Source organism: Rana temporaria, chromosome 3 (assembly GCF_905171775.1).
Source record: "Rana temporaria chromosome 3, aRanTem1.1, whole genome shotgun sequence".
Taxonomy (NCBI): domain Eukaryota; kingdom Metazoa; phylum Chordata; class Amphibia; order Anura; family Ranidae; genus Rana; species Rana temporaria.
The window spans coordinates 493,534,300-493,678,478 of record NC_053491.1 but is presented as its reverse complement, the minus strand read 5'-3'; the positions used below and the strand labels follow the sequence as shown (position 1 = coordinate 493,678,478).

The window sequence follows — 144,179 nt, the reverse complement described above, 5'->3', positions numbered from 1 at the left end:
ACTCTCGGCGATGGACTGACTCTCGGTGATGGACTGACTCTCGGTGATGGACTGACTCTCGGTGATGGACTGACTCTCGGTGGTGGACTGACTCTCGGTGGTGGACTGACTCTCGGTGGTGGACTGACTCTCGGTGATGGACTGACTCTCGGTGATGGACTGACTCTCGGTGATGGACTGACTCTCAGTGGTGGACTGACTCTCGGTGATGGACTGACTCTCGGTGATGGACTGACTCTCAGTGATGGACTGACTCTCAGTGATGGACTGACTCTCAGTGGTGGACTGACTCTAGGTGATGGACTGACTCTCGGTGATGGACTGACTCTCCGTGATGGACTGACTCTCGGTGGTGGACTGACTCTCGGTGGTGGACTGACTCTCGGTGGTGGACTGACTCTCGGTGATGGACTGACTCTCGGTGATGGACTGACTCTCGGTGATGGACTGACTCTCGGTGGTGGACTGACTCTCGGTGGTGGACTGACTCTCGGTGATGGACTGACTCTCGGTGATGGACTGACTCTCGGTGGTGGACTGACTCTCGGTGGTGGACTGACTCTCGGTGATGGACTGACTCTCGGTGGTGGACTGACTCTCGGTGGTGGACTGACTCTCGGTGGTGGACTGACTTTCGGTGGTGGACTGACTCTCGGTGGTGGACTGACTCTCGGTGATGGACTGACTCTCGGTGATGGACTGACTCTCGGTGATGGACTGACTCTCAGTGGTGGACTGACTCTCGGTGATGGACTGACTCTCGGTGATGGACTGACTCTCAGTGATGGACTGACTCTCAGTGATGGACTGACTCTCGGTGGTGGACTGACTCTCGGTGATGGACTGACTCTCGGTGATGGACTGACTCTCGGTGATGGACTGACTCTCGGTGATGGACTGACTCTCGGTGGTGGACTGACTCTCGGTGGTGGACTGACTCTCGGTGGTGGACTGACTCTCGGTGATGGACTGACTCTCGGTGATGGACTGACTCTCGGTGATGGACTGACTCTCGGTGATGGACTGACTCTCGGTGATGGACTGACTCTCGGTGGTAGACTGACTCTCGGTGGTAGACTGACTTTCGGTGATGGACTGACTCTCAGTGGTGGACTGAGTCTCGGTGATGGACTGACTCTCGGTGGTAGACTGACTCTCGGTGGTGGACTGACTCTCGGTGGTGGACTGACTCTCGGTGGTGGACTGACTTTCGGTGATGGACTGACTCTCAGTGGTGGACTGAGTCTCGGTGATGGACTGACTCTCGGTGGTAGACTGACTCTCGGTGGTGGACTGAATCTCGGTGGTGGACTGAATCTCGGCGGTGGACTGACTCTCGGTGGTGGACTGACTCTCGGTGGTGGACTGACTCTCGGCGGTGGACTGACTCTCAGCAGTGGACTGACTCTCAGCAGTGGACTGACTCTCAGTGATGGACTGACTCTCGGTGATGGACTGACTCTCGGTGGTGGACTGACTCTCGGTGGTGGACTGACTCTCGGTGATGGACTGACTCTCGGTGATGGACTGACTTTCGGTGGTGAACTGACTCTCGTGATGGACTGACTCTCGGCGGTGGACTGACTCTCGGTGGTGGACTGACTCTCGGCGATGGACTGACTCTCGGCGGTGAACTGACTCTCGTGATGGACTGACTCTCGGCGGTGGACTGACTCTCGGTGATGGACTGACTCTCGGTGATGGACTGACGCTCGGTGGTGGACTGACTCTCGGTGGTGGACTGACGCTCGGTGGTGGACTGACTCTCGGTGGTAGACTGACGCTCGGTGGTAGACTGACGCTCGGTGGTGGACTGACTCTCAGTGATGGACTGACTCTCGGTGGTGGACTGACTCAATGGTGGACTGACTCTCAATGGTGGACTGACTCTCGGTGATGGACTGACTCTCGGTGATGGACTGACTCTCGGTGATGGACTGACTCTCAGTGGTGGACTGACTCTCAGTGGTGGACTGACTCTTGGTGATGGACTGACTCTCGGTGGTGAACTGACTCTCGGTGATGGACTGACTCTCGGTGGTGGACTGACTCTCGGCGGTGGACTGACTCTCGGTGGTGGACTGACTCTCGGTGGTGGACTGACTCTCGGTGGTGGACTGACTCTCGGTGATGGACTGACTCTCGGTGGTGGACTGACGTTCGGTGGTGGACTGACTCTCGGTGGTGGACTGACGCTCGGTGGTGGACTGACTCTCGGTGGTAGACTGACGCTCGGTGGTAGACTGACGCTCGGTGGTAGACTGACGCTCGGTGGTGGACTGACTCTCGGTGGTGGACTGACTCTCGGTGATGGACTGACTCTCGGTGGTGGACTGACTCTCGGTGGTGGACTGACTCTCGGTGGTGGACTGACTCTCGGTGATGGACTGACTCTCGGTGATGGACTGACTCTCGGTGGTGGACTGACTCTCGGTGATGGACTGACTCTCGGTGATGGACTGACTCTCGGTGGTGGCCTGACTCTCGGTGGTGGAGTGACTCTCGGTGGTGGACTGACTCTCAGTGGTGGACTGACTCTCGGTGATGGACTGACTCTCAGTGATGGACTGACTCTCAGTGATGGACTGACTCTCGGTGATGGACTGACTCTCGGTGATGGACTGACTCTCGGTGATGGACTGACTCTCGGCGGTGGACTGACTCTCGGTGGTGGACTGACTCTCGGTGGTGGACTGACTCTCGGCGGTGGACTGACTCTCGGCGGTGGACTGACTCTCAGCAGTGGACTGACTCTCGGTGATGGACTGACTCTCGGTGATGGACTGACTCTCGGTGATGGACTGACTCTCGGTGGTGGACTGACTCTCGGTGATGGACTGACTCTCGGTGGTGGACTGACTCTCGGCGGTGGACTGACTCTCAGCGGTGGACTGACTCTCGGTGGTGGACTGACTCTCGGTGATGGACTGACTCTCGGTGATGGACTGACTCTCGGTGGTGGACTGACTCTCGGTGATGGACTGACTCTCAGTGATGGACTGACTCTCGGTGGTGGACTGACTCTCGGTGGTGGACTGACTCTCGGTGATGGATTGACTCTCGGTGATGGACTGACTCTCGGTGATGGACTGACTCTCGGTGATGGACTGACTCTCGATGATGGACTGACTCTCGGTGATGGACTGACTCTCGGTGGTAGACTGACTCTCGGTGGTAGACTGACTTTCGGTGATGGACTGACTCTCAGAGGTGGACTGAGTCTCGGTGATGGACTGACTCTCGGTGGTAGACTGACTCTCGGTGGTGGACTGACTCTCGGTGGTGGACTGACTCTCGGTGGTGGACTGACTTTCGGTGATGGACTGACTCTCAGTGGTGGACTGAGTCTCGGTGATGGACTGACTCTCGGTGGTAGACTGACTCTCGGTGGTGGACTGACTCTCGGCGGTGGACTGACTCTCGGCGGTGGACTGACTCTCGGCGGTGGACTGACTCTCGGCGGTGGACTGACTCTCAGCAGTGGACTGACTCTCAGCAGTGGACTGACTCTCAGTGATGGACTGACTCTCGGTGATGGACTGACTCTCGGTGATGGACTGACTCTCGGTGATGGACTGACTCTCAGTGGTGGACTGACTCTCGGTGATGGACTGACTCTCGGTGATGGACTGACTCTCAGTGATGGACTGACTCTCAGTGATGGACTGACTCTCGGTGGTGGACTGACTCTCGGTGGTGGACTGACTCTCGGTGATGGACTGACTCTCGGTGATGGACTGACTCTCGGTGATGGACTGACTCTCGGTGATGGACTGACTCTCGGTGGTGGACTGACTCTCGGTGGTGGACTGACTCTCGGTGGTGGACTGACTCTCGGTGATGGACTGACTCTCGGTGATGGACTGACTCTCGGTGATGGACTGACTCTCGGTGATGGACTGACTCTCGGTGGTAGACTGACTCTCGGTGGTAGATTGACTTTCGGTGATGGACTGACTCTCAGTGGTGGACTGAGTCTCGGTGATGGACTGACTCTCGGTGGTGGACTGACTCTCGGTGGTGGACTGACTTTCGGTGATGGACTGACTCTCAGTGGTGGACTGAGTCTCGGTGATGGACTGACTCTCGGTGGTAGACTGACTCTCGGTGGTGGACTGAATCTCGGCGGTGGACTGACTCTCGGTGGTGGACTGACTCTCGGTGGTGGACTGACTCTCGGCGGTGGACTGACTCTCAGCAGTGGACTGACTCTCAGCAGTGGACTGACTCTCGGTGATGGACTGACTCTCGGTGATGGACTGACTCTCGGTGATGGACTGACTCTCGGTGATGGACTGACTCTCGGTGGTGGACTGACTCTCGGTGGTGGACTGACTCTCGTGATGGACTGACTCTCAGTGATGGACTGACTCTCAGTGGTGGACTGACTCTCGGTGGTGGACTGACTCTCGGTGATGGACTGACTCTCGTGATGGACTGACTCTCGGCGGTGGACTGACTCTCGGTGGTGGACTGACTCTCGGCGATGGACTGACTCTCGGCGGTGAACTGACTCTCGTGATGGACTGACTCTCGGCGGTGGACTGACTCTCGGTGATGGACTGACTCTCGGTGATGGACTGACGCTCGGTGGTGGACTGACTCTCGGTGGTGGACTGACGCTCGGTGGTGGACTGACTCTCGGTGGTAGACTGACGCTCGGTGGTAGACTGACGCTCGGTGGTGGACTGACTCTCAGTGATGGACTGACTCTCAGTGGTGGACTGACTCTCGGTGACGGACTGACTCTCGGTGGTGGACTGACTCTCGGTGGTGGACTGACTCTCACTGGTGGACTGACTCTCAATGGTGGACTGACTCTCGGTGATGGACTGACTCTCGGTGATGGACTGACTCTCGGTGATGGACTGACTCTCGGTGATGGACTGACTCTCGGTGGTGGACTGACTCTCAGTGGTGGACTGACTCTTGGTGATGGACTGACTCTCGGTGGTGAACTGACTCTCGGTGATGGACTGACTCTCAGTGGTGGACTGACTCTCGGTGATGGACTGACTCTCGGTGATGGACTGACTCTCGGTGATGGACTGACTCTCGGTGGTGGACTGACTCTCGGTGATGGACTGACTCTCGGTGGTGGACTGACTCTCGGTGGTGGACTGACTCTCGGTGATGGACTGACTCTCGGTGATGGACTGACTCTCGGTGGTGGACTAACTCTCGGTGATGGACTGACTCTCAGTGATGGACTGACTCTCGTGATGGACTGACTCTCGGTGATGGACTGACTCTCGGTGGTGGACTGACTCTCGGTGATGGACTGACTCTCAGCGGTGGACTGACTCTCGGTGGTGGACTGACTCTCGGTGATGGACTGACTCTCGGTGATGGACTGACTCTCGGTGGTGGACTAACTCTCGGTGATGGACTGACTCTCAGTGATGGACTGACTCTCGTGATGGACTGACTCTCGGTGATGGACTGACTCTCGGTGGTGGACTGACTCTCGGTGGTGGACTGACTCTCGGTGGTGGACTGACTCTCGGTGATGGACTGACTCTCGGTGATGGACTGACTCTCGATGATGGACTGACTCTCGGTGATGGACTGACTCTCGGTGGTAGACTGACTCTCGGTGGTAGACTGACTTTCGGTGATGGACTGACTCTCAGAGGTGGACTGAGTCTCGGTGATGGACTGACTCTCGGTGGTAGACTGACTCTCGGTGGTGGACTGACTCTCGGTGGTGGACTGACTCTCGGTGGTGGACTGACTTTCGGTGATGGACTGACTCTCAGTGGTGGACTGAGTCTCGGTGATGGACTGACTCTCGGTGGTAGACTGACTCTCGGTGGTGGACTGACTCTCGGCGGTGGACTGACTCTCGGTGGTGGACTGACTCTCGGTGGTGGACTGACTCTCGGTGGTGGACTGACTCTCAGCAGTGGACTGACTCTCAGCAGTGGACTGACTCTCGGTGATGGACTGACTCTCGGTGATGGACTGACTCTCTGTGATGGACTGACTCTCGGTGGTGGACTGACTCTCGGTGGTGGACTGACTCTCGGTGATGGACTGACTCTCAGTGATGGACTGACTCTCAGTGGTGGACTGACTCTCGGTGGTGGACTGACTCTCGGTGATGGACTGACTCTCGGTGATGGACTGACTTTCGGTGGTGAACTGACTCTCGTGATGGACTGACTCTCGGCGGTGGACTGACTCTCGGCGGTGGACTGACTCTCGGCGATGGACTGACTCTCGGCGGTGAACTGACTCTCGGCGGTGAACTGACTCTCGGTGATGGACTGACTCTCGGTGATGGACTGACTCTCGGTGATGGACTGACTCTCGGCGGTGGACTGACTCTCGGCGGTGGACTGACTCTCGGCGGTGGACTGACTCTCGGCGGTGGACTGACTCTCGGCGGTGGACTGACTCTCAGCAGTGGACTGACTCTCAGCAGTGGACTGACTCTCGGTGATGGACTGACTCTCGGTGATGGACTGACTCTCGGTGATGGACTGACTCTCGGTGATGGACTGACTCTCAGTGGTGGACTGACTCTCGGTGATGGACTGACTCTCAGTGGTGGACTGACTCTCAGTGATGGACTGACTCTCGGTGATGGACTGACTCTCAGTGGTGGACTGACTCTCGGTGGTGGACTGACTCTCGGTGATGGACTGACTCTCGGTGATGGACTGACTCTCGGTGGTGGACTGACTCTCGGTGATGGACTGACTCTCGGTGATGGACTGACTCTCGGTGATGGACTGACTCTCGGTGATGGACTGACTCTCGGTGATGGACTGACTCTCGGTGATGGACTGACTCTCGGTGGTGGACTGACTCTCGGTGGTGGACTGACTCTCGGTGGTGGACTGACTCTCGGTGATGGACTGACTCTCGGTGATGGACTGACTCTCGGTGATGGACTGACTCTCGATGATGGACTGACTCTCGGTGATGGACTGACTCTCGGTGGTAGACTGAATCTCGGTGGTAGACTGACTTTCGGTGATGGACTGACTCTCAGTGGTGGACTGACTCTCGGTGGTGGACTGAGTCTCGGTGATGGACTGACTCTCGGTGGTAGACTGACTCTCGGTGGTGGACTGACTCTCGGTGGTGGACTGACTCTCGGTGGTGGACTGACTTTCGGTGATGGACTGACTCTCAGTGGTGGACTGAGTCTCGGTGATGGACTGACTCTCGGTGGTAGACTGACTCTCGGTGGTGGACTGACTCTCGGCGGTGGACTGACTCTCGGCGGTGGACTGACTCTCGGTGGTGGACTGACTCTCGGTGGTGGACTGACTCTCGGTGGTGGACTGACTCTCAGCAGTGGACTGACTCTCAGCAGTGGACTGACTCTCGGTGATGGACTGACTCTCGGTGATGGACTGACTCTCAGTGATGGACTGACTCTCAGTGGTGGACTGACTCTCGGTGATGGACTGACTCTCAGTGATGGACTGACTCTCAGTGGTGGACTGACTCTCGGTGATGGACTGACTCTCGGTGATGGACTGACTTTCGGTGGTGAACTGACTCTCGTGATGGACTGACTCTCGGCGGTGGACTGACTCTCGGTGGTGGACTGACTCTCGGTGGTGGACTGACTCTCGGTGGTGGACTGACTCTCAGCAGTGGACTGACTCTCAGCAGTGGACTGACTCTCGGTGATGGACTGACTCTCGGTGATGGACTGACTCTCGGTGATGGACTGACTCTCGGTGGTGGACTGACTCTCGGTGATGGACTGACTCTCAGTGATGGACTGACTCTCAGTGGTGGACTGACTCTCGGCGATGGACTGACTCTCGGCGGTGGACTGACTCTCAGTGGTGGACTGACTCTCGGTGATGGACTGACTCTCGGTGATGGACTGACTTTCGGTGGTGAACTGACTCTCGTGATGGACTGACTCTCGGCGGTGGACTGACTCTCGGTGGTGGACTGACTCTCGGCGATGGACTGACTCTCGGCGGTGAACTGACTCTCGTGATGGACTGACTCTCGGTGATGGACTGACTCTCGGCGATGGACTGACTCTCGGTGATGGACTGACTCTCGGCGGTGGACTGACTCTCGGCGGTGGACTGACTCTCGGTGGTGGACTGACTCTCGGCGGTGGACTGACTCTCGGTGGTGGACTGACTCTCGGTGGTGGACTGACTCTCGGCGGTGGACTGACTCTCGGTGGTGGACTGACTCTCGGTGGTGGACTGACTCTCGGCGATGGACTGACTCTCGGTGATGGACTGACTCTCGGCGGTGGACTGACTCTCGGTGGTGGACTGACTCTCGGTGGTGGACTGACTCTCGGCGGTGGACTGACTCTCGGTGGTGGACTGACTCTCGGCGATGGACTGACTCTCGGTGATGGACTGACTCTCGGCGGTGGACTGACTCTCGGCAGTGGACTGACTCTCGGCGGTGGACTGACTCTCGGTGATGGACTGACTCTCGGTGATGGACTGACTCTCGGTGATGGACTGACTCTCGGTGGTGGACGTAATTGAATGTTCTCCAGAGTTGGATGGCGATCTTTCTGGCGTTAGGGCCGGCGAGTGTCCAACCCGTCCTGACAGTGGTGTCACTAGGGTTGGTGTCACCCGGTGCGGTGAAACATGGTGTCACCCCCCCAGCAGGACAGGCAGTAGGGCATTATGCGCCTCTCACGTCATCGTACCCCCCCAGCCTGCCGCAGTGCTAATTGATAGTGTCACCCAGGGCATTCTTCTCAGGGAAAAGGTGCAGCAACTCAACCTCACACCACACCTTCCCCCAAAGTAGGGGGTTGAGCGTGCCACAGCAACTGGGTGTGGGAGGGTCCTAAAGGGTCATTAAATACTATGAGGGTGCTACATACAGAGTGCCAGGTGCAGGTAGGTGCAGAGTGCAGGTGGGTACAGAGTGCGGGGTGCAGGTAGGTGGTGGGTGCAGGGTGCAAGTGGGTGCAGGTGGGTACAGAGTGCGGGGTGCAGGTAGGTGGTGGGTGCAGGGTGCAAGTGGGTGCAGGTGGGTACAGAGTGCAGGGTGCAGGTGGTTTCAGGGTGCAGGTGGGTACAGAGTTCAGGGTGCTGGTGGGTGCAGGTGGGTGTAGGGTACATAGTGCAGGTGGGTGCAGAGTGCAGGGTGCAGGTGGGTTCAGGGTGCAGGTGGGTGGTGGGTGTAGGGTACATAGTGCAGGTGGGTGCAGAGTGCAGGGTGCAGGTAGGTGGTGGGTGCAGGGTGCACGTGGGTACAGAGTTCAGGGTGCAGGTGGGTTCAGGGTGCAGGTGGGTACGGAGTGCAGGGTGCTGGTGGGTGCAGGGTGCAGGTGGGTGGTGGGTGTAGGGTACAGAGTGCAGGTGGGTGTAGGGTACAGGTAGGTGGTGGGTGCAGGGTGCAAGTGGGTGCAGGGTGCAGGTGGGTACAGAGTTCAGGGTGCTGGTGGGTGCAGGGTGCAGGTGGGTGGTGGGTGTAGGGTACAGAGTGCAGGTGGGTGCAGAGTGCATTGTGCAGGTAGGTGGTGGGTGCAGGGTGCAAGTGGGTACAGAGTGCAGGGTGCAGGTAGGTGGTGGGTGCAGGTGGGTGCAGGGTGCAGAGTGCAGGTGGGTATATTATCTATAAATAGCTGTGTCACCTTGCACACAGACACCCCCCTTATCATACCTACTTGCACAGGGGGGCGCCAGACACTGTCTGAGACTGAGTCCTTCCACAGTGCCACTCACACTAGCAGTACAATTAATTAATACGCCCCCCCCCCCCACACACCTCACCTTGTGGGCACCGGCCGGTGGTGGACTCTGTGGACACCCCCCCCCCCCCCCGGCCCCCCCACACCTGTTCCGAATATGCCTGCCGCGGTGCCAGCTGAAGTCTGGAGAGGAGACGGAGGAGGGCAGCAATCATCACAGGTGCATCCGCTGAGCCGCGCCGCCCGGGCGGAGAAACTGAAAGTACTGTGTAGTGACGTGACTGACGTCACATCATCGCACAGGCTGAGGCTCGCGGCTCGCTGGCTCAGTAGGGGAGCGGAGGAAAAAGGAAGAGTCGCACATAGACACACACACGGTGGCGGCACTGGAGGAAAAAAATTAAATCCTCATCGTCGGGATGGTGTCACCCCTCTAGCGGGTGTCACCCGGGGGCGGACCGCACCCCCCGCACCCCACCCAGCAACGCCTCTGCGTCCCGACACCTGAAGAAATAGATTTGGAGATGGAAAAGCATTAAAGTTACATTGTGAGAGAACGTCTGCTACCGGGACGCACACAGAACCAAAATCCTCAGCGGGGGTTCCTTAGAGATGATGTCACTTCCTGTCTAATAAAACCGAGTACAGTGGAACCTTGGCTTACGGGGAACGCGGGTAATGAGCGTTCTGAAAGACGAGCAACTTCTTTATCTGTCATGGTGAGTGCTTTGCATTTTCTTGCCTGCTGAGGGAGATCGGAATGAGGATTGGAACCCCGATCTGTCATGGTGAGTGCTTTGCATTTACTTGCCTGCTGAGGGAGATCGGACGGAGGATTTGAACCCCGATCTGTCATGGTGAGTGCTTTGCATTTACTTGCCTGCTGAGGGAGATCGGAATGAGGATTTGAACCCCGATCTGTCATGGTGAGTGCTCTCCTTGTGTACTTCTGCATGCTGCTGGTTGGACGATGCAGGGAGGAGGTGGGTGGAGCTAAGCAGTAGGCATGGAGGAGGAAGTTCAATCCTCCCCGTTGTGAATTCTGGGGTCTCTTCCTCTCTCCTCCTTGTGATGTCACTGGTTGCTAGACACCAGGCAGGCGGCATCTAGCAACCATTTGGGCTCTGAGCCAGTGGCTCATGTAAAAGGGGTCTCACCAGCCAGGGGTCCACCACGTGCTACCAGTGAGTGACTGCGGCGATGTGAGGGATATTTTATGGGGCATCAGATCGGTCCAGGTCCAGGGGGCAATTCCGGGACACTGTATTGTCCCGGAATGAGGGTGCCCGGGAAAGGGACAGAGCTGACAATTGCGGGAATGTCCCGCCAAATCAGGGACGGTTGGGAGGTATGAGAAAATTGTTTGTGGATTTTATTGTTTTGATGCAATCCCACAAAATGCAGCAGGCTGTACCTTTTTTTTTTAAACGCACATACAGGCAACACAATGGTATAAACAAGGTTTATTGAAATATGTAAAAAAAAATCTGAGTGCATCTGAGTGTTGTAAACAAGTCCTGAAGGGGATCCGAGTCAGTTTTCAGATGTAAAAGGGGAACTCTGCGGATTCAGATGTAAAGGGGAACTCTGCGGATTCAGATGTAAAAGGGGAACTCTGTGGATTCAGATGTAAAAGGGGAACTCTGTGGATTCAGATGTAAAAGGGGAACTCTGCGGATTCAGATGTAAAAGGGGAACTCTGTGGATTCAGATGTAAAGGGGAACTCTGTGGATTCAGATGTAAAGGAGGAACTCTGTGGATTCAGATGTAAAGGGGAACTCTGCGGATTCAGATGTAAAGGGGAACTCTGCGGATTCTGATGAGTGTTGTAAACAAGTCCTGAAGGGGCTCTGAGTCAGTTTTCAGATGTAAAAGGGGAACTCTGCGGATTCTGATGTAAAAGGGGAACTCTGAGGATTCAGATGTAAAAGGGGAACTCTGCTGATTCAGATGTAAAAGGGGAACTCTGCTGATTCAGATGTAAAAGGGGAACTCTGCTGATTCAAATGTAAAAGGGGAACTCTGTGTATTCTGATGTAAAAGGGGAACTGTGCTGATTCAGATGTAAAGGGGGAACTCTGTGGACTCTGATGTAAAGGGGGAACTCTGTGGACTCTGATGTAAAGGGGGAACTCTGCGGACTGTGATGTAAAGGGGGAACTCTGCGGACTCTGATGTAAAGGGGAAACTCTGTGGTCTCTGATGTAAAGGGGGAACTCTGCGGACTCTGATGTAAAGGGGAAACTCTGTGGACTCTGATGTAAAGGGGGAACTCTGCAGACTCTGATGTAAAGGGGGAACTCTGCGGACTCTGATGTAAAGGGGAAACTCTGTGGACTCTGATGTAAAGGGGGAACTCTGCTGACTCTGATGTAAAAGGGGAACTCTGTGGACTCTGATGTAAAGGGTAACTCTGTGGACTCTGATGTAAAGGGGGAACTCTGTGGACTCTGATGTAAAGGGGGAACTCTGCTGACTCTGATGTAAAAGGGGAACTCTGTGGACTCTGATGTAAAGGGGGAACTCTGTGGACTCTGATGTAAAGGGGGAACTCTGCTGACTCTAATGTAAAGGGGAACTCTGTGGATTCAGATGTAAAAGGGGAACTCTGCTGATTCAGATGTAAAAGGGGAACTCTGCGGACTCTGATGTAAAGGGGGAACTCTGCAGATTCAGATGTAAAGGGGAACTCTGCAGACTCTGATGTAAAGGGGGAACTCTGCGGACTCTGATGTAAAGGGGAAACTCTGTGGACTCTGATGTAAAGGGGGAACTCTGCTGACTCTGATGTAAAAGGGGAACTCTGTGGACTCTGATGTAAAGGGGGAACTCTGTGGACTCTGATGTAAAAGGGGAACTCTGTGGACTCTGATGTAAAGGGGGAACTCTGTGGACTCTGATGTAAAGGGGGAACTCTGCTGACTCTAATGTAAAGGGGAACTCTGTGGATTCAGATGTAAAAGGGGAACTCTGCTGATTCAGATGTAAAAGGGGAACTCTGCGGACTCTGATGTAAAGGGGGAACTCTGCAGATTCAGATGTAAAGGGGAACTCTGCAGACTCTGATGTAAAGGGGGATCTCTGCGGACTCTGATGTAAAGGGGAAACTCTGTGGACTCTGATGTAAAGGAGGAACTCTGCTGACTCTGATGTAAAAGAGGAACTCTGTGGACTCTGATGTAAAGGGGGAACTCTGTGGACTCTGATGTAAAAGGGGAACTCTGTGGACTCTGATGTAAAGGGGGAACTCTGCTGACTCTAATGTAAAGGGGAACTCTGCTGATTCAGATGTAAAAGGGGAACTCTGCGGACTCTGATGTAAAAGGGGAACTCTGTGTACTCTGATGTAAAGGGGGAACTCTGTGGACTCTGATGTAAAGGGGGAACTCTGCTGACTCTGATGTAAAGGGGGAACTCTGTGGACTCTGATGTAAAGGGGGAACTCTGCGGACTCTGATGTAAAAGGGGGAACTCTGCTGACTCTGATGTAAAGGGGGAACTCTGCTGATTCAGATGTAAAGGGGAACTGGAGGTGACATAATGGCGCTCTAGCTCCGTCACATCCGGTTCGGGTCCGTGGGGCGCAGCGAGCGCCAGACTTCCTGCTTTTCAATGCTTGTCTGTTATTCATGAATTCTATTGGCTGTTTACTTTAGATAGAATTTTTGTTTTGTATTTTGTTATTTGCACAGATTCTGTCTTTAGTGTGTTGTATTTGATGTCAGGAGATTTTTGTTTTTCTAGAACCTTTGTTGTGGTTTTGCACTTTCATATTTTTACCTCTGTGGGTTATTTATTTGCACTTTATCTCTTCCACCTCATTAGCAGCCCCTCCCCCACTCCTACCTCATTAGCAGCCCCTCCCCCACTCCTCCCTCATTAGCAGCCCCTCCCCCACTCCTACTATGTACTATCTATTACTGACTTCTGCTTCTGCAGTTGGTCTCAGTGGGGGTGTTTCGTCAGATTAGGGGACCCGTCAGAATGTGTAACAGAAGTCGCCTCCATCTTGGTACACCCCGCACTCCTCCATAGTAAGGATACAGTGAGAAGGGGAGAGCGGACATCTTGGTACACCCCGCACTCCTCCATAGTAAGGATACACTGAGAAGGGGGAAGCGGACATCTTGGTACACCCCACACTCCTCTATAGTAAGGATACACTGAGAAGGGGGAAGCGGACATCTTGGTACACCCCGCACTCCTCTATAGTAAGGATACACTGAGAAGGGGGGAAGCGGACATCTTGGTACACCCCGCACTCCTCCATAGTAAGGATACAGTGAGAAGGGGAGAGCGGACATCTTGGTACACCCCGCACTCCTCCATAGTAAGGATACAGTGAGAAGGGGAGAGCGGACATCTTGGTACACCCCGCACTCCTCCATAGTAAGGATACAGTGAGAAGGGGGAAGCGGACATCTTGCTACACCCCGCACTCCTCCATAGTAAGGATACACTGAGAAGGGGGGAAGCGGACATCTTGGTACACCCCGCACTCCTCCATAGTAAGGATACACTGAGAAGGGGGAAAGCGGACATCTTGGTACACCCCGCACTCCTCCATAGTAAGGATACACTGAGAAGGGGGAGAGCGGACATCTTGGTACACCCCGCACTCCTCCATAGTAAGGATACTCTGAGAAGGGGGAGAGCGGACATCTTGGTACACCCCGCACTCCTCCATAGTAAGGATACACTGAGAAGGGGGAAAGCGGACATCTTGGTACACCCCGCACTCCTCCATAGTAAGGATACAGTGAGAAGGGGAGAGCGGACATCTTGGTACACCCCGCACTCCTCCATAGTAAGGATACAGTGAGAAGGGGAGAGCGGACATCTTGGTACACCCCGCACTCCTCCATAGTAAGGATACAGTGAGAAGGGGGAAGCGGACATCTTGCTACACCCCGCACTCCTCCATAGTAAGGATACACTGAGAAGGGGGAAGCGGACATCTTGCTACACGCCGCACTCCTCCATAGTAAGGATACACTGAGAAGGGGGAAAGCGGACATCTTGGTACACCCCGCACTCCTCCATAGTAAGGATACACTGAGAAGGGGGAAAGCGGACATCTTGTTACACCCGGCACTCCTCCATAGTAAGGATACACTGAGAAGGGGGGAAGCGGACATCTTGGTACACCCCGCACTCCTCCATAGTAAGGATACACTGAGAAGGGGAGAGCGGACATCTTGGTACACCCCGCACTCCTCCATAGTAAGGATACACTGAGAAGGGGGGGAGCGGACATCTTGGTACACCCCGCACTCCTCCATAGTAAGGATACAGTGAGAAGGGGGAGAGCGGACATCTTGGTACACCCCGCACTCCTCCATAGTAAGGATACACTGAGAAGGGGGAGCGGACATCTTGGTACACCCCGCACTCCTCCATAGTAAGGATACACTGAGAAGGGGGAAGCGGACATCTTGGTACACCCCGCACTCCTCCATAGTCAGGATACACTGAGAAGGGGGGAAGCGGACATCTTGGTACACCCCGCACTCCTCCATAGTCAGGATACACTGAGAAGGGGGGAAAGCGGACATCTTGGTACACCCCGCACTCCTCCATAGTAAGGATACACTGAGAAGGGGAAAGCGGACATCTTGGTACACCCCGCACTCCTCCATAGTAAGGATACACTGAGAAGGGGGAAGCGGACATCTTGGTACACCCCGCACTCCTCCATAGTAAGGATACACTGAGAAGGGGGGAAGCGGACATCTTGGTACACCCCGCACTCCTCCATAGTAAGGATACAGTGAGAAGGGGAAAGCGGACATCTTGGTACACCCCGCACTCCTCCATAGTAAGGGTACACTGAGAAGGGGAGAGCGGACATCTTGGTACACCCCGCACTCCTCCATAGTAAGGATACAGTGAGAAGGGGGAAGCGGACATCTTGCTACACCCGGCACTCCTCCATAGTAAGGATACACTGAGAAGGGGGAGAGCGGACATCTTGTTACACCCCGCACTCCTCCATAGTAAGGATACACAGAGAAGGGGGGAAGCGGACATCTTGGTACACCCGGCACTCCTCCATAGTAAGGATACAGTGAGAAGGGGGAAGCGGACATCTTGTTACACCCCGCACTCCTCCATAGTAAGGATACACTGAGAAGGGGGGAAGCGGACATCTTGGTACACCCGGCACTCCTCCATAGTAAGGATACACTGAGAATGGGGAAGCGGACATCTTGTTACACCCCGCACTCCTCCATAGTAAGGGTACACTGAGAAGGGGGAAGCGGACATCTTGGTACACCCCGCACTCCTCCATAGTAAGGATACACTGAGAATGGGGAAGCGGACATCTTGTTACACCCCGCACTCCTCCATAGTAAGGATACAATGAGAAGGGGGGAAGCGGACATCTTGTTACACCCCGCACTCCTCCATAGTAAGGATACAGTGAGAAGGAGAGCGGACATCTTGGTACACCCCGCACTCCTCCATAGTAAGGATACACTGAGAAGGGGAGAGCGGACATCTTGGTACACCCCGCACTCCTCCATAGTAAGGATACAGTGAGAAGGGGAGAGCGGACATCTTGGTACACCCCGCACTCCTCCATAGTAAGGATACACTGAGAAGGGGGAGAGCGGACATCTTGGTACACCCCGCACTCCTCCATAGTAAGGATACAGAGAAGGGGGAGAGCGGACATCTTGGTACACCCCGCACTCCTCCATAGTAAGGATACACTGAGAATGGGGAAGCGGACATCTTGTTACACCCCGCACTCCTCCATAGTAAGGATACACTGAGAATGGGGAAGCGGACATCTTGTTACACCCCGCACTCCTCCATAGTAAGGATACAATGAGAAGGGGGGAAGCGGACATCTTGTTACACCCCGCACTCCTCCATAGTAAGGATACACTGAGAAGGGGGAAGCGAACATCTTGTTACACCCCGCACTCCTCCATAGTAAGGATACAATGAGAAGGGGGGAGAGCGGACATCTTGGTACACCCCGCACTCCTCCATAGTAAGGATACACTGAGAAGGGGGAAAGCGGACATCTTGTTACACCCCGCACTCCTCCATAGTAAGGATACACTGAGAATGGGGAAGCGGACATCTTGTTACACCCGACACTCCTCCATAGTAAGGATACACTGAGAAGGGGGAAAGCGGACATCTTGGTACACCCCGCACTCCTCCATAGTAAGGATACAATGAGAAGGGGGGAAGCGGACATCTTGGTACACCCGGCACTCCTCCATAGTAAGGATACACTGAGAAGGGGGAAGCGGACATCTTGGTACACCCGGCACTCCTCCATAGTAAGGATACACTGAGAAGGGGAAAGCGGACATCTTGTTACACCCCGCACTCCTCCATAGTAAGGATACACGGAGAAGGGGGAAAGCTGACATCTTGGTACACCCCGCACTCCTCCATAGTAAGGATACACTGAGAAGGGGGAAGCGGACATCTTGGTACACCCCGCACTCCTCCATAGTAAGGGTACACTGAGAAGGGGGGAAGCGGACATCTTGTTACACTTATATTTGGCAGTGAAGTGAGTTTATATAGCAGGCCCGGATCCAGGAGCGCAGTGACTCAGAGTAGGGCCCCCATGACTGGGTTATCAGTGAAAATTAACCATTGGCTGTGAGGGGTTGAGGGGGAGGAGAGAGGAGGTCATAAAAGGGGCTGTTGCCCCCCCCCCGGGCAAGCACAGTGAGCTGAAAAGTTCCCACCCACCCTCCCTTGTTTTTCATATCTTGTGGTCATGTAGGTCATGTTGTACGTCAGTGTTGTGTATGTTGGTTTGTGTTTTGTTTCATCCATAGGTTCAGCGAGGTTGTCGTGGCAGCGTGGTTTTGGTCTCTGCGGGTGAAGGAGGAGCCGGAAAATAAGGGAGTTAAGACCTGTCGGTGACAGGAAAAAGGATGGTGCCCAGATAACGGAGGTTACCTGGAGGGAACGGTATGGTGCACAGCGGTCGGGAGGGTCTCTGAGCACGCATCGGCTTGAGGCCTGACAGAAGGGCACGAGAGACCGCAGTGCAATTGAGGAGTTAATTGTATATATATGTTTATATATATACAGGGTTTGAGTATATATATGTTTATATATATTTATAGTGTTACAGTTACAGGCTTTCGCCTGCAGAGACCAACGTCAGTTATAGGACAGGTGTGTTGTTTACGTTAAAATTGTTAAATTATTATCTTTAATAAAAATAAGGCTGCTACGGCCTATTATTTTACCCAACAACTGGTGTGGTCTCCATTTAATGGGAAGAAGGTTGGTTTTGGGTAGTAGGGGTAATAATACGGTTTAATTGCACATCTGTTATACCATAGTCATGTATAATACGGGACTTACAAGTCTGTATGACTGGTTAGATGTTGCATTTTAAAAGCAGCAAACTTCTGTCAGATTAGCAAACCTGTGACATGAGCAAGCTTGCCACTGCTTTTCCATCTCTGTGCCTAGGCACTCCCTTAAAGCGGGAGTTCACCCATTTGTAAAAAAAAAAAAAATTCTCCCCTTAGCTTCCTGCTCGTTCGGTCTAGGGGAATCGGCTATTTGTTTTAAAATATGATCCGTACTTACCCGTTTTCGAGCTGCATCTTCTTCCGTCGCTTCCGGGTATGGGTCTTCGGGAGCGGGCGTTCCTTCTTGATTGACAGTCTTCCGAGAGGCTTCCGACGGTCGCATCCATCGCGTCACTCGTAGCCGAAAGAAGCCGAACGTCGGTGCGGCTCTATACTGCGCCTGCGCACCGACGTTCGGCTTCTTTCGGAATATCGTGACGCGATGGATGCGACCGTCGGAAGCCTCTCGGAAGCCTGTCAATCAAGAAGGAACGCCCATTCCCGAAGCCCATACCCGGAAGCGACGGAGAGGATGCATCTCGTAAACGGGTAAGTACGGATCATATTTTAAAACAAATTGCCGATTCCCCTAGTAATAACGAGCAGGAAGCTAAGGGGAAAAAGTGCCCTCTAAGGGTGAACCCCCGCTTTAAGGACTTAGGGCCAGATTCTCAGAAGAGTTACGCCGGTGTATCTACTGATACGCTGGTGTATCTACAGATACACCGGCATAATTCGATTTTCCCGCCGGCGTATCATTGTTTTGCATTCACAAAACAAGATACGCCGGAATTAGGCTAGGATCCGACTGGTGTAAGTCACTTACACTGTCGGATCCTAAATGCAATACAACGCCGACCGCTAGGTGGCGTTTACGTTCAGGTTTCATTTGTTTATGCAAATGAGCCTAATACGCCGATTCCCGAACGAATTTGCGTCGCATAGCCGTCGCTTACGTCGTTTGCGTAAGCGTAAGGTTACCCCTGCTATATGAGGGGTAACCTTACGCCAGTCCGCCATATGCCATGTTAAGTATGGCGTCGGGTCCGCATCATCTTTTCCCGTCGGGTACATCGTTTTACTAAGTCGTTCTTGAATACGACTTTACGTCAATGACGCACACGTCGGCGTCATTGACGTTTTCCGTCGAGAACTGGAGCATGGGCACTGGGCTATTTTAAGCCCGGCGCATGCGCAGTTTGATCGGCACGGGGGCTCGCTTAATTTAAATACAGGCCGCCCCCTTTGAAATACGCAGGGATACGCCGGCCCTTTTACACTACGCCGCCCCAAACTACGGAGCAAGTGCTTGAGGAATACGGCACTTGCTCCAGTAAGTTGCAGTGGCGTAGTGTAAATGACTTACACTACACCTGCGCCATATCTACGAGAATCTGGCCCTTACTGGCCAGATCACCAAATGAAAATACAAGTGAGAAAGTGTAAAAAAAAGTGGGGGGCAGTGTGACAGCAGGGAGGCAGTATGACCAGATGGGGCAGTATGACAGGACCAGGCAGTGTGATAGGACGGGGGTAAATATGACAGGCAGGGGAAGTGCAACATGAGGGGGAAGTATGACATGACTATGGTATACCAGAATTCACCCTGACCGCTAAAGCCCCTTTACAGTTAATACCCCCACTTAACCTTTAATAAATAATGAGACCACTACTTAGTGTTGGAGTAAAAACTGGCCGTAGCAGCCTCCTTTATTTTAAATACTCTTTAAATAATCATAAATAACCAATAACAAAAACCAATAACACATAGAGAAAAAACACTTATTTCCTGAGATAATAACCTCTCTAACATGGTGCTGGACTTTGCAGGACCCATTAACCCTTAACTCGTTAACCTTTAAACTTTGTAACTATGTAACACTTTTTTGGCACTGCGGTGTCCTAACCTCTGGTCATAGGCCTCAAGCCGAAGCTGGCTCAAAGACGACCATTGACCGCAGTGCCCCCATTCACCAACCTTCCAGCTACATTAGTAGACTGGGAACTAGAAACCCCTTCAGGACCCCTCCCACCGCTGGGTACTGGCGTCCATCTTTGGGGTAATATCTTCTCCTGCAAAGTCCAAAAACACCCGCCACTGCCACGACAACGTGATCCATAAACCTGAAAGAAAAGAAAACACCAAAACAGCACCAAACCACATACCAATTTATCCATATACCATCAATACCGTAATCAATAAAACCCCAGAATAAAGGGAGGGTGGGTGGGAACTTCACTCCCCCACGCTGCCTCTGCCCGGGAAACTGAGAGTAAGAGATATCTGTGATCTCTCCTCCCCTGCTCTGCTCCTCCCCCCACAGCTACTAGGGTTTCTGTTAACCCTGTCATGGCCGGCCCTACACTGACTTCCAGTTGCTCCGGGCCTCACTGGAATTGGGAAGTGTGACAGGAATGGGGCAGTGTGACAGGAAAGGGGGGCAGTGTGACAGGAAGGGGGCAGTATGACATGACTAGGGCAGCCGGATAACTTACCGCACCAACCAATACAAGCATATACCCCTTAACATTAAACCTTTCCCAATAATCACACTGACACCTGCTGGATTTAAAATGGCCTGGTAGGCCTTTATTAACAAATACAAAAACTGTATATATATATATATATATACACCATCATATACATATATATATCACCCAACTTTAAATATTTAACCTATTCCTCAATTGTTAAACCTTTTAACCATACCTTGGTTGTCAGTCCCCCTGACAACCCCTGATCACTCTTTTGGGCCTGTGGTACCCTCTTAGCTAACGACATGTCCCCAGTCGCGACTACCGACTCGAAGACCTAGCTGACCACAGACCCACCCACTTCTCCCCTGGTGGTCCAGACTGACACCAGACCACCAAGGCAGACACCATCCCTGTAACTATGCCCCCCCACCGTTTTTACCTAACCACCGTCTATTTCTACCAAACGGCAGGGGAACCCACCGCCATCCTGTACTGTCAAAACCACCTAACTCCTATAATTAGGGCGGGAGGGTGGGACTTCTCTCCTTGCTTCTTCCCCCGGACTGATGCTGCCCCTCCTCCAGCATCACCTAGCTCACTGAACTCTCCTCCCCCTCTCCTCACCTCCTCCAATAGTTAATTTCTAGGATCCTATTAACCACCCCCTCTAACTTTAACCCTTTCTACACCTAAGTTCCCTACACCCTGTCATGCTGTCCTCCGCCTCCATTGCATTGCAGCTACGAACTTGTCTTGACTAGGGCAGCCGGATAACTTACCGCACCAACCAATACAAGCATATACCCCTTAACATTAAACCTTTCCCAATAATCACACTGACACCTGCTGGATTTAAAATGGCCTGGTAGGCCTTTATTAACAAATACAAAAACTGTATATATATATATATATATACACCATCATATACATATATATATCACCCAACTTTAAATATTTAACCTATTCCTCAATTGTTAAACCTTTTAACCATACCTTGGTTGTCAGTCCCCCTGACAACCCCTGATCACTCTTTTGGGCCTGTGGTACCCTCTTAGCTAACGACATGTCCCCAGTCGCGACTACCGACTCGAAGACCTAGCTGACCACAGACCCACCCACTTCTCCCCTGGTGGTCCAGACTGACACCAGACCACCAAGGCAGACACCATCCCTGTAACTATGCCCCCCCACCGTTTTTACCTAACCACCGTCTATTTCTACCAAACGGCAGGGGAACCCACCGCCACCGCGGCACAAGTGGGACCACCTCACACTTGGGCCCGCCGCCACACCAGGAAAGCCCTCCTAACGCCCTCCTCCAATCCCAGAGCCCAAAGATCGATCCCGATCGGGTTGAGATGAACCCCGTCCCCCCTCAGGTACCTCCAAGTCTCAACTTCTAAATCTGAATGGCGAACCGCTATCCCACCTTGCTGCACCACAAACCTGCCCACTTCTCTGTTCACCTTTATCCGGGCCTTATCCAAACGCTCCAATGACCTGGCCTCCCTCCAGGCCATGCGAGCCACAATATCTGACCAAACAATGATCAGGTCAGGGAAAGAGGCCCGCAGTCGGCGTATATCCCATTGTATGTCTTTGATCACCTGGCGCATCGGCCGGACGCTCAAATCATTCCCCCCCGCATGTATCACCAAAATGTCCGGGGCCCTGTCTAAGCTAGCCCCCCTGTGAACTTCGGGTAACACCTTCTGCCACATGAGACCCCTAATCCCTATCCATCGTACCCTTCCTTCCTCCCTGGGCACCCCCAGCTGTCTCCCCCCAGGCTTGACATCCGCCCTTCTTGCCCCCCAAAACACAAATGAATGTCCTAGGATCCAAATCAGACAACCTTGGGGATCTGTAAAGACATAAAAGAGAAAAACAATACCCAGCAGGACCAAAAACAAACCCCCCGAAAACATTAACATCAGCATTGTCAACCACCGATACCTCATTGTTTACAACAAATGAGGCCGTACATACAGTTTATATCTATTAGACTCCCATCTGCCAATCCGCTTTACAGAATCTGCAGGCAGGCCTCCCCTTGCCGCTTCCGTTGCTGCCCCTATTCGAAACGAATGCGCCGAATATTCTCCCGGGACTAGACCCCCCTCCTTCAGACATTTCCGGAACACCGCCGTAAACTGGAACCGAGACAAACATTCCCCTTTTTGATGGATGAACAGAGCCTCCCCCCCTTGTGGGCGAACGCCCAAAAACCGCCTTACCGCCTCAACCGGGCACGTTAGTGGACAATTCCCCCGGAACAACTCTATTTTTACGCCCCTACCTAGTTGATCCGTCTTCGAACGGCTAAGCCAAATCACCACCGATTCCTCCAGGCACCTAACGTCCTGCATTCGTAGTCCTCCCCCCACCACCTTGGAGGGGGAAACTAATTCCCCCACCCTGAACGCCCCAAAAAAAGCCAGAACGAAAACAGCCCGAAAAAGTATCTGCTCATAAAGCGATGCGCAAACCTTTTCCAAATTCCCCACTACCGTACCCAGGACCGTGAACGACACCGGACGCCTGGAATCCCGTGTAGTACTGCCCTTCCGGTATCCCTTTAACACCCTGCGCACCACAAAGGATTTTGTAAAATCCCTGAGGCCCGCCATCTGAAATAAAAAAGCCAATGCCGCCATCTTTTTGCTAATGGCGCCACCCGAGGTTCCCCTCTCGTAATTGCAGCACACAAAGTATAAGACCAACGACTGCAGGTCTTCTGGATCTTCCGACCCTCCTACCTCCTCCCTCAGTGCGGACCATTCCTGCCACACCTTAGAGTAAGCTCGCCACGTTCCCTCGCTGATCGACTGCCGAATCAATCCTGCGGCGACTCCAGTGCAATGTCCCACAACTTCTGAGGACAGGGTTCCCCCTGCCCCTCTGCCCCTGGCGCCAGGATCCGGAATTCCGCCCACTGGAAACGAGATAAAGCATCCGCCAATCTGTTATCCACCCCAGGAATGTGCACCGCATATATCAAGGCATTCACTTTGAGACACTTAAGTACCAAGTACCGCAGTAACCTAATCACCGGGGGCGAGGATGCCGATATGCTGTTGATCGCCCACACCACCCCCATGTTGTCGCAATTGAAGCGCACCTTTTTATTCCTGAAGAACTCCCCCCACAATTCCATCGCCACCACGATGGGGAACAACTCCAGCAGCACCAGGTTCCGGAGGAACCCTGCTGCCCTCCAAGACTCCGGCCAGGGCTCCGCGCTCCACCGTCCGTTGAAATAGGCCCCATAGCCCACTGACCCCGCCGCATCGGTAAATAGAGCCAGGTCGGCGTTGCTGACCGGCCCCGTCTGCCACATTGAACGACCATTGAAAGAGTCCAGGAACGTTCCCCAAACCCTCAGATCGTCTCTCAGTTCATTGGTCAGGCGCACAAAATGGTTTGGCACCCGGACCCCTGCCGTGGCCCCTGAAAGCCTCCGGCTGAAAATGCGTCCCATGGGAATAATCCGACACGCGAAATTTAACTTCCCCAACAAGGATTGGAGCTCCTTCAATCGAATCTTCCGCTTCACCCGGGCCTCACTGACCTCCCTCCTCAAAGCCAACACCTTATCCTCTGGTAGCCTACATTCCATCGCCACCGAGTCAATGGTGATCCCCAAGAACACCAGCTCAGACGCAGGGCCCTCCGTTTTGTCGGGGGCCAAGGGGATCCCAAAACGGTCCGCCAAATACTGTACCGTACCCAACAGAACCCCGCAACAGCGGGAGTCCGGGGGTCCTATGCACAGGAAGTCATCCAAATAGTGGATGACGGAATTCACCCCCGCCACTTCCCTGACCGCCCATTCAAAGAACGAGCTAAACGTCTCAAACAAAGCGCACGATATGGAACAACCCATCGGCAGGCAACGATCAACAAAATACTCCCCTTGCCAGTGGCACCCCAGCAACCGCAAACTAGTGGGGTGCACCGGTAACAGCCTGAAGGCGGATTCCACATCCGTCTTTGCCATCAAAGCCCCTTTCCCGTACTTTCTAACCCAAGACACCGCCGCATCAAATGATGTATAGGTAACCGCACAACTCTGCGGATCAATACCATCGTTGACCGACCCCCCTTTTGGGTGCGACAGATGATGTATCATCCGAAATTGACCCACTTCCTTCTTCGGAACTACGCCCAACGGGGACACCACCAAACCCCCCACAGGTGGTTCCCGAAACGGGCCGGCCATCCGGCCGAGCGCCACCTCCTTGGCCAGCTTAGCCGACACCACCCCCGGATGTCGCAGAGCTGACCGCAAATTGTCCGCCACCGGAGGGACCTCCGCCAACGAACTCGGAATCACGAAACCCTCCCCGAACCCCTGCTCTAGCAAACGCGCCGCCGCCCTGTCCGGATACTTACTTAGAAAAGGCAGCATCCTTTCCAGTCTCACCGGCGTCATTCCCTTTTCCAGCGCCATCTCCGGCCCGCTTCCCCTGTTTGAAACACCTATTGAACGCGTGCGACCCACCACACCCTGAGCACTCGTGCTTGAAGCGGCATGATCCTCCAAAACGACAGGTTCCGTCGTTGAACTGCCAGCACACCCCTTTCTTTTTGAGGGCCGGCGATCCCGCGGAGGAAGCGCCGCCGGCCCCCCCAGGAAAGGACTGGCCCGCCGCCCTGGTCGAGGTCATCAACCTCATCCACAGGCTAATGTCCTTATGGTCCCAGCGGATGGAGGGACGCACCGCCCTGCGCTGACGAAACTGTTCGTCATACCTCAACCACGCCAGAGCCCCGTATACCCTATGCGCTTCGTGAATGGCATCAAGGTAACAGAATAGGGCCGTGCATTTCTCGGGGGCCTTTTCCCCGATCACGCTAGCCATAATCGCAAACGCCTGTAGCCAATTCGTAAACGTCCGCGGAATGAGCCTATACCGACGTTTTTCTTCCTCATCCTTTTTGCTCTCGTCCGGCTTCACCCGGTCGAGGTGAAATTTTTCCAACGGGAGCAGGGAAAATATTTCCACAAACTCGTCCTTCTGAATTTTCTCCCTCACCTCTGGCTTAAGATGGGCACCCAACGGCCCTTCAAAGCAAACGTAAATTTCCCCCCTAGCCGCGTCATCCAGCCGCACCTTGTCCCCGTCCTTGTCCTTGTCTTTGTCCTTGCGTTCCGCCGCCGTTCCCACGCCGTCCTTGTCCGTCTGTGTCCCTGCCACGCCTGTCCCTGGATTCGCCGGCACCGGGGGAGGGACAACTACCGCTGTCAGCGCCTGAACGGCGGGGGCAGGAACCGGGAGGGGGGGTACTGGCACCGGGGGGACCCAAGGACCCAGCGGGCTCGCAACCTGAGGAGCACCCCCATCTAGCCTACGTAACAATTCCCGTAAGGCATCCCACACACCCCCCTCCCCTGAGGGACTAAGCACCGCCACCCCCCCACTAATGTCCTGCGCACTAACCCCACCCCTACCCCCCGCAACCACATTAGATGTAGTCTTACCGGTTCGGCGCGGCCGTGAAGGTCCTCCAGCCGACAGGTTCCCATAACGTCCATCCTCCGCGGGGTCCTCCGGCAGCTCCCCCTCTTCACTGCTGCTGGAACCGGTCGCCGCCTGCCCGTGTGGTCGTTGACGAACCTCCTCACTCCTTCCTCGACCTCTGGACACAGCTGGCGTTGTGACAGGTATGGGAGCCACCACCCCCCGAGGGCTCTCGTCTCCATCGCTGCTGAACTCTTCAATCAGATCATCCCTCAGCACTGCGGCTGCAGCCTGAGCACCACTGCCCCTCCGGTCAACCCTCCCAGACTCCGAACGGTGCCTGGAGGCGGGACCTCCCGACTGACGTGACTGGCCTGGTGTCGCTCCATCTGCATCCCTGAACGCATCCCCACCGCGTGCGAGGCCGCCGCCTGTGGACCGAGCTAGGCCGGCGCCTGTCTGAGGGTCCTTCCCACGCCGGGCCGCCCCCCCCGACCGGAACATCGCCACCGGGGACAGCCATGTGAATCTGGGCCTGCACCAACACAGGGGAGGTAGGCCTGGGCACCCGAGAGGCTCCCCCGCGCTGCGCGCTTCCCGCCCCCCCGCCCCCCGCCCGTGCAGTGGCAGACTGAGATTGCTTGGCGGGGGGGCCCGACGGGGGCCTACTGGGACTCCGCACCCGACGCTGTGACCTGGGGGTATTATCTGGGCCAAAGCGCTCCGGCGGTATCGACCGCCTCGCGCGCGTTGAAGCAGGCCTAGACCCGACCGGGGCCTGCTGCACCCCCCGCAGAGTGGCGGTGATCTGGCTTTGCAGCCAGTCCGCGCCGTGGACCTCCGCAACAGCTTGAAGCTGCGCTAACAACCCGGCTACCTCTGACATTTTTCTTCCCTTCCTTGCCTTTTCCACAGATGACCCAGAGCGCTGACCCGATACACAGACAGGCTGCAGGACTTCTCTCCTTGCTTCTTCCCCCGGACTGATGCTGCCCCTCCTCCAGCATCACCTAGCTCACTGAACTCTCCTCCCCCTCTCCTCACCTCCTCCAATAGTTAATTTCTAGGATCCTATTAACCACCCCCTCTAACTTTAACCCTTTCTACACCTAAGTTCCCTACACCCTGTCATGCTGTCCTCCGCCTCCATTGCATTGCAGCTACGAACTTGTCTGGAAAGGGAGCAGTGTGACAGGAAAGGGGCAGTGTGACAGGAAGGGGGCAGTGTGACAGGAAGGGGGCAGTATGACAGGAAAGGGAGCAGTGTGACAGGAAGGGGGCAGTATGACAGGAAGGGGGCAGTGTGACAGGAAGGGGGCAGTATGACAGGAAGGGGGCAGTGTGACAGGAAGGGGGCAGTATGACAGGAAAGGGAGCAGTGTGACAGGAAGGGGGCAGTGTGACAGGAAGGGGGCAGTATGACAGGAAAGGGAGCAGTGTGACAGGAAAGGGGCAGTGTGACAGGAAGGGGGCAGTATGACATGAAGGGGGCAGTGGGGCAGAAAGGGGGCAGTGGGAAAGGAGGAAATGGCAGTATGACAGGAAGGGGGCAGTGTGACAGGAAGGGGGCAGTGGGAAAGGAGGAAATGACAGTATGACAGGAAGGGGGCAGTGTGACATGATATGGGGCAGTGTGGCAGGCTGGGGGACAGTGTGATTGGGGGAGCAGTGTGACAGGAGGGGAGGCATTATGACCAGAGGCACCAGGTAGTATGACAGGACAGGGGTAAATATGACAGGACAGGGAAGTGAGACAGGAAAGGGGGCAGTGTGACAGGAAAGGGGCAGTGTGACAGGAAAGGGGAAGTGTGACAGGAAAGGGGGCAGTGTGACAGGAAAGGGGCAGTGTGACAGGAAAGGGGCAGTGTGACAGGAAAGGGACAGTATGACAGGAAAGGGGCAGTGTGACAGGAAGGGGGCAGTATGACAGGAAGGGGGCAGTGGGAAAGGAGGAAATGACAGTATGACAGGAAGGGGCAGTGTGACAGGAATGGGGCAGTGTGACAGGAATGGGGCAGTGTGACAGGAAAGGGGGCAGTGTGACATGAAGGGGGCAGTGGGGCAGGAAGGGGGCAGTGGGGCAGGAAGGGGGCAGTGGGAAAGAAGGAAATGACAGTATGACAGGAAGGGGCAGTGTGACATGATATGGGGCAGTGTGACAGGCTGGGGGACAGTGTGATTGGGGGAGCAGTGTGACAGGAGGGGAGGCATTATGACCAGAGGCACCAGGTAGTATGACAGGACAGGGGTAAATATGACAGGACAGGGAAGTGAGACAGGAAGGGGGCAGTATGACAGAAAGAGGCAGTGCAACAAGAGGGGGCAGTGTGACAGTAAGGGGCAGTGTGACAGGAAAGGGGGGCAGTGTGACAGGAAGGGGGGCAGTGTGACTGAAAGGGGAAGCACTGTGACCGGAGGGAGCAGTATGGCAGGAAGGGGCAGTATGACAAGAGGGGATGCAGTATGAAAGGAAGGGGGCAGTATGATACTAAGGGGGGCAGTATGAGAAGAGGGGGTGCAGTATGACAGGAAGGGGGCAGTGTCACAGGTAAGGGGCAGTATGACAGGAATGGGGCAGTTTGACAGGAATGGGGGCATGTGTGACAGCAGGAGATGGCAGTATGACAGGAAGGGAGCAGTGTAACAGGAAGGGGGAAGTGCTACAGCAGGAGATGACAGTATTACAGAAGGGGGCAGTGTCCCAGGAGGGGTAGTGTGCCAGGAGGAGAGGACAGTGTGTCAGGAGGAGAGGTAGTATGGTTAGAGGGGAGGCAGTGTGACAGGAGGGGCAGTGTGACAGGAGTGGGGCAATGTGACCGGAGGAAAGGACAGTTTGACAGGTGGGGGCAGTGTAATTGAGGGAGCAGTGAGACAGGAAAAGGTGCAGTGTGACAAGAGGGGTGGTGTGACATTAGGAGGCAGTGTGATTGGGGGAGCAGTATGACTTTAGATTGGGCAGCATTATTGGGAAGCAGTATGACATGAGGGAGGCAGTGTGACAGGAGAGTGTAAGTGTGAGAAGAGGGGGCAGCATGACAGGAGGGGGGCAGTGATACAGCAGGGGAGACAGTGTGATTGGGGAAACAGTGTGATTGGGAAAACAGTGTGACAGGAGGGGGAATAGTGTGACTGAAGGGGTACATTGTGACAGGTGGGGGGCAGTAGCACAAGTGGGAGGCAGTGTGACAGGAGGGGGGCAGCATGACAGGTGAGGGGCAGTAGCACAAGTGGGAGGCAGTGTGACAGGAGGGGGGGCAGCATGACAGGTGAGGGGCAGTGTGATGAACCCTTGTCCCTAACAGGATGTCTGCCATAAATGTTTCCTCTGTCCAGAACCAGCACTAGCCAAGACTTTTTTAGCCCTCCCAGTCACCAGCCGTACTTCAGTGTAGGTAAAAATTCAGCCAGTTTATTAGAATAAGAATACAAGTCTTATATACAGTAGAAGAGGAGGTTTCCCCGCTCATATTACTCTAACAATACACCTGTAACCAGAAACATAAATTAACATGAGCTAATTAACTAATAATTTCCAGACTAGGTGATGCCGTGATAAGACCTTTCAGTAGACATGTGCAGACTGGAATATTCGTTTGGAAAATAAATTTATTTAGTTACTCCCGAAAATCGTTTTGATTTATTTCGTTTTTCGTTGGGGAATAGCTTTCGTCCGAAAATCCAATAATACTTGGTTTCTGTTGAATGGTCAAAAGAATATTCGACGGAACGTCAAATATTTGTTGGTTTCTGTCTAATGGTCAAAAAATATTCGACGGAACGTCGAATCTTTACGCCGAATCGTACATTTCCGTTCGAATATTCCGCCTACAAGAATTCTAATGTTGTATGACTAGTAATAATGTCGAAGCTATTCTCTATAATGTCGAATCTATTATTTCTATAGTGTCGAATCTTTTCTCTATAATGTCGAATCTTTTCCCTATAATGTCGAATCTCTCTATATCGAATTTTTACCGCAACGAAAACGAAAACAAAGCATTTTTTATGTTGGATCTTTCAGTTTTCGTTTCTTGCACTTTCGTTATCGTTTGTTAAAACGATAACGAAAAAAACTGATTTTCGGACGAAAATGCATTCTAACGAAAACGAATGCACATGTCTACCTTTCAGGTTATAGCCTTGCTGTCTCCTAGCTCCATAACTACAATACACATGATCATATATATCAACACAGAACTCCTTCACACAACAGCAGTTAATTAACACAAACAACAATGGGTGAAAAGACTCTTATGCCGCGTACACACCATCACTTTATGTGATGAAAAAAAATGACGTTTTTAAAAACGTCACTTTAATTGACCGTGTGTGGGGGAAAACGTCGTTTTATGTCTTCTAAAAAACGACCAAAAAAAATTGAAGCATGCTTCAATTTTATGTGTCGTTTTTCAAAAGTGCACTTTTTACTTCACAGAAATTGACCGTGTGTAGCAAAAAACGTCGTTTTCTAAGACGTTTTTTCATCCACGCATGCCCAGAAGCAAGCTTCAATGGTAAAACGTGGTGGAACGTAACCTCACTTTGCAAGATCATTGTGAGAAAAACGATGGTGTGTAGGCAACTTCGTCTTTGAAAATTGAAGTTTCAAAAACGTTGTTTTTTACTTCACAGAAAGTGTCGTTTTTTTTCATCACATAAAGTGATGGTGTGTACGCGGCATTAGGCTCCATTCACACCTAGGCGTAGGGCGTACAGGCGTTTTTACAGGCAATTTTTACCGACGTTTTTGTCGCGTGTATATGCGCGTATGCGCGCGTTTTCGCACAGTGGCGTTCGACGTTTTTGTACTTTGTCTTTTTCCATATTAGCCAATAAGAAAAATGATCATCCCTGACATCACTTGTTGCTCTTCTAGGAATTTTTTATTCCTCTTCCTGGGATTTCAGCAACACAGGCGTCAAAACGCTTGTACAAGCGCGTGTTTACGCGCAATATGCGCGTATCAGGCGTTTTACATTGACTTCAATGTAAAAAAAAACGCTCAAATATGCGCATATCGCGCGCTAGGAGCGACAAAAAAGGGTCCAGAACTTTTTTGAGCTACAGGCTACAGGCTACAGATGTGAACCATCCCCATTGCCTTTCATTACTTTTCGTCCCTCTGGCGTTTGTGCGCGTCGCGCTACAGGCGTAAAAACGCCTAGGTGTGAATGGAGCCTTAGAGCCCACACTAGCCTTACTTACAATAATCACATTATAGCAGACAACAGACAGACAGGTGGCTGGAGTTGATGACCTCAGCATCTTCTATGAGTCCCAGCATTATGAAGCAGTCACTATTTATTATTTGGCATATACAGGGTTCCCAGAGTCTGTGGGACCGGCGTATTGCATCTCATATGCGCTATGCCAACGTAAATCAGTGAGGCAAGAACAGTATTCACAAAGCACTCGCTCCCAAACTTGCGCCGGCGTAACGTAAATTGTCTGGTGTAAGCCCGCCTAATTCAAAGTAGGAAGGTAGTGGGCGTGACCTATTAAAATGAAGCGTGACCCCGTGCTAATGAAGAGCCGAACGAACGGCGCATGCGTACGCATGCTCAGAATCACGTCGCATATACTCCCTAAGATACGACGGCTCAATGCCTACGACGTGAACGTAACCTACGCCCAGCCCCATTCACGTACGACTTACGTAAATGACGTAAAATACGACGGCTGTTCCGACGTCCATACCTTTGCATGAGTTGCGCCTCCTATATGGTGTTTTAACTTTACGCCGGACGTACGCCTTACGTAAACGGCGTAGATTACAGCGACGGGCGTAAGTACGTTCGTGAATCGGCGTATCTAGGTAATTTACATATTCGACGCGTAAATCAATGCAAGCGCCCCTTGCGGCCAGCGTAAATATGTGCCCAAGATACGACGGCGTAGGAAACTTACGTCGGTCAGATGGAGCCAAAATTCAGGTGTATCTAGCTTTAAGAATCAGGCGCATAGATACGACGGCGCATCTGTGCACTTACGTGACGTATATAAAGATACGTCGGCGTAAGTCTTTCTGAATCTGGCTACACGTGTTTTGGGGGGACATGGATTAGAATCCAAAGTAACATTGCTTCAAGGTCCCCAGGGACACACCCTACGAAGAGTAGTGTTCCCTTAAAATTCAAAGCCCATAATCAGTAGGCAAGAGGTCAGCATTCAGTATTCTCCAAAAGCTTCTGTGCCAGCTAGGTCTGTCACAAGCAGTGTCACAGGTGGGGATCAGTATGACTGGAGGGGGGAAATGTGATGGGGGGTAGTATGACAGGAGGGGGGTAGTATGACAGGAGGGGGGTAGTATGACAGGAGGGGGGTAGTATGACATGAGTGGGGTAGTATGACAGGAGGGGGTAGTATGACAGGAGGGGGACATTGTGACAGGAGTAACACACACTATATTGGGTCAGGGGCTGGCTAGTGCACTGCATTGTGTATTCTTTCAGACTCAGGGATCTCCTGTAGCAGAGGCTCGGGGCAAGAAGCAGGACTTACCTGGAGGGGCAGCCTGGAGACAAGGAGCAGAAGTTGGGGGTGGGCTGATGAATCTCTTGTCATCATTGCGGATCAGGGCTGCCAGAATCACTTAGCAGCAGTCTGGATAGGAGGGATGGCGGGCTATATATCACGGGGCAATATATAGAAGAACCGCTCCACTTTTCTCCTGGCTCCTGCAGCTTCTCAATGCCTGTGGGAGGGAAAGGAGGAGGAGGAGGGAGGGAAAGGAGGAGGAGGAGGGAGGGAGGTAGAGGAGGAGGAGGGAGAGGAGGAGGAGGGAGGGAAAGGAGGAGGAGGAGGGAGGGAGCGAGAGGAGGAGGAGGGAGAGGAGGAGGAGGAGGAGGGAGGGAGGGAGAGGAGGAGGAGGGAGGGAGGAGGAGGGAGGGAGGGAGAGGAGGAGGAGGGAGGGAGCGAGAGAAGGGGAAGGGGAGAGGAGGAGGAGGGAGGGAGAGGAGGAGGAGGGAGGGAGCGAGAGGAGGGGAAGGGGAGAGGAGGAGGAGGGAGGGAGGGAGAGGAGGAGGAGGGAGGGAGAGGAGGGAGAGGAGGAGGAGGGAGGGAGAGGAGGGAGAGGAGGAGGAGGAGGAGGGAATGGCTTTTAGCAGATGTAGGAGCAGGTGGAAAATAGAGTGGTTCCGCTATATGCCTTCCCACCGTCCCTCCTATCCAAGTGTAGACAAATGTGACAGAGGAGCTGCATGGGCCCCCTGAAGCATGGGGTCAGGTTGCAACTGCGACCCCTACAGTTACCCCCCTGCTGAAATGCACTGTCACTGTATGGGCAGAATTCTGCACCCTGGGCACTCTGTGTTCAGGGAGGAAAGTTCCTGCAGCTTCAGCAAGGGGGGAGAGTGCTTGGGGGTGACAGCAGAGAGTACAGCGACAAGTTTGCTCTCTTTTTTTGGATGTCTTTCTAAGCGGGGTGGATTTGAAGTAAAAGTCATATCTGTGTGTATACCCGTCCCCCTCCCCTCCTCCCCCTCCCCACCACTTCCTGAGCTGCATCAAAATAAAAATATCAGCAGAATGTTCTCTACCCCCCACCTGCCTGTGCATGCATAAATGAGGAAGCAGAAAAGTTGTCAGAAATAAAAAGAGGTGCTATAAATGTTAAATACGATGATCGAGGAAGTTGGGTTTCAGATACATTTCCTGAGGTGTGGAGAAGAGGCCAACAGACTCCAACATTTCCATAGAGAAGGGAAGTGAGAGACGGGAACATTTCCATAAAGAAGGTAAGTGAGAGACGGGAACATTGGGATGAGCGGGGCATAAAATACATCAGAAGAGACTTCTATTTATTATGAAAAGGAGAACTCTGCCTTTAACTGCTTCCCTAGATATCCCACATCCCACATAAGTTTCCTAGACACCCAACAACCCACATGGGTTCCTTTTAGGGTTGTCCCGATACCGATACTAGTATCGGTATCGGGACCGATTCCGAGTATTTGCGGGAGTACTCGTACTCCCGGAAATACCCCCGATACCCAAATAGAATACTTCCCCCCCCCCGCCGCCGTCAACGTCAACGTCGCCGTTACGCCGCAACCCGCCGCCGTTACGCCGCTTCCCCGCTACCGCCGACTGTGTAATACGCGCCGGGAACATGACAGCTTTGAATAGCTGTAATGATTCGCGCCGCGCATAGACACTCCCCCTTGCTCGGGTGAACTATCCAATCCCGAGCAAGGGGGAGTGTCTATACGCAGCGCGGCGCCAATCATTACAGCTATTCTAAGCTGTAATGTTCCCGGCGCGTATTACACAGTCGGCGGCAGCGGGGATGCAGGTAAGCGGGATATGGGGGGAGACATGGCTACATGGGGGGATACATGGCTACATGGGGGGATACATGGCTGCATGGGGGGATACATGGCTGCATGGGTGGATACATGGCTACATGGGGGGATACATGGCTGCATGGGGGGATACATGGCTGCATGGGGGGATACATGGCTACATGGGGGGATACATGGCTGCATGGGGGGAGACATGGCTACATGGGGGAATAAATGGTTACATGGGGGGATACATGGCTGCATGGGGTGATACATGGCTGCATGGGTGGATACATGGCTACATGGGGGATACATGGCTGCATGGGGGGATACATGGCTGCATGGGGGGATACATGGCTACATGGGGGGATACATGGCTGCATGGGGGGATACATGGCTGCATGGGGGTGGCTGCATGGGGGGAGACATGGCTGCATGGGGGGAGACATGGCTGCATGGGGGGAGACATGGCTGGATATGGGGGGGACATGGCTGGATATGGGGGGAGACATGGCTGGATATGGGGGGACATGGCTACATCTGGGGGGGACATGGCTGCATCTGTGGGGGGACATGGCTGCATCTGTGGGGGGACATGGCTGCATCTGTGGGGGGACATGGCTGCATCTGTGGGGGGACATGGCTGCATCTGGGGGGGACATGGCTGGATATGGGGGGACATGGCTGCATCTGGGGGGGACATGGCTGCATCTGGGGGGGACATGGCAGGATATGGGGGGGGACATGGCTGCATTTGGGGACACATTTAAAAAAAGTATCGGTATTCGGTATCGGTGAGTACTTGAAAAAAAGTATCAGTACTCGTACTCAGTCCTAAAAAAGTGGCATCGGGACAACCCTAGTTCCTTTGACACCCCACAACACAAATGAGTTCCCTTGACACTCCACAACCCACATGGGTTCCGTAGATACCCCACAACTTACATGGGTTCGATAGTTACCCCAAAACCCACATGGGTTCCCTAGACACCCCACAACCCACATGGGTTCCGTAGATACCCCACAACTTACAGGGGTTCGATAGTTACCCCACAACCCACATGAGTTACCTAGACACCCCACAACCCACATGGGTTCTGTAGATACTACACAACCTACATGGGTTTGATAGGTACCCCAAAATCCACATGGGTTCCATAAATACCCCACAACCCACACGCACCCCTTTCTAATGGGGTTATAAAGGCTAATGTTTTTTCACCTTAATGCATCCTATGCATTAAGGTGAAAAAACATCTGACACAGTCCCCCTAGCCCCCCTGTTTTACTTACCTGAGCCCATTTCCCTGCTGCGCTCGCCACTAACATTCCTCTTCTCTGCTCAGTCTGGCCATTGATTGGCTAGACTGGATGGATTGATAGCAGTGCAGCCATTGGCTCGTGCTGCTGTCAATCACATCCAATGCCGCGGCGCACAGGGCCGAGTGATACAGTCTGCAGCTATGGCCACCGGCTGTATCACAGGAGCGCGCCCGCAAGAACTAACCCCCATGGGAGAGAGCTTGCATGAAGGGGGTTAGTTCTTGCAAGGAGGAGCCGAGACAGCCGCCGAGGGACCCCAGAAGACCTGGTTCATGACCACTCTGTGCAAAACGAGCTGCACAGTGGAGGTAAGTATAACATGTTTGTTATATTAAAAAAAAAAACCTTTACAACCCCCTTAATGACTTCCGGCCAGGCTCAGAACAGGTGATGAAGAAAAAGGGATCAAGGGTAGTACTGCGCTATGCACTAAATATTAATAAAAATAGCAATAATGTAGAACCCTGAGTTTAGGCAAGGTTGCTCCTCACAAATTTACTTGCCAGGAATAACTATCCAGTTTGATTGTTAGAGATCTATTGATTTCTCCCTAAGTTTGGCCTTGTTGCACTTTTCTCTTCTATCACTAGGTGGCTGGGTACTTGGTGGTACTGGATACGAAAGGTTATGGGTATAGGGGGTATCTCAGCCAATGGGCAGGGGTTTTCTTGAATCCCTTGGCCTGCTGGGAGAGCCTATATATTTGGGTGGAGTCAGGTGATCTGTGTTCTGTGCCACCTGGATGGCTGTCTGGGTGGACGTGTGTCATGTGCCAAAGGCGGCTAGGCCGGAGATTGGGCCTATCCCAGGTGCATCTGGCTGCTAGGCTGACTGAGGGCCTATCCAGAAGCAAGAGAGCAGCGTAGGGTTGGGACAACCAGAAGTGATGGTTCTGTCGGCCGGAGAACCTGTCGTGGTCGGAGGTAGAGAGGAAGCTGTTGTCACTAAGGGACCAACCACCTTATTACCAGGGACCACAGTGAGTAACTGAAGCAAGTACCGGAGCAGGATTGTTCCCCACCGGGGACGGTGAAGAATCGGGAAACTTCAGTGGGATTCCAGCCAGGGACCCAACCAGCGGAGGTGACGCTTGCAGAGCAGCTTTGTGTGTCAAGCCAGAGACTGAGCAGGCCAGTGGGGGTGTCGCTTGAGAGGTATCGAGAGTGCCAAGCCAGAGACTGAGCAGGCCAGTGGGGGTGTCGCTTGAGAGGTATCGAGAGTGCCAAGCCAGAGACTGAGCAGGCCAGTGGGGGTGTCACTTGAGAGGTATCTATAGTGCCAAGCCAGGGACCCAGCCAGCGGAGGTGACACTTGCAGAGCAGCTTTGTGTTTCAAGCCAGAGACTGAGCAGGCCAGTGGGGTGTCACTTGAGAGGTATCGAGAGTGCCAAGCTAGGGACCCAGCAGAGAGGCAGGGGTGACACTTGAGAGAGATACCACTGTGAAGATTGGAGGAGATCAGTGACAGTGAATCAGAGGGTCTAGTGAGAGACCCGGGAGCTCAGCGGGCTGAAGAACTACAAGGAGCGAAAGTGAAGTGAAGGAACTGTTGAGCCTTGTGTTAGGAACTGTTAAAGACTGTTGCCATAGGAGACGGCATTCCTGCACATGCAGATGTGGCGTCTTGATGGATGCCTTTCCCTGCAATTAATCTTGCAACTACCTAAGGGTGTCCTGGTCCTAACCCTCTATCCCCCAAAAAGGTTTGTTAAGAGAAATAAACTTTCTTTTGCATCCAATAATTGTCTGGCGCCCAATAACTTAAAGCGGATGTGCCATGAAAAAATAAATAAAAGCCAGCAGCTACAAATACTGCAGCTGCTGACTTTTAATATTAGGACACTTACCTGTCCTGGAGTCCAGCGCCATCCGCAGCAGAGGACGAGCGATCGCTCGTCCTCTGCTGCTCCCCCCGCCATCCACGGTGAGGGAACCAGGAAGTGAAGCGCTCCGGCTTCACCGCCTGGTTCCCTACGGCGCATGCCCGAGTCATGCTGCGCCTGCCGATTGGCTCCCGCTGTGTACTAGGAGCCAATCGGCACAGCGTGGGTGGAGCGCCGCTTTAAATACTCTGCACATACAGAAGGGTGTCAGGAGTAGAGGTCGACCGATATATCGGCAGGCCGATATATCAGCCGATATTTGGCCGTTTTGGAGAAATCGGCATCGGCAGATTTTTATCCAAATTAGGCCGATATTTTACATGGCCGCTAGCGGTGCCACGGCTCCGAAGCCGCGCCCTTTCCTGATGCTGTGACCGTGGCGGCAATCCGCGGATCCACGCTCATGGGACACACACCGCTCTCTGGTGTCTGTAGCAGGGGGGGTGTCTATACTTGAGGGAGAGGGGGTCTGTACTGAGGGGGGTGACACCATTTTTTTTTTTTGCACCAGTGCCGCCTGCCAGTGCCAATTAGTGCCACTTGCCATCCAGTGCCATCTGCCAGTGGCAATTCCAGTGCAACCATCCAGTGCCATCTGCCAATGCCACCTGCCAGTGCCAATACCAGTGCCACCATCCAGTGCCAATTAGTGCCACCTTCCATCCAGTGCCACCTGCCAGTGCGATCCAGTGCCACCTACCAGTGCCAACCAAAGCCATCAATGCCACCTGCCAATGCCAACCAGTGCCAACCAAAGCCATCAATGCCACCTGCCAATGCCACCCAGTGCCACCTGCCAGTGCCAATTAGTGCCACCTGCCAGTCAGTGCCAACCAGTGCCACTTGCCAGTGTCACCTGTTAGTGCCATGTGCCATCTGCCAGTGCCAACCAGTGCCATCTGCCAATCAGTGCCACCTGCCAGTGTCAATTAGTGCCACCTGCCAGTGCCAATAAGTGCCACCTGCCAATCAGTGCCATCTGCTAGTACCATCTTTTAGTGCCATCCAGTGCAACCTGCCAGTGCCAATAAGTGCCTTTTGCTAGTGCCATCTTCCAGTGTCACGAGCCAGTGCCACCAAAAAAAAATAAAAAAATCGGCCTAAAATATTGGCCGCAAAAATCGGCATCATATATCGGCCAATCAGTGCCATCTGCTAGTATCATCTTTCAGTGCCATCCAGTGCAACCTGCCAGTGCCAATAAGTGCCTTCTGCTAGTGCCATCTTCCAGTATCACGAGCCAGTGCCACAAAAAAAAAAAAAAATTTCGGCCTAAAATATTGGCCGCAAAAATCGGCATCATATATCGGCCATCGGCCGCCCAGATTTCTAAATATCGGCATCGGCCAGAGAAAAACCTATATCGGTCGACCTCTAGTCAGGAGAATATCAGCTATCCTTGGCCCTAGAGGTTCTCATTGGATCAAACGAGGCCTTGGACCTTACTACATTAACAAGCTGCTGCCGCCACTGAGACCAACTGCGGAAGCAGATGTGAGTAATAGATAGTAAATTCTCTTGTAGGAGTGGGTGTGGTGCTGAAATAGAAGAGATAGGCCCAGATTCTCGAAGGCGTTAAGACGGCGCAACACCATTAGCGCCGTCGTAACTCCTCATCTGGCCCCGGGTATCTATGCGACTGATTCTTAGAATCAGTTGCGCATAGGTACCCATTAGATCTGACAAGCGTAAGGCTGTTACGCTGTCAGATCTTAAAAGTAATTTTTTTCCCGCCGCTAGGTGTCGCATCGTCGCTTTTTCCCGTCGTCTATGCAAATGAGGTAAGTACGGAGATTCCCGAACATACGCGAGGTCGACGCAGCGAATTAACGTCGTTTGCGTAGCGTACCCGACGCGTAAGGTTGCCCCTGCTATTAGCAGGGGCAACCAATGTTAACTATGGCCGTCGTTCCCGCGTCAAATTGAATCAAAATTACGTCGCTTGCGTAAGACGTCCGTGAATGGCGCTGGACGCCATTTACGTATACATCTAGGCAAATTACGTCGGGGCGACGTCATTTAGCGCAATGCACGTCGGGTAATTTACCCGACGGAGCATGCGCAGTACGCTCGGCGCGGGAGCGCGCCTAATTTAAATGGTGCCCGCCCCATTTGAATTGGGCGGGCTTGCGCCGAGCAATCTAACGATACACCGCCGCAAGTTTACAGGTAAGTGTTCTGAGAATCAGGATTTAAACCTGTAGACCTGCGGCGGTGAAACGTAGAGCTCATACATTACGCTGCCCAGGAGAAGCGCTAATGTATGAGAATCTGGGCCATAATGTGCAAATAAATAACCCACAGAAGTAAAAATGATAATGTGCAAGATAGGGTGACCACATTTCAAAACTGCCATTCAGGGACACCCCCCTCCTTCACAAAAAATTGCCAATTTTAAAGGCTTATCTGCAAGTAATTGGCCATAATAGGAGTATGAGGGTCCGGGTACTGGCTTGGGGAACATGTATCAATGCAAAAAGTGTTTTAACATTTTTTCAGGAGCAGCGATTCTAATTGTGCTTAAAGTGCAACAATAAAAATGAACAATTCCTCTAAATATAGTGCCTGGCGGGTCCCCTTAGTCTGCCTGTAAAGTGGCGCATGTGTACCATGTATGGAACACGCTGCAGCAAAAATGAAATTTCTAAAAACACAAGTCAAATCACATTTAAATTGACTCACGGTTGCAATTGCATGCATCCGGCTATTGAAAAAAAAAAAGCACAAAAAACATAGTGCCCCCTCCCCCTAGTCCATACCAGACCCCCTGGGGCTCTGCCCCCCCCCAACCCCAAAGCACCTTGTCCCCATCTTACCCTGGCTGGTGGTTGTGATGGCATACCGGCAGGGGGATTATCAGAATCTGGAAGCCCCCAAAGGACCCAAATGGGCTGGAATGGACTAGGGGAGGGGGGGGGACCAGCTTTTACTGCGCTTTGGTTGGGCGCAGGGCATTGCAGGGCATTTGGCAGGGGCGAACACCCTGGGCTGGGAAACAGACAGTTTCAACCTGTCGGCTTATCAGTTGGCTGTGTCAGTTTCATTCCGGGACACTGTATTGTCCTGGATTGAAGGTGCCTGGGACCCGGGACAGAACTGCAAAATGCGGGACTGTCCCGGGCAATCCGGGACACATGGTCACCCTAGTGCAAAACCACAATAAAGGTGCTAGCAAACAAAAATCTACTGGCATCAAATGCGATAGATACACTCAGGGCTGCTGTTAGAAATCACGGGGGGCCCCATACAGCCTACCTTATGGGGTCCCCCTTGACCCCGTACTTGGCCTGCCCTCGACCCAACCCCTGACACTGCCTCACATCAAAATGCAGCTTTGTCTTCAAGTGCAAGCAGTAGAAGGGGTAGCAGTTACAAATACATGTAAATGTAAATGAGGCCTTCAATGCGTGAGCCGTACGACACGCGCTATGCATGCTCCTGTTAATGAACATATTGGGAACATCAGGAAGGGATTCCCGAAGCATACGGTCTCTCGGCACTATTTGGAATGCCATAATACAGATCCTAAAGGCACCACTTTCGTGGCTATTGACAGATTTAATCAACACTGGCCTGGAAGTCCAAGCGGGACATTTCCAGGCTAGAAACCCGCTGGATATATGACTTAAAGTGTTACACCCCTTTCGGCATGAATGTCAATTGGGATGTCAATTGTTTTATTAATAATAGTTCATTTTTAGCATTCGTATGTCTAGACACTAGTGGGCAGTGTTCATATGTAGTTTTTGATACATTTTTTATCCGGTTTTATAAATATGCTTTATTCCATATAATAATCTATGGCTGCCATTTTTCATATTGTCATTAAGTCATATCCTGTGTTTAATATGTGGGGGTTCACTATGGAATGTGGGTGTCTAAATTGGCCCCACACCTGACCATGTTAAAGTTATGACTATGGCTTTTATGTAATACAGTTCTAGTACATGGGTAACATATGAGATATAGGGCCAGATTCACGTAGCTCAGCGGATCTATAGATCCGCTCGATCTACGTGATTTAAGATCCGCTCCCGCAAGTTTGAGAGGCAAGTGGCTAATTCACAAACCACTTACCTCCAAACTTGCGGCGGCGGATCCTAAATCCCCCGGCGGAATTTAAATTCCGCGGCTAGGGGGAGTGTACTATTTAAATCAGGCGCGTTCCCGCGCCGATTTAAATGCGCATGCGCCGTCCGGGGAATTTCCCGGCGTGCATTGCTCCCACTGACGTCACTAGGACGTCAGTGGTTTCGACGTGAGCGTGACTTGCGACGCGCGTGTTTGTGAATCGGCGTACGCAAACGACGTTAGAAAATTCAAATTTGACGCGGGAACGCCGGCTATACTTAACATTGGCTGCGCCTGATAAAAGCAGGGGTAAGTATACGACGGGAAAGCCGCTACGGAAACGTCGTAAGAAGACTGCGTCGGGTCCGCGTACGTTCGTGAATTTGCGTATCTCGCTGATTTACATATTATTCAAGGTAAATCAGCGGGGACGCCCCCGGCGCCATTTTTAAATTGAAAAAAAGATCCGACAGTGTAACACATTGTAACACTGTCAGATCTCAGCCCTATCTATGCGTAACTGATTCTCTGAACCAGGCGCATAGATAGGACCAGTGTAAGTCAGAGATACGACGGTGTATCTGTAGATACACAGTCGTATCTCTTTGTGAATCTGGCCCATAGTGCCTAATGTGCCTTTTATATAATATATTTCTGATTTATAGATAATTTGTCCCCGGTTTTAATTTTTGATACGTACCATCATTCTCTTCCTGTGTTTTTCCTCTTTTGGAGTGCAAACGCGGCTAGAATGCGTTCCAGTGACGTCATTTCCAGTTTGGATTGGTTCACTTCCGCCCACCGGAGGTCACTCTAGCATTGGGACAGCGTTCTCCATTGGCTGGGTGATTGCATTACTTCCGGTTAGTGGTGTTGCTGTCCCACCTCCCAAAAGAGATAGGGGATTACAGTGGCTTCTGTCTGCCTTCATCTGGCCATTGCGGCTGTAATGCGCATGGGCGGCCTTGCGCTGTTGCTAAAACAAAACCTTTACTTCCTATGTCATACTAGCGCGGCCGTACTACGCATGCGCGGCTGCAGCTTAAATGTTATTGTATGCACACAGCTGGTGTCTCTCTCTCTATGCCAGTGTTTCTCAACTCCAGTCCTCGAGGCGCCCCAACAGGTCATGTTTTCAGAATTTCCCTCAGATGAAACAGCTGTGGTAATTGCAAGGCAGTGAAACTGATCAAATCACCTGTGCAAAATAATAGAAAGCCTGAAAACATGACCTGTTTGGGCGCCTTGAGGAATGGAGTTGAAAAACCCTGCTCTATGCTGTCCTATCAAAGGACCTGGATCATTTGGGATGATCTGTATACGTATGGGCGTGCTTGCATCATTGGCCACACCTCTGATGATATCCAAGTAGGATGAAACATGTCAGGTTGGCCGATGCAAACACGCTGAGAGACACAGATTGTTTCTATGTTATTGTAGCACTACCCCCGGTGAAGCTACTGGTTTGTTTTGGGTGGCATGTTACCTCTGTGACTCCGCCATCTAGGGTAGTTGATGAGAGCCGTAGTAATGAAATGTCCACACAGCAGGTGTCTTTTTCTTGTGCTTTTATTTACCCAAAAAGGTAAAACAGTTGAACTTGGTGAAGAGTAGAGGAATAGCAGAGATGGAGAACACAGATTCAGGTAAAAGGAAACAGTCCTGCTTCTAACGACAAACTTTACTTCGCCACTCCAGCCAGAATGGGTATAGCGCACCTGGAGAGGCCTCTCTCACAAGCCTGGCAGCCAGAATAACACTCGAACTTGGGGTTCAGTCTCTTCCACAGACCCTCCCAATGGTTGCAGAAAATAGTGGTCTGAAGTTCCTTTGACTGGACTTAACACCTGGATCTCCTTCGGGTAGTTTAGATTAGGGTACCGACTGATAGGCGGCCAACATTCAGCCTCTCAGGCCCGGATTATCATACGAGTTACGCCGGCGTATCTCCAGATACGCCGTCGTAACTCTGAGTCCGAGCCGTCATATCTATGCGCCTGATTCTTAGAATCAATTACGCATAGATTTGTATTAGATCCGACTGGCTTACGCCAGTCGGATCTAATACAAATCTATGCGGAATTGATTCTAAGAATCAATTAATTGTAATTGATTCTAAGTCTCTTACGCTGTCGGATCTTAACTGCATATTTACGCTGGCCGCTTGGGGCGTGTACGCTGATTTACGCCTAGAAATATGTAAATCAGCTATGTAACGGCTACCCAGCTAGTGAGAGGGTATCAGCCGTTGGAGACGTCCTTTTCCCTGGCAAGTTGCTGTATGCAAGTAAAACCGGTATCATCCCATCCACAAGATCCAGAGAGAGAGTCAGGCTCCGCTGTGAAAGGAGCAGATTAACCACTTTAGCCCCGGGCCTGTTTTTCAGAGTCGGTGTTTACGAGACAAAACCATTTTTTTTTGCTAGAAAATTACTTAAAACCCCCAAACATTATATATTTTTTTTTCTAACACCCTAGAGAATAAAATGGCAGTCATTGCAATACTTTTTGTCACACCGTATTTGCGCAGCGGTCTTACAAGCGCACTTTTTTTGGAAAAGATGCACTTTTTTAAATGAAAAAATAAGACAACAATAAATTTGGCCCAATTATTTTATATATTGTGAAAGATAATGTTACGCCGAGTAAAATGATACCCAACATGTCACGCTTAAAAATTGCGCCCGCTCGTGGCATGGCGTCAAACTTTTACCCTTAAAAATCTTGATAGGCGACGTTTAAAAAATTCAACAGGTTGCATTTTTTGAGTTACAGAGGAGGTCTAGTGCTAGAATTATTGCTCTCGCTCTAACGATCGCGGCGATACCTCACTTGTGTGGTTTGAATACCGTTTTCATATGCGGGCGCTACTCGCGTATACGTTCGCTTCTACGCGCGAGCTCGTCGGGACAGGGCGCTTTAAAAAATTTTTTTTGGGGTTTTCGCATTTATTTTTATTTATTTTACAATTTTTAACACTGAAAAAAAAAAAAAAAAATGATCACTTTTATTCCGATTACAAGGAATGTAAACATCCCTTGTAATAGAAAAAAGCATGACAGGTCCTCTTAAATATGAGATCTGGGGGTCAAAAAGACCTCAGATCTCATATTTAGGCTTAAATGCAAAAAAAAGAACAAATTTGGAAATGTCATTTTTTCAAATGACAAAAAAAAAAATGTTTCTTTAAGAGGCTGGGCGGGACTGACGTTTTGACGTCACTTCCGCCCAGCAGAGCTATGGGGACGCGCGAAGGAGATTTTTCCTTCAGTCTCGTCAGCTAGCGAACGGTCGCGATCCCCTCCGCCGCTACCGACGGCTACGGTAAGCGGCGGAGGGAGCGGGAGAGCGGCGGGAGGGGGGGCCCCTCTCCCGCCACCGATAACGGTGATCTTGCGGCGAATCCGCCGCGGAGACCGCCATTATCGTTTACACGGCCGCCCACAGAAGAGATGAATATCTCGATTGTGGCAGCAGCTGCTGCCGTTACCGAGATATTCATCTTTAAAGTGAGGACGTATAACGACGGTGGGCGGTCTGCAAGTAGTTAATAGTCCCATAGAAGGCCCTTTCAAGAACGAGACGAGGCTGCGTTTTGAAGGGTCAAAATAGACTGTATTTAATGGTACATTTCTGCTGGTTTATATGTGGTTACAAGCTGTTACAGGAACAATGACAATCTCCGCCCCCCTCACACATGGGGGCTTCAATACAGATACTTTGAAATAATGTCATCCCCTTAAGCTAATCACTTAATCAGTCTCTAGACACTTCGGCTCCGAGCTATGTTTAACATGACCTGATCAGACACATTTCTTTATCAATAGAATTCAATTAACCCTTAGAACAATACACACTCACAGATAATCCCATCAGCATACACCTGACAGGAGACTGCTTAACTGGTAATACACAAAAGAGAGTCAATTAGCTGAAGAAGGGGACATCAGCATTTAGCAGTAAAAGAGTCCCTTCTACAATTAACCCTTTGTAGGCCTCACTGCATGAGGATTATAGATGTCCAGGCAGAATACATAGTTCCATTACAAGCTAGATATGCAAATTCACGAACGTACGCCCGGCCGACGCAGTACAGATATGCCGTTTACGTTAGGCTTTTCCCGGCGTAAAGTTACCCCTGCTATATGAGGCGTACATGAGGCATACCAATGTTAAGTATGGACGTCGTTCCCGCGTCAAATTTTTTACATTTTACGTAGTTTGCATAAGTCGTTCGCGAATAGGGCTGTGCGTCATTTACGTTCACGTCGAAAGCACTGGTTTCTTGCGGGTTAATTTGGAGCATGCGCACTGGGTTACTTTCACGGACGGCGCATGCGCCGCTCCTAAAAAGCGTCATTTATGTGGGGTCACATAAAATTGACATAACACACGCCCACATCTACCACATTTGAATTAGGTGGGCTTACGCCGGCCTATTTACGCTACGCCGCCGCAACTTTCGTTTGAGAATACGGCACTTGCCTGTAAAAGTTGCGGAGGCGTAACGTAAATAGGATACGTTACTCCCGCACAAAGATACGCGATTCTACATGAATCCGGGCCTCAGTGTCCGGTTCCCACCTGTCCCCGATGGATGGTCAGGCCCCTATTGGAACACCAGACTCTCTTGGTACTCCTCAGGCAGACTCTCCACCGAACAGTAATTAACAACGGTCAGAGTGACTTAACTCTCTGACCCCCTCTAAATTTCACTAGTAACGGTTCTAAAAAGTAACAAGGCGCTACACAATGATGTTTTATCTGTAAGTAGACTACAATAAACACTGTTTGGTTTATCTTTATGGGCTTCACTATTGTTGGTTCTCTCTTCATTTTGGGTAAACCTCCCGTTGATGATCGCACTATGGCCCGGATTCACAGACATCGGCGCATATTTATGCCGCCGTAGCGTATCTTCTTTACGCTACGCCCACGCAGCGCACAGAGGCAAGCATGGAATTCACAAAGCACTTCCTCCCAAATCTGCGCTGGGTTTCTCAGGCATAAGTCGGCTTAAGCGGAAGTGGGCGTGAGCCATGCTAATGAGGCGTGACCCCATGCAAATGATGGGCCGAGCGCCAGACAGATACCGTATTGCCAACTGTGCATGCGCCGTCCCCTGGGCGCATCTCAGTGCGCATGCTCACAATCACGTCGGAACAACTGCTTAAGATACGCCGGATCACTGCCTACGGCGTGAACGTAACCTACGCCTAGTCATATTCACGTCCAATGTAAACTACGTAAAATACGTCGGCTTGTGTTCCCTGGTGCAGCCCTTTGCATGGATGCTGCTGAGTTACACCTCCTTTATGGGGAATAACTTTACGCCGGACGTATGACTTACGCGCACCAGTCGTAGCCTGCGCCGGGGGCAAGTATGATCGTGAATCGGCGTATCTCCCTCATTTGCATATTTGAATAGAAAATCAATGGGAGCGCCACATGCGTCCAGCGTAAATATGCGCGCACGATACGTCGGCGTAGGCAAGTTACGTCGGTGGGATGAAGCCTATTTTCAGGCGTATCTAGTTTTGTGGGCACGGCGCACAGATACGACGGCGCATATTTGCACTTACGCGGCGTATCTCGAGATACGTCGGCGCAAGTGCTTTGTGAATCTGGGCCATATCTACTTGCTTGTGTGAGTCCTAACTTATAGGCACAGTGGCGCTAACTTATGGGCACAGTGGTGCTTATTTATGGGCACAGTGGCACTAATTTATGCGCACGGTGGTGACAATTTATGGGCACGGTGGTGACAATTGATGGCACAGTGGTAACAATTGATGGCATAGTGGCTGCGTTTGGCATGGTATGGCATGGCACAGTGGTGACAATTGATGGGCACAGTGGCGATAAATGATGGCACAGTGGCTACATTTGATGGCACAGTGGCGACAATTGATGGCACAGTGGTTGCATTTGATGGGCACAGTGGCTGCGTTTGATGGGCACAGTGGTTGCGTTTGATGGGCACAGTGGCTGCGTTTGATGGGCACAGTGGCTGCTTTTGATGGGCACAGTGGCTGTGGGCACAATTTGATGGGCACAATTGTTTTTTTTGTTTGTTTGTTTGTTTGTTTGCACCCCCCAAAAATGTTGAGCACCAGCCGCCACTGACCCTCTGCATCATAGGATTACATTGTCTGTTGTCATATCTTTCTGGTAAGCAGATTGAGAGAACGTTGGTGTGGTGTACCTTTTTTTCTGTACTCTGAAGCTTGGTGGAGGTGTTATATCAGTTTTCTACATGGACTCTTTCACATGGACTATCACATTTGTCATTTTTCACTGAGGCGCTGCATTTTGGACTATATAAAAAGTATGTAGAAAACAGTGCTGCAATATCCCCACAAGAGGGCGGTGTCCATGGGTCACTCATGCGCCCCCTTATGTGATTGCCCTACCCAGCTAGAAATGCCCACTCGAGGGGTAGTGCACATTCACAGCGGTAAAAGGGTCTTTCCATGAATGTCTCGCTCTCCTTGGTGTGATTGGTCAAGCAGGTGTCATGTAGGGAATAGGGATAATAAAACGCCTCCATCGTGTGATTCCATCCAATAAATAGAAGGTAAATATTCCACTTCTATCAGGAAACAAACAACAAGCATTGAAAAGCGGGAAACAAGCTGCTGCCGCCACTGAGACCGACTGCGGAAGCAGATGTCAGTAATAGATAGTAAATTCTCTTGTAGGAGTGGGGGAGGGGCTGAGATAGAAGAGATAACGTGCAAAGAAATAACCCACAGAAGTAAAATGATGAAGTGCAAAACCACAATAAAGGTTCTAGAAAAACAAAAATCTACTGGCATCAAATGCGATAGATACACTCAGGGCTGCTGTTAGAAATCACGGGGGCCCCATCCAGCCTACCTACCTTATGGGGTCCCCCTCGACCCCGTCCCTGGCCCGCCCTCGACCCAACCCCTGACACTGCCTCACATCAAAAAGCAGCTTTGGGCCAGATTCTCGTAGATCGGCGTATCTTTGTGCGGGCGTAACGTATCCTATTTACGTTACGCCTCCGCAACTTAGACGGGCAAGTGCTGTATTCTCAAAGCACTTGCTCCGTAAGTTGCGACGGCGTAGCGTAAATAGGCCGGCGTAAGCCCGCCTAATTCAAATTTGGAACAGGGGGGCGTGTGTTATGTAAAATAACCATGACCCAACGTGATTGACGTTTTTCACGAACGGCGCATGCGCCGTCTGTGTACATATCCCAGTGTGCACTACATATCCCAGTGGCGACAAACTGTGTTTATTACTACTGAGAGCAGGATTGCTCGCTTCATATCCAGGTCTGATACTGCAAAGTTCTCTATTGTTTTATCAACCTTTCCTCTCTACCTCATGTTGGTCATGTTGGGCCGAGAATAAAGCATTCAGAAAACCTTTGTAGCGCTACCCCCGCAGGAGACGCTGTTTGATTCAGGATCGGCTTTCTAGGTTACCTTCTTGACTTTTGTGAGTGTGAATAAAGAGTCAGGCCTCGTACACACGACAGAGTTTCTCGGCAGAATTCGGCGAGAAACTCGGTCAGAGCCGGATTCTGCCGAGAAACTCTGTCGTGTGTACACTTTCGGCCCGATGGAGCCGCCGAGGAACTCGTCGAGAAAATAGAGAACATGTTCTCTATTTTCTCGTTGTTCTATGGGAGCTCTCGGCCCGCCGAGCTCCTCGGCGGCTTCAGGGCTGAACTGGCCGAGGAACTCGATGTGTTTGGCACGTCGAGTTCCTCGGCCGTGTGTACGAGGCCTAAGAACCAGATTCACAAAGGAGATACGACGGCTGAGTTAAGCCGTCGTATCTATGCGCCTGATTCTTAGAATCAGTTACGCATAGATATCCATTAGATCCGACAGGCGTAATTCTCTTACGCCGTCGGATCTTAACTGAATTTTTTTTTGGCCTGCTAGGTGGCGCTTCCGTCGAATTCCGCGTTGAGTATGCAAATTAGCTAGATACACGAATTCCCGAACGTACGCGCGTCCGACGCAGTAAAGTTACAACGTTTACGTTAGGCTTTTCCCGGCGTAAAGTCGCCCCTGGGTCTATGAGGCGCAGCCAATGTTAAGTATGGCCGTCGTTCCCGCGTCGAAATTTTAAAAAGTTACGTTGTTTGCGTAAGTCGTCCTTGAATGGGGCTGGACGTCATTTACGTTCACGTTGAAACCAATGACGTCCTTGCGACGTCATTTGGAGCAATGCACACTGGGATATTTTACAGACGGCGCATGCGCAGTTCGTTTGGCGCGGGGACACGCTTAATTTAAATGATACACGCCCCCTACCCGCCAAATTTGAATTCCGCCGGCCGATTTACGCTACGCCGCCGCAACTTACGGAGCAAGTGCTTTGAGAATACAGCACTTGTCCGTGTAAGTTGCGGCGGCGTAACGTAAATCGGATACGTTACGCCGCCGCAAAGATACGCCATTCTACGAGAATCTGGCCCCAAGTGTCCAGACACCAATTCAGTTTCAAAGCTTTATTCCAAGGCCCAAACTGGCCAACATCACCAGGGCACACGACAGGAAAAAGGCTGATGAGCGTAGAGGAACTTTAGTATCAGGCCTTTGGATATTAGGAGAGAGCAAGCCTGCACTCAGCAATGATGCTGATCAATTCATCGCCACCCAATCAGAGTGGGTAAAGTGCCCCCGGACAGGCAGTTATCTCAGGCCTGGCAACCGGAGCGCCACTTGCAAAAAATCACTGGGAGGATACAGACCTCTGCCACGTGCCTGCCTCAGGGCCTCTGCCACAGGTCTGCCTCAGGGCCTCTGCCACAGGTCTGCCTCAGGGCCTCTGCCACATGCCTGCCTCAGGGCCTCTGCCACATGCCTGCCTCAGGGCCTCTGCCACAGGCCTGCCTCAGGGTCTCTGCCACAGGTCTGCCTCAGGGCCTCTGCCACAGGCCTGCCTCAGGGTCTCTGCCACATGCCTGCCTCAGGGCCTCTGCCACATGCCTGCCTCAGGGCCTCTGCCACATGCCTGCCTCAGGGCCTCTGCCACATGCCTGCCTCAGGGCCTCTGCCACATGCCTGCCTCAGGGCCTCTGCCACATGCCTGCCTCAGGGCCTCTGCCACATGCCTGCCTCAGGGCCTCTGCCACATGCCTGCCTCAGGGCCTCTGCCACAGGCCGGACAATTTAGGATTTGGAAAAGTCAGTTTGAGTAGATCCTCCCAGTCAGTTCAATCAATGTCACCCACTGACAGTCTGAGCATACCTGTCATACGGTGCGGCGACTGGATCCCCGGTGGTTCGTCTAGGCCTTCCGGACAACCTCTGGTTCTAGGTTCTCCCGAGCCAATTCCCACCGCACAGCTCCCAGCTTGGGATCCTCTCAGCAACAGTTTGGGACCCAGCAAGCTGCTGGGGTCCCTCTCTAATTAAGGTGCATGATGCATGACCTCGGCATGGCAGGACGCGGTGGCGGGGCCCATGGATGCGCGTACCCTGAAGGTGGGTACCGCACCTGGAACTCGGGCCCCACAAGAACAACCTGCCAAAAGCGTCCGCCACAGATATATCCCCCCTCCCAGCATTCCCAATGAGGGAAAAACCCACCTTATTGGCTGCTGAAAGGAGGTGGATCCCCCAGAACCCCTCTAGCGCCAACTGCCGCCCAGGGGTGTCAACGCACACCTGGAACGCAGAATGACCTACAGGACAAATTCTGGAATTGGCAGCAGCCTAAATTTCCATAATTTGTGAATAGGAGTGATTAAGCCTCCCATTCCCCACTAATTTTAGTGTAGCACCCGTATCAAAAGTAGGGGGGCGCTACAACTTTATTTACTGACTGGACATTCGCTCACTAATCTACTCATCAACTTCACCCCTAGACAACGGTAAGAGGTAACTTAATACGCCGATCCCAAAACAACCAGCGGCTCCTGAGGGGGTAGCGCTACATATAGATAGATAATAAATAGATGGTTGCAGAGGCATTGCTAGGGGGGTGCGGGGTGTGCGGTCCACACCGGGTGACACCATCCCTTTTTTTAAAATTATTATTATTATTTTTACCTGATATGCCCAGCCTGCCCTGTGCAATCCCAGCCTGCCCTGTACCACCCCAGCCTGCTCTGTGCCACCCCAGCCGGCCCTGTACCACTCCAGCCTGCCCTGTACCACCCCAGCCTGCCCTGTACCACCCCAAACAGCCCTATACCACCCCAGCCTGCCCTGTACCCCCCAAACAGCCCTGTACCACCCCAGCCTGCCCTGTACAACCCCAGCCTGCCCTGTACCACCCCAGCCTGCCCTGTACCACCCAGCCTGCCCTGTGCCATCACAGCCTGCCCTGTACCACTCCAGCCTGCCCTGTACCACCCCAAACTTTCCCATGCCACCCCAACTTGCCCTGTGCCACCCTAACTTTCCCTGTACCACCCCAATCTGCCCTATGCCACCCTAACTTGCCCTGTACCACACCAACCTTTCCCATGCCATCCCAACTTGCCCTATGCCACCCTAACTTGCACTATACCACCCCAACCTGCCCTGTACCACCCTAACTTGCCCTATACTACCCCAACCTGCCCTATGCAACCGTAACTTGCCCTATACCACCCCAAACTACCCTATATTACCCCAACATGCCCTATACCACCTTTACCTGTCCTATACCACCCCACTACACCAGCCTAGACCGAGGGGGGGTGACACCATGTTTTACCGCACCGGGTGACACCAACCCTAGTGACGCCACTGGATGGTTGGATCACACAGACAGACAGACAGATGCTCTATGTTGAATGACAGCACAGAGTACAGTGACATGTTTGCTCTTTTTTCGGGTGTCTTTCTGAGAGGGATAGATTGGTAGTAAAAGTCTTATCTGTGTGTGTACCCTCCCCCCTCCCCCTCCCCGCCTGTATACAGTAAATGAGGAAGTAGCAGGGTGTGTGGAAATAAAGAGAAGTGATATAGAAATTATGAGAAGTTCTGTGATGTGGAAGATGAAATCCGATGTTCCAGGAATTCCTGAGACTCGGAGAATATAGGAAATGTATATTTAAATGCAAGCAGCCACTGTAGTGCTGGATGGGATTGGTTCCGATCCGCCTCACATTTCAGTATAGGATCGGTTAGAGGGTGTTATAAAAAAGTGAATGTTCCCTTCACAGAGGGAGAAGGGGTGATATAGTATTTCCATACTCGAGGAGGGAAGTGGACCATAAGTAGAGGGTGTCTAGTAAAAAAACGAGTGGTGTGGATAAACGTATAATATTCCACGGCCGGTATGCCAGACATTCTTATCAGGTCAGCCAATGGTTTAGACAAATTATCAATACGCAGGTCATCTACCCCTAGGATTCCCTGTCTAATGCCCCATACACACCATCACTTTATGTGATGAAAAAAACCGACACTTTCTGTGAAGTAAAAAATGACGTTTTTGAAACTTAATTTTTCAAAGACGAAGTTGCCTACACACCATCGTTTTCTCACAATGTTCTTGCAAAGTGAGGTTACATTCCACCACGTTTTACCATTGAAGCTCGCTTCATAAGTAGCTTCTGGGCATGCGTGGATGAAAAAACGTCTTAGAAAACGACGTTTTTTGCTACACACGGTCAATTTCTGTGAAGTAAAAAGTGCACTTTTGAAAAACGACACATTAAATTGAAGCATGCTTCAATTTTTTTTGGTCGTTTTTTACAAGACATAAAACGACGTTTTCCCCCACACACAGTCAATTAAAGTGACGTTTTAAAAAAACTTCATTTTTTTTCATCACATAAAGTGATGGTGTGTACGCGGCATAAGACATTTTTAAAAGAGCAGTGTGGGGCACGTACTTCTAACATTTCTATGGGAAATCGTATTGCCTGGGTGCAGAAGGGGTTCTGTGATAGGCCAGTTAATGCCCTCCATGCCATGATTGAAGTCTTGACAGTCAATGGTATATTCCCTAGTGGGAGGGGTTTCCGGATATCTGCTAGAAGAAAACAAAGGGCTAGATTCAGGTAGGGCGGTGCATTTGTACGGCGGCGTAGCGTATCGTATTTACGCTACGCCGCCGTAAATCAGAGAGGCAAGTGCTGTATTCACAAAGCACTTGCCTTCTAAGTTACGGCAGCGTAGCATAAATGGGGCCGGAGTAATCGTGCCTAATTCAAATGAGTATGAGGGGGGCGTGTTTTATGTAAATGGGTGGTGACCCGACATGATTGACGTTTTACATATCCCAGTGTGCATTTCTCCAAAGTACGCCGCAAGGACGTATTGGTTTCGACGTGAACGTAAATTACATCCAGCCCTATTCGCGAGCGACTTACGCAAACGACGTAAAAAATTCAAAATTCGACACGGGAACAACGTCCATACTTAACATTGCGTACGCCTCATAGAAGCAGGAGCAACGTTACGCCAGAAAAGCCTTACGCAAATGATGAAAAAAATTCCGCCGGGCGCACGTACGTTTGTGAATCGGCGTATCTAGGTCATTTGCATATTCTACACCGAAAACGACGGAAGCGCCACCTAGCGGCCAGCGTAAGTATGCACCCTAGGATACGACGATGTAAGAGACTTACGCCAGTCGGATCTTAGCCTAATTCCGGCGTATCTTGCTTTCTAAATACAGAAAAAAGATACGCCGGCGCAGATTTGAATTTACGTTGCGTATCTATAGATACGCCGGCATAAATCAATGCTGAATCTAGCCCATAGTATTGTTGGGAGCAGGACTTTTTCCCTATTGTTGCACCTGAGTCTGCTATTTCTTCTTCTACTTCACCTCTACTCTTCATCACAAGTTTTACTGTTTTTACCTGGCTGGGTAATAAAGAGCACAGCAAAGACACCTGTCGTGGACATTCCTTTACTACTATATTCATCCTACACCCTTAGATGGCGGAAGAGCCACGAGGTAACGTGCCACCCAAAACAAACCAGCAGCTCCTTCGGGGGTAGTGCTACAACTGTACAGTATAGTCTGAAGGACACACACAGATCCCACCCATTAAAGTGTACTGTACACCTTTCCCTGACAAAGGGGCCACTAAAGAGACACGCAATGTGTTTTTTTGTGTTTTAACCTGTTTTTATGATGAATAAATACCGACCTTCCTGAAGAATCCTCTTGGAAACATCTTATTGATTGGAGGTCTCTGCTGATCACACGCCTTCCATTTTGGGGTCTTCTCCTTTCTATCACCTGACCTCTCTGTAGACATCTTATTGGCTGATACTTTGGTGATGATTAGTACCGGTCTTGGCTATGAATGGCACAGATTTGTGGAGGTGACACCTAGAAATACGAGTCTGTATAAATTGTGGCCCTAAACAGGGTAAGATTCCTTTGTGACCCCGATATACCAATCAGATGAATGCCGGGATGAAGGTTCTGATTGATCCTCATAGTTATGGGTTGTAAATGACAGAAATCCATCCAATTCTAATCTATTCTGATTGGACAATCAGTCAGCCAATTGTTATCCACAGAAGGGAACAGAATCCTCCTTATTGGTTCCATTCATCTCACTACAAATGAGTTTATTATTGTTTGTGCTCCTTCCAGGTGATGTCATCTCGGGTCATCTTCTGATGTCATGGCGACCACTTCTTCCTCCTCACAAGGTATGACTGCCGATCCTGACAAACCTTTCCAATGTTTTCCTCCATCTCACATTTCCAGAGATTGGAATTAGATGATAGGACGTCTTAGTCTCCGTAGTCTGGACATTTCCTGTAGGCATCGGGTCAGTCCTCCCATTAGAAGAGTTCAGGAGCTTCATCAATTCCACCATCACATTCCCGTGTCTTCAGATTTTATTTATCATTGATGGAAATGATCTTCTGAGATGGTCCAGTGACCCCATAATGACTGGAGGACCCCAAATTTTATGGTGATTTGTGTATTGGTCGGGGGAATCCTTTGTCTATAATCCTAAGGAGAACACACCCCCGTGTCACATGACACATACTGCTGGGAGATTTAGGTGATCAGAGTTCTTAGTTCACACGGATCAGACTCATCATCATTCAGGAAGGTTTTAGTATTTTCTTTTAGTTTATTATGAAACAATCAATAAACATGTTTAAAATGATCATCCATACATATACATTAGGAGGTCTGTATATAAAATAATTACTATTGTAACGGTCACCACCGTTTAAGATTTCCCTTCCATCAGTCACGACAACTTAGCTGACACTCCACAATCTAGCAGACATCAGACATCCCATTTCCCCAGAAATGACGAGACAAGCTCCGTTCTCTGAGTCAAAATGTATGAACACTTTTAATGGTAACACCGGGGGTAATCCACAAAAGGGATACGCCGGCGTATCTACTGATACGCCGTTGTATCCCTGTTTCTATCTATGGAACTGATCCACAGAATCAGTTTACCATAGATAGGCAGAAGATCCGACATGTGTAATTGAATTACACTGTCGGATCGTAAGGATGCAATTCTAGGCCGGCCGCTAGGTGGCGAGGCCATTGCCGCCGGCCTAGAATATGCAAATGAACACTTACGGCGTTCCACGAACGTTTCGACGGGCCCGTCGCGCTAATTCTACATCGTTTACGTCGAGTTACGCCGTGTAAAAATAGGGCTGAGTCCTATTTGACTAAGCCCTATTAAGTATGGCCGTCGTTCCCGCGTCGAAAATTCAAAATCTACATCGTTTGCGTAAGACGTCTGTGACGGTATCGGTATGATATCCCCGTCAAAGATTCCCTTCTTCCATAAGAACATCACCCCAATATTCCACTAGGAGGGATATTCCTGAGATCGCCCATTAAGCCACACATTAGTCCAGGCTTACTGCTAGAACAAGACAGACTTTAATGGTTTTTCTTCTCAGCTTTTTATACAGTCCAAGACATTGAAGCAACAATGAAATCTCCACCCCCCCCAATCACACACTAAGGCTAATTACTAAAACATTCTAGACAGGTCGGCACCGACCGACAATTATCATGTCTAATCACTGCACATTCCTTAAACAACAAACCACCTTCACACACTGAGTTTCCTAAGCAGACGTTTCGTCTGTATCCAGTTTGACACCTATTAACACCTCTGAGAATCACTAGGTTTTTAGACAGGGTTATCACACAATTAAAGGCCTTTCAAAAGCTAGCCTTATTTAACATATGAACAGTCTTTACAGAGAGAGATGAATCACACATGAAACACCTGTTACCTGTAACCCACAGCATTAAGTTAGCAGGGAGAGCATTAGACTGAAGCATATAGGCAATTGCATCACAATGGCCCCCCTTTTTCTCCCTGCTCCGGCAAACCCGGTTGGACCTTTCCTGGTCCAGTAGGGTTGACGGGTTCAGAGCTTTTAGTCCGAGGTTAACTCCGTTTGGCGTAACTGACCTCCCTTGGCAACTGCTCCCGACTCAGGTATGTCACCGGGTCGTCAGATCACACGCCGGTCAGTCCCCAAGTCTTTGTGCGATCTGCAGAGTCACCAGAAGTCAGTGTGAAGACGGCGAATGGGTCTGTGCGCCGCCGTCTAGGTGTCCTGCTATGGGAGGGGGCAGGTTATGGCTCTGAAGTGACAGTCACAGGAGATTCATAAAAAGAAAAAGTTATATTTGTTGAAATGCTGTAGCACCGGTGCTCAGAGTTCGGGGGGGGGCTATCAGGGCCCCATAGGGTCAGCTACCCTCTGCTCCCTCCGCAGCCACCAGTTCTCCTCTTTGAGCTTCTCCAGCTCCATCTCCAGTTCATGGAGCCTGGGGGGTCAGCCTGCTGTGACCTCAGGTGGTTGTTCTCCTCCTCCATGCGGCTTATGCACTCCTCCAGCTCCATGTACTCACGGATCAGCTCCTGCTTGCTCATGTCCTTCAGGCTCTCCACGTGGTCCTTCATCATCAGGAACTGGGTGGTGGTGTAAGGGGCCACCGGTGGGCCCTTGGCGAACATCTCGGCCCGCATCTGGGATGCCCGCTGCGACTCCCTCTCCTCCAGTCGCTTCTTATCCTCCCAGGTCAGCTTGTTATACGGCTTCCAGGACCTCTTCTTCTTGGGGGGTAGCCGGCGGTGCCTCTTTCTGCCCAGCTCCCTCCAGGACCCCTCCGGCTCATGGCTGTCGCCCATGACCAGCTGACAATGGTGTTCCCTGTTGTCCGTAATAACAGATTGTACCATGAGGGCTTCGTAAGGGGTGCCCAATGGTTCTTCCTGACCCAGCTCCTGGAGATCCCAAGCCGAGTCTACACAATGGGCTGCTGCTGGAGGGCGGTACCCAGGTTGAGACCAATTTGACCTGGTGTTGTCACTCATGGGGCAATTCTGCTTGAAGTGACCGAGCTGTTTGCACCGGAAGCAGCGTTGTTCGTTGTCCTCCTGGCGTGGATAGCGAGGGCTAGATGTCATCAGTCTGTTAGGAGGTTGGTATCTAGCGGCTGGTGGGTGTGAGGGCGCCGTTGGTCGTGGAGGTTGTACCCGTGGTGTGACCTGGTTCGTCTTGCGAGTATCCGCATATTCATCCGCCAACTTTGCGGCCTCTGGTAGAGTCATGGGCCTGCGATCTCTCACCCAATCTTTGACGTCCGTCTGGATGTGATTGTAAAATTGCTCCAGGAGCATTAGTTGCAAAATGTCCTCTGCGGTGGTGGCCTGGCTGCTGTTAACCCAGTTAGAGGCTGACAGGGACAACTGGCATGCCCATTCCGCGTAAGAGTCTTTCGTGGTTTTGCGTGAGTCCCTGAACTTCTGTCGGTGGGACTCTGGGGTTACTGCATAACGAGCCAGGAGCGCTTCTTTAACCCGGGCGTAGCTATGGATATCCTGATCTGGCACGGTCCGGAAAGCATCAGAAGCTTTGCCTGACAGTTTGCCTGACAATATTGCAACCCAGTCTCCTCTAGCTATTCGGTGCAGGTTACATTGTCGCTCAAAGTCTGCCAGGTAGTTATCAATCTCACAGTCCTTTTCATCAAAAGCTTTAAAAGCGCTAAACGGGATCTTCCTTGTGTCTGCTGTGCTGTACTCACTGTTTGGAGGATGTGCGGCTGCTTGTTGGACTGCTGCCAGTTTTAACTGTAGTTCTGCGTCCCTTATTTCTTTAGCCTCCTGTAGCTCCATCACTCTCAGCACCACATCCGGCGTTGGGTTCGGGCCGAACCATGCTAGCTTCTCTCTCATTAGCTTGTTGGCTGGCGATTCCTCCTCCTGAATCACTGGTGTCTCCATCTCTTGTACTGCTGGCGTTGCTGCAATCCCGTCCTCCTGGTCTATCTCCATTGATTCTGCTATGATGACCCGCTTGGTTTTGTTGCTAGCAATCCTTCCACGAACTTCCAGTAGTTCTTCCAGTGTCTGCTTGGAATCCGGGTGTGAAGGGGAATAGAAGGGAAAATCCCACTGCTACCAACCAATTGTGACGGTATCGGTATGATATCCCCGTCAAAGATTCCCTTCTTCCATAAGAACATCACCCCAATATTCCACTAGGAGGGATATTCCTGAGATCGCCCATTAAGCCACACATTAGTCCAGGCTTACTGCTAGAACAAGACAGACTTTAATGTTTTTTCTTCCCAGCTTTTTATACAGTCCAAGACATTGAAGCAACAATGAAATCTCCACCCCCCCCCCCAATCACACACTAAGGCTAATTACTAAAACATTCTAGACAGGTCGGCACCGACCGACAATTATCATGTCTAATCACTGCACATTCCTTAAACAACAAACCACCTTCACACACTGAGTTTCCTAAGCAGACGTTTCGTCTGTATCCAGTTTGACACCTATTAACACCTCTGAGAATCACTAGGTTTTTAGACAGGGTTATCACACAATTAAAGGCCTTTCAAAAGCTAGCCTTATTTAACATATGAACAGTCTTTACAGAGAGAGATGAATCACACATGAAACACCTGTTACCTGTAACCCACAGCATTAAGTTAGCAGGGAGAGCATTAGACTGAAGCATATAGGCAATTGCATCATAACGTCCGTGAATGGCGCTGGACGCCATTTACGTTACCGTCTAAGCAAATGACGTCGGAGCGACGTCTGTTAGCGCAATGCACGTCGGATAAGTTACCCGACGGAGCATGCGCAGTACGTCCGGCGCAAGAGCGCACCTAATTTAAATGGGACTCGCCCATTTGAATTGGCCCGCCTTGCGCCGGACGGATTTAAGTTACACCGCCGCAAAATTCCAGGTAAGTGCTTTGTGGATCGGCACCTAACTTGGCAACTTTGCGGCAGTGTAACTTAAATGGAAAAAGTTACGTTGCGCTGGCTGGCTGTGGATCTGGCCCTTAGCTTTCTTATACACATATACAGTTTTAGAAACCAAGTGAACAATGAAACAACTCCACCCACATGGCACTTCAATCACATTATTTTACATAATGACATTCAGAGGAGTTAATTATCCCCCAGACGTTACGTCTCCGAAAAGTTCCCCTCACCTACATAATACACATTCCTTTAAGTCAGACGTCTGACCTTTAGACTGCTAACTCACAACACATATCTATCCTCAATAGCATCTTCACACAAAACAGTGGCATTAGCATCTCACAATGGACAATGGAATGCAATCACAGCTTTCATCACTACAGTAGCAGACTTAGCATATCAACAGCCTAGGTTAAACAGAGGAATGAGTCATTATTGACCGGTTGTGGGTCAGCATGAAATCACTTGAATATCTCAAGATATCCTGCAATATGAATTATCAGTTATCAGTCACATCTCATGTACTTTCTAATTAATATTTATCAGTCACCCTATGCCCAAAAGGGACACAGGGTGACCTAGACCCAAGAGTCATTAGTGATGCTGGCCCAGGAGTACCCCTCATCTTTCAAAGGTCTCTGGGTGTCACGGGTCATTCCGTTACAACTATGATTTGTGTCATTTGCACAATCATCACTAATAATCCCTGTAATTTGTCTAATAGGTTTACTTCCTATGATCATCAGCTCATAATACATTATTTTCTTGAAATACCTCAACCAGTAAGATATGGTATTATGACCACTAGATGGAGCTGATGATCATAGGAAATAAACATATTAGACACTGTAAAAAAAGGGGGAAAGGGGGAATGGATGAAGGTGGGACTTTAAATGGAACACACAGCAGTACAATATAAGAATAGGAAGTCAAGCGACAGGTAGGATCATGTTTTTATTATTATAAAAACTCATATAGCATTTGTGGGCATGCAGTCTCTTAAAGCGGAGGTTCATGCTAATTGACATGTATATCTGACCAGCTTCCTTATATTCGTAACAAGTGCAGTCCGGAATTTTTTATTTTTTTATCCTTTACGTACCTTGTAATCCATGTTTTCAATGTACTTCTCCCCGCGGGAGTAGGTCGTTTCTATGCCTAGGGGGATTGTCATCTGGGAGGTCGGCCAGATGATTGACGGCTGTTCCCCCCCCCGGCTGTTAAGGCCCCGCCCCCTGTATTGCGTAGGCGCTCACGAGTTTCGGGGTTTCCGAAAGAAGCCGAACATGCATGTTCGGCTTTTTCCGGAAACGCCGTGACCCGTGCGCGCCTATGAAATACGGGGGCGTGGCCTTATCCGCCGGAGGGAACAGCCGTCAATCATCTGGCCGACCTTCCAGATGACAATCCCCCTAGGCATAGAAACGCCTATTTCCGCGGGGAGAAGCAGATTGAAAAGATTAATTACAAGGTACGTGCGGCATTAAAAAAAAAAAAATTGCGGACTGTGCTTCTTACAACTATAAGGAAGTTGGTCAGATGTAAATATATTAGGGTGAACCTCCGCTTTAATAATAACATTTGAGTCATATAGAATACAGAATACATAACAATCCACAGTTAAATAGAATATTTTTTTTTACAGTAACAAACAGTTAACAACTAGTATCATTGTATACATAACCAATATATAACACGCGCCTTAATGGTCTAAAAAATCCTTATACTGTATATAAGGAATGGGGGGAAAGGAGCAAAAGTAAATACCACAATATACTACATAAATTAAAACCATTGATAATATCATGTGAATTGATCCATGGTATTCAATGATGGTGAGAATTTAATGGCTCTACGCGTTTCGCGGTCTACTAACCGCTCATCAGGAGAACAAAAACATGGAGTTTGTCTAGAGAGAGAAGATATATACTTAACTGGGTATTTACTAGAGATGTCCCGATACCGATACTAGTATCGGTATCAGTACCGAGCATTTCCCAGAGTACTTTTACTTGGGGGAAATGCTCCGATGCCTCAGCCAATACCTGGGCAGTCAGGGGAGTTGCAAGTCTTCTGCTCTGTGCAGTCATTCCTCCCCCCGTGCTCCGTGCCGCTCTTCTCTCCTCCCCCTGTCAGTGCCGCTCTTCTCTCCCCCGTCCGTGCCGCTCTACTCTCCTCCCGTCCGTGTCGCTCTTCTCTCCCCCCGTCTGTGACGCTATTCTCCCCCCTGTCCGTGTCGCTCTTCTCTCGCCCGTCCTTACCGCTATTCTCCCCCCCATCCGTGCCGCTCTTCTCTCCCCCCGTCCGTGCCGCTCTACTCTCCTCCCGTCCGTGTCGCTCTTCTCTCCCCCCATCTGTGACGCTATTCTCCCCCCCGTCCGTGTCGCTCTTCTCTCCCCCCATCTGTGACGCTATTCTCCCCCCCCATCCGTGCCGCTCTTCTCTCCAATCTGTCTGTGCCGCTTTCCCCCCTCAATTTGTGAGGATGGAGAGTGGAGGTGGAGGCGGCTCCTACCTTTTCCGAATGGACAGAGTCAGTGATCACTGACTCTGTCCATTCACATAACTGAGCATCGTAACCTGTGTTTACGATGCTTCAGTTTATGAATGGAGAGGAGCTTCCCTCCATTCATTTCAGCTGAGGCTGCAGAGAAAGGGACTGGGGAATCTGTGTCCTTAGTCCCTTTCTCTGTCTTAAAGGGGAGATTTCGGAGGTCTTTTAAGACCCCTGATATCTCACCAAAGACCCCCAACAGGGCTGATAAAAAAAAAAATTGCAATAAATATTTAAAAAAATAAAATGTAAATAAAACAAAAAACAAAAAAACAAACACACTGACAAATCACCCCCCCCCCCCCAAAAGAACAAAAATCACTGTAAAAAAAAAATAGTAAAAAAAATACCGCTACTGTCACATGACATTAAAAAAAAGTATCGGTATTCGGTATCGGCGAGTACTTGAAAAATAGTATCGGTACTTGTACTCGGTCTCAAAAAAGTGGTATCGGGACAACCCTAGTTATTACCAATAATTATAATGGTATGTAAAAGGGAGAAAGGGGAACAGGATAAATTATGTTAAAAATAGAAACAATTATATGGGGGGGTCTTTGCGTCCAACTTACATCAGCAGCTGCGCAACTGCAGCATGCAATCGAGAATCGCCAGCACTGAGTGGGGGGTCACCTCCAGGCGCTAAGGTGGCTCAGTAAGGCAGCAACATCCAACATAGGCAGTTAAAGAGCAGGTGGGTGTGGGTAAGTACCCTAACAAGGGTGTATGTGATAATCCCTAAATGGGGACCTATTTGAAAAGACAATAGGAATAAGGTGTAAATGGTGATAATGAAGATGTGTGGAAGTGACTGGGGGAGGTGACCGATCTGTGTCCCTATGTACAAGGGACACAGCATCGGTCCCCTCTCCCTGACAGGACGTGGATCTCTGTGTTTACACCCCATCATTACACACAGAGATCCACTGTCCTGCTCATTTACTGGGCAATCGCGGGTGCCCAGTGGCCATCGCGCGCACACCCCCTAGTGGCTTTTAAAGGCACGACATCATATGAAGTCCACCCAGAACAACAAGTGGTTAAGAGGCTGTATGCCCACAAATGATATATGAGTTTTTATAATAAAAACACATGATCCTACCTGTCGCTTGACTTCCTATTCTTATATTGTACTGCTGTGTGTTCCATTTAATGTCCCACCTTCGTCCATTCCCCCTTTTTTTTTTACAATGATACCCGGGACGGAGGCATTACCCCTTTGGTTCTAGCCTCATTTAAAGTCCCATAAACTCTTTCTCTATTTCACAAACATATTAGACACATTGTAGGGATAATTCAGGAAGGTGATTTGTATATATAAAAAGACCTCCTAGGTGTTTTCACCCAATGTTCATCCTTCTGAGAGGTAACTTACCATCCTGGAGGTAGTCATATGAGATTACCACAGGGAATCCAATCCCTCCATAGGATAATGTACATATAGACATATTGGGGGATATTTTCCTTTCCCTTCTATATGCTCTTTATAGCATTGCCGGCCCCCAGTTCAGACTTATCTGCTGTCATGTGTCAGAAATCCTCCAATCAGGATGAATGTTTATGGTTGCTGATTGTCCTCTCTGCAGGGTCGGCTCCTGGTGTCCTGGGAAAGAGGAAACAAACCCCCGGGGATCTTATCCTATATTCTCTGGAGGATCTGAAAGGAAGTGACTTCAAGAGATTTAGGAACAAATTGTCTGATTTCTCCTATGAAGATAAACGTTCCATCCCCCGAGGAAGACTAGAAAATGCAGACTGGATCACCACCAAGGACCTCCTGATAGACAGATATGGAGAAGAAGGGGCTCTGGATGTCACCATTCATGTCTTTACAGAGATCGGTTTGATGGGACCCGCAGATGAACTCCAGGAGAGGAGAGCAGAACATGGTGAGTTCCCGTCTATAATGACCATTTCCTATTAATTCCTGATCAATATCTGTGTGAGGAAGAACTAGAAATGTCACCAGGGAAAGCCAGTGACCAACCAGGAGCTTCCAACCCCTTCCCACTAACAGTACACACATATGGGGCCACACGGAAGAGGGTCTTTATCATGGGGGCCACAAATCTGTGTACCCCTCTTTGTGCTGGGAGCATGCTGCACAGAGACTAGGATCTCACCAAGATCCCCGGGGATCGTACTAATGATCAGAATCCGGGACTCCCGGTACCATGTCACATGATTGCTGTGATATCCTCTGATTGGCAATCATAGTAATCAGTCACTGTGCAGCCCCCTGTGTTTTCTTTCTTTTCTAAATGGATAGTAAGATACATTGTATACATACAGGATATATTAAATAATACATTGTATACATACAGGATATATTATATAATACATTGTATACATACAGGATATATTATATAATACATTGTATACATACAGGATCTATTATATAATACATTGTATACATACAGGATCTATTATATAATACATTGTATACATACAGGATCTATTATATAATACATTGTATACATACAGGATCTATTATATAATACATTGTATACATACAGGATCCATTATATAATACATTGTATACATTATATAATACATTGTATATATACAGGATACATCCAATGGTAATTTGAACAGAAACAAAATGGGGGAAAAAAATAAAAAAAGGACTTTAAAGGCTGCCACTAGGATCCCAAATAGAAAAGAAAAAATGTCTCATATTATATTAAAAATAGATAATTTATTGGAATCACATAAAAAACACACAGGATACAAAGAGAAAAACATGAACATTTTGTTGTGGACATTTTATGAAGATATATTTAATATGTATTGTCATAGTGTCTCCCAGTGTTAGTTCTCCAGTAGCCCGCTCTAAAGAGCTGACTGGGGTAGACTGACACTGGTTGAGTCCCGACTGGAGAGAGGTGTTTGCAGAGTGTGGATATGTCCGCCAGCGAAAGCAATGCACAGACGTTCGTCTGGGGGGATGTGTTCACTCTACAAGGACATTATCAGTTATGGGGGGGATAAGCGCTCTTGTCTTCCTGTGTGTCTGATCAGCACATGGCGGAACCATGGCATGCCCCTGCAGATAATCTCCCATCCACAGGAACGGTAGTATAATCCGGGTATGTGTTGTTCTCTGTGCAACGCAGAATTAGGATTCATGTCAACGATAAAAATGTGAGCCTTTGAATTGTTATGGTCAGGGAGAGCATCCATGATTTCAAGACCAGCCATGTGGCTTCCTTTGTATGATGGCTTCCAGGTACAGGGGGCGGGAAATCATACACACTGTAATAAAAACAGAAATGGAAGGTGCGTACACCTAGTGCATTACCACATGATACAAAGAGAAAAACATGAACATATCCAAAAGGTAAACTGTCTCATGAATGAGAACAAGTTGTGAAGCTGTGATAAAGAAATTGCATGGATGGCCAATGAATTGTTTACAAGGAAGTGCTGGAAGATCCCAAAATTACAATGTCAGAGCCAATGGATTGCTACGCATTTCATCTTTAGCTTCTTCAGGAGATCCTATTGGTACTAAGAGATATATTGTAAACACTATTAAGTTCATGTATAAATATCATACTACATTACTATACGTCATTCAAAAAATATTTTAGAGAGCATCATTGAAAAGGTGAGTATATTACATAATTAACATTTTGTATATCATATAAAGATTCAACATGCATATATCCGGAGTATTCTTCAACTTAACAAAAAAGAGTTCATAGTAGAGGGAGAAAAAAAAAACACGTGGATTTGCTGATATTCTTTGGATACTGACCCAAATCCTTAAAATACATGCAGTGACAAAAGAAGAAAAAGGCCCAGATTCACAGAGAGCAGGGCGCACATTACGCCGCCGTAGAGCACACACTGTATGCTATGCCAACGCAGCGCAGAGAGGCAAGCATTGCATTCAGCAAGCCAGTGCTCCCAACGCTGTGCCAGCGTGGTGTGGGTTTCGAAGGCGCACGTCAGCGTAGGTGGAAGTGGGCGTGAACCCATGCAAATGAGGCGTGACCCCTTGCAAATGATGGGCCGAGCACCAGACAGGTACGTATCACGAACTGGGCATGCGCCGTGACGTGAACGCACCCCTGTGCGCCTGCTCACAACCACGCCGGCAAAACTGCCTAAGCTACGCCGGATCGCTGCGTACGCCGTGAACATAATGTACGCCCAGCCCACACGTCCAACGCACAATACGCCGGCTTGTGTTCCCTGGTGCAGACCTTTGCATGTCTGTTGCTGGGTTACACCTCCTTTATGGGGAATAACTTTACGCCGGACTTACAACTTATGTGCATCTCGCGTAGCATGAGCCGGCCGACGCACGTTGGTGATTTGCCGTATTTCCCTAATTTGCATGTTTGAATGGCTAATCAATGGGAGCGGCACCATGCTCCCAGCCTAAATGTGCGCCCACCCTAGATACGTCGGCGGGGAGTAGCCTGTTTTTAGGCGTATATTAGTTTGTGGGTCTGGCGCACAAATACGACGGCGCACATTTGCACTTATGTCGGCGTAACTTGTTATACGTCTCTGTAAGTGCTTTGTGAATCTGGGCCTATGTATCTACCAATCCATATTGCAATGCACCATCAAAAAGAAAAAACTTTAATGAAGTAAATACAACCTATGTTGGCGAGCCTGAATTGGATTTAGTGGTAACCTGACAAATAAAATGAGAATGGAAATAGAAATAAGTATAGAAAATCTAAGAGAAATATATAGAAATACTAGCAGTGCTCGTGATGAATTCCCTTTGCTGCTAGTGTTATTTACAAAGATAATGGGGTAGATTCACGTACAGCGGCGCATATTACCGTCGGGCGTAGCGTATCTAAGATACACTACGCCGCCGTAACTTACTTTTTTTTCGAATCCTTAAAGAATTCGCGCCATAAGTTACGGCGGCGTAGTGTATCTTTGGCGGCGTAAGGGCGCGGAATTCAAATGGATGTGATGGGGGCGTGTTTTATGTAAATACGTCGTGACCCGACGTAAACGAAGTTTTTTTTGAACGGTGCATGCGCCGTCCGTGGGGGTATCCCAGTGCGCATGCTCGAAATAAAACCAAGACAAGCCAATGCTTACGACGGTGACGTCATTCTACGCAAATCCCTATTCGCGAACGACTTACGCAAACGATGTAAAAAATTCAAAATGCGAGGCGGGAACGACGGCCAAATACTTAACATTGAGTACACCACCATATAGCAGGGGTAACTATACGCCGGAAAAAGCCGAACGCAAACAACGTAAAAAAAATGCGCCGGCCGGATGTACGTTCGTGGATCGTCGTAACTAGCTAATTTGCATACTCGACGCGGAAATCGACGGAAACGCCACCTAGCGGCCGCCGAAAAAATGCACCTGAGATCCGACGGCTTACTAAGACGTACGCCTGTCGGATCGATCCCAGATGCCGTCGTATCTTGTTTTGTGGACACAAAGCAAAGACACGACACTGGAACTTTGAAATTACGCAGCGTATCAATAGATACGCCGGCGTAATTCTTTTGTGGATCTGGCCCTATGTCTATATTACTATATATAAAATATAGAATATATATATAAACATGATTCTCTATTATTGTTATTGTTATGTAATCATTCCTATTCCATTAAAACTATCCTTTTATTTAGAGATTCAAAATAATGAGAGCAAACAGCTTCAGAAACCTGTATTTTAATTACAGATTAAAAGATTAAACAGAATATTAATTTGAATTTCAAGTTATATTAAATTTGATCAAATCAATTTAAATTCATAATGAAATTAATCAACTGAGATTTACTTAAAAAATGTTACATTAGATCAAACAGAATCCAATTGATCAAATTACATTAAAATAAATCAGATTCAATTACATTAGATTAAATTTCATTGCAACAGGTTCAGTCCAATTTGAATCAAAATTGCATAATTGTATTGAGAAATATGAGCAGTGGGTAATGGAGACTTATGCCCTGTACACATGATCGAAATTTCCGGTGGGATAAAATCCGATGGAATTTTCCATCAGAATTCCTTTCAAGCTGTCTTGCATACACACTGTCAGACCAAATTCTGACCGTCCAAAAGGTGTGAAGTAAAACACCACGACGAGCCGAGAAAAATTAAGTTCAATGCTTCCGAGCATGCGTCAACTGAATTCTGAGCATGCGTGTTTTTTTCTCCATCGGAGTTCCACACAAAGGATCGGAATTTCCATCAGAAAAAAATAATACATTCTTACGTTCTTTTTCTAAACTCAGACGGAAAAAAGTCCGATGGGGCCCCCACACGGTCGGAATATCCGATGAAAAAATTCAGTCTGACTTTTTTCATCGGAAATTCCGAACGTGGGTACAAGGCATTTACTTGTGGAACTTGTATAAACTGAGTATTTACACTGAGGCCCCGTACACACGTCCGAGAAACTCGACGAGAAAAACACATCGTTTTTCTCGTCGAGTTTCTTGTGAAGCCGCCGAAAATCTCGGCGGGCCAAGTTTTCCCATTGAACAACGAGAAAATAGAGAACATGTTCTCTATTTGGCCCGACGAGATTCTCGTCGGTTTTCTCGCTGAATTCTGCCGAGAAACTCGGTCGTGTGTACGGGGCCTGAGTGATTGTCGGTAGCAGGGGTGTTGGGAGAGGGTGGCTAGGGGGGGGCTGAAGCACTGAATGTGACCCCAAAAAGCCCAGAGTCTATGGAATGCTGCATTCCATTATTAGCCCCGAGCGACGGCCCGACGGGACCGATCTGATCGTGATTGTGGCCAAAAGTAGCCGAGTGCCATAGCGGCCGAAAGTGGCCGAGTGCGGCTGAAAGTGACCGAGTGCAGCTGAAAGTAGCCGAGTTCCATAGCGGCAGAAAGTGGCTGAGTGCCATAGTGACCGAGTGCCGCAGGTCCTGCCTTCTGGAGCCTGCAGCGCCAATTCCAGGACCGTGGGATGTGTGACATGACATCCATCTTAGCCTGCAGGCTCCAGAAGGCAGGAATGCTACATCCCCGCTCGGGCGGGCGGCTCTTCTCTCCCTCCTCGGCTCTCCTCTCCTCCTCGGCTCCTCTCTGATGGTGACGAGTGACTGACTGACTGAGTGCTTGCTGTGACCGCACACCTCGGCTAAGCTGAGGTCGGTCAGACACAATGGCCCGGATTCACAGACACTGGCGCATATTTACAGTGTACTGGTACATTATAGATTCCGTCTCCCGCGGGGAATGGGCGTGCCTATGGAGAGGGAGGATGATTGACGGCCGGCTCTGGCACGTCACGCTCCCCGAAGACAGCCGGAGTAGGTCTCGGCTCTTCACGGCACCTGCACACAGGCTATGCGCAGGCGCCGTGAAGAGCCAAGCCTATTTCGGCTATTTCCGGAGAAGCGTGACGCGCCAGAGCCGGCCGTCAATCACCTTCCGTCTGGATTGGAACGCCCATTCCCCGTGGGCAGTCGGAATCGTCTATGTACGATTACACAGTGAGTACGGGGAGAAAAAATTTGAGACAGGCATACTGTAGCTCGCGCTACAATGCCTGATTTTATGCTAGAAGAAAAAAAAAATGTTTTTTCTTGTTTATAGGGTGAACCCCCGCTTTAAGTATAATCTCCAGACAATAAGATTAAAAAATATACTAAGTACTGCCCAAAAGTTATGTGTTCTTAACTCATTGGTATGGGAGGTAACTGCCCTGATTCTCACCAACCCCTTTCCAGGAGAGCAATGATTATAAGGTACTATCACCTTCAACCACCAGGTGTCTCACAGGTGTTTTCAGTCTATTTCTTTAACCACCGCTGCACGACAATATACGTTGACAGAATGGCACGGCTGGGCACAAGGGCGTACAGGTACGTCCCCTTTAGGAACCCAGCCGTGGGTCGTAAGCACGTCGCCGGCAGCACACTCGCGACCCGGTCCGAAGCTCCATGACCGCGCCCGCAGGACCTGCGGACCCGATCGACACCAGTGTTCCGCGTTCGGGTCACAAGAGCTGAAAAATTAAACAAACATTCCCTGTGCTTCCTAGTGGCTTGCCACTGATCGTCTGTTCCCTGTCACATTATGACACACTTAACCCCTTTACCGCCCCCTACAGGTTAACCCCTTCATTGCCAGTGTCATTTTCACAGTATCAGAGCATTTGTATAGCACTTTTCGCTGTGAAAATGACAATGGTCCCAAAAATGTGTTAAAAGTGTCTGATGTGTCCGCCATAATGTCACAGTAATGAAAAAAAAAAACACTGATCGCCACCATTACTAGTAAAAAAAAATATTAATAAAAATGCCATAAATCTAGCCCCTATTTTCAATAAACGCCCATTGCAACTTTTTTACCAGAAAATATGTAGAAGAATACGTATTGCCCTAAACTGAGGAACATTTTTTTTATATATATTTTTTGGGGATATTTATTATAGCAAAAAGTAAAAAAATATTGCATTATTTTTAAAATTGTCGCTCTTTTTTTGTTTATGTTTTTGTTTGTGATCAAATACCACCAAAAAAAGCTCTATTTGTGGGAAAAAAAGGGACGTCAATTTTGTTTGGGAGCCACGTCGCACGACCGCGCAATTGTCAGTTAAAGTGACGCAGTGCCGAATCGCAAAATGGGGCCTGGCCTTTACATGCATAATGGTCCGGGGCTTAAGCGGTTAAGTTAATATATTCTATTTTCAGAATGTGTAGAATGGTTCATATAATGCTGGGAAGAATATATACCGTATTTATCTGTGTATACCGTGCACTTTTTTGCCCTGAAAATCAGTGGAAAATCGTGGGTGCGCGGTATACGACCGATACCCGCTTTCCCGCACCGAGTTTGAATACTGCGCCGGCATATACCGAGCACAGTACACTCGTGTATAGTCGGGCAGGCTTGGCTCCTCTCGCACTCACGTCCTGGACATACAGGACGTGAGCGCGAGAGTAGCCGAGCCTGCCCGACTATACACGAGTGTACTGCGCTCGGTATATGCCGGCGCAGTATTCAAACTCGGCGCGGGAAAGCGGGGATCGAGCAGGGAGGATGCCGCAGAAGGACGCCGGACCCGACGAAGAGGACACTCGAGCTGCAGACGGACGCCGGACCCGACGAGGCCGCCGATGGATGCTGCGCAAGACACCAAAACTGTAAGTACTAAAATCTTTTTTTTACAGGAATGTCGGGTCCACTTTAGGGGTGCGCACTATACGCCGGAGCACGCAATACCCCGATAAATACGATATATACAGTATTTTGAATATGTGTTAATCTATAAATGCAGGTTAATTTATATTTTTTATTAAAAATTTGATGTATATCATAATGCTATGAGTGAGTGAGTGAGAAACTTATATAGCGCAACACATGCAAACTGAATCGCCTCTGGGCACTGTTTCCATCCCAAGGGTAAGGAACCCCTTGACCTCAGAAGAGATGGGTTTTAATCTTTCTCCTGAAGGCCAAGTGGTCCGACTCCGGTCGGATGGTAGTTGGTAGTGCATTCCACAGGCGAGGTCCCTGGACTGCAAATATTCTATTTACTTTGGACTTGTATCTGGCTTTGGGTATCTGGAGAAGGCTTTGATTGGTGGATCGCAGAATGCGATTGGGGTTATGGGCTTTTATTTTTTTCACATAGATATTGGGGGCGTTGCCTTGAATACACTTATGCATTAGGCAGAGTGCCTTGAAAGTGATTCTGTCTTTTACTGGCAACCAATGAAGGGATCTCAGTGAAGGTGAGATTGATTCCCATGTTTTTTTGCTGGTCACTAATCGAGCGGCCGTATTTTGAACGACTTGCAGACAAGTGATTTGGTATTTGGGGAGTCCTAGATAGATGGCATTTGCGTAGTCGAGTCTGGAATTGATGATTGTTCCCACCACGACTGCAATGTCCTCTTTCGGGATAAAGGGGGTGAGTCTGCATAGTAGGCGCAGCAGATGGTGCGATCCGCTGACTACAGACCCTATTCTTGCATCCATTGTCATGTAGGTGTCAAAAATGCCTCTGAGACTTTTGACTTTGGTGCTAGGGGTGATAGTTTTACCCAGAATGGGCGGGGGAGTCCATGTTGACGTGGGGTGATTTTTTCGGTTGGCGTGAAACAGGAGAAGTTCTGTTTTCAAACCGTTGAGTTTAAGATAACTGTGTGTCATCCAGTTATCTATCAGAGTAAGGCATTTCTCTAGTCTGAGAGAATGATCCTTTTTGTTGCAGATGCGGAAATACAGTTGTGTGTCATCTTCATAGGAGTGGTAAAGTATCTTCTGGTTACTGATTTCAAAGAGAGGGTGGAGATAGATATTAAACAATACGGGCGATAAGGGAGATCCCTGAGGGACTCCGCATGACACCGTACGTTTTTCAGAAGTGAAAGACCCCAGTTTCACTATTTGTGATCGGTTTTCCAAGAAGGAGGAGAACCAGGGTAAAACACCTTCCGTGACTCCGGCTACTTCAGCTAGCTGAGTCAGTAGTAGTCCATGGTCTACAGTGTCAGAAGCCGCGCTTAGGTCCAACAGTATCAGGAGACAAGATTCTCTTTCGTCTGCGGTCTCTAGAGCGTCATCCCATATTTTGAGCAGCGCCGTTTCTGTTCCGTGACCCGGACGGAAACCTGATTGAAACGGATCGAGTAATTTATGGGTGTCTAAATGCTGTTGCAGCTGTTGTACAACTACTTTCTCCATTACCTTGGAGAAGACATTTAGGCCTGTTATGGGTCTCCGGTTGTTTGGATCTTTGGGGTTCGAGAGTAGTTTTTTTTTTAGAATTGGTTTTATTGTACCTTGTTTCAGCAAGGTGGGCACCATGCCCTCCTTGAATGATTGGTTTATGAGCTGCGTGATAGCTGGTGCCAGTATATCGGCACTTTCTTTCAGAAGTTTAGTGGGGATGATATCATTGGGTGCTGTGCTGTTTCGCAGAGTCCCAATGATGTTTTTAGTGGCATCGATGGAAATGGGTTTTAGAGTGAATTTTGGTGATTGTGGTGGATTTATGTGGCTATTAGGTTTGTGATTTGGGGGGGGTTGGTGACGGTTCTATTTGGCTGAATACTTTCATGGATTTTTTCAATTTTATTAATGAAATAATCCGATAATTCGTTGCAAAATTCTTGCGAATCAGAATTGGGGGCCTCTAAACAAGCAGGATTTATAGTCTGAGTGACCAGCTTAAAGAGTTTGTGGGGGCGGTTTAGGGCATTTGCGATGATGTTGGAAAAATGTTTTTTTTTGGCCGTAAAGATTTATTTGTGATATTTCTTGGTTATTGTCTTATAAATGGTGTGATTTTCCTCTGAATAGCTCCTTTTCCAAGCAGCTTCTGCTCTTCTACGCTCTTGCTTTAGCAACACCAGCTATATAACGCTTTAAAACACTTCTATTTATAATTACATACAATATATATATTTATATATATTTCTTCTTATAACCAAGTCCTGAGGTCATCAGATACTAAAATCATTATCAGATTGAATTCAAATGTCTTATGATGACTTGTATCATTTCAAATTTCTTCCACTATGTGTTAGGATGGACTTTGGTACATATTCAATGGATGTTTAAAGATGACACAGCTTGTTTAAACAGTTCCTCACTTGAACACAATATTTTTTTTCAGATAGGGATTACTTCCATGTGATAAATGCTTAGTTAGTTATCTGTGAAAATGTTTCTCTATGGCAGGTTTTCTAACCAACAAATTCTTCTTATCAATACTCCTTGGCCAACATCATCTATTGTCTCTAAAGCAGCTAGAATCATCATCAGGCCTTCTACTAAAATCTACTTCACAATGGGATTATTTGTTCTGGTTGTTCAGGTTTATAATCCAGTTAGCTACAAGTAATTTCTATATACACCATGTCAACGGGCCTTCCTTTATCTCTTAGTTGTTATTTTATACATTTTAGAGGTTTGTCAGGACTAATCACTTCCCTCATTCTATTTCCAGCCAAACTGAAGAAGACGACACATGACAACAGATTATTAGGTTAGTAGGACATCCATGTCTGATATTAACTCTCTTCTTGATGAACATTTTGGTTTTTATTGTAGTCTGGATCAGTGGTGGAACTACCAGGGTTGCAAAGGTCGCCCTGGCCTTCCACCACTGTAGGGGGGACCTAAATGGCAAGAAGGGGGCCCAATGCAGAACATCTCAAAGCTCAGTTCGCACTGCTGTGATCTCAAAGTTGTGCAACTTGCTTGCAATGGATGATGTGTCCATAGTTTGGATGCTTCCTCAGTCCTCCTGTATTTCATGGGATATCTTCTTTTAGGGTTCCATTCTTTGGGTTTATGGTTAGAATATAATATTTCCAAATCTGTCTTATAAATACTATTTCATGTGTGTATGAGGAATAAAATATTCTCCTTTCTCTCATAAAGACATCAGTAAGGAACACAGAGAGTGTCAGAAAGAGAAGTTCCAGAGGATTAAAGAATATAATTCCCGTATGGGGGAGGCTGTTCATCTACAGGAAATATTCACCAAGTTATTGATGATAATCGGACCCCAGAATAAAGAGGGAATAGAAGAAGAAATACGGAGTTCAGGCAAAAAAACTCTACAGATCACAGAGAAAAGATCCCCAACCACAATCCCGGCCCTCTTTGACCCTGATAAATGTGGGTTCATCCCTAAGGTTGTTGTGTTACAAGGAGCTGCTGGGATTGGAAAAACAATGACCTCCAAGAAGATCATGCTGGACTGGGCCTCTGAGGATCTCTACCAAGACAAGTTTGACTTTGTGTTTTATGTGAGCTGTAGAGAAATCAACACCATCCCTGAAAACATAAGTCTTGTGGGACTTTTATCAGGAGCCTGCAGACTGCAGAGTTCGGATGACCTGGTGTCTATTCTGAGGGATCCTGGAAGTCAGAGAAAACTTCTCATCATAGTTGATGGGTTTGATGAACTGAGGTGGACTCTGGAGGGGAAATCTCAGGGTTGTCTTGACATTTCTATGGAAACCCACAAAGAAATAATTCTCCAAAGCTTGCTCAGGAGACAGGTTCTCCCACAGTCTTCTCTGATCATCACCACAAGGTCACTGGCCATGGAGAAACTTAACACATTCATCGATGATTCTCGCAATGTGGAAATCCAGGGTTTTACAAGGGAAGATCGAGAGAAATATGTCTATAATTTCTATGGAAATAAAGAAGATGCAGACAAGGTTCTCAGTCTAATAAAAGACAATGACGTTGTGTACACCATGTGTGCCGTCCCCATCACATGCTGGATTGTCTGCACTGTAATGAAACAACAAATAAGAAAAGATTTGGCTCTAATTTGGTGTCATACAATGACTTCAATTTACCTTCGCTTCCTGGAGATTTTACTAACCCATCACAGCAAGAAGGAGCCGTCTGTACGCAGGAAACAAACCTGTCTGAAGAATCTGTGTGCTCTGGCCAATCAGGGAGTTCAGGAGGGACAAATCTTATTTGAGAAGAAAGATCTAGAAAGACATGGACTTTCTCTGGATGAGGTGGAGTCTGTATTTCTGAATGAGAACATCTTTCATTGGGACGTCCGAACCCAGACCTGCTACAGCTTCATCCACCTGAGTGTACAGGAGTTCCTTGCTGCTCTCTATTATGGGATGGATGATGGGTCTGGGTCTATGGAAGGGACTTTCCTCCCTGAGATCTGTAAAGGGAAATCACTCCATGAATTCACTTCAGATTACTCACATTTAGCATTATCTTTACAATTCCTGTTTGGTCTCTTAAATGAAAAACAGGTGAAGACATTCTCAGAGATCACAGGAATCCCCATCTCACTCCGAGCCAAACCTGCAATGAGAAAATGGGCCAAGAAGGGCAACAAATCTGCAATGATAGAATGGACCATAGTGGACATCAATGAGACTTTCCCTACTCAAATCATATTCTGTCTGTATGAGACTCAGGATGAGGACTTCATTAGGAGCGCCTTGTCTGGTTATACAAGTTTGAAGCTGTGTGGTTCAGAAACTGATCACTTGTGGATGGACAGAAATTATTCCAAGCAGCTGATCTATTGCTTTAAGTCTTTGAAGAAAGAAAGTTTTCAGTCTTTACATTTTGTAGATCTCACTGTGGGTCCAGAGTGCCAGAAACTTCTCTCTCCATTCCTACACAGGAGTCAGGAGGTCAGGTAAGTGAGTGTGAGGATATCCTCTCCTCCCTGGTCATCCTTGCTGCCTAAAAACTTCCTCCCAAGCACACCCCAGTCACACCTGAGTGTAGCGGAAACACACATTGCATTTGTGATACCATTTGTTGGCGTCTGCATGTTTCTGAATGCACGGCAACCTGTAGGAAAACGCATGCTTTGATACATGTTTTGGAAAAATGCATCATGCTTTGCTCGCCAATTTTTGCAGTACAAGCATGATGGACGTTCGCAACGCATTTCTGAAACGTGCAGCAAAGCACACAATTTCTGTGGTTGATGTGCATTCATAATAATGCAGATGTAAATGCAACCTGATTGCAAATGACGCCCCAATCATGGTTATCAAACACATGTTTTGCCGTGTGACAAAACACGCTATAAACACGGATCCATCAAAGTCACATAGGAATGCTTCTCAGTAAAGTCACTTTGGAGTCACACCTGGTGACTGATTCTCCGACAACAGCCTGTCATCACACAATTCCCATCAGATAATCCAATCGTGTGTATGAGGCTTTAGATTTCAGAGATGTGGGGGAGGGAAATAAGACCAGGGGTGTGACATCATCATCCCAACATTGGAGGGACCAATTGTCTGCAGAAGTGGGCGGAGATGGGAATATCTGGACTGCATTTTATATCTGGAACCAAAATGGTGTTCCAGGATTTTCCAGAAGCTGTTGATGAATGGAAACCCCTGTGTTGGAAGGCCAGAGAGCCCGTATACATATCAGGGGTCACCTTTAAGTTTTGTCTGGAGTGTGACTTCAAAGACCACTCATAGTCACCAATGAGAAGTCCTTATCAGGTCCAGTATGAGACTGTAGAACCAGAGGGAAGGCAGCCATGTGGAAGGGAAATGTTGGGTGTTACATTGTTATTCTTGGTGTCAGAGGTCATACATTCTTGGTGGTAATTATTATCTCATTATTGGCTTTTAGATTTGTGCGTTGTACTATTTCCAGTAAAGATTGTCCAGGAAAGGACAAATCAGAAGAAGAAGAAGAAGATTCCTCCTCTTCAGGATATAAAAGGAAGTCTGATACTCTTTCCTTTCTGATGAACCCGGACAGTAAAATTCAGGAATTATGGTAAGAGAAATGTGTGATCTGCAGTGATGGGGAAATGTGACGTCTTATGATTGTTCCCGTCTCTCAGTGTCTCCTTCTATCTCTGGGTGTCCTCCATCCTCACCCATGTAGAATCTTCCATCACCTGTCCTCTTATCATGTCTTCTCCTCTCTCTGAGGGAATCTTTCTCTTTGTAATTGTAATGGTCACTAGTGTTTACGATATTCCATTCCATTAACCCAAGACAGCTTATCCGACACTCCAACCATCCAACAGACATGATGCATTCCCCCAGAATTAAGATGAGACACAAGCTCTGTTCTTTCTGGTTCCAAAATGAATGAATGAATGAATGAACACTTTAATGGTCCCTTAGCTTTCTTATATACAGTACAAACATGTTACAGTTAATCAAAGGAACACAGAAACTCTCCACCCCACATCCAGACAGACATTCTGTCTCCGCATTTAGAGGGGGTAATTACTACAGTTAACAAGTCACATTCCACATCTAATCATCAATAGGCTTTTCACACAAACAGTGTCATTAGCATCACACAATGGAATGTCTTTCAGGAGCCAGGCTCAATTAACACCTACAAGTTAGACATCTGACCTTTACAGACCTAATTAGTACAATGGACACAGAATGTAATCACAGCAAGATACTTTAACATCGCATAATAGCCAGCCAGGCTGACTCTCAGCTTCAATCCACCTCACCACAGTAGCAGACTTAGTTAGCATCTCAACAGTCTAGTTTAAGCATTGAAGGAGGCATTATATTATTGACCTGTTGTGGGTCAGCATGAAAATCACCTGTAATATGTCCAGATCTCCTGCAATACATGAATTATTATTTCTCAGTCACCCTATGCCCAAAAAGGGCATAGGATGACCCTAGACCCAAGAGTCATTAGTGAAGCTGGCACAGGAGTACCCCACATCCTTCAAAGGTTTCTGGGTGTTGTGGGCCATTCCGTTACATCTCTCCCCTTTTCGGTGGGAGACGAACAAAGGAGGGAACCCCAAACGGGTTGACTCCGAAGTTAGTCAGTAGTTCCAGTCCTCCAATGCTGGTATCCATACCGTACCCCAAATAAATTGCTCCAAACAGAGCATTACTCACCCAGCCAACCTCTGCCTCTCTCAGAGAACATGCCTGCCGCTGGGGAGAGGCCTGGACTGGCCCTTCTCCCTGGAGTCCTTGCAGTCACTGGACAGAAGACAGGGTGACTGGGCTCATTCCATCATGCTTTTGGGGATCTGGGCCAACTGCCCCCCATCCCTGGGGTATACCAGTGGAGACTGAAGTCCCATCCACCTTCACAGGAACTCCCTCTCCTGCTAGTTGAGAGCAGAGGCTTGTGGCACTCTGCTCTGTTGCCAGCTCTTCTGCTGGGTTGCTGTGAGGGGAGACCACAGTCCCATCCCCCGAAGTCAGCCCAAGCTGCAGTTGTGTGCAGCGGCCAGTAGTATCCTGACCTGTTGTGGGTCAGCATGAAAATAACCTGTAATATGTCCAGATCTCCTGCAATACATGAATTATTATTTCTCAGTCACCCTATGCCCAAAAGGGGCATAGGATGACCCTAGACCCAAGAGTCATTAGTGAAGCTGGCACAGGAGTACCCCACATCCTTCAATGGTCTCTGGGTGTCACGGGCCATTCCGTTACAGTAATCTCATCCATGGAATTTGGGGTTCCCCTTATAGTAGAAGAGTGACCAGGCTCTGTACATATGGAATGACCCTCCATATTCCTAACAAGCAGGAAATAGGATGGAATAGAAACCCTTAGGACTCGCTCACACGTGTGATGATGATGAAGAAGGAAGCAATGCTCAGTAACAATTCTATGACATTTATGATGTGTCTTCATTGTGTTTATGAAGCTCTGAAAACACTATAAGAATGCTGGATAAATGTCCGGGGGAGGGGTTGCTTTTCTTGTGGGAGTAGCCTAAAGGGGGAGTGATGTAGAGGAAATGATCTCCTCTGATATGTGGATTTCTGATATGTGAATCTTGGATACCATGTATGGGAACCTCCACCAGACCTGTGTCTCCTGTCCTCCAAACACACCCACAGCCGGCAGACTCACCATAACCAGCCCTTAATCCCTAAATCACGAGACAAGCCACATAGGTGTTGAGGGTTAAATATGCAGAGCACAAACTGTTTATTAAGTACCAAACATTCACTTTTAAACATAGTTAGGGACACTCCCCTTAGCCTTGTCATAGAGGGGGTAGGGACAAGGAAGAATCAATGGAAACTCAACACTTGTATAATCAAACAACTAGAGTTGAAACACACCAAGGGATTATGATAAGCAGACAGCCCCTTCTTACAAATCCCCTGCTGGGAGGTGTCTCCACAATTAAACACAGCAACAAAAGGGGGTGGGAGAGAAGGGGTGTAGCATTACATTACCTCAATGCCATTTTCAGTCTGTTGTATCTGCCTGGAGTTGGGAATCTAGATGCAGATGCCTTGTCCCATAGGCCTCATCGGAGAGAGGAAGAATCAGAAGAATGGACTTATGTAACGGAAGAAGGTATGCGAGCCTTGTGTCAGGGAATGGATCAGAAGATGAAAGGGTGTGTGGCTGCTGAATATATTGGGGTTCATCTTTCTGGAATACCAAGATGCTAATGTGGATTGACACAGGTGAGAAGAGAAGGCCTACCCCAGTTGGCGAAGAGAGATTTGAAGAAAGACCAAGAACAGGACCCGTTAGGCCATCTTGCCATTCAGGCCTTGAGCAAGCAGGATCCTGGATTGTTACTGAAAAGCCTCATAAAGGCAGCAAAGACTCTACACAGAAAATGGGACCAACTACAAATAAGAGATGGAGTGTTATACAGGCGTGGTCCTTTGGGAGATAAGGAGGCAAAGTGGCAACTGTTCCTTCTGGAAAAACATCGCCCCACTGTTCTGATGTCTTTGCACCATGACCCAGGGGTGGATCCATAGTCTAGTCTCGGGAGGGGCACTGCCAGGATATGTTTTTTTGGGGGAAATTTATCGGGGAAACGGCTGGTGTTAGCGCTTCAATCATTATGGCAACATGGTTGTTATGGTGTCAGGATGATTGAAGCACATTATTTCTATTATTATATATAAAATTAAAAAGTTCAACTCCCTGATTGACCGCCATCGCTCACCCACGAGCCGCCCAGCTGTTCGCCTGCTCTCTCACCTACCGAGCCGCCTGACAGCCCACCCGCTCTCTCACCTGCAGAGCCGCAGGGGAAGCCTCCCACTCTCTTACCCATGGATCCTCCGGAGGAAGCCGCCCGCTCTCTCACCCACGGAGCTGACCGTTTTCTCACTAGCAGAGCCCCAGGGAAGCTGCCGCTCTCTCACCCACCTTCTCGGGGGGCAATTGCCATGTTACCTCCCTGTATCTGCCAAATGCCATTTAGGAACAGAAAGGACATTTTGCTTGATTAAAGATAGATTTTACTGGCCCAATATGAGATGAGAGGTATTGCCACTCCTGTTTGACTTGTTAGGGCTGCCCCAATGGGTCACTTGCAGAGTCAGAAGCCATTAGATCTGGTTTGCTTTGACTTTCTGTGCCTGGAACCTGATACAGGTGGAAGAAACAGCATCTTGGTCTTGACTTATCACTTTACCCACTATGCACAGGCCTACCCTACGAAGGTTTAGAAGGCAAGCACTGAGGCTAAAGTTCTCGTAGAGAAGTTTTTCGTACACTATGGGCTACCCGTATGGATCCATTCAGACCAAGAATGAGACTTTGAGAGTCAAATAATTAATCAGTTGTGTGCCCTTTTGGTTATCAAGAAGTCTTACACTACACCTTAACACCCTCAGGGGGATCCTCAACCTGAACAAATCAATCAAACTTTGCTAAATATGTTCGGAACTCTGCCCCCAGAGAAGAAACAGCATTGGGGCAACCATATCTCAGCCATGGTGCATGCTTACAACTGCACAGTGAGTGATGCTACTGGCTATTCCCCTTATCATTATCACCTTATATTTGGGAGAGAAGCTTGTCTGCCTGCTGACCTGGCTTTTGGCACTTCAATTGACAACATCCCTTTAACATGTGGACAGATAACGAAAGAACTTACAACAGGCCTATGATAAAGCTATGGAACATGCTTCTATTAGGGAGTCAAGGAACAAACAACATTTTGACTTGAAGGTAAAAATACAGGACTTGCAACCAGGAGGCCAAGTATTACCAAAGAATCTAGGGGTACCAGGAAAACATAAGCTGGCAGGTCAGTGGAGGCCACAGCCTTACATTGTGTGTAAACAACTCCCTGGATTACCAGTGTATCAAATCAGACCTGATGGAGAAAAGGGGCTGCTAAAGATGTGGCACCATAATCATATGTTAACATTAGGGTATGGGGCGAGGGTGCCTCAAGTACCTCTACAGTCCCCTTGCTAAATCAACTCCACCCCAAACACGCTCAAAAAATGAAATTCTGACTACAGTTGATATGACAGACGAAGAAGATGATGAATTTGGGGAAGAGTATGTGTTCTCAGAAGTTCCTAGTCCTGTGTCCTCTCCAGGAAAGAGGAGGATGGAAATGGAGGAAGAGATAGTGACTGTGCCCTTTTGGTTATGGCTTGCAGAAAATGACCCAGAGTCTAGCCTTTTGAAGGAGATGGAGAAAGGGGCAGTAGCTACTAAAGTGTTACCAAAACAACCAATAGAAACAACCAAGATGGTACGCCGGTCTCTTGGACCAGAATTTTAGAAACTGCCACACCTCAAAGGAAATTGAAGGAATTACAGCTGGAAAAGTTGTCTCCAAGCAAGAAATTAGGGATCTGATAGACTTTTCTGGTGAACCATTACCAGCACCTGAAACAAAGTGGTTTAATGAAGCAGAGGACCCCTCTATTCCTCTAAAAAAGATGATTGTGCTCCACGTCTCATGTTAAGCCCTGACCTGTAATGGAGGACTCTTCAACGGAGCTGGATTTTCAAAACAATGCCAAAAAACAGTCAAAGAGTCAACACAGATTGCTGGAAAATACTCTCCAGTGCAGCTGAGACGAAATGTGCATTCTCCTAAGAGACTCACTTATGACACTTTGGGAGAGAGTTCTGAAGAACTTATTCACACCATTCGCAGGTCAGCTCCTGGTGCTACACCCCTACTGTCAATTGGGTAAGGGGCGACTCTGCACTGACCTCTGACACCAATGGGTGGGACACAGCAATTGCCCTGGCCTGTTCAAAGACTGAGTTTGAATTAACCAAGAAGGTATATAGATGGTTTCAAAGGAATCCAGAAGTGTATCAGTACCTGTTAGACCTAGACTGTGGCTCATTTTGTCATGAAAATCACTAATGATTAATTTCTTTCTCCCACTGTATTTTGAAATGGATTTCTCCATATCTTTTGGGACCAAAGAGTTAAAGTGGGGGGAGTGTGTACTCAGTGGTTGCTACTATAGTTATTATTGTTGAATGGTTAAATGTTTTCTTATGTATGGGTTTATTTCCCCCTAGTGCCTGTTGAGCTCTGTCAGGGTTTTCTTTCCTCCTTTGAGAGTGAACAGAGCAACGTATTATGGGACATATAGACATATATAGAGTGAGGAAGTAACACTGTTGGCCAGTCCAGCTCTGAACTACAGGACACACAATGCAAAGCACACAGAACAGCCTGCTGGGGGAGAGATAAAAGGACAGGCACATCCTGATTTCAGCCTCTCTGGACGCCATTCAAAACCTGCCAGCAGGAGGTCTGTGTGACAGGGAGTGAGAGACTGTGGCCTAATCAGCAGAGAGCCGTACTGCCCACCTCAGAGGGACCTCGGAGGACAGCACCGCTATTCCAACCAGCGGATCGGCCTGTGCTTCAGAGTATCTGGGACCATCTGCACTCCAATCCACCAGGAGTAGCAGTGCGGCATGGCAGCACCATTTTCACTGAACGGAGACACCAGGAGGGATTCCGGCAGGAGCCTTCATCGATTGGGTTACATTGTGTTGAGAGGGCACCTGCCCAGCCAGATAGAGATTACAGTATTGCTGAGTTATTTCTTCTTACCGACTGGGCTAAAGAGTCTTGGATAGTGCTTGTTCTGGATAAAGGAAGCATTTTACGGCAGACATAGTCATGTTGAGGACAAGGGTTTGTCACAGGGGTGTTCCCCATTAACAACATTTTAAATGGGTGTGCAGGATCACTATCAATCAACCAGTATCACTGCTCCTGGCAAGTAAATGTGTGAGGAGTTCCCTGGCTAAACTAGAGGGTGCTATATTGTGTGTGTGTGTGTGTGTGTGTGTGTGTGTGTGTGTATATATATAGCCATTGCATTTTGAGAGACCCTATCCTGCAATGTTTATAGTTACAATAAAAGTGTAGAAAAAGACAAACATAGTTGACATTTTATTGTTCTTCTCTCTCTCTCTCTCTCTCTCTCTCTCTCTCTCTCTCTCTCTCTCGCTCTCTCTCTCTCTCTCTCATTCTCTAATGTTCTGCTCTGTTTTACTGTACTTAATGCTTAACTGCAATGTTTTATTGTTACTGTGTTTGCTTTGCAAGTATGTCATTCTACTGTTATACTGAACTGATACTGTGTTTATTGTTAAAGGGGTTGTAAAGGAAAAAGTTTTTTCACCTTAATGCATCCTATGCATTAAGGTGAAAAAACTTCTGAACATACCAGCCCCCCCGGCCCCCCGTTATACTTACCTGACCCCCCGGCCCCGACATCCTCTTCGCCGCTCAGCCTGGCCGCTGATTGGCTAGAGCGGGTGGATTGAAAGCAACGCAGTCATCGGCTGGCGCTGCTGTCAATCACATCCAGTGATGCGGCGCACCGAGGGGCGGGGCCGAGTGATACAGTGAGCGGCTATGGCCACTCGCTGTATCACGGAAGCGCCCACAAGGACTACACACAATGCGAGCTCTCTCACATGAACGTGTGTAGTTCGTGCGGGGAGGACCAGAGACAGCCGCCAAAGGACTCCAGAAGAGGTGGATCGGGGCCACTCTGTGCAAAACGAGCTGCACAGTGGAGGTAAGTATAACATGTTTGTTATTAAAAAAAAAATTGTTTACAACTCCTTTAACCATTATTAGCTTTGCAGGTAGGCCATTCAGTTGCAGCATGGGTTTATTTATTCTGACAGCAACAGAGTTTGCTCTCACGATACGTAAATCCGTGACTCCAGCGCTGTAGGATGTGATTTCACCACCACAGTTAAAAAAAAGCATGGGGGCAAGGGTGGACATTAGGGCGGATTGTCCCTATGCTTCGGGATATATATTTATATTTACTTTCCTTGGCAGAGATTTCTTCATCCACATCAATTTGAAGGGCTGAATGAGAAAAAAATAACAGTGCATGTATGCCCTTCATTACAAATGGGTGGATGCAGGGCGGTATTCTAATGGTGGCATACCACTGATCGATCAATGTGAAATGGAAGAATCTGTTAAATTCTATTTTTTTCATTTAACCCACGGGTTGCATGAAAAAAAGAACATTACAATATAACCCCAACAAGGACCAGTGACATACTGGTATGTTGCTGGATTTTGAGTGCTTATACCAGAATGATGCCTGCAGGTTTAGACATCATCTTGGTATCATTCTTTTCAGCCGGCAGTCGGGTTTTTAAGTAAAAGCAATCCTAGTGGCTAATTAGCCGCTAGACTTCTTTTACAAGCAGTGGGAGAGAACACCCTCCTCCCACCATCTTCCATGGTTTTCTCTGGCACTCCTGTCCCACCAGGGAACCTAAGAATTTTTTTTAGTAATTTTTCAATCACTTGCGACCAAAAAATAAAAAAATCAATGGGCTCAACATGCCTCTCAGCAAATTCCTTGGGGTGTCAACTTTACAAAAAATGGTAATTTGGGGAGTTTGTACTGCCCTGACATTTTACCACCTCAAGAAATGAGATAGGCCGTCATAAACTAAAAGCTGGGTAAATTCCAGAAAATGTTCCATAGTTTGTAGACGCTATAATTTTTGCGCAAATCAATAAATATACGCTTATTTTGTTTTATCAAAGACACGGGCTGAATACATTTTGGCCTAAATATATGACTAAAATTAAGTTTATTTAATTTTTTTTATAACAAAAAGTAGAAAATATATATATATTTTTTTTTTATTGACTTTTTTCATTTATATTGAAAAAAAATATCCCAGAGGTGATCAAATACCACCAAAAGAAAGCTCTATTTGTGGGAAAAAAAGGACGAAAATGTAATTTGGGTACAACGTTGCATGACCGCCCAATTACAAGTTAGGCCTCATTCATACATGCGGACTCCGTCGCTATGGAGCCCAGCTGCTCCCGTCAGCTCAGTGGGAGATCAGTCCACAGATCTCCGCTGAGCCGACGGATGACAAGCTCCTCTCTGCTCACTGAGCGGGGAGGGGCTTGTCGGGCACCGATGTCCTCCTATGGAGCGATCTGATGAAAATGGACAGCATGTCCGTTTTCATCAGATCTTACCCGATCCAATCCGCATGGACGGATGGGGACGTGGCCCCCATACGTCTGTTTTTAGCGGATCGGATTGGGTCGGATGTCAGCGGACATGTCTCCGCTGACATCCGATGCTCCTTAGCGATGCTTGGAGCGGCCGTTCAGGTCCGTGACAGACGGACCCGAACGGCCCGTAGTGTGAATGAGACCTTAAAGCAGCGCAGTGCCAAATTGTAAAAAAAAGTGTTCTGGTCATTAAGGGGGTAAATCCTTCCGGGGCTGAAGTAATTAAGGTAAAAAAAAAACATTCATCCTTTCCATCCTCTGTAATAATTCCTGTAACATCCTAGTATATGATCTATATCTATAGAGATGATATCTGATTGCTGGAGACACTAAAGAATGGGGGATGGAAGAATAAAGTGCTTTAATGTGAAGTGTCCCCCATGTGAATGTAGAATCCCATTGTAAATGTGGAATATCCACCAATATAGTACTTGTATCTCTAATATATCCCAGAAGTCTCAGCACTAAAGGCTGTAAATGTATATCCACCCCTCCCCCTACATTCTCTATAAGGGATCCTATTCCTGCCACAATCCGGTGATCTTCAATGGGAACTCCTGATTTGTGGACTTTACGAAGCTGACTGTGTGAGGTCCTGCTTAATAACCGGTTACATAAGGGGGTGACTGAGCTGTCACAGCGCCCCCTCCTTATACTGTGTAGACATAAGTACTACAACAGCTTCACCTTTATCATCTTCCCTAATAAGAAGATCTTTCCTCTGTATAACATTCTGTATATCCTGATATTCCGCTCTAGTGATGTTAAGAGAAGCCCGGAGCATTGAATGAAAGAAATAAGCAGAGGGCTGGCATGACCAGCGTGCTTGGGACACAGGGGGTTAACAATTCTGGGAGGAAGGGGGGTAGGCGGTGCTGGTGATCAGTTTCCCGGGCTCTGGGAGTTTATTTAAGGGAGGGGCGGAGCTACGGGGCACAGCAGCGTGTGGGGGAGACAGAGAAGGAGGCAGATTTTCCCACCCACCCTCCCCTGTTTTGTCTCGTTTGTGTTGTTCGTGTGTGTTCTTTTTTTACAGGTCACGGATGCGGGTCGTCATAGCAGCAGTAGTGGTGGCGGTGTCATGTGGTCCAGGAGGTCAAAAGGAACAGTTATGACGGAAGTGTGGGGGTCCAGCGGTTATGGACCCTCTCCGTATTCCACCAGAATGGTGTCCGCTGGAACACGGGAATTGGTGTACTGCGGGATAGGGGGTGTTGCTATGCCTTTAAGGCTGGCGGCTGGGGGTTGTTTATGTCCCGCAGGATAATGGTGTAAAAAAGTTATGTGTGTTACTTCCTTTGACCACTTGTCTGTTTATGGTTGCCATTTTTTATATGGCTGTTTGGAAACTGTATTGATATATATATATTTTAAACTAATGTAAAATTTATTAAAAATTTAGTTATGTTAAAAATGTTAATAAAAATATGGCTGCTACGGCCAATTTTTCTCCAATCTCAGGTGTTGCCTCAGTTTCTAATTTAGCATAAGAGGGGGGTGGTATGGGTTGGTGTCTTATAGGCTATTAAGGGTATCCAGGCTACCTGAGTCATGTTAGTTTTCACTAAATGGGAATAATTCCTCATATTCATCTTATAATATAATATCATGTGTCTGGATTTGTCTCTGCAGGTTGCATGGTTGTGATGTGACTTCCTCCGGCTGGGATGATCTCCGATCCATTCTTATCAATAACCAATCCCTCCTCACACTGGATTTATCATGGAATAATCTGCAAGACTCTAAATTAAAACTTCTATGTGAGACGCTCAGACATCCTGGCTGCAATCTGCAGATGCTGAAGTGAGTCCTATAAATGATATAATATTCTGCAGGATTCTGGTATAAATCTTCTATGTGAGGGATCCAGACATGTCACCTAGATGAAATTTATACAAAGACAGACTTCTGATTGGCCGGTTACACTGGGAGTTCCCATCATAGTGCTTCAGGTCACTCGCTATTATTGGCTTTCATCCCCTCCCCCCTACACTGACTATCAGAGATCAGACTTTGGCTGGGTTTTCCATGTGGTAGATGGGTCCTATGATGTAAGGAAATGTCTCCGTTGTCTGTATGACTAAAAGGGGAATGAGTTGGTACATGACGCAGACACTAGGTCCTCATATGGCACAATGCATCCTTTATGGAAAAATTGGTGCACTAGTATTTCCTCGTGGGGGCCTTTCTCATTGCAGGAATGTGTTTTATTTCCCAGGGGGAAATCAGGGTGTCCCCTCAGGGAAGTCAATGGACCTGGGTGTGAAGAAAGTTTGAAAGAGCACAATGTCTCTCTGAAAGCCACTAGTGAGGAATAGATGAGAGGGTGTGTTCTTAGAGTCAGAGGCCAAGGGAAGGTGTCAGCCAGGGTAGTATGTGTGTTGGAGTGTGTGTGAAAGAGTTTTCTACAGAGACCCAAGCTTTCCCAAGCTTGTGGAATTTTCAGTCCATGATCCTAGTCAGATGGCAGGCTAGATTATATTTGTAGAGGTCTGGTAGTTCGATTCCACCTTTAGTTTTGGTATGTGTGAGATGTGTGTATTTGATGCGTGGGGTGTTGTTCTTCCATATGAAGGCCATGTACGCTTTGTTGTATAATACAAAAAAAGAAGGGGGAAGGTGGATTGGGACCATCTGCATTAGGTATAGTATGTGGGGTAGGATAATCATTTTTATTAGGGTTGAGCGTCCAAACCAGGGTACGTTAAGGTTGGCCCTTTAGATCCCATTGGATCGTATTGAGCGCTGATAAGAAATTATGGTTATACAGTAGGTGCCACCGATATTTTGTCAATCTCACCGCCATTAGCGACGAGATTGACACCTGCGAGCCCTATCATGGGAGCTAGGGCCAAGCTCTGTCACTCTTCCCGCTCGCCACCCCCAATGGATTCCTATGAATGCGTGGCATCTCGTGGGGGCGGCGAGCACGAGAAGCACAGCCTCGCAGCAGTGATTTCCTGCGCGATACCATCGCGCTGGAAACACAATATCAGCGGCAGGTACTGTAGAGGTCAGATATTTTCCTGGTGATTTGGATGCCAAGGTAGGTAATGGCTTCCCTTTTCCATAACCCTTGCTGAGGAAGTGGTATATTATGCATAATATGTGCATACATGTGAGGTAGGAGTCTGATTCCTTTCAATACCTCTTGCATGTAATCCCAAGCCACTCTGTTAAATGCCTTCTCAGCATCAAGAAAGAGGAAGAAACCCTAAGTCTCAGATGAGGTGAGCCAGTGATGTAGATTTATTGTATGTATGATGTTGTCTCTAGCCTCCCTACCTTGTATGAAGCCTACTAGGTCAGATGAGATAAGATTGGGTATGAGAGGGAGTAACCTGTTAGCTAGCATCTTCGCATAAAGTTTGATATCCATGTTGAGCAAGGAAATGGGTCTGTAGTTGGATACTTGTGTAGGGCCCTTACCATATTTTGGAATGACTGCTACGTGGGCTTCTAGTATTCTGCCCAGGGAAGTTTTGGGGTTGGCCAGGGTATTAAATGTCATTAACATCTTAGGTGATAAAACATCTAGAAAGCATTTGTATTATAGAAGAAGTGTGAGGCTATCAGGTTTGGTGCTTTTACCTACTTTCATTTGTTTTATGGCAGTGTATCGTTCTTCTGTAGAGAGAGGACTTTCCGTGGCTTCGGCCTGCTGGGTGGTAATTGGTTTGGGGCAATATTGGGCTAGGAAATCCTTGATTTGATTGGAACGGTGGTCTGAAGAATTTGGGTCTGGGTTGTCTTGAATTAAATTGTAAGGCTTGGAGTAGAAAGTTTTAAATTGTTTGGCTATATCTTGATTTTTGGAGAAAAGCGTGCCTTGGTTATCTCGTATGTGACGGATTGTAGATGAAGACTTAGCTGTCTGTAATGTGCGTGCCATTAGTCTCCCGCTTTTGGAATATATTGCCTCCTAGTGCGTTTCCCTAATTCATCTAGCAATGTGGAACATGTGTGTATTAAATCCTGAAGTGCTGCTTGTGAGGATTATTGTTCATGGGAGGATTCTAAGGCCGCGTACACACGATCAGTCCATCCGATGACAACGGTCTGAAGGACCGTTGTCATCGGTTAACCGATGAAGCTGACTGATGGTCTGATGTGCCTACACACCATAGGTTAAATAACCGATCGTGTCAGAATGAAGTTCAATGCTTCCAAGCATGCGTGGACTTGATTCTGAGCATGCACGGGTTTTTAACCGATGCTTTTACATACTAACGATCGGTTTTGACCTATCGGTTTGGCGTCCATCGGTTCAATTTTAAAGCAAGTTCCTATTTTTTTAACCAAAGGATAACCCGATAACCCGAATAATGACCGATGGGGCCCACACACGATCGGTTTGGACCGATGAAAACGGTCCTTCAGTCCATTTTCATCGGTTTTGACCGATCGTGTGTACACGGCCTAAGCGTTTAATTTAGTTGATTAATGATTTGATCTGTTCCTGCTGTCTCTTTTTTGCTTTTGTTGCTAGGGATATAAGTTTCCCCCTTATGACACACTTGTGTGCTTCTCATAGTGTGGTGGGTGTAATGTCTTGGGTAGAGTTCTCCTTGAAGTATTATTGAATTCGGGAACATATCTGCTATATTGTTTTTGGGTCTTTTGGCAAAGAGGGATATAGTCATCAATATTTTGTGGCTTGTGTTGATTCAGGAAACATAAGGGTGGGGTGATGATCGGATAAGAACACTGGCTCTATTGAGGCTTGTGAGAGGAGCAATAGGTCTGTTTGGGTGAGAAAAAAGTAATCTATTCTGGAGTATTTTTGGTGTGGTGGTGATCTGATGGAGTGCTTGTGACTGCAACATTATGGCGGACACATCGGACACTTTTGACATATTTTAGGGACCATTGTCATTTTCACCAGCGAAAAGTTCTATAAAAATGCACTGATTAAAATGACAATGGCAGTGAAGGGGTTAACCTCTAGGGGGCGTTAAAGGGGTTAAGTGTGTCCTATTGTGTGTTTCTTACTGTAGGGGGGCATGGCTGGACATGTGACGTCACTGATCGTCGTTTCCCTATGACAGAGAACAGACGATCAGTGACAATTAAGCCACAGAGAAGAACGTGGAAGGTTTGTTTACACTCACCTCTCCCCGTTCTTCAGCTCCTGTGACCCAATCGTGGGACATCGGCGGCAATTGGGTCCACAGGTCCTGCGGGCGTGGTCACGGAGCTCAGAACTAGGTCGTGAGCGTGCCGCCGGTGGCACGCTCACGACCCAGCGCTGGGCTCTTAAAGGCGACGTACCTGTATGTGCTGGTGCCCAGCTGTGCCCTTCTGTCGACGTATATTGGAGTGAAGGGGTCCTTAAGTGGTTAATAACGGGGTACATAAGGGGGTGACTGAGCTGTCACAGTGCCCCCTCTTTATACTGTTTAGACATAAGTTCTACAACAGCTTCACCTTTATCAACTTCCCTAATAACAAGATCTTTCCTCTGTATTACATTCTGTATATCCTGATATTCCGCTCTAGTGATGTTATGTTACTTTTCACTAAATGGGAATAATTCCTCATATTCATCTTATAATATAATATCATGTGTCTGGATTTGTCTCTGCAGGTTGTATGATTGTGGTGTGACTTCCTCCGACTGTGTTGATCTCCGATCCATTCTTATCAATAATCGATCCCTCACCAGACTGAATATAGCAAATAATAATAATCTGGAAGACTCTGGAACAAAAATTCTATGTGAGGGGCTCAGAGATCCTGGCTGTACTCTGCAGAGGCTGAGGTGAGAATTATCCTATAAATGATATAATATTCTGCAGGATTCTGTCAATGAATGAATGAAGAAAATACATTAACTGATTCCCAACCAGCCACAGCAGTTGTACTATAGCAGGTAGACTCTTCTACGTGAATCACCATTATCGCGTGTCCCTGCGATGGTTGGTTTTGTTTTAGAATCAGTCTACAGGCCCAGGCCAATGATTTCTGGCCTGGACCTGCTTATCGGTTCTGGCAATTTTTTTTTTCAATTATTTTTATGTATATTGCTGGGATCCGACAATATATTACAGACATAAGCATTTTTAAATTACATTTTTTTCCTTTAGAACTGTCCGTTTTCTGCTCTCATTCATTACACTATGTGCAGTCGCCGTATAAGCTGCCTTACATAGTGTGGGGCGTAGACTTTGGCCAATCATGGCTCTCACAGCAGAGCATGCTATGATTGGCCAAAACATGCTTTGGCCAGGTGCATGCTTTGGCAAATCAGCAGCCATCAATGCATTGCAATCTCGCAGTTCATTATGGGGCGTTCCGCGGGCACTATAATTTCCTGTAAACGCCCCATAATGTTGTAAATTCTGTGAACGGGCGAACACCTGATGTACAAGTCAAACTTAAGTTTGACTCGAACATCGGGCTCATCCCTACTAACGTCCCCAAAAGTTTAGTGTTCCCAAAAATGTGGCTTTAGCGGGATCAGCCCAGGCACCTGCGTTTAGCCCCTCGGCCTGCCCAGCTCAGCCAAGTGCAGTATCAATAGATCACTGTCACTTAAAAAAACACAGCACACAAAACTTCAGCGTTGGCAGAGTCACGCCTGAACCGTGCTAGCACTAACAGTTATTTTTTTTGTAGTGATTCAAGCAGTCACTGACAACCAGGTGCTCTTTTACTTGTGAGTCACACTAGCTGTACCTCTAAGTTTAGTGGCCAAAAGGTCCAAAAAGAGATGCACTAGTAAAGAGGCCTACACATTGCTGAGTATGACAGATGAGAGTGAAGGGGAAGCCTCACAGTCAGATTCAGGCTCAGTATACAAACCCGTAGAGAGCAGCGACACAAACCAGTAGAGAGCAGCTCTGATGATGGAGTAGTGGTCCCTGCTAAGGTCAGGCATACTCAACCCCATTCTGCTGTTGCTGATGTGCACTGCATGGTTCTTGTATGGAGCGGAGAGCCAGTACTAGTGCCGCTCATGCTTCTGGTGAACTGGCAAGCACCAGCGGCCTAGTACATCCTGATCATAGACAGACCAGCACTGCAGTAAAAATGTTTCCCAAAAGTGCAGTTCATGCTGGTGTGGTGGCTAGCACAAGTAGTGCCCCACAGCCACCAAGAGTTCCAACACAGGCCCAAAGTGACCTTCCTGCTGCATATACCCAACCCTGATTGGCAGCCCACCACTTCTGCAGCTCCCATACTTCCCCCATTCACGGACCAACACGGAATTCAGGTGGAAACGGTGGATTTTAGTACCCTTGACTTTTATTCACTGTTTTTCATGGAAGATCTGTATAGATCTATTGTGAACCAAAGCAATTTATATGCTGGCCAATTTATTGCCGAAAATCCTTATTTGACCCTTGCCAGAGAATGTGGTTGGAAACCTATTATTGTTCCTGCATTTAAGACCTTTCTGGGCCTAAACCTCCTCATGGGCATTGAAAAAAGTGTGAGTTGCGGTCTTATTTGTCCACTGACCCAATTCAACATATGCCTGTGTTTTCTGCTTCCGTGGCCAGGACTAGATACAAGCAAATCTTGTGGTTTATGCACTTTAACGACAATGAACTCTGTTGTCCTTGGGGTGACCCTGGGTAAGATTGACTTCACAAAACTCAGCCCCTCGTAAACCACTTCAACAAATAATTTGCATCCTTGTTTATTCCCGAACAAGTTGTCTGCATTGATGAATATAGCAAAAGGCTATATCCTAACCTGCTAGCCTTTTGCTATTTCGATGCTTGTATAGACTATAGCCACGTCCGCAAAGAGTTTTTGCTCAATACCACCCGTTATTGAGCCAACCATCACTACTACTGGACGGGTTGTATAACCAACACAATGGCCGCGGTATATTATATGCGGCGGACTACAACAAAATGGCCGTGAGTCTACTTCCGGTTTATCGAGATATAAACACAAACGCCACTACCAATCAGGTTCCCCAGATGAAGACACGTGACGGTGTCGTAACGCGTAGGGATTGGCCATGGACAGATGTACACCTGGAGTGACGTAAGCAGGCGCCGTGAATGCCGCTGTTTGTTCCATTCATTGCGCTTGATTTTAATATTGATGTAAGCGCAGGTTTTTCTTTAATAAACGTCCCCCTGCTTTTTACTTATTACACTATTGGAGGCTCTTTGTTCTCCCCCCCCCCCCCGCCCCTGGAATGGAGTTTATATTAGGGACTATCAAGGAGGTGCATTTCAGCATCATAGAGGGAAGGCTGTGGACAGCTGGAGAGGCCAGAGAATCACCAGGGAAGTGTGACAGGTGGGAAGGTTCTGTTGCTGCAAAGAGGTGGATGATGCAAGGAGACCTTTGATGCTTTAAGACCCTTGGTATTGAGGTGTGAGTTCTGGGAGACCTTTTATGGATGTGATCATATCTCTCATTGTCATCTAGATACATCTTGCACAGTGGACATTCAGCCATCATTTCTCTTCTCTTTTGGCATTATACTGCAGTTTGATTTATGGGACACTTAGCACTATTTAATCTATTTCTATATATATATATATATATATATATATATATATATTCATTTTTTTCTTTCACTTTAATGATTTATATGGTTCTGATTGATCATCACTTATCACCGTCACTTTTTTGTTTGATAGTGTTTAGTTTTTGCGCAAAACCCCTCTTTTAACGAAATGTTTGTTTTTTAAACTGGTTGAAAAAAAAATTAATCAGAAAAAAAGATATGTAAGTTCTGTGACAGGACCGCAGGCTATACATACAGTTTTATGGTGTACGAGGAAAAAGATAGCAACGCGGAGCTCCCAAACTACTGAGACTACATAGGGAGCAGCGGTAAGATCGTGTGGGACTTGGTGTCACCCTCCTTCGGAAAGAGGTACCACTTGTATGTGGACAATTATTACACAAGCGTACCACTTTTTAGTCACCTTATTGATTTTGGAATTTCCCCAGTTGACACTGTGTGATTTAATCACTGGGGCTTCCCCCAACGGCTTGTGGATTTCTGACTTAGATGGGGGAAAGAGCCTTCTTGAGGTGTAATAAATTGCTTTAAGTGAAGTGGAGGGACACATGAAGTGTTTTCGTTCTGTCCTATATTCATGCAGATACAACAGTCCAAATTCCAATTTTTAGACTTTAGGAAGGTGATGGAATATTGGGGTTTAACAGAAATTCTGTTATTTTATTCCATAAACCCCCCAGATCCTTTCCTTTATCTATCAATTTCAGAAGCCCCTGTATGAGACACTGTGTGAGGTCTTGATTAATACCCAGGTACATAAGGGGGTGACTGAACTGTCACAGCGCCCCCTCTTTATACTGTGTAGACATAAGTACTACAACAGCTTCACCTTTATCATCTTCCCTAATAAGAAGATCTTTCCTCTGTATATATGAAAAAAGAGGGCCAACCCCCCCCCATATTACAGGAATTTGAGTGAAAGCTATTAAATTGGGCTTTAAGGGCACACAGTACAATTTGTATTGAAAAAACTAAAACATTTATTAATATGGAATATCATAAAAACAGTCAGACGAAAAATCAAATTTAGAAATTAAGTCAGTAGCTGGTACTACAAGGGTTATAACAACAGTTATACAGTCTCAATATACACAAGCTTAGTTTAGAAAGCACAGTTATGCCCTGGTTCACACTGGGTACGATTTGGAACGATTTGAGATGCGATTTGACATGTCAAATCGCATCTCAAATCGGCGGCAATTGTCGGCAATGGCACTGTCCTAATCAGTGCGACGCCGCATCTGCGATTTCAAAAAGTAGTTCCTGTACTACTTTTTGCGATTTCGGGCCGCGATTTACATTAAATTGCGGCCGAAATAGCGGCAAATCGCGGCAAAATCGCGGCCGCGAAATCGCGCATTTTACCGCGATTTTGAATTCGCAGCAGTGTGAACCTAGGCTGAAGATACAATCTTGAATAGTATAACCCAGGTAGTGATCCGGAGGTTTAATGGAGGGCTTGCTCTACATGTTACGCGCTTCGCGCTTCCTCAGGAGCAAAAGATTTGCATAAATAGGCCGCGTAGAGGGTAAACGAACGACGGTCCTGTATTATCCCCACAGTGGCTGGGTATACAAAGTAGTACTGATCCAGCCTATTGTAGGGGTAGTATCATAAACACGAAACTATAAAAATAATGTTGTTGGGGCAGTCAATTGCTGGTAAGCAATATAATTCAAATCCGGGGGTGTACATGCACGGTGGTTCAGTGCTAGGTAAAATAGGCTAGGCACAAATTGGCAGATAGGTAAATCTACCAAAGCAGTCTGTAGATCCTCAGGCAGATAAGCAGAGAAAATTATAAGCAGGACTGGCAAAGCAAAGTCCTAGAGGTCCAGATAGCACAGGAATCCGCAACGTGTCCCCGATGGAGAAGAATGACGCCTTTACTCTGTATAACATTCTGTATATCCTGATATTCCGCTCTAGTGATGTTATGTTACTTTTCACTAAATGGGAATAATTCCTCATATTCATCTTATAATATAATATCATGTGTCTGGATTTGTCTCTGCAGGTTGGAGGGATGTGGTGTGACTTCCTCCGGCTGTGATGATCTTCGATCCATTCTTATCAATAATCGATCCCTCATCACACTAGAATTAGCAAATAATAATCTGGAAGACTCTGGAGTAAAACTTCTATGCGAGGGGCTCAGAAATCCTGGCTGTACTCTGCAGGAGATGTGGTGAGAATTATCCTATAAATGATGTAATATTCTGCAGGATTCTGATATAAATCTTCTATGTGAGGGATCCAGACATGTCACCTAGATGAAAGTTATACAAAGACAGACTTCTGATTGGCCGGTTACACTGGGAGTTCCCATCATAGTCCTTCAGGTCACTCGCTGTTATTGGCGTTCACCCCCTCCCCCTCCACTGACTATGAGTGAGTGAGTGAGAATATCAGCGCAACACATGCAAACTGAATCGCCTGGGCCCTCAGAAGAGATGGGTCTTGATCTTTCTCCTGAAGGCCAGGAGGTTTACCTCCAATCGGATGGTGGTTGGTAGAGCGTTCCATAGTCTGGGTCCTTGGACTGCAAATCTTCGTTCTCCTTTGGACTTGAATCTGGCTTTGGGTATCTGGAGTAGATTTTGGTTGGTGGATCGCAGAATGCTATTGGTGTTGTGAGCTTTTAGTTTCTCGCATAGATATTGGGGGGCATTTCCCAGAATACACTTATGCGTTAGACAGAGTGCTTTGAAAGTGATTCTGTCTTTTACGGGCAACCAATGAAGGGATCTCATCAAAGGTGAGATTGATTCCCATGTTTTTTTCCCAGTCTCAAGTCGAGCGGCCGTATTTTGAATGACTTGCAGAGGAGTGATTTGGTATTTGGGAGTCCAAGATAGAGGGCATTTGCATAGTCAAGTCTGGAGTTGATAAGTGTCCCCACCACGACTGCTATGTATTTTTTGGGGATAAAGAGAGTGAGTCTGCGTAGAAGGCGCAGCAGATGGTGCGATCCGCTGACTACTAACCCTATTTGTGCATCCATTGTCATGCACTATCAGAGATCAGACTTTGGCTGGGTTCACACTGGAATTCACAGCGGCTCACAGCAGTGCATCTCCATTCACCATTTCAGGTCCGATTTCAGCTCAAACTTTGGGCTGAATTTGGACCTGAAACAGACCAGAATATGCACGGGACTCCGTATTCTCTTCATTCAGTGACCAATCATAGACAGATGGTAATCCATTAGAATCTGGAAGGACAGAGCGAGGTTCTAGACCACAAGTGACCCCTAGATGATATCCTTGTAGGTATAAAATTGTCACCTCACTGAGCCTCAAAGAGAAGTCCTAGTCCTTTCATCTACAAGCCCAGCAGGGGACGAGGCCGATACAGTGAGAAGACCCCCAACTGTCTGCCAGATATTGATTTATGTCAGAGATCAGAGGAATCTATTTTATCTCTCATGAAAACTAAAATATTAGTTGCAGAGAAATGGAAATAATTGCTCCTGATTGTACACATGCTGGGGTACATGTACATATAACATTGTATGTGTAGTGAGGATAGAATCCAGGAGAAACTCCCAGAATGGTTCAATGGAGTCTGATCACACCAGACAAGCAGTGATTGGACTTGTTGGGTCCAGACTGACATGCCGGTGTTAGAAAACCAATCCTCATCCAGTAGAACCATTCATGGCCCATTTAGTTCTGGTTCCTTCAGAAAATAGGACCTGCTTATGGGCTGGGCAGGGAACACCCCCCAGGGTTGATTGGCTGATGGCTAAACTCCACCCACATCCATAAATTGAGAATCCTGAGATATGGGCGGGGTGATTGCCATAGAGCCGCTCTAACCGGTGAATAGCGGATGTTCCTGGCATGTTCCTGTCACAGGATAATCCTCAGTTTTTTCTCATATCCAGACTGTGTATGTCCTTTTGTCTTCGTTGTATTTTCTGTCATTCTTTATCTTTGCACATATTTTATACACTAAATAACAAACTAGTGTAGCTCTGCTCTATATTACACAGACAGACAACCTACCTGCACACAGAGGTAAGTGTTACCACAACCCCAGTGTTACTATACAGCTGTGTAACTATGTAACAAACCACCTAACCATCTGATCCTGAAACTTCCAAATAATAATTACACAACAAAAATTATATTACAAAGCAAACACTACGTACAACATATGTCTGCTACTACCAGAACCTCAGTGCTGTAAAACGTGTTGCAGCCTAACTTTATACAGGTGATTTCGGCATTGAGACAGGTGAAGCTTCAACTTGCATCGCTCACACTGCATGACACGTGGCTTACTTTTAACCCCCGTCAGAAGGATTACACATTCTTTTCATCGCCTCACAATCGCTATTCGAGGCTGGATTACTTGTTCATTGCCAATCGGACTTGACATACCTAGCAGATGCAACCATTGAAAATATGGTTCTCTACAATCATCAACCGATCACTTTAACCTTACGATTTCCGCTGAAGACGGAGTCCTTTAAGACCTGGAGGCTGGATGCTTCCACTCTTGCAGATCCTACAGTTTTAGAGAGTGTCAGACATGACCTCAATGACTATTTTTCCCACAATGACACACCTGAGGTGTCTCCCATGACACAGTGGGAGGCCCATAAGTGCGTTATACAGGGTCATCTGCTTGCTATTGCAGCTAGGAAAAAAAAGAGAACACCAAGCATTAGTATTGTCCCTTTCCAATAAAATATCTCAGCTGGAAGCTCAACATAAGCTTTCCAAGGCTATCCAGATAGCTTCAGAATTAGCGGACACGCAAACCTTGTTGTTGAAAGAACTCTATAAGAAGGTGCGAAGGAGACATATCTTGTCTCAAAAAGTGTTTTATGAACAGGGGAACAAACCAGGCAAACTATTAGCCAGATTCACCCAAACGCGTACTCTAGCTCATACGATACACCATGTGACTGACTCGGCAGGGACGATCTTCTCCAAAAATGATGACATTGCACGCCAATTCCGTGACTTTTACAGCAAACTCTACATTCTTAAAGCAGAGTCCAGGGACAGCTGAGACCCGCTCCAATCTGATACGGGATTTTCTTAACGTTTACAGCCTGGGGGCCCTGTCAGAGCCTGATTGGACTGCATTAGAAGCCCCGTTGCCCTCGGAGGAATGGACGGAAGCCCTGATAGCTACAGAACCGGGCAAATGTCTGGGTCTGGATTGCTTCTCAGCGCAAAATTATAAATGCTTTCCAGAGATTTTAGCCCCACACTTCTTTAAAGCCTTTAATACTCTGGCCACTGACTGCTTTTCCTCAGATACCTTATGGAAAGCGTACATCACGGTGATCCTCAAGGACAATAAAGATCCAACTAATGTTGCTAATTACAGGACGATTTACCTTTTGAATGTAGACGTCAAGCTTTTTTCTAAAATTCTGGCTACCCCTCTGTCATATCATGTTTCCGGCTTGGATAGGCTTGGACCAAGTTGGTTTTGTCCCTGGCAGGGAAGCCAGGGACAACACCATAAAGGCCCTGAATCTTCACTATTGGCTCATTTCCCCCAACCGAGAGCGGTTCTTCCTGGCGATGGACGCAGAGAAGGCGTTCGATCGAATGGCCTGGGATTACATGGAGGCGGTGCTAGTGGCTCTAGGATTGGGAAGCCATATGCGAGCCTATATAGGTGCACTCTATGTGAACCCACGAGCTAGAGTCCGTGTGAATGGCCATTTGTCGGATGCCTTCCCAATCCATAACAGCACTCGGCAAGGGTGCCCGTTTTCACCTCTCCTTTATATTCTTACCTTGGAACCGCTACTGCGCTGCATCTGGGCTAATCCAAATTTAAAAGGCATAGAAGTTCACCAAAAGGAATACAAGATTGTAGCCTTTGCAGACGACATCCTGCTCTTTCTTTCCTCACCACTGACTTCCCTGCCCAATCTCATGCCTGTACTAGACCTCTTCCAATGTATTTCGAACTTAAAGATCAATCTGACAAAATCGTACGCTTTAAATATCTTGTTGCCGAATGTCCTGGTACGGCAGTGCCAGGCTAATTTCCCCTTTAAATGGGGAAAGGATGCTATCACCTATCTGGGTATCCAGCTCCCCAGTAACTTGGTGACATTGTATGACACGAATTTCCGGTCAGAATTGAAGCTCATACATCAGGACCTTCTGAAGTGGGATGTACCCACCCTCTCATGGTTTAGAAGGGCGTCTGTCTTAAAGATGATGGTCTTACCCCGTCTACTATACAAGATGCAAACTGTCCTGATTCACCTTCCGCCATCCTTTTTTACAGCCTACAGGAAAATATGTAAAGTCGGCTCGTATCAGCTGGGCGAAATTAGTACTGCCTAAAGAAAAGGTGGCATAGGGCTTCCAGACCTGCAATGGTACAATTGGGCAGTTCATTTGTCGAGAGTAGTAGACTGGAATGTGCATACCCATTGTAAAAGTTGGGTGAATCTTGAAAGTCTGATTGTGGGGACTGACCTTGGCTTGACACCCTGGATTTCTAAGCAGAATGTGCTGTCTAGCCTTCCTGCTCACCCACTGGCGGGTGCGACCCTCCAGGCTTTTGATAGGGCTTGTAAAGCCCATGCTATATCAGGCATTAGGAGTCGCAACTTAATGCGAAAATAATATAAATAAATAAATGCATAAATGAATAAATGAATAAAGTGCTAGTGCAAAAAATAGCAAAAAAAAGGGATGATGCCCAAACAGTCATGGGAAAAACCTTTCGGAGTAATTACAACAATCTGCTATTTGGGACCAAACGCTTAAAAAACTTTGTTAGTCCATTAGAATTGCATACTAATCAATTGTTAGGCAGTCCAAAATGAGAGGGGAAATCAACAGCAGAACCCCAAAACATATGAATGTCCAAATAGATGGGCAAAAAACAGTTGCAGAGTAATAAAATGATCCAAATATTGAACAGCCTCTGGTCTCTGGTCAGAAGAAACATATATTCCCACCGAGAGGTAAGTAAGGGTGTGCTCTTACCAGATCCACGATCATAAAAAGCGTGTCGATCCACTCAGGTCATGGAGAAAACTCGGTCACAGCTGACAGGCAGAATATCCTCTCCAATGTGTTTAACGGCTCCACGTCCATCCGGCGAACCAGGGGAAGAAATAGGCTCAGAATGTGAAGTACCGTCAAATATTTATTAAAAATTGTGCAACATATACACAGCGGTACATATAATTTAAAATTGCCGGCTAAAACAAGCAAACAGATACAAATAAAAAACGTGCGCCCGTGCATCCGGGGTCACGTAAAACGCAATGACGTTCGGTGCGTGGCTCCGCCCTGATCGATTTCACCACAGATGGCGTTGTCAAAGGGCCCTTTGACAACGCCATCTGTGGTGAAATCGATCAGGGCGGAGCCACGCACCGAACGTCATTGCGTTTTACGTGACCCCGGATGCACGGGCGCACGTTTTTTATTTGTATCTGTTTGCTTGTTTTAGCCGGCAATTTTAAATTATATGTACCGCTGTGTATATGTTGCACAATTTTTAATAAATATTTGACGGTACTTCACATTCTGAGCCTATTTCTTCCCCTGGTTCGCCGGATGGACGTGGAGCCGTTAAACACATTGGAGAGGATATTCTGCCTGTCAGCTGTGACCGAGTTTTCTCCATGACCTGAGTGGATCGACACGCTTTTTATGATCGTGGATCTGGTAAGAGCACACCCTTACTTACCTCTCGGTGGGAATATATGTTTCTTCTGACCAGAGACCAGAGGCTGTTCAATATTTGGATCATTTTATTACTCTGCAACTGTTTTTTGCCCATCTATTTGGACATTCATATGTTTTGGGGTTCTGCTGTTGATTTCCCCTCTCATTTTGGACTGCCTAACAATTGATTAGTATGCAATTCTAATGGACTAACAAAGTTTTTTAAGCGTTTGGTCCCAAATAGCAGATTGTTGTAATTACTCCGAAAGGTTTTTCCCATGACTGTTTGGGCATCATCCCTTTTTTTTGCTATTTTTTGCACTAGCACTTTATTCATTTATGCATTTATTTATTTATATTATTTTCGCATTAAGTTGCGACTCCTAGCGCAACTCATCTTTTTTCTTTTTACTTTTTGCGTGTATATCACATGTTTAGCGTTGCTGCTGGAATTACTCACTATTTATTTATTCACTTATCCATTTGAAATTCATTTATATTCATTCTCCTAGCGCGAGGAAAACCCCCCCTCTTTCCTTTATATCAGGCATTGACTGCCCGATTACTCCCATCAGAAATAATCCGGATTTCTACCCGGGCTTATCAAAGTATTTCCTTCTAACGGAATGGCCACACACACATTTGCAGGCAAAGCACTTTTTTCATAGAGGTACGTTTCTGACGATACAAGAGCTTGCAACGCAGTCCAACACTAAATCCTTCCCCTCTTGGCCCTACAGGCAAATAAAACACTTTCTGGATCTCCCAATGAAAGTGGCCGACTATGCGAGAAACTCCACAGTGTTAGAATCTCTCTGTTCAAGCTCATCCCCCCAGTCTCATGTGATTTCGGCTCTGTATGCTTCCATGTTCGGGGAGCCGTATTCTTCTCTGAGTGCAGACCATGCATTTTGGGAATTGGCCTTGGACAGGGAGATAGGGGATGCCAGTTGGGATCGTATCCATTTACTCATACACAAAGGCTCTCTGAATGTAAACATACAAGAGAATGGGTACAAACCCAAAACAAGATGGTATAAGACCCCGCAGGTGCTCCATAGGATCTTTCCAACAGTGCCTGAGCACTGTTGGTGCTGTGAACGAGCAGTGGGCACTTTTCACCACATTTGGTGGACATGCCAGTTGATTCAGCCATATTGGCGCAATGTTCATGAAGTGACGACTGCTATCTCTTTGCTACCCCTGGAGTTTACGCCAGCACAGTATCTTTTACACCTCTCCAAAATTCCTCAAAGAGTATATTTCAAGTTCATAGCGATGCATTTGATAAACGCTGCTAGACTTTGCGTACCGGTACATTGGAGGTCCGCGCGGGCGCACTCCATGAAAGAGTGGGCGGCACATGTTGACCACATAGCAATGATGGAGGAGCTGATATCCGCCTCGTAGGACATGATCTCCAGCTTTTCGGCAACTTGGGAGGCGTGGATCACGTTTAAAACGCCCCAAGCATATCAAGATCTGTTACAAAATATCACGTAACTCATTATCTAGCTGCACGATAGTCTGATGGTTCATTCCGGAACTCCGGAGGACTTTGTTGTGAATGGCAAGCAGTGGACGGTGGGGGTAGCAGGTGGGTTTCCCCCCCCCCCTCTTGTCATTTCCCTTTTTTGTTCTCTCTTTTTTTGTTTACCCCTCCTTCTTCCCCCTCTTACTTTTTATGTTCTCTTCTCTCTTATTGGAGTCGGGATCTGGAGGTTGGTGCCGATCATTTGGGTCAGTCCTGTCCTTCAGATTACTGGCCAGAGATGCTAGAATTGGGTAATACAGGACTGCTATGAATAGGCCCCTATATAAAAGGAAAAGCTGCGCTGCAAGTTAAATCAACATAAATGATCAATTATGTTAAAGGTACACAACATCCCAGTGCAAAACTGAAAAAAAGATTTGTGCAAAAGTCCATGTAGGATGTATCATAGAAGATTGCAGGAAGTGACAGAAAGTTCTCCGAATGGGTGAGGCTAAATATCCAGGCAAAAATCTTGTGAATCAGATGACAAATCCTCCACCACTTATGTACCAACTGCTTACCAGAGCAAGAATTAATTCAGGCATGTATAACATGGGTCAATAAGGGTCCTGGATAAACTGCCACTCTCTCTCCTGTATCACCAATCTTCTATGTCAGACCAACTATAAGATTTAGATAAGGGTGTAATGCTGGGTTGTAGCCAGGGATGTCAGGAGTGAGCGCCTGGATACACTTTTCAATAGTGGCGCTGCGTTGGTTCCATCACCGCCGTCCGCCGTGGCCACCGGCGGACGGCGGTGATGGAACCAACGCAGCGCCACTATTGAAGTTGGTACATAAGTGGTGGAGGATTTGTCATCTGATTCACAAGATTTTTGCCTGGATATTTAGCCTCACCCATTCGGAGAACTTTCTGTCACTTCCTGCAATCTTCTATGATACATCCTACATGGACTTTTGCACAAATCTTTTTTTCAGTTTTGCACTGGGATGTTGTGTACCTTTAACATAATTGATCATTTATGTTGATTTAACTTGCAGCGCAGCTTTTCCTTTTATATTGTATTTATGTGTGTATCTTACATATAAGCTGCAGCAGCTTTTTTTATTTTTATTTTTTCCATTATATTTTATATTATTTTTCACATATTTTTATAGTGTCATCACTATCTCACATATTAGACCTGCGCAGTATCTTCCAATATATATATGAATAGGCCCCGTCTGGTAGTTCGGATGGCCTCTGAATGCGTTAGTGGGTTAATGCGAGTCGAGACACGTTCAAAGTGGGAACACATTGCAAGTTTGAGTCTTATATGTTGCTTGTGATGTTATATAGTTTCATATGGTTGTGTCTGAACCTTTGTTTAGACTTTTGTGGATGTTTGCAACCTGTCAGCTACTATTGAGCTTTTTGTATATGGATCCTGTATCCCAGTTGGTTGTATTTCCTTGTATATTTTGTGGAAAACCCCAATAAAATCTTTTTTGAAAAAAAAAAGCCAAAAATAGTAGGTGTTTTATTCTACTTGTCTCTCTATTGTTCTGTTCAGTTTTACTGTATTTAATGCTTAACTGTAATGTTTTATTGTTACTGGCCCAGATTCAAGAAGCACTTGCGCCCGCGCAACCATAGGTTGCGCGGCGCAAGTGATTACTTGCTCCGGTGTAACGAGTGCTCCTGATTCAGGAACCTCGTTACACCGAATGCAGCCTAGGATGTGACAAACATAAGCCTCTTTATGCCTTCACATCCCAGGCTGCATTCTTGCGTTGGCCGCTAGGGGGCGCGGCCTTTGTGATCGGCGTGTAGTATGCAAATTGCATACTACCACCGATTCACAAAAGTTGCGCGGGCCCTTCTCACGCAAGGTACGGAGTTTCCGTACGGCGCCTTTAGCATAAGGTTGCTCCTGCTATAGCAGGCGCAGCCAATGCTAAAGTATAGCTGCGCCTCCCGCTCGCGACGTTCAAATTTAACGTCGTTTACGTAAGTGAACCGTGAATGGCGCTGGACGCCATTCACGTTCACTTACAAGCAAATGACGTCCTTGCGACGTCATTTGCCGCAATGCACGTCGGGAGCATGCGCAGTTCGCTCGGCGCGGGAGCGCGCCTAATTTAAATGATTCCCGCCCCCGGCGGGATCATTTACATTAGGCAGCCTTGCGCCCGGCTGCTTAGCATATTGCCCGCGCAATTTACGGAGCAACTGCTCCGTGAATCGCGGGCAAAGCGCAATATTTGCGTGGGCGCAGAGAAAAAAATTTGCTCTTTGCCCACGCAAATATTGCGCGATTCTACTTGAATCTGGGCCACTGTGTTTTATCGTGTTTGCTTTGCAGGCATGTCATTCAACTCTTATAGTGTACTTTTACTGTGTTTTATTGTTAACCATTATTTGCTTTGCAGGTACACCATTCAGCTGCAGCACAGGTTTATTTATTCTGACAGCAACAGGGTTTGCTCTCTCGATGCGTAAATCCATGACTCCAGCGCTGTAGGAGGTGATTTCACCACCACAGTTAAAAAAAGAGCATATATGCCAAAGCATGGGGACAGGGGTGGACATTAGAGATGGATTGCCCCTATGCGTCAGCATATATTTTTATTTACTTTTCTTGGCAGAGATTTCTTCATCCACATGGATAGATGTCAATGGAGGGAATGGTGAATGTATGCCCATCATTAGAAGTGGGTAGATGCATGGCGGTATTCTAATGGTGGGCATGCCACCGATCGATCAATGTGAATGGAAGAATCTGTTAGGTTCTCTTTTTTTATTTAACCGACAGGCTGCATGAAAAAAAAGAACATTACAATATATGCCCAACAAGGACCAGCGATGTACTGGTTTGTTGCTGGACTTTGAGTGGTTATACCGGAATGATGCCTGCAGGTTTAGTTATCTTGGCATCGTTCTTTCCAGCCGGCAGTCGGGTTTCATGTAAAATCAATCCAAGTAGCTTATTAGCCGCTAGACTGCTTTTACAAGCAGTGGGAGGGAACGTAACCTGTCCCCCCCATGCACGTGCACAAAGGTGAATGCAAGCATTGGTCTTGTGTCATATGTAAGCAGCAATTGCAGCATGCACGTGAGGTATCACCGCAAACTTCAGATCAAGGGAAGTAATTATAGCAGTAAAACTCCTCTGTAAATCTAAAGTTGTAATCTGTAAAGGCTTTTAAAAATGTATATAGTTTGTCGCCACTGAGTGTGTGCGTGTTCGTGTTTGGTATGTACTCAACATAAGATCATCTTTTATATTTCACCAAACTTTTGGCCAATATAGTGTGTTTTTGTGCATTAAGATTAAAAAAATTGTGTTTAAAAAAATCACTGCGCAAATACTTTGTGAAAAGTTTTTTTTCAACACCCACCAATTTAATCTGTAGAGCCTCTGCTTTAATATATATATATGTTTGGGGTTCAACGTAATTTTCTAGCAAAAACTCATTTTATTTTCATGTAAACAAAAAGTGTCAGAAAGGACACGTGGTTCAAATAGTTAGAAGAGTGGGTGATGTGTGGCATAAGCTTCTAAATGTTGAGCATAAAATGCCAGGACAGTTCAAAACTCCCCCAAATGACACCATTTTTGGAAAGTAGACACTCCAAGCTATTTGCTGAGAGGCATGTTGAGTCCATGGAATATTTTATATTTTGCCACAAGTTTCAGGAATTTTTTTTTTTTATTGTCACTAAATTATATATTGCTCACACATGTCATGGGTATACATTCTGCTGCTTCTCCATAGTAAGGGGATAACACATGTGTGAGACTTTTTGAGAGCCTATACATGTACAGGACCCCAAAAACCAATCACTGCCTTCAGGTGTAAAATGGTGATTTTCCTCCTCACTACCTATCACAGTTTAAGAGGCCCTAAAATGTCAAGATGGCACAAACCCCCCATTTAGAAAAGTAGACACCCAAAAGGAATTTTTTCTATTTTTTACATTTTCAAAACTTTGTGACAAAAAGTGAGATCTGCAAAGTACTCAAGATGCCTTTCATCTTGGGGTGTCTACTTTCCAAAATGGTGTCATTTGGAGGAGTTTGTGCTATCTTGGCATTTTATGGCCTCCGAAACTGTGATAGGTAGTGAGGAGTAAATAAAAAAAATGTATGCCCTTCGAAATCCTGAAGGCGGTGATTGGTTTTTGGGCTCCTGTACGTGGCTAAGAGTCTGGAAATCAGAGGGTCTAGTGAGAGACCGGGAGCTCAGTGTTGAAGAACTACAAGTAGAAATTGTAGTGACATGAAAGGAACTGTTTCATTTGAGTTAGGAACTGTTAAAGACTGTTGTCATAGGAGACGGCACACCTTCATTTGCAGATGTGGCACCTTGCTGGGGTCATTTGCAGATGTGGCACCTTGCTGGGGCTTTTCCCTGCACGGCTGTCCTCCTATTGAAGTCTCTGAGTCCGCCAATTAAATCTACAACTACTTAAGGGTGTCCTGGCCCTAACCCTCTTTCCCCCAACAATACAAAAAGTACTGTTAATAGAAATAAAATCTCTTTTACATTTATGAAGTGTCTGGTGCCCAATAACTTTGTCCACCTTATAATATAATATCATGTGTCTGGATTTGCCTCTGCAGGTTGGGTGGATGTGATGTGACTTCCTCTGGCTGTGATGATCTCCGATCCATTCTTATCAATAATCGATCCCTCACCAGACTGGATTTATCACATAATAATCTGGAAGACTCTGGAATAAAACTTCTATGTGAGGGGCTCAGAGATCCTGGCTGTACTCTGCAGAGGCTGTGGTGAGAATTATCCTATAAATGATATAATATTCTGCAGGATTCTGATATAAATCTTATATGTGAGGGATCCAGACGTGTTACCTAGATAAAAGTTATACAAAGACAGACTTCTGATTGGCCGGTTACACTGGGAGTTCCCATCATAGTCCTTCAGGTCACTCACTGTTATTGGCTTTCATCCCCTCCCCCCTCCACTGACTATTAGAGATCAGACTTTGGTTGGGTTTACACTGGAGTTCACAACGGCTCACAGCAGGGGGTCCGGTGCGTCTCCATTCACCATTTCAGGTCCAATTTCAGCCCGAATTTTGGGCTGAATTCGGACCTGAAATGGACCAGAAAATGCACAGGACTCCGTATTCTCTTCATTCACTGACCAATCACCTCACTGAATGTTTAGGTGACAGGGGGCGCTGTTTGGGAGATGTTAGTTACTAAAATAATCTGGTGGTTAATACAAGTGGTGGGTGTAACATAGACTTATTTTGTTCCCAGACATAAATTCCAAACAAATGGTGAATTATTTACTGGCAGTGAGACAAATAAAAATGTGAATAAATTACTGTTGTTAAAGGGTCACTAAAGGAATTTTTTTTTTAGCTAAATAGCTTCCTTTACCTTACTGCAGTACTGGTTTCATGTCCTCATTGTTCGTTTTTGCTTTGAAGTTGCTGTAATTCTGCTGTGATCTCCACACTTCCTGGTTGCCTGTTTCCTTATAACCATCGTACTGGGAGATTTTCACGGTGGTCTAAGCTGTCATTACTGTGTGTCTAAAACTCCTCAGAACCAATCGGATTCATTTTAAAAACAAAACACTGCCCTGGATTTGTTGTTTTTGTTCTGTGAGTCTTCCCGACTCACCTCTCACCCGGAAATTCATGTATGTACATTTAAAACTGAACGTGAAACTAGAGGCACATTATATGATAGATTAAATTCAATTTTTAATCATTTTTTAAAGGAATCAGTTAACTTTTATGTCTCTATACCCTGTAAACAGTCATTTCAGCAAAAAAAAAATTCCTTTAGTGACCCTTTAAGAGTACCAAATAGTCAATGTGAATGGCTATAGGGTTAAATGTGTCACAAGTGAACAAACACTAGCAAACATAAAAAACTCAAAAAAAGGGGAAGAAAACTCCAAAATGAATGGTGGATTTCTTGCCAGTAGTGTAACAACATAAATTGGTTAATTGACTGTCACTACTAATTATTATATATAAGTGTCTCTTAGTAGATTTAGATAAACTTGAAAAAAATATTCTTAATCAATTATTGCCTTTAAGTGCTCACTCACCATAATAGACGATCGACACCCAACGTGCTCAGATAGTGGTAATGTAACCTTTGGACCTCTTTAATGAAAAAGATGGTCGAAATCACTTATGCAGGATAATGCCTGCATGCATATGATACGTCACAGATGATAGATAAACACCTTGTCCTCCAGTATTCAAAGATGACACATGGAACAGAAAAAAACTTCCATAGTGCAACCGGTTTTAAAAAAAATAGGAATAAAACAACATGGGCCAAGTGGCCACTTACATTAAAAAGTGCCCATCCCGGCACTGGGGCTGCAGGCCTGTCAGTATAGCACGGTTTGCTACACCTCCGTGTCCGTGTGATCGCATGCGTTCCACCGTCAGCTGCTCGCTCTCTCCAGAGGACCGGATGGTTGGGCATTCAACAGCGTGACCAGGCTACGCCGCCGACGTACGTTTCGTAACATTACGTCTTCAGGGGGGCGTGCCTGGTCACAATGGTCACGTGTTTATATATGTGCAATGGCGGAAGTGTGATTTTGATTGTCAGTAGTATCAGTAAATTGGAGCGCGGTCCCAGTAACGGATTGAGCATTACATTGAACAAGGAAAAAATCAAACAAATATATGCATACCAGATAATAAACCTAGTATATATTCGACACGCTAATTAACTCTCAAACACTTGCCAGTGCACTGGCTGAACAAAAGGATATTTAAATAGCTAAAACAAACTACATTTTTTTTTATTTAATGTTGATATAGGTTTCTATGTGAGTCGCTAGATGGTGTGCCATTGTACACTTTCAGATGGGAAGAAAATTATATCGACTAATATTCCCCAGCAGTAAGTATTCCTGTTTTGGTGGGTAAGAAACCATTATTATTCACATCTTATATGATCATGGATTCAGGGTATGGTGCCATATTTTGGATTACCATGATTATGTCTCTTTTCTGTCAGGGGTAGACATGGGAAAGGTTTACAGTGATATCCAAATCTTTGGCCTTATGTAGGGGTAGCAAGCCATCTAGCGACCCACATAGGTACCTATATCAACATTAAATAAAAAAAAAATGAGTTTGTTTTAGCTATTTAAATATCCTTTTGTTCAGCGAGTGCACTGGCGATTGTTTAAGAGTTAATTAGCGTGTCAAATATATACTAGGTTTTATGATCTGGTATGCATATATTTGTTTGATTTTATCCTTGTTCAATGTAATGCTCAATCCGTTACTGGTACTGCGCTCCAATTGGCTGATACTACTGACAATCAAAATCACACTTCCACTATTGCAAAGATATAAACACGTGACCATTGTGACCAGGCACGCCCCCCTGAAGATGTAATCTTAAGAAACGTACGTCGGCGGCATAGCCTGATCACGCTGTTGTATGCCCAACCATCCGGTCCCCTGGAGAGAGCGAGCAGCTGACAGTGACGGCTCGCACCAATTTATATAGGCCTCTTATGACGTCACAGTCCCATCATGCTCCGGGTACACAGAGCATGATGGGACTGTGACGTCATAAGAGGCCTATATAAATCGGTGCAAGCCACACACACGGCATTACAGCGAGAGGAAGCGACGTGTCAACATCGAAGAAGAAGAGAAGAACAAGGCGACAGAAGCCCAGCATTACAGCGGGAGGAAGCGACGTATCAATATTGAAGAAGAGAAGAAGAAGGCAGAAGCCCGGGCACCCCCCCGCCGAAGATGTCGAAGAACCCCGGGAGGGGGGCCGCTGTAAAAAGAGCTAAAGAAGAAAGCGCCCCCCCGGCGGAAGAGAACCAGACGGCGGTGAAGACCGTCACCCCCCTTGTCGAAGAAGAAGGCCCCCCCTCGTAAAAGAGCTAAAGAAGAGAGGGGGGCCCACGAAGCTGACTAGTAAATTACTTTAAAAACCCTGTGTAGTGTGTTTTTTTTTTATTCCGCCAAGTGAATGGCTAGGGGTACAATGTACCCCATATTCATTCACCTAGGGTGGGGGGCCGGTATCTGGGGGCCCCCTTATTAAAGGGGGCTCCCAGATTCCAATAAGCCCCCCGCCCACAGATCCCGACAACCAACAGCCAGGGTTGTCGGGAGGAGGCCCTGTCCTTATCAACATGTGGACAGGGTGCTTTGGGGTGGGGGGGCCGCAGGGCGCCCCCCTGCCCCAGAGCACCCAACCCCCCCCATGTTGAGGGCATGCGGCCTGGTAAGGCTCAGGAGGGGGGGGGGCGCTCGCTCATCCCCACTCCTTTCCTGACCGGCCGGGTGGCGTGCTTTGGATACGGTTCTGGTTTGGATTTTTCAAAAAAAAAATGGGACACTTTTTTGCATTTAGGCAGAGCCCTGCTATAATTAGGGGGTGGGGCATTAATTTATAGGCGTGCCATAGCATAAGAGAAGCGTGCTGCGGCAAAAATGGGTGTGGTTTACGCAGAATAGTGGGTGTGGCTTAAATAGGCATGGCTCGAAAGGGGTGTGGTTAGAGTCTGAGATGAATGAGGGATGGAGGGAGAAAGAAAGAAAGAGGGAGAGAAAGAGAGAAAGAAAGAAAAAGCCACGTCGCCTGCCTCCAGATGCCATCAGGTGTCCCCAGCAGAGTCCCTCCTTACATCAGGTGTCCCCAGCAGAGTCCCTCCTTACATCAGGTGTCCCCAGCAGAGTCCCTCCTCACATCAGGTGTCCCCAGCAGAGTCCCTCTTTACATCAGGCATCCCCAGTGGAGCCCCTCCTTATATCAGGCATCCCCAGCGGAGCCCCTCCTTACATCAGGTGTCCCCAGCGGAGCCACTCCTTACATCAGGTGTCCCCAGCGGAGCCCCTCCTTACATCAAGGTGGCAACCATTTTTAAGAAGTCCAGAAGTCGTGTAGCTACAATAGAAATTAAGCTGCTTCTGGGCCCCGCCCCACCCTGTCTGTGATCTGTTATGGAAAGGAGTGGGGCTGGGGGTGGGAGGAGCCGCAGTGGCTTAATTTCTAGTGTAGCCACGCCGATGGCTCCACCTCTATTTACCTTCATGCTACACCACCGTAATGGCAGTGGAGCCGGCCACGTAGTTACACTAGAAATTAAGCCACTGTGGCGCTGCCCACCCCCTGCCCCACTCCTTTCCATAACAGATCACAGACAGGGCGGGGTGGGGCCGCAGCAGCAGCTTAATTTCTATTGTAGCCACATGACTTCTGGTCTTCTTAAAAATGGCAGCCGGCGGAGACATTGGGGTAGATTCACTAAGACTTACGACGGGCGTATCAGTAGATACGCCGTCGTAAGTCCGAATCCCCGCCGTCGTATATTTAAGCATATTCTCAAACTGAGATACGCTTAAATATTGCTAAGATATGACCGGCGTAAGTCTCCTACGTCGTTGTATCTTAACTGCATACTTACGCTGGCCGCTAGGGGCGTGTACGCTGATTTACGCCGAGAATATGTAAATCAGCTATATACGCCTATTCACAAACGTACGCCCGGCCGTCGCAGTACAGATACGCCGTTTACGTTAGGCTTTTTCCGGCATAAAGATAAACCACCAAAAACATGGCGCAGCCAATGTTAAGTATGGACGTCGGAACCGCATCAAATTTTTCAAATTTTACGTTGTTTGCGTAACTCGTCTGTGAATGGGGCTGGCCGTAATTTCCGTTCACATCGAAAGCATGACCATTTGCCGATGTCATTTGGAGCATGCGCACTGGGATATATCCACGGACAGCGCATGCGCCGTTCGCTAAAAACGTAAAATACATAGTTACATAGTTAGTTACATAGTTAGTCAGGTTGAAAAAAGACACAAGTCCATCCAGTTCAACCACAAAAAATAAACAAACAAAATAAAAAACACAATACAATCCCATACACCCAACTCCATACCCACAGTTGATCCAGAGGAAGGCAAAAAAAAACAGCAGGGCATGAGATCCAATTTGCTACAGCAGGGGAAAAAATTCCTTCCTGATCCCCCGAGAGGCAATCAGATTTTCCCCGGATCAACTTTACCTACAAATCTTAGTACTCAGTTATTTTATGTACATTTACATGGGGTCACTAGTTTTTTAAATAGAACACGCCCCCAACCAGCCTATTTTGTATTAGGCGGGCTTGCGCCGGCCCAGTTACACTGCGCCACCGTAAGTTTCAGCGCAAGTTCTTTGTGAATACAGGACCTGCGGCTCAAACTTACGGTGGCGTAGTGTATCTGAGATACGCTACACTGGCCAAAATTTACGTGAATCTACCCCATTGTCTCTGCTGGCTGCCGACCTCTAGCAGCGGTGGCAAAAAAAATTGGGACAGTTGGCAACTATGATATTATCACTGCTTGTCAGTGCGTTTAGCGATCCTCATGGATTTTGCTGCATGGAGATGCATGTGAAGTAGAAATCCCATTATTTCCTATGTGGCCGGCTCCCATTGATGTGCCGCAGTTTAGTGTGAAAGGGAATCTATATGGAGCCATTCACACCTCCAATGTGTGCGTTACCACGTACCCTGCAATGTACCCGCAACAGTGTAACTTCAGACTAGGGATGAGCCCTTTTTTTGTATCAATGACGTTTTTTCGGGAGCAGTGATTTTAATAATGCTTATAGTGAAACAATAAAGATTAACTGGACAGAGGGAAAAAAGGGCACTGCAACTGCTCTGCCTCCATGGGCGGCTCCCGCAGAATAATGCATCTCCTGCTATGAATGCTTTTATATAGCTAAGGGCGGGGCCACCCAGTGACGTAACCGGGTGACCCCGGCCTCCTCTGACGCCAGAGTGTAAAAGGAAAGAATCTATATGGAGCCATTCACACCTCAAATGTGTGCATTACCACGTATATTGTAATGTACCCACAACATTGTAACTCCACACTAAGGCCCAGATTCGCAAAGACTTACGACGGCGTATCTCCAGATACGCCGTCGTAAGTCCGGATGGCCGCCGTCGAATCTGTGCACCTGATTCATAGAATCAGTTACGCATTGATTTGGACATGATGCGAGTGACGTAAGTCTCCTATGCCGTCGTATCTTGGGGTGCATATTTACGCTGGCCACTAGGTGGCGCTTCCGTTGATTTCCGCTTTGAATATGTAAATGAGCAAGATACGCCGATTCACGAACGTACGTACGCCCGTCGCAATTAGTTACGCCGTTTACGTAAGACATACGCCGGCGTAAAGATAAAGCAGATCTCTAGGTGGCGCAGCCCATGCAAAGTATGGACGTCGGAACAAGCGTATCTTTTTACGTCATTTGCATAAGGCGTACGCGAATAGGGCTGTGCGTAAGTTACGTTCACATCGTAGGCAGTGTTCGACGTATCTTAGGCATTCTATCCGACGCATGCACACTGGGATACGTCCACGGACAGCGCATGTCATTTACGTGGGGTCATGCTTTATTTACATAAAACACGCCCACCTCTTCACAATTTGAATTAGGTGCGCTTATGCCGGCACATTTACGCTACACAGCCGTAACTTAGGACGCAAGTGCTTTGTGAATACAGCACTTGCCTCTCTAAGTTGCGGCAGCGTAGTGTAAATACGATACGCTACGCCCGCCCACACTTACGCCGCCCTACGTGAATCTAGGTTTAAGACTTTTCAGGTGGGTGACAACTTATCTCCATTTCACAGGGGAGGTCTAACCAATATTCCATGAAAAAATCCATCCAAATGTCTCCCAAGATCTAATTTTCTAAGACTCTGACCACTGATTATTCATTGGATGTGTCTACGTCAGTTCCTCCCTGGAAAAACATTTCATTTTCTAAGACTCCACCCACTGATCATTCATTGGATTTGTCTACTTCAGTTCCTCCCTGGAAGAACATTTCATTTTCTAAGACCCTGCTCACTGATTATTCATTGGATGTGTCTACTTCTGCCCCTCCCTGGAAGAACATTTCACCTCTCTTTTCTACTTCTCTCTCCAGTATTAGGAGATGTTATGTGACATTACGGTGCTGTGATGATCTTTGCTCCGTTATCTCCACAAACCGAACTCTAATCTATCTGTGGATAACATTGGATGATGATGAGAAGATGTCGGAGTCAGAAGTGAAACGTCGTTGTAAGGTCCTCCGGAATGCCGGCTTCTCTGTGGATAGAGGGTAAGATCTTTTATATTGGAGGAAACACACATACTAAGGCCCTGTACACACCATAGAATCCATCCGCAGATAAATCCCAGCAAATGGGTTTCAGCGGATAGATCCTATGGGGTGTACACGCCAGCGGATCTTTTTCCGCGGATATATCTCCCCTGGGATGGATTCCAGCAGATCGAATATTTGCTGACATGCAGAACATATCCATCTGCTGGAGTCCATCCCAACGGATGGATCCGCTGGTCTGTACAGACTCACCGGATCCATCCGTCCGAAGGGATCCCCCGCATGCGTCGTAATGATTCGATGCATGCGTGGAATTCCTTATATGACAGCGTCGCGCACGTCGCCGCGTCATAATTGCGGCGACGGCGCGACACGTCATCGCCAGAGGATTTAGGCGCGGATTTCAATGCGATGGTGAGTACACTCCATCGCATGGAAATCCGCACAAATCCTTGAGAGGATTTATCCACGGAAACGGTCCGCTAGACCGTATTCGCGGATAAATTCTATTGTGTGTATGGGGCCTAAGTCTTAAGCCTCGTACACATGCTTAGATTTTCGGGTGACTGAACATCCATTTTTTGTGGCATGCTAGTCTCATGTCAAAAATGAAGCGGTTGCTCACAATACGAAAATTTTGGTATGACAGAATACAACGTCAGAGTCTTGCTTTTTTTTTTTTGGTACGAAAACCATACTATAGAAATGAAAATCGGACATTGGGGTAGATTCAGGTACAGCTGCGCACTCCTTACGGAGGCACAGTGTACCCTTTTTACCCTGCGCCTATGCAAATTTTCTGCGCTACGCTTCATTCATGAAGCAGTAGCCACGTAATTTGCGTGGGCGCTCCTCAAAAATGCCCGGCGTAAGGGCACCTAATGTAAATGATCCCGTAGGGGGCGGGAATCATTTAAATTAGGCGCGTTCCCGCGCCGAGTGTAGGGCGCATGCTCCGTCAGGAAACTTTCCCGACGTGCATTGCGGCAAATGACGTCGCAAGGACGTCATTTGCTTCAAAGTGAACGTGAATGGCGTCCAGCGCCATTCACGATTCACTTACGCAAACGACGTAAAATTTAAACCTCGCGACGCGGGAACGACGGGTATACGTAACATTGGCTGCCCCTGCTATTAGCAGGAGCAACCTTACGCGAAACCCGACGGACGGAAACAACGGAAACTGCGTACGCAGGGCTCGCGTAACGTTGTGAATCGGCGTTAGTATGCAATTTGCATACTATACGCTGACCACTACGGGAACGCCACCTAGCGGCCTGCGTAAGAATGCAGCCTAAGATATGACGGCATAAGGAGCCTTATGCCAGTCATTTCTTAGGCTGCAGTCGGCGTATCGAGGTTCCTGAATCAGGAGCATTCGATACGCTGTGGCAAGTAAGCAATTGTGCTGCGTAACTATGGTTACGCAGGCGCAATAGCTCTTTGAATCTACCCCATTGAGTTTACATATGACAAAAATGTTATAGTCTGCACATCCAGCTTTTGTCTGATGAAAAAGAGGAATCGGCTGTCGAAAGCTCCATACCAACGACCTGAAAATCGGCAGACAGCTCTTCGTATGAATTTTTCTATCTGACTTTTGTATCGTGTGTACGGGCCTTTAGAATATGAATAGTAAAATGTAGAGAACATTGGGTGGTGATGATGGAAGGGGGACGTTGTTGGGAGGTCTTCTGACACCCGGGCTGCACTGTAATGAAAATGGAAGGACGAGGTGACAATTTCTGTAGATCCCATTGGAGGTCTCTGTAGTTATACAGATAATGAGAGAGATGATTGAGATTTCCTGTGGCAGTCACACATTTCCCAGATGATGGAGAATTTATTCCTCATCCCAAGTTTTATCATTACAGATGGGGGATGGGGAAATCAGATCCACCAATAAAAATCTTAGTCAGGTCCTACAATCTTCCACAAGGTTTTACCTTTACAGAAAAATAAATACCCCCCACCCCCCACTGTCTATCCAATGCGTCAGTATAACTGAGTCAATCAGATGTGAGCTCTCATCCTGTACACATGACAGCCCAGCACACCCGGCATACAGTATGCTATCCCAATGGTTGGATGGCCATGAGTGTGTGGCCCCTGCCATGGTGAGGGCCCCTCACTTTTCCATCATTTCTTACAGAGCACAGTATAAGCCCCTCCCCCCTTTTCCATCATCACAGCAACATTTCCCCCTCTAACACTCTCACTTTATTCTTCTATGAAGGGATGAAGAAGGCTGGAATATATCTATAGACATAGAAACATAAGAATATGGTGTGTGGGAGCTCCTCCCCCTCTGCAGGTAATATACGGATCTTGATATGAAGAGAATGTCCAGAATGGAATGATATCAGAGTAAAGTGATATGAACTCTCACATTTTATTTTCTCTTTCTGATCCTTAAATCCCAGTAATAATAATCTTTGTGTTCTTTTCCTCTTCTAAATTGTGTTATTTCTGTCAGTATTGCCACTTCCTGTGTTGCTGTGTGACCAGTGCCCCCTTCACCATGCTGATCTGATAGGGACACCCGTGCTTTCATCTATTGTACTACAAGCCTGCGGTGACACACTGGCTGGACTGCATGTCCAGGGGCCCAGACATCAGATCACTGCTACAGCTCCGCCGCCATTTTCATCTGATTGGAAATCGTGGCTGCTGAGCTCCAGCCCCACCTCTGCCCCGCCTCCTCTCTATGAGTGGCATCGGCTCCCACACTTTCAGAGCTGCATGTGGATTGGCTCCTGGATGATGTTCTGTGACAATGGCACAAGGACCAAACATTACAACAAACTTTATTCATACAAGACACGGTCCTGTTGTGTCAAAGTTTACTGACAATACATTTTACTGACTCAATTTTCTTTGGAATATATATTTTATTTTAACCACTTCAATACAGACCATTTATACACCCTTCCTGTCCAGACCAATTTTCAGCTTTCAGCGCTCTCACACTTTGAATGACAATTACTTGGTCATGCTACACTGTACCCAAACAACATTTGTTTTATTTTTTTCTCGCAAATAGAGCTTTCTTTTGGTGGTATTTGTACCACTGTATTGCAATTTTAAATAAAAAAAAATAGAGAACATTTAAAAAAGATATGCGTTTCTACTGTAAAATGTTCTTCATATATTTGGGCCAAAATTTTTACTGCTACATATCTTTAGTAAAAAGAACCCAAATTAGTGTATATTGTTTAGTCTCTGTGAAAGTTATAGGCCCAGATTCACAAAGCACTTACGCCGACGTATAACAAGTTACACCAAGGTAAATTCAAATGTGCGCCGTCGTATCTGTGCGCCAGACCCACAAACTAATATGCGCCTAAAAACAGGCTACACCCCGCCGACGTATCTTGCTTATGCCGGCGTAGAGTGGGCGCACATTTAGGCGGGGCGCATGGTGCCACTCCCATGGATTAGCCATTCAAACATGCAAATGAGGGTAATACAGTGATTCACGAACGTGCGTGTGCCCGGCGCATGCTAGGCGAGATGCGCGTAAGTTGTACATCCAGCGTAAAGTTATTCCTCATAAAGGAGGTGCAACCCAACACAAGCCAGCGTATTGTGCATTGGACGTGTGTCTGCCTGGGCGTATGTTATGTTCACGGCGTACGCAGTGATCCGGCGTAGCTTAGGCAGTTTTGCCGGCGTGGTTGTGAGTAGGCGCATAGGGCTGCGTCCTCGTCACAGCGCATGCCCAGTTCGTGATACGTACCTGTCTGGCGCTCGGCCCATCATTTGCATGGGGTCATGCCTCATTTGCATGGGTTCACGCCCACTTCCACCTACACCGACGTGCGCCTTCGAAACCCACGCCACGCTGGTGCAGCGTTGGGAGCACTGGCTTGCTGAATGCAATGCTTGCCTCTCTGCGCTGCGTTGGCGTAGCATACAGTGTGTGCTCTATGGCGGCGTAATGTGTGCCCTGCTCTCTGTGAATCTGGGCCATAGAGTCTACAAGCTATGGTGCAAATCATTGAAAATTGATCACACCTGTACTGAAGGCCTATCTAATTTCATGAGACCCTAGCAAGCCAGGAAAGTACAAATGACCCATTTTTGCAAAGCAGACATTCTAAGGTATTTAGTGAGGCATGGTGAGTTTTTGAAGTTGCTGATTTTTCCCCAAATTCTTGGGAAAATTAAGACATTTTTGTTACACAAAATTGTCATAATAACAAGTTATTTCTCTCACACAGCACATGCATGCTTGCATTGACATCCCAAAATACATTCTGCTACTCCTCCTGAGTATGCCGATACCACGTGTGTGAGACTTTTACACAGCCTAGCCACATACAGAGGCCCAACATCCAAGTAGCACCTTCAGGTGTTCTAGGATCATAAATTACACATCTAATTTGATGACAACCTATCACAATTTTTAAGGCCCTGGAGCACCAAGACAATGGCAACACCCACAAAATGACCCCATTTTGGAAAGCTAAAACCTCAACGTATAATCTATGAGGCATAATGAGTCTTTTGAACAGTTAATTTTTTCCAGAGGTTTTTGGAAAATGTGGAAAAAAATGAAAACACTTTTTATTTACACAAAGTTGTCCATTTGTAAGATATTTCCAACACATAGCATGTACATAGCAAAACTGACATCCCAAAACACATTCTGCTACTCCTCCCGAGTATGCCGATACCACATGTGTGAGACTTTTACACAGCCTGGCCACATACAGAGGCCCAACATCCAAGTAGCACCTTCAGGCGTTCTAGAAGCATAAATTACACATCTAATTTGATGACAACCTATCACACTTTTGAAGGCCCTGGAGCACCAAGACAATGGCAACACACACAAACTTACCCCATTGCAAAGTGCACAGTGCATTGTGGGGCACTCAGCAGGTGAATATCCTGTGGAGCTAACCACAAATTTGGATGTTTGCCAAAAGAGCGAGCAGGGGATATTTGGGCCAAACTTTTGCTCTGATTGAACTGTTGGCCCATCTTTAGTGCTGATTAGTCCCAGTTCCTGGATTCCGGCTTCTCCTCTCTATAAATCTGGATCACTTCCTAACAGAAAATAATAAAACCTGCCCTGGCTGTTCCTGGGATGGGAATGGTGCCGACCTTCAATATTCTGAATACAATTGTCTCCTCAGTTGGCTCTGCTGCTGATTTTGGGATCTGCAGATCTTCCTCAGGTCACATGATGCCAATTCTTCTGTGGATGGAAAGTAGCCAAATTACTGATATGACCGAGTCCCTGTGTACAATGGAATGATATACACATCACATTCACATATATATGTATTGATGAAACATGTCATGGAATGTATACAATGTAATATCTCAGTGTAATTGTACAATTATCTCTTGTAGACGGCCAGAGATTTGTCTGATGATTGTGTCCCGGTGTTGGGTCTGCTGGACCTCTTCCATGTATAGAGGATGTTCTCTCCGACACCTCGGATTTCTCTGCAACCCTCTAAAGGAAAGTCTTCTACTCTTCATGGATATAATGGTCGCCTCCCATTGTGAATTCCCTCTTCTCCCCTCTGTAGGATTCCACACTTTCCAATATTATCAATACTTACTATGATGATGATGAGGATCCGACTCATTATTAGGACCCCTTCATGGCGAGAAAAAAAAAAAATTTCTAAAGTTTTTCATTGATAAAAGCTGACTAGAACAATTAATAATACTGCCACAGAGACCACATCTTCCTATTATTGCTGTCCATTCTCCATACTACTCTCCATCCTCCATGCTCCTCTCCATCTTCCATGCTACTCTCCATCCTCTCTCCTCTCCCTGCACTCTCCTTCCATTGCATTTTCTCTCTTTTTCCCAAACTCTCTCTGTCCTTTCTCCTCTCCATGCTTACTTTCTCCTCTCCCTGCACACTTTCTCCCCTCCCTGCACGCTCTCTCCTCTCATTGCACTCTCTCACCCCTCCCTGTACACTCTCTCTCCTCTCCCTGCACACTATCTCCTCGCCTTGCTTGCACTCTCTCTCCTTTCCCTGCACTCTCTCTTCTCCCTACACTCTCTCTCCTCTCCTTGCTCTTTGCATGTAATCCAGTGATGCGGCTCTTTCTAACATATACAACATTACCGGCCCCCAGTGTATCTCTCTGCTTTCTCCATGTTGCTGACATTATCTTGTATAAGGACAGAACCCAATCCATCAGCAATGCCAAGAAGAGACTGACATCCCATAGCCGGCTCTCTGCTCCCTTATATGAGAGTTTTTGTTCCACAACCAGAACTTTATCCCCCTGAATGACAAGCTTAGCCAAGTGATCCCATTTATAGAAGTTCAACTTTACTTCTGCCAACTCCCCCATCTCTGCTCTGCCAGGCTATCTGCCAACACGGCTACTAATATTTCATTGTGCCGAGTCCATTCAGACGCTTTGCCTTTCACTGCCAACTTGCTGCTATTTTTATTAACATAATTTATTATATCATCTAAATGGATTTATCCATGGGTTGTTCTGTTTATATTTCATGTCTGGTATATTGTATATGAGGTTCATGCATTGTTCCCCGGAGAATTCCATGACACTGATCATTGCCCAAAGGGGCGCGGTTATCCCAATTTTATTGTTGGGCCACCAATATTGTTACCTAGTTATTGGAAGGTGTTATACCCCATTGAGTTTTTTTTATTCTGTCATCAATAAAGTTTTTTACATTTTATTAACCTTATTTTGCAATTTTGTATTTATTACCTACTATTTCTCAGCTTGTTCTCCACAGCTGATACCTTTTCACCTCTCCCTCCCCCCCTCTTCCCTCCCTTCCTCCCTCTCTTTCCCCCTCTCTCTCCTCTCTTCCCTCTCTCACCCCTCCCTTCCCTTTCTTTCCTCTCCCTTCCATCTCTCACCTTTCCTCTCCCTTCCCTCTCTCACCTCTCCTCTCCCTCTCCTTTCTTTCCTCTCCCTTCCCTCTCTCACCTCTCCTCTCCCTTCCCTTTCTCACCTCCCCCTCTCACCTCTCCTTTCCCCCTCTCTCTTCCCTCTCTCACCTCTTCCTTCCCTCTCTTTCCTCTCCATTTCCTCTCTTTCCTCTCCATTTCCTCTCTCTCCTCTTCCTTCCCTCTCTCACCTCTCCCTTTCTCACCTATCCCCCTCTCACCTCTCCCTCCCCCTCTCCCTTCTCTCTCTCACCTCTCCCTTCCCCTTCTCTCTCCTCTCCCTTCCCACCTCTAACATCTCCCTTTCCACCTCTCACTTCCCTCTCTGTGACCTCTCCCTTCCCCCTCTCTCCTCTCCCTTCCCCTCTCACCTCTGCCTTGCCTTTCTCACCTCTCCCCCTCTCACCTCCTCTTTTTCCCTCTCCCTTCTCACCTCTTTCTTCACTCTCTCTCGCCTCTCCATTACCTCTCTCTCCTCTACCTTCCCTATCTCTCCTCTCTCATCCTTATCTCTCCTCTCCTGTCCCTTTCTTCTCTCTCCTTTCCCTTCCACCTCTCGCCTCTGCCTTACCCCCTCTCGCTTCTCCTTTCCCTCTCTGTCTCCTCTCCTTTCCCTGTACTCTCACCTCTCCCTGCATTCTATCCTTACCTTGCAGTCTCTCTCCTCTCCTGGCACTCCTTCCTCTACATAAACAATGTCCTTTCCTTGCACTCTCTCCTCTCTCTGTACTCTCTCTCCTCTTGTTGTTGAAATGTTTATAATGTATATTGTCAGATGTCCCCCAGTGTCATGACTATGGTATACCAGAATACACCCTGACCGCTAAGACCCTTTTACAGTTAATACCCCCACATTAACCCTTAATAAATAATGAGACCACCACTTAATGTTGGAGTAAAAACTGGCCGTAGCAGCCTCCTTTATTTTAAATACTCTTTAAATAATAAATAACCAATAACATAACAACAAACACGTAAAATTCCTGAGATAATACCTCTCCTAAATGGTGTTGGACTTTGCAGGACCCACTAACCACTAAACTTATTCACACTTTAACTTTTTAACCTTGTAACTCTTTATTTGGCACTGCGGTGTCCTAACCTCTGGTCATAGGCCTCAAGCCGAAACTGGCTCAAAGACGACCGTTGACCGCAGTGCCCCCAATTCACCAAATCTTCCAGCTACATTAGTAGACTGGGAACTAGAAACCCCTTCAGAAACCATCCACCACTGGGTACTGGTGTCCATCTTTGGGGTAATATCTTCTCCTGCAAAGTCCGAAAACACCCGCCACTGCCACGACGATGTAATCCTCACCTGTAAAGAAACAAACACAAAAACAGCACCCAAACACATACCAAATTATCAAGTACCATCAGTCCATATTTTCTACCTCAAAACTAGGGAGGGTGGGTGGGAACTTTGCTCCCCCACGCCTGTCTGCCCGGGAAACTGGCTGGTGAGAGATATGTGTAAACTCCCCTCCCACAGCTCCTGCTCCTCCTTCCCCCCCAGCTACCAGGGTTCTGTTAACCCTGTCATGGCCGGCCCTACGCTGACTTGCAGTTGGGCTCCGTGCCTCACTTGACTATGGTATACCAGAATACACCCTGACCGCTAAGACCCTTTTACAGTTAATACCCCCACATTAACCCTTAATAAATAATGAGACCACCACTTAATGTTGGAGTAAAAACTGGCCGTAGCAGCCTCCTTTATTTTAAATACTCTTTAAATAATAAATAACCAATAACATAACAACAAACACGTAAAATTCCTGAGATAATACCTCTCCTAAATGGTGTTGGACTTTGCAGGACCCACTAACCACTAAACTTATTCACACTCTAACTTTTTAACCTTGTAACTCTTTATTTGGCACTGCGGTGTCCTAACCTCTGGTCATAGGCCTCAAGCCGAAACTGGCTCAAAGACGACCGTTGACCGCAGTGCCCCCAATTCACCAAATCTTCCAGCTACATTAGTAGACTGGGAACTAGAAACCCCTTCAGAAACCATCCACCACTGGGTACTGGTGTCCATCTTTGGGGTAATATCTTCTCCTGCAAAGTCCGAAAACACCCGCCACCAGCACCCGAAGGTAACACCTTACCTTCGGGCGCACCTCCACACCCTCATTGCTTGTTGTACCCCCTCCTCTAGGCGCAAAGCCCACATGTCAATCCCCACGTCCGTGAGGTGAACACCATCACTCCTGAGGTAACGCCAAGGGTCAACCTCCAATTCCGGGTGCCGAACCACCAGCCCCCCGTTCCTTAGCACAAAACGCCCCACATTCCTGTTCAGCTTCCTGCGCGCACGATTCACCGCGTCTACCGACCTCGCCATCCTCCACGATGTCCTAGCCACCATGTCCGACCACACCACTACCGTCTCCGGGAAAGACAGCCGGAGCCGCTGAAAGTCGAATTTAACATCCCGCGCTATCTCCAGCATAGATCTCACCCCAAGATCATTGCCCCCAGCATGAATCACTAGCACATCCGGAGGTCTGTCCAAACGTGCCCATTTGTGAACCTCCGGCACAACTCTGCTCCATAACATCCCGGGTACCCCCAACCACCGTACCCTCGCCTCCTGTCTCGAAATCCCCAGTTGCCGACCGGTCGGGCGCGCCTCCGCCCGTTTTTCCCCCCGAACCACGTAAGAGTGGCCCAAAATCCAGACCAACAAAGGTCCAGTACCTGAAAGACAGTAAGCAACAACAAATAACTAACACATCCCCCAATACAGCGACACCCACGTTTCAAAACAGTCATCTAACTCATTTCCCCTTATCCCAACAACCACTCCCAAACTCTCACCGCAAATTTGCCACCAGCTGCGGCCTAACATATGAACGAAACCTCCTCGATTCCCACCTTCCTATCCTCTTTATTGCGTCCTCCCCTAGTCCATTCCTTGCCGCCTCCGTAGCAGCCCCAATCCTAAATGAATGAGCCGAGAACTCCCTTGCCACCAGGCCCAATTCCCCCAGACACTTCCTAAACACCGCTACAAACTGATATCTCGACAGCGGGGCCCCATTTTCGTGTACCAAAAAGGTGCCCCCAACCGCCGGACGGATGTCCAGATATTTCCGGACCAGCCCCACAGGGCAAAGTTCCGATCCCTCGATCGGGAACACCTGGACCGCTCTGCCCTTGCCACTCTGGTCCGTTTTGGACCTTCTGAGCCACAACGTGACCCCCTCCGGGGCCCAACTAACGTCCGATGCCCCCATGCCCCCTTGGACGATTCTCGACGGGCTCACCAACTCGCCTATCCTAAAAGCCCCGAAAAATGCCAGCGCAAATGCCGCGCGAAACAATGTAACTTCAAAAACGGACGAACCCACAGTGCCCATCCTATCCATCAACCCTTTTAAAACGTCGAAAGACACAGGGCGGCGCGTATCCAGCCGCCGCCCTTGCTTCCTGTACCCTTTCAGAGCCTGGCGCACCCAGAAATCCTTTGTAAAATCTGGCAACCCCTGCCACTTGAATAAAAACGCCAAACCGGCCAACTTCTTATCCAATACCGACTGAGACACTCCTGCCTCGATATTCCTGGACAAAAAGTACCACACCAACGTCCTCACCTCCGGTCCCGAGAGGTGCACCTCAGCTTCCATTACCAAGCTACTCCATTCTACCCATACTTTTTCATAGGCCGCCCAAGTACCCGCACTCACCGATTTTTTAATCCAGGTGGAGATGATTCCAATGGAATCTGCCACAGCCATTCCGGACAGGGGACCCCTCGCTCCTCTGCTTCCGGCACCAACTCCCGGAACCTGTCCCACTGGAACCGAGACAAAGCATCAGCCACGACATTTTCAACCCCCGGTAAATGCACCGCATAAACAAACACATTCAGCTGCAGACACCGCAGTACCAAGTGTCTCAGGAGCCGAATCACTGGGGGAGAGGACGCGGTCACGCGATTTATCACCTGCACGACCCCCAGGTTATCCCCATGGAAGCGCACCTTCCGATCCCGGAAAGACGTGCCCCACAACTCAACCGCCAGCACCACTGGAAACAGCTCCAACAGCACCAAGTTTTTCGTAAAACCCGCAGCCAGCCAGGACTGAGGCCAGGGGCCCGCACTCCACTGTCCTTGAAAAAAGGCCCCAAAGCCTGATCCCCCGGCCGCGTCTGTGTACAGCTCTAGGTCAAAATTGCTGACCGGGCCAGACATCCACAAGGCCCTACCGTTAAAGGCCTCTAAAAAAGAGTGCCAGACCCACAGGTCCTCCCTGTGCTCCTTCACCAGCCTTACATAGTGGTTAGGCAAACTAACCCCTGCCGTGCTGGCCGACAGACGCCGACAAAAAATTCTCCCCATCGGGAGGATCCTGCAGGCAAAGTTAAGCTTCCCCAAGAGCGACTGCAGCGCTCTCAGTTGTACCTTACGCATGCCAATCATCCCCCTGACCTCCGCCTTGAGGCCTTCCAACTTGTCCGCCGGCAGCCTGCATTCCATAGCCTCGGAATCGATAACTATGCCCAAGAACTGAATGACCGACCTAGGCCCCTCCGTTTTGTCGGGCGCCAGTGGCACCCCAAAACGCTCAGCTATGTGCTCCAGCGTGGCCAACAGAACCGCGCAAACCTTTGACCCCGCCGGTCCAATGCAGAGAAAGTCATCCAGATAATGGATAACCGAATCCACCCCCGCCACGTCTCGTACCACCCACTCCAAGAAAGAACTGAACTGTTCGAATAATGCGCAGGACACTGAGCAACCCATGGGCAGGCACTTGTCCACATAGAATTTGCCCTCCCAGTGACACCCCAACAACCGAAAGCTGTCCGGGTGCACCGGCAACAGCCGGAAAGCCGCCTCGATGTCCGACTTGGCCATCAACGCCCCCCGGCCGTACCGCCTAACCCAACTCACCGCCGCGTCGAACGACGTGTAGCACACTGAACAATCCTCCGCATTAATCGCGTCGTTCACCGACCCCCCTTTTGGGAAGGAGAGGTGGTGTATGAGCCTGAACTTGTTTGGTTCTTTCTTCGGTACCACCCCCAACGGTGAAACCACCAGGCCTGCTAACGGAGGGGACTCAAACGGGCCACCCATTCGGCCCAGCCCGACCTCCTTACGGAGCTTCTCGGAAACCACTTCGGAGTGTTGCCTAGCTGAACGTAAATTTTCGGACATTGGCGGAATCACGGTCAAATTAGCAGGGATACGAAAACCAACTGTAAACCCCTCCTCCAGGAGCTGGGCAGCCGCCCTGTCCGGATACCTACCGAGAAACGGCAGCATCCTTTTCACCATCACCGGCGTGCTCCCTCTTGCCTGAAGGATCTCCGGAACGGCCCTTGCCCTGCTTGAAGCAGCGGGAAGAGGGGTGATTACCCCCACACCCGGAGCACTCATGCTTGTACCGGCACGACCCTCCGAATTTGCAGTTTCCCTCGTTGAACTGCCAACAAACCCCCTTTTTCTTTCCGGCCGACTGTCCCAGGGAAGAGGCCCCGCCGGCCCCCCCCTGAAAAAAACGGCGCCGACGTCCTCGGAGCCGTCATAAGCCGCATCCAAAGGCTAATGTCCTTCGCGTCCCACCGAATGTCCGGCCTAATCGCCCGACGTTGCCTAAATTGCTCGTCATAACGAAGCCAACCCGTGCCCCCATAACAACGATAGGCCTCGCTAATCGCCTCCTGGTAGCTGAAGAGCGCCGAACAGTGTTCGGGGTTCTTCTCGCCAATCACGCTGGCCAAAATAGAATAAGCCTGCGACCAATTCGCAAACGTGCGAGGTATGAGCCGATACCTCCGCTTTTCCTCGTCCTCCTTTTTGGAGTCCTCGGGCTTCACCCTATCCAAGTTGAATTTCTCCAACGGTAACAAAGCGAATATCTCCACATATTCGCTCTTCCAGATTTTTTCCCGAACCTCTTGTTTCAAATGTGCCCCCAGCGGCGCATCATAACAAGTATACACTTGCCCCTTTGCTTCATCCGCTAACCGCACCAAATCCCGCTTCTTGCCTGCGGCCCCTGCCGGCTCGGCAGTCCCTGCCGTCCGTGCCGCCGGTCCTGACCCCAAGCCACCCCCATTCGCCTCCTTCTCAGTCACCACTACCGCCGTTGGGGCGGCTGCCGCAGCCGCCGCAGCCCCCCCTCCCGGCCCCCAAGCCGCGGTCGGGCCCGCGGGGGGTCTGTCCCCCCCTTTAAGCTGGCTAACCAACGCCTCTAGCCCCGACAAAAATCTCTGCAACCCCGCATCCACCCCAGGATTCCCCACCTGTGCGTCCGTAACCTGGGAAGATGTCGCACTGCCCCCAGCCACCGCGGGCACCACCAACCTATCCCGGGCCCCCCCCACCCGGCCCCCCACAACCACATCATCACAACGTAAATTTGAAACATATGTGGAAAAGGACTTACCGGGCTGCGTGGAAGCAATCCCATCAGCCGATCGTCTGGAATCCCTCGCTGTAGGCACCGTCCTGGGCACGACCTCCTCCTCCGAACCGGACAGCTCCCCATCCGACTGGTCCTCGCACAGCCCCTCTTCCCCCGATGATGACCCCCCGGGCAGCTCGGTCCCGGCGGCCGAAGGCCCAGGGCCGGATTCGCTCTCCCTGCGGGCCCTGGACCCGTGAGCGGATTTTGCCGGCGCTTTCCTGCCAGGCGTAACTCTGCTGCGGTCTTCCTGCAAGTGGCCAGCCGTAGCAGCTGAGGGGCTAGCCACCGTAATCTGGGATCCCTCTCGCCGAGGCCTGCTGACCGGGCCCGTCTCCACCTGCTCCACACGTCGGGCGGGCACGGCCGCCGTACCTGAGCCCCCCGGCCGTCCCCCCCTCTGTCCTTGGGTGCTCCTGGTCCCCCCTGCCGGGCCCTCAATGACCCCCGTAGCCGGCGCCGCCGCACGCTTTGCGGGGGGGCCCGATGGGGCCCTGTTCCTGCCGCCTTCCGACCGCTGCTGACCAGGGGATGGGCTGGGTGAATATCTGCGGGGGGGGGCGCGACGAGCGCGACCGCGCGGTCCCCCGGCCGGTGTGACTGGGCCCCGATAGCGCTGCTTCCCCACCGCTCTGAATAATGTCCCGGCCCGTGTGGTTAGGCCCCGACGGCGCCGCGCCGCTTGCTGCCCCGTTCTGAGGGAGAAGTGTCCCCAGCTGACGCTGCAGCCAGTCCTCCCCCCGCACCGCCGCCTCAGCCCTAAGCTGTGCAAACAGGGCTTCAATCCCTGCCATCTCGCCGCCCCTACCTGTGTCCCAACGCTTGCTGTGCAGAAAAAAAAAAAAATCCCAGCTGCAGGCTGTACAGACCTTGCAACTTTGCTCCCCCACGCCTGTCTGCCCGGGAAACTGGCTGGTGAGAGATATGTGTAAACTCCCCTCCCACAGCTCCTGCTCCTCCTTCCCCCCCAGCTACCAGGGTTCTGTTAACCCTGTCATGGCCGGCCCTACGCTGACTTGCAGTTGGGCTCCGTGCCTCACTGTTTTGCTGCAATACACTCATGTCATCTAGGAATGCCTCTGTTTAGGATCCTTCCAGTTTATTGCAATACAGCTTTTTGCCACATTTATCAGATGACACAGAACTGACTTCATATATCTTTTGGGTGGAATTTGTGTATAATGTAACAGGAAAAAAGCAGGATCATCTGGAATCTGATACTCCGTAAGTATTTGAGTGATTCTCTGTTTGCCAGAATTGTCTTATTATTGGGCAACCCCAGAATATATGTATCATTGTCCCTTACTCCCCACATCCTCTCCAGCACCTATCCGAAACTTCTGAAAAAAATGTATTTAAAAGTGATGGCGTGTAATACCAGCGTGTTAATATTTTATAATTTAATTCTTGTATTTTCATACACCTTGAAGATTTTAACGACAGGTCTATAATATTCTGGCATTGTACTGGGGAGAAAGTTTGGCCTAAATCTCTCTCCCATTTGGCCTGGCATGACATTTTAAAGTCTTCTGGGGGTGCAGTCAATAGTGTATACGTGTTGGAAACCACGTGGGGGAGGGGCTCCTCTCCCCCACAATATTCCTCAAACTTTGTTAGTGTCCGATTATAATTTTCTGCATTACCCAAAGTTTCCAAAAAATGTCAAACCTGCCGAGCTTGCCATCCAGGGATTTCAAAACGCCCACCTCTTTGTATTAATTCACCAATTGTTAACCACCCCCTATCTCCTAAAAAGTGTGAGGCTTGAAATCTACCTTTTTCTCTTAGTTTCTTAAATATTTGGGATTCCATGACTGGTTGAAACTCTGGGTTTCGTACAATCGGAAAAAGGGGGGAATTTTTAGTAACTTTCTATATATACCCATATTTTTCGGTCATTGTGAATGTTCCAGTCCACTATTCTGGTAAGATGGCAAGTCAGGTAATATTTGTAGAGGTCAGGTAAGCCTATTCCCCCTTTAGTCTTAGCACGAGTCAATCTAGTATACTTGATTAGCGTAGGAGAATTTTTCCATAAAAATGTTGAACAGGCCTGCCTATATGCCTATATGCCGAGAAAAAGGTCGGTGGGAGATGTATTGGAATTGTCTGCATCAAGTAAAGAAAGCGTGGGAGAACAGACATTTTGACCAAGGCTGCCCGGCCAAACCAGGAGACATTCACGCCTGCCCAATCCCTCAGATCTGGCCTAGTTTTGTTTAAAATCACCTGAAATTTATATATGTACAACTCTCAGGCCCCGTACACATGACCAAGTTTCTCGGCAGAATTCAGCCAGAAACTCGATCGGAGCTGGATTCTGCCGAGAAACTCGGTCGTGTGTACACTTTTCACCGAGGAAGTCAACGAGGAACTCGTCGGGCCAAATAGAGAACATGTTCTCTATTTCCTCGTTGTTCAATGAGGAAAGTTGGCTCGCCGAGATCCTCGGCGACTTCAACACATAACTCGACGAGGAACTCGATGTGTTTGGCACGTCGAGTTCCTCGGACGTGTGTACGGGGCCTCACAGTTTTGCAGTGATCTGGATGCCTAAGTATGTAATCGCATCCCTCCTCCATTGGAATGGGAAGGAGTCTCTACATCGATCAGCATGTTGTGGAGAGAGGGAAACATTCAGAGCAAGAGATTTTGAATAATTAACTTTAAAGTTAGACAGGGTACTGTAATAATATGTAATATCCATATATGCTGTCTGTTTTTCTTTTTTGTTTCTCTTTCTTTCCTAAAAATGAAAATAAAGAATAAAAAAAAAGAAAGTTGCTTTACGCAATTTCCTATTCGTAATCTTCCCTGGATCTTACCAAAGCACTGGCCGAAAGAGTCTTTGAAGCATCCTCTTATTTATCCATCCTTGATGGCCTTTACGCGGGCGAGTAAAATTGTGTCTCTTTCCTCGGTTCCGGGGCCTCTGACCACATTAAAAGGTAATCCTGACTTCCCACCGGGTAATGTAAGCTCATTCTTGAAGAATGAATGGCCATTTCTTTCTGAAAGGTAATCCCTGTACCTATGATTTCCTGGTAAATACTTAATTGACCGAATCCTTCCCCTTTTGGACGTTTAGACAGATACAAAATTTTCTGCTCACACACACAACAATCAACATGGACGTGACAGCTTACGCCTTTTGAAGCCCTTTGCATGAGAAAAACACCACAACAGCATTTGGTATCCCTCATCTATTTGATGCTAGTGGATCAAAATCCTCGAGAGGATTTATCCGCTGAAACGGTCCGGTGGACCGTATCCGCGGATAAATCCTCTCGTGTGTACCAGGCCTCACACTTTGAATGACAATTACTTGGTCATGCTACACTGTACCCAAACAACATTTTTTTTCTCACAAATAGAGCTTTCTTTTGGTGGTATTTGTACCACTGTATTGCAATTGTAAATGAAAAAATAGAGAACATAAAAAAAAATGAGTTTCTAATGTAAAATGTTCTTCATAAATTTGGGCCAAAATTTTTACTGCTACATATCTTTAGTAAAAAAGAAACTAACACAAATTAGTGTATATTGTTTAGTCTCTGTGAAAGTTATAGGCCCAGATTCACAAAGCACTTACGCCGTCATATCTATCACACTTTTAAAGGCCCTGGAGCACCAAGACAATGGCAACACACACAAACTTACCCCATTGCAAAGTGCACAGTGCATTGTGGGGCGCTCAGCAGGTGAATATCCTGTGGAGCTAACCACAAATTCGGATGTTTGCCAAAAGAGCGAGCAGGGGATATTTGGGCCAAACTTTTGCTCTGATTGAACTGTTGGCCCATCTTTAGTGCTGATTAGTCCCAGTTCCTGGATTCCGGCTTCTCCTCTCTATAAATCTGGATCACTTCCTAACAGAAAATAATAAAACCTGCCCTGGCTGTTCCTGGGATGGGAATGGGGCCGTCCTTCAATATTCTGAATACAATTGTCTCCTCAGTTGGCTCTGCTGCTGATTTTGGGATCTGCAGATCTTCCTCCGGTCACATGATGCCAATTCTTCTGTGGATGGAAAGTAGCCAAATTACTGATATGACGAGTCCCTCTGTACAATGGAATGATATACACATCACATTCACATATATATGTATTGATGAAACATGTCATGGAATGTATACAATGTAATATCTCAGTGTAATTGTACAATTATTTCTTGTAGACTGCCAGAGATTTGTCTGGTGATTGTGTCCCGGTGTTGGGTCTGCTGGACCTCTTCCATGTATAGAGGATGTTCTCTCCAACACCTCGGATTTCTAAGAGAAATTACTTTAAATCCCTGGCTATGTACATGGTGAATGTGGCAAGACTGTGTGTCCCGATACACTCGTGGTCTATCACATCTAGAGAATGGTTTGCCAAGATCTCTAAAATAGAAGAAATGGAGGAACTTATCCATATTTCCCAGGAACGGATACAAAAGTTTACGGAAACTTGGGCATGCTGGTCTCACTTTTAAAACAACTGAATATTTTCAATCGGCTAGTGCTTAGACATCACGTTGAAGCGTGGACCACATAACAATTATGCGCTTGCTGGATTAAGGGGCTCTGGATGGGGGTGAGGGGGGTGGAGACAGTGGGGTATACCGTTCTGATTCTATATTCAGCAGGCCTTCCCCGCCCCGTTCCCCCCTCCCTTCCTGTTTATGCTATTCTCCATTTCCTTTCCTTACTCCCCCCCTTCTCCCCTCCCCCCTTTTATTTCTTCTCTCCCTCTTCCTTTCTCTTCTGCTTCTCTCACTTTTCTACGCTTTTGCGCTGAAAGTTGGGCTACCGATATGATTATTGCACCAGATGTAACAGGTGTGTCTTTTTCTTTAAGCTCATAAAGTTATGGTTTGGTATGTTACATGTGCGATAACTGGAGTTTACTCCCTTGAAACCCCATGATTCCTTTTGATACATTTGATGTATTTTTCTGGTACATGAATCTGATTGTGGAACGTGTATGCCTTACAATTCCTTTTGTTTTCTGTCTGTATGTCGTACATGCTGTTCACCTGTACGCATTTATCTGTCCTTGATTTCGAATAAAAAATGTTATGGGCCTTTGGTGCTGGCGCTGGTGCCACAACACTGTAAGTCCTCACAGTTACTCTTGGTGGGCACAGGAATGGGCCCTGCTATGAAATATTAGATCAAGAATTGTAATTACATGCCCCTGTTGAACAGGGGCAAACAAATTGGGACTTTGTTGGTGGTGGTGCTGGTGCCACAACACTGCAACCCCTCACAGATACTCTAGTTGGAGCGCAGGAATGAGCCCTGCTGCAAAGTATTGCATCAAAAATTGTAATTACACACCCCTGTTAAACAGGGGTTGAAAAATTGGGCCTTGGGCACTGGTGCTGGTGCCACAACACTGCAACCCATCACAGGTACTCTAGTTGGAGGGCAGGAATGAGCCCGCTGCAAAGTATTGCATTAAAAATTGTAATTACACGCCCCTGTTAAACAGGGGCAGAAAAATTGGGCCTTAGGCACTGGTGCTGGTGCCCAGAAACAAAAATGTTCTCACAAGCTATTAGCGTGGTCATTGAGGTGGAAAAGGATAGTCACTCAGCATAGCAGGATAGTCACTCAGCATCAGCATAGGTCTTGAAGGGGTCTGACATTAAAAAAATATATATTCAGTTACATCAGCATCAGGTGCTTGGTAGCTGGTGGTGATCCAAGCCTGATTCATTTTTATGAAGGTCAGTCGATCGACCGAGTCAGTGGAGAGGCGCACCCTGTGATGGGTCACAAAGCCTCCAGCAGCACTGAAGGTGCGTTCTAAAAGAACACTGGATGCAGGACAAGCCAGTACCTCAATTGCGTACTGTGCAAGCTCTGGCCAGTGATCCATCCTCAAGACCCAGTAAGCCAGAGGATTTTTGGTGGGAAAGGTGTCCAAGTCTGATCTTGCCCCTAGGTATTCCTGCACCATGTAAAACAGACGCTGGCGATGGATGCTGGAACCGGTCATACCTTGGGGCTGTGGACTAATAAAATTGTCTGAACGCATCGCTCAGATGGCCACCTTCTCCACCGCTCCTTTTGTGACTGACCGAAGCCTCAGCAACACGTTGTCCAGGACCAGGATTTTGTAACCTCCCAGTATCTGTATTGTAGAGGACCTAACGAGCCCACCTGATACAGCTGGGCTAATCAAGTCCTCCCAGCACTCCCCCTAGAGGTACAAACTGGCATAAAGCCTGAACCTAGGAGAAATATATACAGAATCTTGGATGCAACCAGGGAATTTAACCTGCCTATTGTCACACTACCTACAAAAAATGACACTCCCTCTCTCTCTCTCTCTCTCTCTCTCTCTCTCTCTCTCTGTCTTTTCTCTCTCGGCGAGCCAAGTTTCCCTGTTGACTAACAAGGAAATAGAGAACATGTTCTCTATTTGGCCCGACGAGATCCTCGTCGGTTTCCTCGGCCGAAAGTGTACACATGGCCGGGTTTCTCGGCAGAATACGGCTCCGATCGAGTTTCTGGCTGAATTCTGCCGAGAAACTCGGTCATGTGTACGGGGCCTGTGGGACACGAACATGAAAAATCAAAAGTGCTAATTTTAAAAGGTTAATATGCAAGTTATTGTCATAAAAAGTGTTTGGGGACCCGGGTCCTGCCCCAGGGGAGTGTTTGGGGATGTATCAATGCAAAAAAAGTTTTAAAAACTGCATTTTTTTTTTGGGGAGCAGTGATTTTAATAATGCTTAAAGTGAAACAATAAAAGTTAAATATTCCTTTAAATTTCGTACCTGGGGGGTGTGTATAGTATGCCTGTGAAGTGGCGCATGTTTCCTGTGTTTTGAACAGTCCCTGCACAAAGTGTAATTTCTAAAGGAAAAAAAGTAATTTAAGACAACTGGTGGCTATAATGAATTGTTGGGTCCCGGCAAACAGAGAAAAGTAATTAAAAAATGGCAGGGGTCCCCCCCAGTCCATTACCAGGCCCTTCGGATCTGGTATGAATATTAAGGGGAACCCTGAACCAAAATGTAAAAAATAAATTGCGTAGGGGTCGCCCCAAATTCCACACCAGTGCCTTCAGGTCTGGTATGGATATTAGGGGAACCATGCAACATTTTTTTTTTTAAATGGTGTAGGAGTCCCCCTCAAAATCCACACCAGTCCCTTCAGGTCTGGTATGGATTTTAAGGGAACCTCCCCTTGCCAAAATTAAAAAAAATGGTGTGGGGTTCCCCCCAAAAATCCATACCAGACCCTTATCCGAGCACTAAACTGGCAGGCTGCAGGAAAACAGGGGGGGGGGACAAGAGAGCACCCCCCCTCCTGAACCGTACCAGGCCACTTGCCCTTAACATGGGGAGGATGCTTTGGGGTCTGTCCCCATGTTGATGGGGACAAATACCTCATCCCCACAACCCTTGCCTGGTGGTTGTGGGGGGCTTATCAGAATCTGGAAGCCCCCTTTAACAAAGGGGACCCCCCATATTCCAGCCCCCCTATGTGAATTGGTAATGGGGTACCCCTACCATTTCACAAAAAAAGTGTCAAAAATGTTAAAAACCACGGGAGACAGCTTGGGACAAGTCCTTTATTAAAAAGAAGAGAAAAAAAGATAAAAATCCCAGTGATGTAATCCATTCTCGAGCAAAGGATACGCCATCTTGTGCTAAAAAGAATTACCAGTGTCTATTCAGAAGACTAGTATCAGAGTGTTATACAGACCTCAGCGCTCTCATTTCCTGGCCAGTGTGAGAAGGATGAGTGCAGACTTCAGGGGTGACCACACAACGTCTGACCATGTCCTGTCCCTACTTCCTGTGGTCACATAATGAGATGAAAAACACTGAGAATGTTCCATCCAGATCACTGACATCAGAGAGACGGAGGGATGTCTGAGCCCCAGAGACCCCCCAATCCACCCCACACAGGAGACACACCGCACCCAGGTCAGTGTTCTGTCTGTACTGACACTCCAAATGTCATAGACTGAGGAGTTCTCTGTACAGCACTGCGGTATATGTCAGAGATATATAAATGTATAATAATAATAGTGTGAGATATTGGAGTGTAAGCTCCTCTGGTGCAGAGACTGATGTGAGTGTTCTGGAGGTAATATTGAGCCACAAAGGCCCAGATGCAGAGATGTGACTTGATGTCTATGAAGGTTCTCATGTACTCAGGTCATGGTATTAGAAGTGGTTGTCAACCGACAAGGTATAAGAACCTCAGCCATAACCTTCCAACTGTCTCTGATTTCGAGGGACTGTCCCTGATTTGGAGCAATGTCCCTCATTCCTCCTCATGTGTCCCTCATTCCTCCTCATGTGTCCCTCATTCCTCCTCATGTGTCCCTCATTCCTCCTCATCTGTCCCTCATTCCTCCTCATGTGTCCCTCATTCCTCCTCATCTGTCCCTCATTCCTCCTCATGTGTCCCTCATTCCTCCTCATCTGTCCCTCATTCCTCCTCATGTGTCCCTCATTCCTTATTATGTGTCCCTCATTCTCCTCATGTGTCCCTCATTCTCCTCATGTGTCCCTCATTCTCCTCATGTGTCCCTCATTCCTTCTCATGTGTCCCTCATTCTCCTCATGTGTCCCTCATTCTCCTCATGTGTCCCTCATTCTCCTCATGTGTCCCTCATTCCTCCTCAAGTGTCCCTCATTCCTCCTCATGTGTCCCTCATTCCTTCTCATGTGTCCCTCATTCCTCCTCATGTGTCCCTCATTCCCCCTCGAGTGTCCCTCATCCCTCCTCACGTGTCCCTCATTCCTCCTCACGTGTCCCTCATTCCTCCTCACGTGTCCCTCATTCCTCCTCACGTGTCCCTCATTCCTCCTCATGTGTCCCTCATTCTCCTCATGTGTCCCTCATTCCTCCTCATGTGTCCCTCATTCCTCCTCATGTGTCCCTCATTCTCCTCATGTGTCCCTCATTCCTCCTCATGTGTCCCTCATTCCTCCTCATGTGTCCCTCATTCCTCCTCAAGTGTCCCTCAATCCTCCTCATGTGTCCCTCATTCCTCCTCACATGTCCCTCATTCCTCCTCACGTGTCCCTCATTCCTCCTCACGTGTCCCTCATTCCTCCTCACGTGTCCCTCATTCCTCCTCACGTGTCCTTCATTCCTCCTCACGGTCCCAAAAAGGTGTCAAAATTGTCCGAAGTGTCCGCCATAATGTCGCAGTCACGAAAAAAAACGCTGATCGCCGCCATTAGTAGTAAAAAAAAAAAAATTATAAAAATGCAATGAAACTATCCCCTATTTTGTAAACGCTATAAATTTTGCGCAAACCAATCGATAAACGCTTATTGCGATTTTTTTTACCAAAAATAGGTATAAGAATACGTATCGGCCTAAACTGAGGAAACATTTTTTTTTTATATATTTTTTGGGGGATATTTATTATAGAAAAAAGTAAAAAATATTAAATTTTTTTCAAAATTGTCGCTCTATTTTTGTTTATAGCGCAAAAAATATAAAAACCGCAGAGGTGATCAAATACCACCAAAAGAAAGCTCTATTTGTGGGGAAAAAAGGACGCCAATTTTGTTTGGGAGCCACGCCGCACGACCGCGCAATTGTCAGTTAAAACGACGCAGTGCCGAATTGCAAAAACTGGCCTGGGCATTTAGCTGCATTTTGGTCCGGGGCTTAAGTGGTTAAGGGAGGCGTGGCAGGTGGGTGTGTCCTATGCCTACATCGTTTTGCTAATAGGTGTCCCTCATTCCCATCTCAGAAAGTTGGGAGATATGCCAATAGTATTGGGGGTCTAGTAGTTGCTGGCATATAAAGGCTGTAGACAGATGCAGGGCCACAGCCTGGAGAGGAGGTCAGGGGGAAATAGTTTCTCTATGGTTTCCTGTGCCAGCGGGGCAGTGTTTCGGCTGGCTACACTGCAGCCATGTGACCTAAGGTGCCCATCCTGGGTTAGCAGGGTCTATATAAGTCCCTGCCCCTAAGTGTTGGCACCAGAGCTTTTTTTCTCAAAAAATAGGTGCAGGAACTCAACCACGACCCCATTCAAATTTCACAAACAGTGGAAGGGTCTTAAAGGGGCATTAAATACCAGCATTGAGGCCCAGATTCACAAAGACTTACGACGGCGTATCTCCAGATACATAGTCGTAAGTCCGAATGGCCGCCGTCGTATCTATGCGCCTGATTCATAGAATCAGTTACGCATAGATTTGGCCAAGATATGAGCGGCGTAAGTCTCCTACGCCGTCGTATCTTGGGTTGCAATAATTACGCTGGCCGCTAGGTGGCGCTTCCTTCATTTCCGCGTTGAATATGTAAATGCGCAAGATACGCCGATTCACAAACGTACGTACGCCCATTGCAATTAGTTACGCCGTTTACGTAAGACATACGCCGGCGTAAAAATAAAGCTGGTCTTTAGGTGGCGCAGCCCATGCAAAGTATGGACGTCGGAACAAGCGTATCGTTTTACGTCGTTTTCGTAAGTCGCACGCGAATAGGGATGTGCGTAAATTACGTTCACGTCACAGGCATTGAGCCGACGTATCTTTGGGCGGAAATACGACGTGATACTGAGCATGCGCGCGCATGCGCCGTTCGTTCGGCCATGCATCTACATGGGGTCAAGCCTCATTTAAATACAACACGCCTCCTACCAGCCTACTTTGAATTACGCGCGCTTCCGCCGGCCCATTTACGCTACGCCGCCGTAACTTAGGAGGCAAGTGCTTTGTGAATACAGCACTTGCCTCTCTAAGTTGCGGCGCCGTAGCGTAAATACGGTACGCTACGCCCGCGCAACGTAGATCGCCCGTACGTGAATCTAGGTCACAGAGTGTAGAGTTCAGGGGGTTACACACAGAGTGCAGAGCTGTCACTTGTAAACACAGAAACCAGACTTCTGTGTTTACAAGTGATTGTGGTGAGCAGGCACCAAAGGGTCTGAGCCAGAGGTAGTGGAACTGAGTTCCCCCAAGTTCCCCCTGAAAAAAAGCCCTGGTTGGCACACATTTTGCAAGAGGCTAGTGTAGTCAGAGAACCCCGCTTGCTAGGGAAAGTAACTAGCACTAGGGAAAGGTTCCTGATGAGGAGGTAAGGGACTTGCTAACTTGGAAGTGGTCTTGCCTCTTGGGCCTGGACCGGCCAGGCTGCACTCCTCCCTCCGCAACAGATGCTGTTGTCCCTACTTGCCAACTGTCCCGAATTTCCCGGGACATTCCCGGAGTTAGACCCTTTTCGCGGTTTTCGCGATTCTACGAAATGTTTTGGGAAATCCTTGTTTTCCGTGGCCGCCAGAGCTCCACGGCCGGTGGAGACAATGTCCACCATTTTCCTGAAGACCAGAACGCCCAACAACAAGAGGCCAGTGGCTGCCAATAGAAATTGAGCCGCAGCGCCACCCACCTCCCGCCCAGCTGCCGGTCTGTCTGTGACCTGATGTGGGAAGGGGCGAGGGTTGGGTGGCGCCGCAGCTAAATTTCTATTGGCAGCCACACGGCCGGCTCCGCCTATTTTGTTACACTCTGCCTGTTACTAAGTTTGATCTGGTGTTCTGTAATGGCGGCGAAGAGAGTCTCTGCTGCTGAGGGACACCTGATGTAAGGGGGCGCTCCACTGAGGGATACCTGATGTAAGGGGGCGCTCCACTGAGGGATACCTGATGTAAGGGGGTGATCCACTGAGGGATACCTGATGTAAGGGGGCGATCCACTGAGGGATACCTGATGTAAGGGGGTGATCCACTGAGGGATACCTGATGTAAGGGGGTGATCCACTGGGGACACCTGATGTAAGGGGACTCCGCTGGGGAATGCCTAATGTAAGGAGGGACTCCGCTGGGGACACCTGATATAAGGAGGGACTCCACTGGGAATGCCTGGTGTAAGGAGGCACTCCACTGGGGACACCTGATGTAAGGAGGGACTCTGCTGGGGACACTGATGTAAGGAGGGACTCCGCTGTGGACACTGATGTAATGAGGGACTCCGCTGGGGACACCTGATGTAAGGGGACTCCGCTGGGGCACCTGGTGTAAGGAGGGACTCCACTGGGGACACCTGGTGTAAGGAGGGACTCTGCTGGGGACACCTGATGTAAGGAGGGACTCTGCTGGGGACACCTGATGTAAGGAGGGACCCTGCTTGGGGCACCTGGTGTAAGGAGGGACTCCGCTGGGGACACCTGATGTAAGGAGGGACTCCGCTGGGGCACCTGATGTAAGGAGGGACTCTGCTTGGGGCACCTGGTGTAAGGAGGGACTCCGCTGGGGACACCTGATGTAAGGAGGGACTCTGCTGGGGACACCTGATGTAAGGAGGGACTCTGCTTGGGGCACCTGGTGTAAGGAGGGACTCCGCTGGGGACACCTGATGTAAGGAGGGACTCAGCTGGGGACACCTGATGTAAGGAGGGACTCCGCTGTGGACACCTGATGTAAGAAGGGACTCTGCTGGGGACACCTGATGTAAGGAGGGACTCTGCTGGGGACACCTGATTTAAGGAGGGACTCCGCTGTGGACACCTGATGTAAGGAGGGACTCCGCTGTGGACACCTGATGTAAGGAGGGACTCCGCTGGGGCACCTGGTGTAAGGAGGGACTCCGCTGGGGACACCTGATGTAAGGAGGGACTCCGCTGGGGCACCTGGTGTAAGGAGGGACTCTGCTGGGGACACCTGATGTAAGGAGGGACTCTGCTGGGGACACCTGATGTAAGGAGGGACTCTGCTTGGGGCACCTGGTGTAAGGAGGGACTCCGCTGGGGACACCTGATGTAAGGAGGGACTCCGCTGGGGCACCTGGTGTAAGGAGGGACTCTGCTGGGGACACCTGATGTAAGGAGGGACTCTGCTGGGGACACCTGATATAAGGAGGGACTCCACTGGGAATGCCTGGTGTAAGGAGGCACTCCACTGGGGACACCTGATGTAAGGAGGGACTCTGCTGGGGACACTGATGTAAGGAGGGACTCTGCTGGGGACACCTGATATAAGGAGGGACTCCACTGGGAATGCCTGGTGTAAGGAGGCACTCCACTGGGGACACCTGATGTAAGGAGGGACTCTGCTGGGGACACCTGATGTAAGGAGGGACTCTGCTGGGGACACCTGATATAAGGAGGGACTCCACTGGGAATGCCTGGTGTAAGGAGGCACTCCACTGGGGACACCTGATGTAAGGAGGGACTCTGCTGGGGACACCTGATGTAAGGAGGGACTCCGCTGTGGCCACTGATGTAATGAGGGACTCCGCTGGGGACACCTGATGTAAGGGGACTCCGCTGGGGCACCTGGTGTAAGGAGGGACTCCACTGGGGACACCTGATGTAAGGAGGGACTCCGCTGTGGACACCTGATGTAAGAAGGGACTCTGCTGGGGACACCTGATGTAAGGAGGGACTCTGCTGGGGACCCCTGATTTAAGGAGGGACTCCGCTGGGGACACCTGATGTAAGGAGGGACTCCGCTGTGGACACCTGATGTAAGGAGGGACTCCGCTGTGGACACCTGATGTAAGGAGGGACTCCGCTGGGGCACCTGATGTAAGGAGGGACTCCGCTGGGGACACCTGATGTAAGGAGGGACTCCGTTGGGGCACCTGGTGTAAGGAGGGACTCTGCTGGGGACACCTGATGTAAGGAGGGACCCTGCTGGGGACACCTGATGTAAGGAGGGACTCTGCTTGGAGCACCTGGTGTAAGGAGGGACTCTGCTGGGGACACCTGATGTAAGGAGGGACTCTGCTGGGGACACCTGATGTAAGGAGGGACTCTGCTGGGGACACCTGATGTAAGGAGGGACTCAGCTGGGGACACCTGATGTAAGGAGGGACCATGCTGGGGACACCTGATGTAAGGAGGGACTCAGCTGGGGACACCTGATGTAAGGAGGGACTCCGCTGGGGACACCTGATGTAAGGAGGGACTCCACTGGGAATGCCTGGTGTAAGGAGGCACTCCACTGGGGACACCTGATGTAAGGAGGGACTCTGCTGGGGACACCTGATGTAAGGAGGGACTCCGCTGTGGCCACTGATGTAATGAGGGACTCCGCTGGGGACACCTGATGTAAGGGGACTCCGCTGGGGCACCTGGTGTAAGGAGGGACTCCACTGGGGACACCTGATGTAAGGAGGGACTCCGCTGTGGACACCTGATGTAAGAAGGGACTCTGCTGGGGACACCTGATGTAAGGAGGGACTCTGCTGGGGACACCTGATGTAAGGAGGGACTCAGCTGGGGACACCTGATGTAAGGAGGGACTCCACTGGGGACACCTGATGTAAGGAGGGACTCCACTGGGAATGCCTGGTGTAAGGAGGCACTCCACTGGGGACACCTGATGTAAGGAGGGACTCTGCTGGGGACACCTGATGTAAGGAGGGACTCCGCTGTGGCCACTGATGTAATGAGGGACTCCGCTGGGGACACCTGATGTATGGGGACTCCGCTGGGGCACCTGGTGTAAGGAGGGACTCCACTGGGGACACCTGATGTAAGGAGGGACTCCGCTGTGGACACCTGATGTAAGAAGGGACTCTGCTGGGGACACCTGATGTAAGGAGGGACTCTGCTGGGGACACCTGATTTAAGGAGGGACTCCGCTGGGGACACCTGATGTAAGGAGGGACTCCGCTGTGGACACCTGATGTAAGGAGGGACTCCGCTGTGGACACCTGATGTAAGGAGGGACTCCGCTGGGGCACCTGGTGTAAGGAGGGACTCCGCTGGGGACACCTGATGTAAGGAGGGACTCCGCTGGGGCACCTGGTGTAAGGAGGGACTCTGCTGGGGACACCTGATGTAAGGAGGGACCCTGCTGGGGACACCTGATGTAAGGAGGGACTCTGCTTGGAGCACCTGGTGTAAGGAGGGACTCTGCTGGGGACACCTGATGTAAGGAGGGACTCTGCTGGGGACACCTGATGTAAGGAGGGACTCTGCTGGGGACACCTGATGTAAGGAGGGACTCAGCTGGGGACACCTGATGTAAGGAGGGACCATGCTGGGGACACCTGATGTAAGGAGGGACTCAGCTGGGGACACCTGATGTAAGGAGGGACTCTGCTGGGGACACCTGATGTAAGGAGGGACTCTGCTGGGG

At 48.4% G+C, this 144,179-nt stretch overlaps 3 protein-coding genes and 1 long non-coding RNA gene across 6 annotated transcripts; 2 read left to right on the top strand and 2 right to left on the bottom strand.

The window, feature by feature from the left end:
* Nucleotides 1–20,473: 20,473 nt before the first annotated feature.
* On the bottom strand, nt 20,474–26,648 carry LOC120933837. 2 transcript variants are annotated; one of them, XM_040347250.1, is made up of 3 exons: nt 25,962–26,648; nt 21,698–22,340; nt 20,474–20,936 (listed from the first exon to the last, which is right to left on the bottom strand). In XM_040347250.1, the coding sequence occupies exons 1-2, from the start codon at nt 26,443–26,445 to the stop codon at nt 21,745–21,747; spliced, it is 1,080 nt and encodes a 359-aa protein (XP_040203184.1). In that variant the 5' UTR covers nt 26,446–26,648; the 3' UTR covers nt 20,474–20,936; nt 21,698–21,744. The 2 variants fall into 2 exon arrangements, with proteins under 2 accessions (XP_040203184.1, XP_040203182.1); XM_040347248.1 differs by having other exon boundaries at nt 20,474–22,340.
* Nucleotides 26,649–33,481: 6,833 nt separating this feature from the next.
* Nucleotides 33,482–118,736, top strand: LOC120933831 (NACHT, LRR and PYD domains-containing protein 12-like). Its single transcript, XM_040347232.1, has 12 exons — nt 33,482–33,677; nt 55,042–55,100; nt 63,827–64,129; nt 74,162–74,200; nt 74,599–76,354; nt 77,317–77,466; nt 87,604–87,774; nt 91,559–91,732; nt 96,487–96,657; nt 108,242–108,412; nt 115,605–115,781; nt 118,021–118,736. The coding sequence occupies exons 2-12, from the start codon at nt 55,073–55,075 to the stop codon at nt 118,061–118,063; spliced, it is 3,183 nt and encodes a 1,060-aa protein (XP_040203166.1). The 5' UTR covers nt 33,482–33,677; nt 55,042–55,072; the 3' UTR covers nt 118,064–118,736.
* On the top strand, nt 77,479–79,746 carry LOC120933842. Its single transcript, XR_005748132.1, has 3 exons — nt 77,479–77,639; nt 78,496–78,498; nt 79,127–79,746. It is a non-coding gene; the product is annotated as an uncharacterized LOC120933842 (long non-coding RNA).
* Nucleotides 118,737–124,816: 6,080 nt separating the features above from the next.
* LOC120933830 lies at nt 124,817–129,966 on the bottom strand. 2 transcript variants are annotated; one of them, XM_040347230.1, is made up of 3 exons: nt 129,099–129,966; nt 126,387–126,496; nt 124,817–125,397 (listed from the first exon to the last, which is right to left on the bottom strand). In XM_040347230.1, the coding sequence occupies exons 1-3, from the start codon at nt 129,198–129,200 to the stop codon at nt 125,166–125,168; spliced, it is 444 nt and encodes a 147-aa protein (XP_040203164.1). In that variant the 5' UTR covers nt 129,201–129,966; the 3' UTR covers nt 124,817–125,165. The 2 variants fall into 2 exon arrangements, with proteins under 2 accessions (XP_040203164.1, XP_040203163.1); XM_040347229.1 differs by lacking the exon at nt 129,099–129,966 and having other exon boundaries at nt 126,387–128,742.
* Nucleotides 129,967–144,179: the final 14,213 nt, after the last annotated feature.

Coding starts and splice junctions, on each gene's coding strand:
- LOC120933837 (XM_040347248.1), bottom strand. CDS start 26,445: ATGTTCCGGTCGGGGGGGGCGGCCCGGCGTGGGAAGGACCCTCAGACA. Junction 22,341..25,961: donor TTCACGGCCGCGCCGAACCG/GTAAGACTACAT, acceptor ATGTCTTTACAG/ATCCCCAAGGTTGTCTGATT.
- LOC120933831 (XM_040347232.1), top strand. CDS start 55,073: ATGGCGACCACTTCTTCCTCCTCACAAG. Junction 74,201..74,598: donor ACATGACAACAGATTATTAG/GTTAGTAGGACA, acceptor TCTCTCATAAAG/ACATCAGTAAGGAACACAGA. Junction 108,413..115,604: donor TGTACTCTGCAGAGGCTGTG/GTGAGAATTATC, acceptor TTCTCTCTCCAG/TATTAGGAGATGTTATGTGA.
- LOC120933830 (XM_040347229.1), bottom strand. CDS start 128,086: ATGAGTGCTCCGGGTGTGGGGGTAATCACCCCTCTTCCCGCTGCTTCA. Junction 125,398..126,386: donor CCACCTGGATTAAAAAATCG/GTGAGTGCGGGT, acceptor ACTGTCTTTCAG/GTACTGGACCTTTGTTGGTC.